The sequence below is a fragment of the Phymastichus coffea genome, unplaced genomic scaffold, assembly GCF_024137745.1.
Source record: "Phymastichus coffea isolate CEN01 unplaced genomic scaffold, Cenicafe_Pcof_1.1 PCOF00037, whole genome shotgun sequence".
In the NCBI taxonomy this organism is placed as follows: Eukaryota; Metazoa; Arthropoda; class Insecta; order Hymenoptera; family Eulophidae; genus Phymastichus; species Phymastichus coffea.
Genome location: NW_026706848.1, coordinates 69,099 through 213,277, shown reverse-complemented (window position 1 = coordinate 213,277; position 144,179 = coordinate 69,099). Strand labels below are relative to the sequence as shown.

The 144,179-nt window shown below is 36.0% G+C and overlaps 2 protein-coding genes across 2 annotated transcripts; one reads left to right on the top strand and one right to left on the bottom strand.

Annotated features, from left to right (window-relative positions):
* Positions 1-39,380: 39,380 nt before the first annotated feature.
* LOC131663664 (dolichyl-diphosphooligosaccharide--protein glycosyltransferase subunit DAD1) lies at positions 39,381-95,378 on the top strand. Its single transcript, XM_058934195.1, has 2 exons — positions 39,381-39,721; positions 95,225-95,378. Exons 1-2 carry the CDS (start codon positions 39,517-39,519, stop codon positions 95,353-95,355), a joined length of 336 nt encoding a protein of 111 aa, XP_058790178.1. The 5' UTR covers positions 39,381-39,516; the 3' UTR covers positions 95,356-95,378.
* A 41,748-nt stretch (positions 95,379-137,126) lies between these two features.
* Positions 137,127-138,893, bottom strand: LOC131663666 (tigger transposable element-derived protein 1-like). The gene is made up of 2 exons (XM_058934197.1): positions 138,425-138,893; positions 137,127-138,346 (listed from the first exon to the last, which is right to left on the bottom strand). The coding sequence occupies exons 1-2, from the start codon at positions 138,891-138,893 to the stop codon at positions 137,127-137,129; spliced, it is 1,689 nt and encodes a 562-aa protein (XP_058790180.1).
* Between the last annotated feature and the right edge of the window lie 5,286 nt (positions 138,894-144,179).

Sequence of the window (144,179 nt, the reverse complement as noted above, 5' to 3'; positions counted from 1 at the left end):
TCGTTCCCGTGTTTGCAATTAAAGGGTTTGTTATCGGCTAATAAAGTTTTTATCCGCAAATCTAGATCTCTTCGTTCCCTATTTATTTGAAATTGTTTTTTCCTTTCGGCCTCATAAATATGTTTAGGTAGAGCGTCGGGATGTTTTTGGATCTCCCTCGCTAACCTCCTACGTTGACACTTAGTCAACTTCTTCCTAATGGGCCGATTTTCTGCGTTCACTAAAATTGAACAGGCAAAAAGGAAAAAAAAAATTGTTAATTATCACGCTTAATCAAAATACAAATGAAAAACTAACACTATCCTAAGTTTTTTTTTTCAGCTTTAACTAATAAAATTACTATGCTAAAATATTTTAAATCAATTAATTAGTAATATTATTTTATAATTTTAAATTCTCTAATTTCAAGGTTAATTTCGCGATTTTTGTAGTTAAAACTTTGTTCGAAACTGCGTTTATGGAGATTAATTTTTCTTTAATTCCCGATCGCTTCTTAAGTTTTTTTATTTCTTTTTTTAAGGCTGTATTAGTTTCAATGAGGTTAACGCAGAGATGTCCTAAACTAGCTATCTGGTAAATTCTGTTCTTATTTTCTAACTCTAATTCCGTAACACGTGCACTTAGACTACGACCGTTCTGATTTATTTTCGCAATATCGTTACTATGATTATTTACCCGACTTATTACCGAGTCCTGACTTTCTCTAATTATTGTAATATCTTCTACAACTTGGTCTATCGTCTCTATTAAATCGTACGAAACACTGCTAAATTCTACAAAGGGAGGCATAACAAGAGGCAGAAAAAAAAAGGTTAGATTTCACTAAATTTTTTTCTTTTATTTGATATGTGATAATTTTCTCTAGTTTTTCACTTTTGATTTATTTTATTAAGTCTTTGCAACTTTTCAATTTTGCTACACCGTTTTTCTTTTTCAGATTCGTTATATTTTTCAATTTTATTATTTTATTTTGAATACGTTATTTTTATTTCAAACTTGTTAATTTTTTTTCAATTTCGTTAATTTTCAATTTTGTTAAATTTTCAATTTTATTATTTTATTTCGAATACGTTATTTTTATTTCAAACTTAATTAATTTTATTTTCAATTTCGTGAATTTTCAATTTTGTTAATTTTTCAATTTTATTATTTTATTTCGAATACGTTATTTTTATTTCAAACTTGTTAATTTTTTCAATTTCGTTAATTTTTTTCAATATTCGTAATTGTTCTCCAAAATTCGTAGTTTTATATTAAATTCGTTATTTTTTTCTAAAATTCGTTATTTTTTCTCTAAAATTCGTAATTTTATATTAAATTCGTTAATTTTTTCAAAATTCTTTATTTTTTCTCTAAAATTCGTAATTTTATATTAATTCGTTATTTTTTTCCAATTTCTTTATTTTATATTAAATCCATTACTTTTATTTCAAATCCGTAATTTTTCTATATAAGAAAAAGAAGACAGGAAAGTATAAGGTTGTTAGTACCCTATAAAGCTCTTTTCTCCAACTTATCCCTCCGGGGCCTCCAAAAAATTTTATGTGACGTCCGGGTCACTATCTCAGGTACGTCTGAGGCGGACGTAATCTCAGGTGCTCTATTTGGTTTGCGTGCGTACGCTTAAACCGGGACGAGCAATTGGAGAATCAGAGCTTTTCTATTTCGCGTTTCGCGTTAAAAGAGTGAAAAATAAAATTTGACTGCAAGTCTTCCATCAAACACCAGGGTCCAATGGAATCGGGACTTGGATGTGAAAATCCCAAACCTTGCTAGAATTATCACATAAAAAGTATTTAAATTTTGTTTAACGGCGCGACTGTCTTATAGAAAAGTATCCCAATCCTTGTTGAAATACTTTTCGAAGACTTGCTTTTTTTTTCGAATTCCGGTCTAACTATTCTTAATAGAAAGGAAGAGGAGAGATAGCAATAAAAAATTTGTTTAAACTTACTTTTTCTTTATTCAATGTAGTTGACTGGCACTTGGAGAGTCCTGACACTTGATCGAACGAGGTAAACTTATGAAGCTTGCGAGGAGCGAGAGAGTGGGCGATTTTCGCTTGCGCACGCCCTTTTAAACTTTGGGGGTGGTTGGGAGGAAAATCCCTCTTTCAGTCCCTCAAAATTTGGGAGAGTGGAAATGCTAGTAAATTCTAATTGGCTGACCGAGATTTTCCCTCCTTTTCTCTTTCGGATTTCGGGCCCTAATTGGTTCAGGGGCGTGGTGAAAATTGGGGGCGCGCGTTCAGGAGTTTGGGCCCTATCTCGCTAGATGACTCTCCAAGTACCATTTTCATTACAGATTTTCTTATAATTATTAATTTATTCATTACGTAAAATTGTTACAATTAATTCTTAATAATAACGCAAGTTTCTTAATATTTAACATATTTTATGCGAAAATCTTTGATCCTACATGTTTACAATTAGTAACTTAAATAATTAACTCAATTCGTTGTTTAAATAATATGGAATGAAAAAGGGGCATTATTTAATTGTGAACTTGTAACGGTCCTATTTATGAGCTGTTTATTAAATGACTGCAACTAGTCTAACGTATTTATCTGTTAGTCAAAACAATACATTAAGCGGCGCTACCTCAATGTTTACGCGACTGTACACAAATAAGAGTCGAGTCAAAACAAATAGCGTGACGTCACAAATAATAGACATAGATATAATGAACCATAATATTTAGAAAAATATGTTAATTATAGATAATTTGAATATAACAAAGTATCAATTATATAGATTTTAACATACAGATTCACAATATCTTATTCAATTATAAACTAATAATGAATATCGATATGTAAAGTTAATTTATTTATTAACATAGGAAATATTAGAAAAATATAAATAATTTATATGTAAAATGAATAAGCATAGAACATGAGTAAGAATTGGTTTCATTAATAACAGCTAAATAACAACTGTTATTAATAAATAAACAATTAATAATTTATTTAAACAATAAGCTATATATAGAACGAAAATACTAAGTTAATACTTGATAATGACAATTTTATGATTTAGAAATCTTAGATAATTAATCAAATAATCGCATGTTAAGATTAGAATAAAACCGTTACAAATATGAAAAAATAGTCATAATTCAAATGTTATTAATTAATTTAAATAATTAATTTTGGAAAATACTTCCAAAATTAATCAACTTTAAGGTTATATGAAATTTTAACAATTTTCTATTGTAAATAATGTAATATCACGTTAATTAACTTTATTAGTTAATAACTTTTGACGACACTATTGGCGATAATTGTATATTGTATAAAATCAACAAATAACTAGTTCTGTAAAATTTACATGTATTAAAAACTTAATATTAATGGTTATTTACTTGTAAATGAAGAAAAATAATTTCTCAAAATTCGCGAATGTCTCTCGAATTTTCGATGAAATCTCTCCTGCAATAATAAGCGGGAAAATCTGTGTATAAATAGGCCCACCTTTGCACAGGCTAGATTCATTCACTTCTAGCCTTGCAAAGTGAGCGCATGAGTTTGAATAAACTTGGATCAACACCTAAGTTCTTTCTCTCATTGTGATTTACTAAGCAAGACTAACCTTTCCTTATAATTTGAGCTCGACTTATAGAACATCTCGTGCTATAAGAAACTTGGGCCGAATTATATCCTATCCAAGAAAGACTTTAGCTCTGCTTATGGGACAACTCGCACCATAAGAAACTAGGGCATTGTCTGACTTTCCTCGATATTTTGCTATTACTTATATATATTTGATTTACTTGATTATCATATTTATTTCATTTATCTACTTTCTTGAAATTAGAGTAAAATTATCGGAAACAAATTCTTACTCATTAGCTAAATTACGAGAGTTCGAATTATTTTTATTTATAAGTGATACGAACATCACATTTGGCGACCGTGACAGGACTATATAACTGATTATTATACTATATTACTAAACTATATATAACTGATTATTATACTATATTACTAAACTATATAACTGATTCATTCAAGTAACTGTTTTTCGACTATTTGTCTCATTTTCTAATTTATAATTTAAAACTTTGAGATATTTTCGATGATTGCGCGGTAACTATGTTTCTAATCAAAAAGTGTGTGGGAGGTTTCAAGAAGCTGCGAAATTTTTCTATCATGCTGTTATTTTCCCGATTCATTTGCGTAAAATTAATTATTAAGATTTTTTTTATATAGCAAAAGTTTTAGCTTCTAAAAGTGGAAAACTTTTGGGTGAAATCGAATAACAGGATGCAGGCGGAATTCCACGGCTCCTTTACTCTATATCTAAACCTACTCAAAAAAAAACTTTACGATCTTTCGAGATGAAATTCGGAAAGCGCGCGACAAAGGGACGGCTATGTACACGTGTCCTCCAGCCGCTTCAGCTGAATGCTCTCACTTTACGGAGTTAAAATTTAAGCTACGCAAAAGTACATGAGGAAAAATAATTAATTGATAATAAACGGCCCGACGTTACATAGTAAAGGTAATGGTCTACATCTCAAACCACATGTGAGCGGACAAAGTTTAAGAAAAAAAAAACTTTGAAATAGTTTTGCCTAAACGCACTCTGACTGATTTAGATATAAAAAATATGCTAAAATACTAAAAAATGTAAATTTTTGAGATGTTTTCATGCGTAACGATTTACCATCCGACGAACCTCACTATCAAGAATCAGCTGTTATCAATTTAGATGACAAAAATGGACCAAGTACACACTGGATAGCATATAAAAAGAAAGGTGATGAAGTTATATACTTTGATAGTTTTGGTGATCTTCAACCTCCTATAGACTTATTACTCTATCTCAAAGTCAAAAGAGTCAAATATAACTATATGAGATATCAAGATTTCAATACCTATAACTGCGGACATCTTTGCCTAGAATTTCATTTGAATAAACTATAAATAGATGTAATTAATGAGAAAAGAGTGATTTAATAAAAAAACTCTGATGGAGAACACACTAACGTTGAGTCTGTCAGGAAATTTATCAGCCTTGAAGCAAATAATTTTCCACCAATAGAGCTGTCGCCTAATAAAAAATATGTACTAAGCTTAGTGGAGCTATTAACATGCAATTCAATACCAAAATGTATCAGTTAAAACTAACAATAAGTTAGTTAATAATACTATATGTTAATAATACTATTTGTTTGAGAAGATATGATATGACAAAAATGCTATTGAAATAGATAAAGTAAAAAATGTTAGCTTGACAAGTCTTATGAAGAACTGGCTATCACTTAATCCGAGTCAAAGTTTAATAGCTAAAAATGCTCGTTGGACTAGTGACAAAGAAGTATCACTTACAAATGACGAAGGTTATTTCGATGTTACTATACCCCTCAGTATGCTGCTTGGATTTGCTGAAGATTATCGAAAAATTGTAGTAAATTTTAAACATGAGCTTATTATTAGAATGTCGAGAAATAATTTGAATGCTGTCATAACTGTACCTACAAATTTACAAGGAGTAATTACTTATGAAAAAATTAAAATTATTTCGAATAAAATTGAATAATTAATTTCATGTGTAGTAGCAGCTAATAGAGAATAAAATCCAATTACTTAATCAAATTAGTCGTGATAGAGCAATCATAATGAATTATCGCACTTGGAAGATATACGAGTATCTGAAATTACCTCGAACATGGAAGCACTTTTTGAGTTTGAAGACATCAAATCAAATGGAAAAACTCGTTTCATTATTATAGCCTTTCAAACTCAACGAAAAAATGAAGTAGGCGCTCCTGCTAGTCACTTTGACTATTGTAACATTTGCGATGTTAAATTATTTCTAAACTCTTAATGTTATCCATATAGGAATCTTAATTTAAACATTAATCAAAACCAGTATGCAGTACTTTATGATACGTACGCTAACTTTCAAAGCGCATGTTATGGAAAAGAAAATGAACTACTGCTTAATAAAATAAATTTCATTGAAAAATTACCGTTAATCGTGATAGATTGTTCCAAACAAAATGAATCTATCGAAAGTGCTCCTGTAGACGTCCGCCTAGAATTTGACATGAGAGAGGATTTTCCTGATAATACTGCAGCCTATTGTTTAATTCTACACGATCGAATTGTACAGTATAATCCTATCAGCGATTATGTAAAGAAATTAGTTTAATATAGTTTACTCTCTAAATAAAACGTAATTAATACAATTAAATATAAGCTAAATAAATTAAATGTGTAACATACTGTACATCACGTTAAATTTTATAAATAAAAGTATTTTAATTTCAAATATATAAGTTTTTTACTCGATACCTAAACATTTAACATAACTATATGTAAGTGTATAGACAAGAGACTCATGTCTCTATTTCTCTCTATCACTAATTCTTCTCTCTCTCTCTCTCTCTCTCTCTCTTTCTCTCTCTGTCTCTTTTTGACATCTCTCGTATAGTAGCATATTACTGTTCTTCATTTCCTCTCAAAGCTAACTAAAGCTACACGCAAGCTCTATAGAAATCTGTACTGTGTGCTCCGTACTATATATATGTTTTATACATCTCTCGCACTGTCTTACGTGTTCTCATAAAAGTAAATTAACTCATTATTTATTTTTTTAGTTTATTTTATTAGTTTTGTAACGGTAGTTGATTTCTTCGTAGATGAATCGCCGTCCGTTAACAAAATTTCTGTCACCGCTATTTCCCTCTTTTGGCTAGCTCTGTGCTGGACGCTCAGCCTGAAAACGAGCGCGAAAGCACGAAACAACAAAGAAGAGCGATGGTTGTAGGTTCTCAGAAAACGTTGCGAAAGAGAAGGGAACGTAGAGAAAATCTGGTATTGTCGAATAAATTCGCCGTCTTACTCAGTACAATCAGAGCGGATTTTATTCGTTATTTGTTTACATACTAGCGCGCATTCCGCATTGACCGAGAGATTCGCGGCGCATGGTCTCCTTAAACGTACGCGCGAGAGAGAGACAGGTGATACGATTTCAGGTGGCGCGTAGCCTGCGCAGTCTTCCGCACGCAAATATTACTATATCTAGGTGGACTTACGCGAGCGAACGCTGCTGCAGACAGCTTCGCCTTATAATCCAAACTTAATTTCGCGAAGGTCGTCGTCCAGGATTGTCGAAGTCGGGCGGACTATGATTTGTTCCTTATTTATTGTGGGCGACGAGCCGCGACGAGCCGGATCCCCTTGCTCGGATGGTGTCTCCCAATCCGATCACTCTGACACGATAGCCGCCGCTGGACACCAACCTCAATCACCGCACTCCCTCTTCGCGATAATTGTTCCACCTCACTCGACTTCTTTACACACCAGAAAACGACAGAAAAGATAAAAGACAAAAGGATCCTCGAACGCGTGCTATACGCTTGCCGGTCTCACGTGTACTCTCTTGAATCCGCGTGTCGTAGCTATCTCTCTCTCTCTCTTTCTCGCTGCGCGGGGCTTTTGCGCATGGCGCGCTATTTCAAATTCCGCTCATCTATCCCTTAACGAGCCTACTCGTTACAGTTTATTTTATTTTATTTTAAAAATTTTACAAATGTTTTTCTTTTTTAATATTATTATTATTTTAATTTTCTCGATTCGACGACCTTTGAGGGGCTAGTAGGTTTCCTGACCGTTGGTTGGGCCGGAATTAAAATTACTTTTCGTCGAACACACTCGACACTCTTCACCGTTACAATATTTCTTTGTAAGAGAAAAAAAGTTGAATTATAATTTTAATTTATATTTATTGATCATTTACTTGTTTCTGTGATTTAAATACTTACAGTAGCAGTCAAATCGAGTGGCACATCGACTTGTGCTTCTACACTTTAACAGCACGTGGATGTTGCTCTTGATGATGACCACGATGACGTTGCTGATGTTGATGACGTTGACGTTGCTGATGATGACAACGATGATGATAATGTTAAGAACGCTGATGATGATGTTGACGTCATTGAAGATGGTTCATCATGATCCATCATGATGGTGGACGATGTTGGTCCAGCTGATTTAGTTAAAATTTTATTTGTGCTGGATAGCCTCCGTTTGACTTTCTCAGCAAATTCATCTTGCTCTGCCTTGGCCAAGACCGCTTTTCGTTTCCGCCCTAATCGAGCGGATTCTTGTTGCTTCCTCATCGCGTCCGCACGTTTATGTTGATATATCTATGCTTTCACACGATCGTTAACGACCCTGTCGATTTGGTACGCGACTTGCTGCACTAACAGTCTTTCCGCTATCGATTACTTGATCCACTGAAAAGAAAAAAAGAGAAAAGACAACTAAATACTAATAAAAATGTAAATCGATATAATTTTATATAAATCGATAATGAAAATGCTTACTTGTTGAACTATTATTTTCATTTGTTGTATTTGGAGGGATTACGGACTGTTATCGTCTACGAATCTTTGTAACTGAAAATTATATGTAAATAAATAAATAAACATAAATTGCAACGGTAGTCGATTTCATTAATCGATCCGTTCGCGATTCTGTTTCTCGCGCGTTAGTTCGAACAATTAAGAGAGATAGATAGATAGATAGATAAAAATTTATTCACCGTGATGGCAAAACATAAAATACAATAATATATAAATATATACAGTAATTGTCACAGCTTTAGTTTACATTATGCCGTACCGGCATCACATTTCATCACAGTTCGATTACAATTTTAGTTCCTCAGTCAATAAATAAAATTATGATTGTAGTTATTACATTAAAATAAATAGACTAGGATTTGACTAGTTCACAGTTCGATATTCCAGAGGAAACAATAATTCTTATCACTACAGTCTAGCTTGCTTATAACTAGTAATGCAGTCAAAAGTTTAGGCTAGTTTTCGTCATACAGACACAAAACAGCACAAAAAATAAATAAATAAATATAATTCACTACAACACGAAAATAAATAACTGTACAAACATTTATACAGTAATCTAATACAAATAAAAATACTCCAGAGGTACTCCCTACGCCCTCAATGACGCAAAGTATCCGCGCGCCCCCCTCTTAAAGCTGCTAAGCGACGGCGCGTGCCGCAGGTCAGATGGAAGAGTGTTCCAGAGATGGGCACCCATCACCTGGAAAGACCTGCGAGCCGTCTCCGTTCTAACCTTAGCAACTCTAAGCTCAGCCTGCCCCGCCCTACCCGGATACCTTGACTTGTGCCCTATGAAGAGCTCAGCCAGGTAGCCAGGCTCGCGCATGGTCAAGCACCTGTACATTAGCAGGGACATGAAATATTCCCTGCGTACGTCCACGCGAAGCCAACCTAACCGCGACCTATATGAAGAGACCGAGACATCACGCGGGATACCATAGATGTATCTTACGCACGCGTTGCTCAGTCTCTGCAGCCGCTCCCTCTGCTCCGCCGAGGCCCCCAGACACACCACGGTGCAGTAGTCCAGGTGAGGCTGGACCATAGACTCCACCAGTCTGCGCCGGAGCAGCTCGGTAGTACACGGCCTAACAAAACGCAGGCCGTACAGAGCTCTCCAAACCTTCGCCGCGACCCGGTCAATGTGCGATCTCCACGACAGCTTGCTATCGAGAACGACCCCGAGACTGGTCACTTCATTACTAAAGGGAATAAATACTCCCTCTTGCACCTCAACACCAGGCAAGACCTCAGCGCAAATGTCATTGACATGTTTGTTAGTACCAAACATGATAGCTTTGGTCTTGCCCGCGTTCAGGCGCAGATCCGAATCCCGGGCCCAGTTCGCCACCAATCTCGCAGCCTCCGTTAACATTCGGATGCCCTTTGTCAATTCATTTTTATGTATATGCAGATAAATCTGCAAGTCATCCGCATAGAAAAGGTATGAAACCTCATGTCCACGGAGCACATCTTTCAGATCGCCGACATATAGGCAAAACAAGAGCGGTCCCAGCACCGAGCCCTGTGGAACCCCCAGATTCGTCTCCCGCCACTCCGAGCCCCCACCCCCAGCGGTAACCCTTTGCGAACGACCACCGAGGTAGGACCTCAGCCACTGGAGAGCAGAACCAGAGAAACCAAGAGCACGGAGCCTGCGCAAAAGTCTCGAGGGTGATATGGTGTCGAACGCCTTGCTGAAATCGAATAACAGCAAGAGCGTCATCATCCTTTTGTCAACGCCCATTCGTATGTCATCCGTCAACTTTAATAACGCTGTCTGAGTACTGTGGCCCCGCCTAAAGCCGGCCTGGAGGGGATCAAAAAGATTTTCTCTATTCAGATACTCCGTGATCTGGTCATGGGCAAGCTTCTCGAGAACCTTTGAAAGAAAGCAAAGCAAAGCTATCGGACGAAAGTCCGAGGCCGAGGAAGGGGTGTTGTTCTTCCTCAAGGCAATCAGCTGCGCCCGCTTCCAGGCTCCCGGGAACTCCCCCTTAGCAAATGAGGAATTAAATATTAACCTCAGGTGCTCACCTATGACTGGAAGAGCCTTCACCACCACCCCATGGGGAATCCCGTCCACGCCGCTCGCCTGCGATGTAAAATGGGAGACAGCTAAGATGACGTCATCGATGCCAACAGGTTTGAAGGTAAAACCTCGCTTATCCGCGACATCAACCCCAATCATCCCACTATCTATATCCTCAAGCGGCGAGGCCGAAACCCCAGCGAAGTGGTCATTCAGCTCGTCCAAGGTAAACCCATGAAGGCCATCCCCACCCGCCCCTGGCCAGAGGCCGAGGTTCCGCATTTCCTTCCAAATATTTTTACCTTCATCAAGAGCGCTAGACAGATGATTTTGAAGGAAATTAAGGCGCTCCTGTTCCAAACGAACCTCGACCTCCCTGCTAAGCCTAAGAGACTCCTCCAAGACATCCGCCCGCCCAGTACGCTTATAGCGTCTCCGCGAGGCATCACGTCTGTCGACAAGCCTCCTCAGCTCTGGACCAAACCAAGGAGCATACTTTTTCCTAAGGCATATTGTCTTCTTAGGTGCAAATTTATTTATGGCCTCAGTTAAATTATGGTTGAGGCATTCCAGCGCTCCCTCCAAATCCGACTCAGCAGCACCAACAGATGCCCAATCGCAGCGTGTCAAGAAGTCTAAAAGCATATCCGGGCGAATGTCACGAAAGCTGCGATAGGTAAAGCTACCCGCCGAAGGAGAAGGCACACGGATGTCAATCATGACCTCAATAATCGCGTGCTTACCGAATTCGGGGAGCAATTCGTTCTTCTGGTCCGTGATCGTGTCGCATGCGTCGGTCAGCATGACATCAATCCATGTGTGGGAATTACCCACGTGATGAGTCGGGCCATGCCGAACCAAACTCAGCGACAACTCCCCACCCAAACGCGCGATAGAGAGAGCATCATCCGAGCCCGAACTCATATCGGCATTGAGATCACCCATGATGATTTTATGACTGAAATCACCACAGAGATCCCTCAACACCTCAAAAAGATCCGAGCCCTGCTGCAAGGGCACCTTAGGCGGACGATAGATGACGCCTATAAGCACCGGAGGAGAATTGCCCGTCTCAATACTGCAAAACAGGTACTCTGGTATTCCCGGTTTGCCAGGCCCTTGGGTGGCGGATGAAGCCAGCCTTGTAATTTTAAATTCTTCACGTATGAAGAGGGCAACACCGCCCCCATTAATGTTGCGATCGCTTCTTATCACCGAGTACCCCGGAACCCGTATGATGTGATCATCAACCACAGGTCCCAGCCAGGTCTCAGCAACCCCAAAAACATGATAGATGGCATCCCCAGCCAGGAACAGACGAAGCCTCTCAACACGCGCTCTAAGCGAGTTAATGTTGAGAAACCCAGCCCTGAGGAAACCACCGCGACATGCAACATCTCTGGTGCTCACCGTCCCGAGTCATGCCATTGGCGAGTTGACATCAGTGCCCTCTCTGATCCGCTGCATGCTCTCTCCTCCCGATAGCGTAGCGCCCCTCGAGTCGGTGCTCAACTCCGCTGACGACTGTGACCCGCCAGTCGACTCCCACGCCGACCTAATCGCCTGCAGATCCGCTGCCGTCTCGAACGCGTACGCCCTCTCTCCTGTCCTTCGTCGGACCAGAAATCTCCCACCACTGTGCCACACATACTTGAAGCCAAGCCCCTTTGCTACCGGCTTCAGGGTCAGGAATGTTTTAAATTGAGCTTGGGGCAGGAGTTCATTAATAAATAATTTCCTCCGTGGCACCTTGGCAGACAACTCCGGCCCGAGAAGGTCCTTGTCTAGGTCCTCAGTCGTAATGCAAGCACGGGGCATGCCACGCTTCGCCTTCATTATATCGCGCAAGAGTCCCTCGTCTCTAACCCCTACAATGCAGGAGGGCTGGGATAACCCTGCTCTCCGTTGTCCCTCCTGACTCACCGCCCCCGCACCCACAGCGCCCTCAGCTGGCCGGCGACGAGGCCGCGAGACCCTAACCCTCGTCACGCCCTCTGGCGTCACCGAAGGCAGAACGACCTTCAGGGCCGCAAGAGCCAGCCCACGCAAGTCATCAGGGGAAACGTTGGACGCTTCGTCCAGAAGGCCATGTATTATGACCTCATGGCCTTCAGCGCCTCCACTTTGTGGTAACGAAACCCCCTCCAGCACACCAGACCGCACTGCGTCCCCTTCCAGGTTCAAAGCGGCACCTCTGGAGCTTTAAGCGGGTGTTACATTGATAACCCCTTTGTCAATGCTGGCTTTGGCCTTGTCATGATTAACGTTCTTTGGGCTGCATTTTATGTTGGTGACCCGGCAAGCACACCGGACATCACCAGACCTGGTACAAGCTTGTATTAATCTTTCTTCTAGAGAGCGGTTGCTCTCCAGAAGAGTACCGCATAATTTTTGCAGGTCTTTGACCATCGAGGACTGATCTCGGATCATGCCCTCTAGTGTTGCAATGCGCCCTTCACCGGTAATTTCTCCTTCAGTCACAGGTAATGTGGTGACCATAGGAGGATTTTCCAGTTCCGGATGCCGCTTCACAAGGGCCTTTACTTCATCGACTTGTCGCTCGATGGTATCGAAACGCTGGAATAATAATTCCAGGGTGCTTACCGGAATCAGTATATTATTAATACTTGGCAGCTCCGGCGTCCCTAGGAAGTGCTCATCTACACTTTTGTGCGCATCGTTCTTGTTTGTCACTTCCGCGTTAACACTCTGGTCAAATTCAGGCGCCTGAATAGCGGCAACAGGTTCAGACACACCTTGAATTTCGGTAGGCGCCCTCTCACCTGCAACCAGCCGAACTGTCGTCTGCTTATCGCCAGCCGGCCGACTCGGCGGGCGAGGTGTTCGTTTCGGCGATAGGCCACGCCCCATCGTAGGTGAGGGCATAGATAGAGTGCACGAGCGACGATGGATTGGTACGCTCAGGTTGGTGTTTGCACGCAACTTGCTCACCTGATTTTTCGCTGACGATGGGATTGGCGCGGCACTCATGTTTCCATCCGCTGATTTTCGAGTAGCCGATTTGCGCGCTGCGATGCTCGACGTTGCTGTTGTTGTTGCTGGCTTCGACGGGTCAGTTCGGCAGTTGTCACAGGGGCCATCCTTTTTGTTGCCAGAACACTTGCTGTGCCGTGGCTTCTGGCACACCGTGCAATTTTTCAGCCTCCGGTTTGACGTTTCCCCGCAGACAACACACTTGAATTCGCTCATGTTGCTTGAGCGATTCAAATTTTGGCGGGTATCAGCGAGGTGGAGCTGTTATGGTCGATCGGCGCAGGCGCGAAGATGCGAAATTTTTGCGCCAAAAATTCGCCAAGAATCGCACGGCCTTCCTTAACCTCTCTCTCCGGTAGCACTTTAAATAACGGGCTCCCTGGTTCCTCCAATGGAACCTAGCAGATAACGCTTCCGGCACGTGGAGCCTGCGGGAGACCGAAATGTCCGCAAAACACCCACAGGAGTGAGACGAGTAGCCGATTCCAGCTGCCAGTTGACGGAGCAAAGCCGCACACCTCCGCACACCAAGAGAGAGAGAGAGAGAGAGAGAGGGGGCGCGTGATCTTTTAAATAAGCAGTCACGACTCAGCTGCTCACGCGAGTTTACCGCCGATTTGTGTTTCGCACTTAGTTTCGCCAAAATAAAGTTTCCTTGGGATAATTACATGCGTGTGTGCAACGACAGTATTGCAACAGCAAGCAGCGGTACGGAAGCAGCAGATTGCGGTGGATAAAGGCAAATCGAGGTAGCGCAGCTGATTAATCGAGGGTCAGTGGCAGTTGATATTTTGCATCAACAATTACGGCTGATCACCGTAATTGCACCGAATGGTAGGTGCACCTTCCGTCATTATATGCGATACAAAATACATTCGGTATTTTGTCTAATCGTGTTAGCGTTATTTTTTGTATTCGCGAAAAGCGTTAGTTCGCGATAGAATTGGAATCTTCTCTCACTCTCTTTTTCACCGAACATAGTTAATTGTAAAATTCTATTCGCGTGCGTTAGTCTTTCGGCCCTACAAAGACTGTAGTGATTTTTATTAATTAAAGTCTGTTAAATTTGTCGTTTTCGTCATTTAATTTTCCTAGTGGCTTAAGTAATTGAAAAAGGCTTAGGTTTTAATCTGATTACCTCTAGGGGATTAAGAAGATTACGAGTAAAGTCGCTCACACCTAAAACTCATCGAGTGCCACAAGACACGTGACTTAAGGTGACTTCAACTCCGTTTGATAGAAGACAACTAGAATAAATCATCTGACGTTAAGGCGAATACACGTACTATCATACGTGTTTAACGGAGCGGCGGTTTGCTCTGCATCGTGGGAGTTTGTTCTTAAATAAATTTTCCATTTTTCAGAGAACTTCCCCCGTTACAATATATATAGTGAGAAAAATAATTAAATACTTTCAGTTATTAATATCACAATTAATAGCCGATATAACGGCTCTCGTGCTGCGGCTTGGACGGAGGGATTGGTAAGCTGAAATTTATTAAATAACACTATTATTAAATAATTTTTTAATTTATTTCAATTAGTTTTAAATTATTTAAAAATATTATAAAAATTACACTTACATTTTCCAAAAATTGATAAGCTCTATAATGATATTTTCCATTTTGTCACGAAATAAATTTATAAAAATATATAAAAAACTTTATATATAAAAATTTTAAATAATAAGAAGAACACTTCATTATTAATAGCTTGAAGTTTTCCTTGAGACTGACTATCGAAAATCATACCGAACGCTCGCATTATTATCAGGTACGATTTTTTCTACAATATGAGACTAACAAGGGAAGGCAGGGAGGTGTCCGTCACCGATTTTCATCAAACTTTGCTACGATTAGAGTATCGAAAAATATTGGACACGTATTTTTTTGTAGCAGCCCATACGGTAATTTAAGTGGTAAAAACAGGGTTGCCAATTATAATTATCTACATACGCTTGAAGTGCATAAGTTGGCGAGACGCTAAATTCAAATTATCATATCTCGGTGAAAAAAAAAGATATCTGAACGATTCAAAATTCATTTTGAAGGGAAAAACTCATACTTTAAGATATATTAATTAGTTTGACCGAAAAAAATTATCTTATGATCTTACATAACCTCAAATATGTGTAAAAGTCGTGTTTTTTGCACTTGAAAAGATTTACAGTGATTCTTTTGTAATGTTTTTCGTTCTTTCAAATGGGAAACTCAGTTTTTTGCGTCTAGTTCCAAAAACTGGCCCAAATCTGGCTCAACTTGAAAATTTCAAATGGAAACTACTGTTGCTTATGGCAGATTCAAATTATAGGGGAAATTACACGTTCAAACGTGATATCAAATTTTACCGAAAAAATTTGTATTTTGAGTCCCAAAGTGGCACCAAAAATAAAAACCTGTGGTTTTTGGGACTTTTTGAATTTCACAAACTTCGCTTGTTTTTGTTTCTTAATTTTTTTCTATTGTTTATTATAAATATTATGCAAATTTTTTTGAAAAATGATTTTTACGCAGTTTTTCTGGCTCAAAAAATAATTTTATTTTAGTTAAAAATTTTTCTGAAAAAACTATTATCAACCAGTTAACAGTTTATTATGATTTCTGTTATTATTATTATTATTATATTGTTATTATTAGGAGATGTATTATTATGAATTGTTATTGATTTTCTTATGTTCCTCATCGTATTGTATACCTATAATCCATGTATTACATTGATGTGCATATGAATATAAAATCTTATCACTAAATAAATAATTTTGTATTTTGACAGCATTAATTATATATATAACAATAATAGTAATAAAAATATTGCAGACACTTTGTTGTTATTCTTTTATTGACCACTGCAAATGCGGAAACCGCGATTGATTAATCATATTGATACTAATATGCGGAAGCAGTGCCGCAATAGTTAACCACTGGATATTTTTGACAATTTATAATATTATTTTATTTTGCTCATAAGGAAAAATATAAAAACACGTTTTATGAAAGGTCGAGTTTAGTTTAAAATTGTACTTGTATCACATAACACCTGTATATATTCAGTAAGTGCCAATGCATTTAGATATACAATTCATATAAAAGATTGTTCAGAAAATTGATAAGACTACTTGAAAATAATTAGTTTTACTATTATCGAAAATTCTATGCTCAGAATTTGATTGCGTGACTTTTCAAATCAAACTTTTCACTATTCGTACATATTGGATACTATATATATTTAAAAAATGCCTGTTGATGCAAAGTTGTAACAACCTTACTTTCAATGACATTTGATCGGAGCAATAATGGCGAATCAAAGTTTTTAATCAGTGACGAAGAAATGCAATTGCACAACATACTGGAGAAAATAATAAGACAGCATGCAGAAAATTCTGATGTTGATGTTCAAGAAGAAACGACATTGTATTTTTGCGATGAAAATGAAATTTATCCAGAAGCTATTGAGTACATGGAAAACGAAGAATCTGAGGATTTTCTAGAAGAATTAAATAATCCATGTGAGCAAGACAAAATTGACTTTAAATATAAAGAAGAAGCAGTAAAGTTTTGGTTGAGTGGAAAAGGTAAGCCTTATTCATTTAATACTGTAAAGCACAAATACAAACAAGTAACTAGCGAGCGACAATTACGACGATGGAAACAGCAAGTTGAAGCAGGAGGCAGTAGATGTGATAAATTATTCAAGATATCAGAATATGTTTTTAATAATTTTAATGAAGCTATGATATCGAAGATGACTGTACATGATATTGATTTGAAAAGATGGGCTTTACAGAAAAAAGCTGAAATAGCTATGCCTTTGTTCAAAGCATCGAACTGGTGGATCTGGCCATTAAAAAAAAAACATAATATAGTATCTCGAAAAATCACTAAATTTGTTACAACAGATTCATTGAAAAATATTTATGAAATTGAAAATCAATGTGAAACTTTTAGAGTTGAAATTAAACAATTGCTTACAATATACGGTGCAAGCAATGTATATAATTCTGATCAGAGCGGATTTAATTTGGAGATTCACAGTGGTAGAACATTAAATTATAGAGGACTGAAAGAAATACAAAGCATAGCACAATCACTGTCTTCCTTAACACACAGCTACACTATTCAACCTGTTATATCAGCAGAGGGTAATTTGCTTTCACCTTTATTTTTAGTATTGAAAAAAGCAAGTGGAGACTTTGGGCCTCGAGTTAGACAGATATTATTTACACCAGAAAATGTATTAATACGAGCTTCTACATCTGGAAAGCTTTCTAAGCAACTGCTTCAGACGTGGATGCAAGAAGTATTTTTAAAAAATACTGGGAATTTATCGGTCTTACTTTTAGACTCTTGAAGTGGGCAATGTAATAATACCGTACAAGAAGTTGTACCGGAACAAGTAAGTTTAATGGTAATGACAATACCGCCTGGTACTACAGGTAAAATTCAGCCTTTGGATGTTTATGGTTTTCGATTCTGAAAGAATTTTGTAAGAAAGCTATCTGATTTTATTATTTTAATGCAATACAATATCAATTTACACGAAAGAAATTTTATCATAAAAATGCAATCCCTCGTACATAATCAGTTATCTTCTCCGAGGTATCATAATACTTTTAAGTATGCATGGTTCAAAAGTGGTTATATTGATAGACCTCCAAAATTTGATAATCCTGTTGAATTTTGCTTTGCTATAAAAGAAGAACCTGTATGTACCTACGAAGATAACATTGCAATTATAATTTGTAGTTGGTGTAAAAAAAGTTATGCTTCAATCAGTTTTTTACAGAGTATCATTATTGTAAGAATTATATACTATAATTATATAAAATAATTCTCAAAAATATCAAACATATGTACGGGATAAATAGAAAGTTGTATTTTATATATGTTAATATGTATATGAATGTAATTATTAAAAAAAATAAATAAATAATATTTATAATAAAGAAAATATATAATAAAATGTTTTTTTATTGCCACTTTGGGACTCAAAATACAAATTTTTTCGGGAAAATTTGATATCACGTTTGAACGTGTAATTTCCCCCATAATTCGAATCTGCCATAAGCAACAGTAGTTTCCATTTGAAATTTTCAAGTTGAGCCAGATTTGGGCCAATTTTTGGCATTGGACACAAAAAACTGAGTTTCCCATTTGAAAGAACGAAAAACATTACAAAAGAAACACTGTAAATCTTTTCAAGTGCAAAAAACACGACTTTTACACATATTTGAGGTTATGTAAGATCATAAGATAATTTTTTTCGGTCAAACTAATTAATATATCTTAAAGTATGAGTTTTTCCCTTCAAAATGAATTTTGAATCGTTCAGATATCTTTTTTTTTCACCGAGATATGATAATTTGAATTTAGCGTCTCGCCAACTTATGCACTTCAAGCGTATGTAGATAATTATAATTGGCAACCCTGTTTTTACCACTTAAATTACCGTATGGGCTGCTACAAAAAAATACGTGTCCAATATTTTTCGATACTCTAATCGTATGCAAAGTTTGATGAAAATCGGTGACGGACACCTCCCTGCCTTCCCTTGTTAGTGGGGGGGGGGGGGGGGGTGAGAGAGGATAAATAGCGACAAAAGTAGGAGATAAAATGAGGGCGCTGTATCTCTCTAATTTACATACTGACCAATGATGAAAAATTCGGAGGGCGCTACCGATATTCGAATGAGCATATCGGCCAATAATAGGTTTTCTTCTCGAAAAGAGGAGAGAAAGGGTGATCTTTTACCGCGAAAAACCGATTCTCGTCCATTTTACCGCTGATCTTCAAGTTAGAAGGAAGCAATTGTGCCAGTTTTCGCTGCCGTAATTTCGCTCGTCGAGTCCTCAGGAAATCTGTAAGTAGGCAAAGTGCCATTCACTAAAAGTAATCGTGAAATACGGTGCGTGAGTTTTCTCGGGCCAATAATACCGTCGCGACGCATGGATCCGTCGACGCCGAGAATTTAGTGTTCCGGTTAAGTCGCGCTGACCATTCGTCATTTCTTCGAATTGGACGTGAGTGTCAGGATCAAGCGAAAAGGATTTTAGTGTTCCGGTTAAGTCATGCTGACCATACGCCATTTCTGCGAATTGGACGTGAGTGTTAGGATGAAACGAAAAGAATTTGAGTGGTCCGGTGAAGTCGCGCCGACCATTCGCCATTTCTTCAAATTGGATATAAGTGTTAAGATCAAACGGAAAGGATTTTAGTGCTTCGGTTAAGTCGCGCTGACCATTCGACATTTCTTCGGATTTGTCGTGAGTGCTAGGAGTAAAACTCACAGGATTTAGATAGTGAACTATGATATCACGGTGTCAAATTCAGGGATCGAAAGTGTAGACCATCGTAGATTTAATCCGCCGGGATATGTGTATCCGTACCACCGCGTATTGAGTTGTGTCGAGTTGCGCTGATCATCTGCTATTTAGACCGTTATTGTACGCCTATTTTGGAATAAATGAAAATTAAGAGTGACCATTTGTCTTAATTTTACGCCACGTTACCCTCCCTTCCCTGCATGCTGATATTATTTTCAGCCGCGGACGGTTAATAACAGGAAGTACTTGTTCGCCATTTTCGGTTCCGACATTAGGTAAAATACGCGCGAAATCGAACGAATCTTCGACCTGAGATAAAGAGTTACAACTCGAGCTGCCGGAATTTGAAGGAAAAATTTGACAAAAATTTCTCATTGACACGAGAAGACGGAAAGAATCGATCTGTTGGACACTAACGGCCTGGTACTAAGAAAATCGCGGGTCAACGTATACCTGCCCATTCTGCGCAGTCACACCGTGGGCGAACAGAAATATACCGCAATATTCCGGCCTTACTCCCGACGATCGCCCTAATTAGATAAGGCGGTCTGGCGCCCTTATAATTAATCGAGGAAAAGGGCCAATCAGGCCTTGTGGCGGAAGCACTTCAAGTGTGCGGCTGAGACCCCCAAAATTCCCCGCCATAAATTTCGAGAGTTTATAATGGCCCCATTCAAGTGTGTCCGAATTATTATAAAAAATACAGCGTTTGTCATCATGAGGGCTTAGTACTGTCTTTTCCTCTCCCTCTGTTATTACTTGATGTAATTTAGATCGAATATTACATTGGGTACGTTTAATAATTTCCATTTCGGTAAAACACTTTCAATAATCTGAGTGAGTGATTTTATTTTTTACTGTACTATATTTTCACTCCTTTTGCCTTTTTCAGGGGCTCCTTATTTATTATTTTAATACTGTGTAGTTTACTTGGTAACCCAATGTACTCTCTCATAATAGCAGAATTGCACTCACCCTTCATGACACCGAGAACTTTTTTGTTAGCGAGAGCCATACCAAATTGATTGTCAGCTACTAAAGTTTTAACACATGTAAACTTTACAAAATTAGTTATTGGTGTTTTTAGTGTAATTTACAATAATCACAAATAGTATCGTCAAAAGTATTGATTTGTTCCAAAGTATAATTATCTTTCAGAAATGCTCGCTGTACAATATCTAGCCGAGATAAGTAAAATGTTAATTTATCTAGAGATATGGGTATGAATCGAAAGAAATCGATGAAACGAAAGATAATTCGACTATTTGCAACTTTTTTTGTGAAAGATAAGTATCCCTCATTGTTTTCAGCGAGAAAAAAGATTTTTGCTTTAAATTCTGCGTTAGTAGCAATTTCTGTTATAATAAAATGAGAGTCATTGCCTGTAAAGTTATGAAATACGACTGGTATAAAAGCGGCATTTTTATAATTCAAATTGCAATGATTGTGAACTGCACCTCTAAATTTTTCTGTTAAATGATAATGATCTCGAACTCGTTTTTCTTTCTCTTGGAAATATTGATTATAGATATGACATCTTCTTGCCGTTATTAATAAATAACCTATTGATTAATAAATGATAAATCCATTCCTATTGCATTGTTATATATCTGTTCTAATTTAATCACTAGAGACTTCAATTGCCTTATGAACCATGATGCTGGTAATTCTTCTTCATTTAACTTTTTTCTATATGTCTTATACATTGACTTACTACCATCATAACGGCATTTTACATATAATCCGATACTAAAAGCTTCATGTTCTTAGAAACTATATGTCTTAACATTGAGATTTCTATTCGGATCTTCTATAGGTTTTAACAGACATTCAATGTCTGCGTCTCAAATCGGCGTATATAACAAATGGAACTTCCTTTTTATGCTGATAATTTTTCAATTCTAAAGTGGCATCGTCAGGTAAATTAATCCGACACTTATTTATTTTAGAACAGTCAACTTTATGAGATTTCAAATTTTCCTCGTTAGTAAAATAATGAAGACAACGTTCACAAAAATAAATTTTTTCAGTATGTCGAATAATTTGACTACGAAGAAGAGCAGATAAATGTTTAATCCATACGTAATGAGTTTTTAATTTGAATTTTTCATCGTCTATTGTTATTCGAGGTACAGTGCCGGTCGCCACTTTTACCCCCACACGGGCAAAATCAGTCTAACTTCAAAGTTTTATATCTCTGGTAGAAATTAACGTACAGAGACGCGCGTGGGTGCGTTTGAAAGGTCTTTCGGAGAGCTTTCAAATGATATGACTCACGGTTGCCATCGATTGTTTTTTTAAATTTTGCAACAATTATGCAAAATTGAAAATTCTGAAATTTTTTTATTATTTTTGACAATTAGCCAATTTTGGAAAAAAAATCGTACGAAAATTTGAAGTACACCATTTTTTAGCTATTACCAAGCCCTATCTGAATCACTCATCAAAAATTTATTTTCGTCAAATATGACGCGCGCACGGGCATTTTTTCCTGGAAGTGACAGTTTTTTTCAACATTTTTTATCTCCGTCAAATTGTAACAATCGAAAAAAATTTTATAGAAGAAAAAATGTTTGTTTTTTCACGTAGAATACTGCAATGATTTTTTTTTCGGTTTTTCGAAAAAATTTTTTTTTCGGTTTTTTTCAATTTTTTTTTCTCACAGTCGGTACGCTAAAAAGATGAGAAACCACAAAAAAAAATTTTTTTCCACCCATTCAATAATACTACATAACAAGTATCGTAAATTACATCAAAGAAAAAATCTTTTTTTTTTTCGACCTTGAAAAATAATTTAAACCGAAAAAAGAATTTTCGAAAAACCGAAAAAAAAATTATTGCAGTATTCTACGTGAAAAAACAAACATTTTTTCTCCTATAAATTTTTTTCGATTGTTACAATTTGACGGAGATAAAAAATGTTGAAAAAAACTGTCATTTCCAGGAAAAAATGCCCGTGCGCGCGTTATATTTGACGAAAATAAATTTTTGATGAGTGATTCAGATGGGGCTTGGTAATAGCTAAAAAATGGTGTACTTCAAATTTTCGTACGATTTTTTTTACAAAATTGGCTAATTGTCAAAAATAATAAAAAAATTTCAGAATTTTCAATTTTGCATAATTGTTGCAAAATTTAAAAAAACAATCGATGGCAACCGTGAGTCATATCATTCGAAAGCTCTCCGAAAGACCATTCAAACGCACCCACGCGCGTCTCTGTACGTTAATTTCTACCAGAGATATAAAACTTTGAAGTTAGACTGATTTTGCCCGTGGGGGGGTAAAAGTGGCTGACCGGCACTGTATATGAGTATCATTTTCATCAATATATTTGTTTTGTATTAAAAGTAAGTTCACATGTTTAGTTTGTTTTAATTTCGGTATGTAGCATGGTGAGACTTCATATTTCGATCCATATTTTTTAAGTAAATATAAATTTACATTTATATTATTTCACTTTTCAAATTTAGGTATAATTTTTGTTTTTACAGAGAAGCTTATACCGTCAAAATTCAGATCATTCTCATAGGGCTTGTACTTATTTACTGTGTTTGAATTATTTTTAACTGGATGAAGGCATGAAAGTATAGCCCACTTAAAACATTCATTGTCGTCATTTTTAACATTAACGCAGGCTCTTTTATTAGTTAAGCTTGACGGTAATGGTATATATGAGCATGCTTTAAATGGATTCTACTTATTTATATTAATAGTGAGTCCAACAATAGTCTTTAATGACCAGCCTGAGTCTCTTTCTTAAAATTCTTCTATTTGTTTAAGTATAATATCTTTAACGTTATTTTGAAACCATCTATCAAGATCAGTAGTTTTATAAATGCAAACATTTTCTGTATTGAAATACTTGATTTGAGCATCTTCTTCGTGATTTTTCTTTATGATAAATTGTGATGCTGTTCCTGTATTTATTTTCAAGTTATTGTGGATAGCAATATTTTAATTTGGAAAAGTTGATTTGCACCAACTAGAAATGTTTTTATATCTAAATGATGATTAACTATACAGGCTGTTCTAATTCGATTTTCAAAGGCTGAATGAATTGGCCTCCAAACAACTCCCTCTCCTGAAATTTCATCCTGAATAGCTGTTAATGGATGTTTACTTCCACCAACTTTTATAGTTTTACTTAAATTGACTTCAATAGAATTCAAATGACAAGCACAAGTTTGACATCTTTGTCGAATTGCTCTACTTAAATCAGGTCGTTTCATAAATTCATTAATTGAAATTATATCATTAGTTACTAGATTACTCTATCTAATGTCCGAATGATGATAAGCTTTAAATTTTTAATTGTTTATTCAAAATAGGCGATAGAAGTCATGTTGTTAGTTATCTGGTTTTTATTGTCTTGTAGAGTCACTTAGCTGTAGTTGTATAAAGGATTATTATGATGAGAGGATGGAAAAGGTAGCGAACAGCTCTGAAATGAACTCGTTCTCAGTTAGTAATTAATATTGGTTTGTTTATCAAATCAATAAGGATTCAAGTAACTAATGAGGAACTATTTGCAAATGGAGTAAGGTAGGCAAGCTTAGCTCGCAGGCTGTCTCGAGAGACTGTACTCTTATGCTAGGCTGAAGCGGCTTATAAAGATTAAGTGAGGGCGCTGCTAGCAAACTGAGGGCGCTGCAAGCAATACTATTATCTCTGTACGTAGCATGTGGAAGGGATAGCTAAAACAAAAGAGTGGGGGTGAAGCGACTGTAGCATCCTCTAACTTATTAATTTAGTAATAAAGGGTTTATATAGATCTTCAGAATAAAAATATAGTATTGCTTTGAGATACGTTTCACTTCAAATATTACAGAGAATAATTGAATTTATATTTATAACGGGGTTTTGACCCAGCGCGGGCCACTCGTTATATAAATTACGAGGGAATTGGAAACAGCTCGGTGTGGGCCTCGTAATAGGCTGCGCAAAGCCTAACCCAGCAGCAACAGGAACGTCGTGGTGCAGCGTCCGTTACCTTGGCCCGCGGAGAGCGTCGTGTAGTCCTATGGGCGCTTTGGAGCGATCACGAAATTCAGGTGCGAAAGCCGGACGGAACGGGATGGTTTACGATAGATAAAAAAGGAAGCGTAAAGGAAGAAAACAGATATACGAGCAGCATTGAGTTTACTACAGAGAATAGTACAAAGTTAGTACACAGCGTAAGCGGGAGAGAGAGCGGCGAAAAGCTAGTGAGAGAGACACGTATTCGAGGTGGTACTTACAATAACGTCTCGGAGTCAGCCCTGGGGACGGTGTTCTCGGCCTCGCACGTGGTCTGCGAGGACGCGCAGTACGCAACTCGAATGCGGTCAAAAGGCGGGCGGCTTTGAAAGCTCGCACGCGTAGTCGCTAGATTAGCTCGCCAAAACACTGAGCAATCTCGGCACCAAACCTCACACCGAGTAGGCACTCGCGTACTCGTCAAAAACACCACGGAAAAAGTCGCTGATCACAAAAGGTCGCAAGCGCGTATATCTGCTCGTCACACGTCCACGTGCTTCGAAGTCGCCGGTACAAGAGAGAGTTCTTATCGCGGGGCTTTTTCCTGCCCCACTCTCCTACTCGCGCGCGTCGCGCCGGCCTCCCGAATTCTCTCTCTCTAGCTCGCCCTCTATTAGCGCTCTCTCTGACTTACCTTTGGCTGCCATACATGTGAAATAATTATATGACAAATATATATATAAAAATAATTATAATTATGTGTGGGGAGAGAGAGACATAACGAGGGTCTGGCCGCTCGTTATATACTCTAAAATGGACTATATTTTAGATATTCAAGGCTTTCAGAGTCCTAATAATATTTTTATTTGTAAGGAGTTTGCCTATTTACCACTAAATTCTCAAACTTCACCTATAGTACTACTTTTTAAACCTTCGCATTATTGGTTCAAACTTTCTATCGAATATCAAAGTGTTAATAAGTGGTTGGAATTACGTTATCATAGTATTTATTTTTTATTATTGTTAATTAACATTGATTTTATTTGAAATATGTAATATATTTAATTTTATAGGTATATGGAGAAATGGTAAAATACCATATAATTTTTTAAATTACACTACACGTAGTTATTTACATGATTGTAGATATTTATGTAAAAGAAGTACAAAAGAAGCAATGGCTCAAAAAAATTATTTCTGAAAAGTAGGTTTAAATAATATACAATAGTACAAAATTATAAATTTGAATTTAATTTTTTTTTTCCATTACAGAAACACTTTAGATATCGAAACTAAAATGAGATGCCCGCGATTGAAAGATTTAAGTCTTAAATTATCATATTATCATAAATATGATAATATCATATCATAAATTATCTTAATAATCCATCATGCATATATCATAGTCAAAATCGAGAGAATATAGTATGTGCTGCGGTAAATACACAAAAGATATACGATTGGATCATGGAAAGACAAAAACAAGCAAAATCAAAAGGAGTTGATACAGTCGAAAGATTTACAAATGACTATAATTCATATTAAAATTCGACTGAATATTTTAAAATAGCTATGTCGGACACTGAACATAAAGATTATAGACAAAGTATACTCTACTTAGTGTATAATAAAAAAATAATAAATATTATGTAAACAATATAAATATGAACTTATTTAACGCAGAGTCGGTATACGCGACCGGTAATATAGCGGAAGCGACATTATCGTGCTCTACGATATCGGTAGCAAATTCGATGGAGGATACAGAATTGATGATAGGTAATGACAAGTATACTATCGACTAAGTAACTTTACAACAGTAGATACAAAAAGCTTTACATATATGTCTATATATGTACAAATACGTTTACATATTGTAACGGTCCTATATATAAGCTATTTATTAAATTATAAAATGACTGCAACTAGTCTAACGTATTTATCTGTTTAGTCAAAACAATACATTAAGCGGCGCTACCTCACTGTTTACGCGACTGTATACAAATAAGAGTCGAGTCAAAACAAACAGCGTGACGTCACAAAATAATAGACATAGATATAATGATCCATAATATTGAGAAAAATATGTTAATTATAGATAATTTAAATATAACAAAGTATCGATTATATAGATTTTAACATGCAGATCCACAATATCTCATTCAATTATAAATTAATAATGAATATCAATATGTAAAGTTAATTTATTTATAACATATGAAATATTAGAAAAATATAAATAATTTATATGTAAAATGAATAAGCATAGAACATGAGTAAGAATTGGTTTCATTAATAACAGCTAAATAACAACTGTTATTAATAAATAAACAATTAATAATTTATTTAAACAATAAGCTATATATAAAACGAAAATATTAAGTTAATACTTGATAATGATAATTTTATGATTTAGAAATCTTAGATAACTAATCTGATAATCGCATATTAAGATTAGAAGAAAACCGTTACAAATATGAAAAATTAGTCATAATTCAAATGTTATTAATTAATTTAAATAATTAATTTTGGGAAATACTTCCAAAATTAATCAACTATAAAGTTATATGTAATTTTAATAAATTTCTATTGTAAATAATGTAATATCACGTTAATTAACTTTATTAGTTAATAACTTTTGACGACACTATTGGCGATAATTGTACATTGTATAAAATCAACAAATAACTAATTCTGTAAAATTTACATGTGTTAAAAACTTAATATTAATGGTTATTTACTTGTAAATTAAGAAAAATCATTTCTCAAAATTCGCGAATGTCTTTCGAATTTTCGATGAAATCTCTCCTGCAATAATAAGCGGGAAAATCTATGTATAAATAGGCCCACCTTTGCACAGGCTAGATGGATTCACTTCTAGCCTTGCAAGGTGAGCGCATGAGTCTGAATAAACTTGGATTAACGCCTAAGTTCTTTCTCTCATTGTGATTAACTAAGCAAGACTATCCTTTCCTTATAATTTGAGCTCGACTTATAGAACATCTCGCGCTATAAGAAACTTGGGCCGAATTATATCCTATCAAAGAAAGACTTTAGCTCTGCTTATGGGACAATTCGCACCATAAGAAACTAGGGCATTGTCTGACTTTCCTCGATATATTGCAATTACTTATGTATACTTATTTATTATATTTGATTCATTATCTATTCTCTTGACAATTAGAGTAAAATCATCGGAAACAAATTCTTACTCATTAGCTAGTTTACGAGAGTTCGAATTATTTTATTTATACGTGATACGAACATCACAATATATAGACATACATCTGCCCGTCGTCACATATCGGTGTGATATATTATTCAAATTCTACTGGAATATAAATTAATTTAGTGTATTTTTTAGATATTACAAATTAAAAAGAAGCCAATCATTATTAATATTTTTCTTTCGAGATCGCATATTTTTTTGCTGGAAGATAAATTTTCCACCGCACATGCGCAATAATACGTTATAGTCTTTTTTTTCTTTATTTTTAGAGTGGTAAAAATTTTAAAGAAGCAGTTTTCGATTAGTATGAATTAAGCTGAAACTAGTGTTATTGTTTTAAGAATATCAATAATTTTTCACTCCCCTTGCCCCAGGCTCCAAAGTGTAATGGACAGTGAAAATAAAAAATACCAGTCGAAATATCTAATTGAACCCTCCAAAAATGCTCATTATTTTAATTGAACCCCTTCAGCTGTCCTAAAAAAAATCAAGAGCCAGGATATATTTTTCCTTTTTTGCAACTACGATATCTTTAGTAATATTTAATATTTTTGCAAAGAAAAAAGGCAAAAAAATTGAACCCTTGCTCGTTTTAATTGCACCCCTCTTACTTTTTCAAAATTATTAATATATTGTAACGGGGGGGGGGGTCTTGCAAAAATGAGAAATTTATTTAAGAGCAAACTCCCACGATGCAGAGCAAACCGCCGCTCCGTTAACACGTATGTTAGTACGTGTATTCGCCTTAACGTCAGCTGACTTAACTTGGTTGTCTTCGATCAAGCAGAGTTGAACTCACCTTAAGTCACGTGCCCTGTGACACACGATAAGTTTCAAGTGTAATCGACTTTGCTCCTAATACACTTAATCCCCTAGCTATGATCGGATTAAAACTTAAGCCTATTTCAATTGTTTAAACTATTAGGAGAAATCATATGACGAAATCAGCGAATAATTTTAGTAGATTTTATTAATAAAAAATTACTACAGTCTTTGTCGGGCCGAAAGACTGACGCACGCGAACAGGATTTACAATTTAATAACTTTCGGTGAGAAAGAAAGAGAGAGAGAGAAGATACGAAAATTGGCGCGATCTAACGCTCGGCGCGAATACAAAATTATCAACGCTAACGCGGCTGAGCAAAATAATAAATATATTTTGACACGCGATAATAAAGGGAGGTGCACCTACCCTGCGGTGCAATTACGGTGATCAGCCGTAATTGTTGATGTCAGCAAAATATCAACTGCCTCCGGTCCTAGGTTATCAGCTGTGCTGCCTCGTACCACCTATCAGCTGCAAATCTGCTGCTACCAAAACGCTGCAATCTGTAGGTCTCGTTGTTGCACTCACGCGCGTAATTATTATGGACCAGTAATTATTAGTCGGCGAGAAAAAAACAGTGCAAATAACTTCGGCGATATCTACTTGTCACAACAGCTGAGACGTAACTGCTAATTTGGAAGATCGCGCGCCCCCTCTCTCTCTGAATTCTTAGAACTAACGCGCGAAAATCAGAATCGCGAACGGTTCGATTAATTGAATCGACTACCGTTGCAATATATGTCAAAAACAACAATCTAATTTTATTGTATGTTCTTTCCAAATAGATTATTGGGTTATTGGGTTATTTGGAAAGAACATACAATAAAATTAGATTATTGTTTTTGACATATATATAATTTTGAAAAAGTAAGTCGAGGGGTACAATTAAAACGAGCAAGGATTCAATTTTTTTGCCTTGTTTTTTTGCAAAAATATTAAGTATTACTAAAGATATCGCAGTTGCTAAAAACGAAAAATTATTCTAGTTTTTAATTTTTTTTAAAACAGCTGAAAGGGTTAAATTAAAATAATGAGCTTTTCTGGAGGGTTCAATTCAAGATATTTCGAATGGTATTTGTTTTTCACTGTCCATTACACTTTGCTGGCTGGTGTAATGGGGGTTAGACTTGTGAATCTGACGCCCAACAAATTTTTTTAAACATATTTTTGTGTTTTCATGACTTAAAAAGTTTTCTCCCTTTATACGGATTAAGTCTTCACTTGAAATTTTATTTCCGGATTTTCCGTTTTTAAGAAAATTGCGAAAAAAAATCGGGAGTTCGGACAGCGCGCAATATGCATTAAACATTTTTCTCCTGTTTAAAAAGAAATAATATCAATATCGGACGATAGCTCCTTATCCCGGATTACGAAACAATTTACCTTTTGTCGATTTTCGATCCAAAATTGAGGAAAATGTAAAGATTAGTAATATGCGGCAATTAGTCGATAAAACAGTTTAAACATTTGCTAATCACCAGATATGTCTATATGAGTTCTACAGTGCATAGTCACTGTATTATACAAAAAAAGAAGACCTATGAATGAACATTTACTATTATTTACAATAAAATTGTGGTAGTTATATTTTTACACCATTTTTCTGAATTAGCCATTTGTGACGTAACAATAAATCATTGTACTTTATTTTGTAACGGAGTGAGCACTCCGTCTTTTTATTTCGAATATTTATTCGCGCAATTATATCGAAGAGCGCGCGGCGTTGTCGAAACGTTGACATTCATTAATCGGAGAACAGTTGGGGACGAGGGTCAGTCAACCAACTTGCTACTAGTGAGAAATAATAACAGCGAAATTATAATTAGTATCACATGCGAGTTAATTTATGTTGGAGGAGTTAGCTTTATTTAAATATGCACTTATATGTATCATTAGTAACCACTAGTTTATTAACTCTTAAATACAAAATATAGAATATAGATTAAAGAAATACTGCGCACACTGCTAAGTTACAACCAAACAAAAAAACTCTTAAATAGTTGTCTCAAGAAAACAAAAACGTTGCTGTCGCTATCAGCGTTGAGCAGAGAGAGAAAGAGAGCATTTTATTCTCTCCCTCCGAGCCGCGCCAAAACCGAGCCGCTGGAAGGTGGCGCCTCCAGTGGTGGTCACGACGTACATTCTCACTCCCTCCCGTCGTGAGCCTTACTCTGGATTTTTCTTGTTAGGGGATCCTGTAAAATAGATACATATAAAATTTTATTAACTTATTTGAGTAGATTCTGAATTAATTATTTTGTCTCTTAAGTATATGTGTTGTGGTGCTGGTAGAGGTTTCGTCATAATGTCAGCTATGTTCTCTTTACTTTCTACCCATTTGACCACTATTCTGTTTTCTAAAGCACACTTCTTAACATAATCTCCGTGAGTTATTGCCTCCGGTCTGTTCTCTTAATTTCAATTTTCTCTGAATTTCTGGAACTTCATCATCAAAGTTTTTCAACTTGTGAGATCCATCCTTCTGAGTGCATTTTCCGGCTGAGTCGTTGTCACACCAGTTGGTGGCTGGAAAGTATGTTTTTCCAGTCATGTCTCTTATGGCTTTGTCAAGTGATATTATTTCTTGACATGCTTCACTCATCGTTAGATATTCTGCTTGGCAGGTGGAAAGTGATACATAATTTTGTTTGTAGCTTCTCCACGCTACTGTATTTCCATATAATTTGATTATGTATCCACCTGTGGAGATAGAGTCTGTTTGATCTCTGAAGCTTGAATCTGTAAATGCCTCTAATTTGTCTCCTTCTCTTCTGTATATTAGCCCTACTTCTTTAGTTTTCTGCAGGTATCTAAAGATCCTTTTGACTTCTTTCCAGTCATTCTCTGTGGGTGCAGCTTGCTTTCTGGCCATAAAGTTTACAGCATAAGTAATATCTGGCCTTGTCATTGCTGACAAGTATTGCAAACTGCCTATTGCTTCTCTGTATGGTGCTCTGCATGGTATCTCTCCGTCTTCGTGTCTTTCTGAATTAGATTCAATCTCTTTTCTTATGGCTTGTCTGGTTATCATTGGAGAATTCTGTGCCTTGCAGTCCTTCATGTTAAATCTTTCTAATATCTTTTCTGTATAATCTGTCTGAGTTAGGATCATGGCTTTATTTAATCTATCTCTCTGAATTTTCATTCCTAAGTACATGTTTGGTTCTCCCATGTCTGTCATCTGAAATGCTTCACACAGTCTGAATTTTATTTCCTGCAGCTTTTCTTGATTATTACCTGCTAGGATTATGTCATCGATATAGAGTACAAGTATAATCATTTTTCCTTCCTTTCTCCACGTAAATAGGCATGCTTCATTGATGTCTCTCTCTAGACCTAATTTCTTAACTTCTTCAGTAAATTTATCATTCCATTTCTTTGGACTGATTTTTAGTCCATACAGTGTTTTCTTAAGCTTGCAGATTTTTCTTTTCTTTAGTTCTTCTGGAATGTTCAAGCCTTCTGGAATTTTCATGTAGATTTCTTCATCTAGTGTACTATTTAAGAAAGCCACTTTCACATCAAGTTGCACTGCATCTAAGTCTTCTTGATTTATTATGGCAAGTGCAGATCTGATGATAGCTATGCGAGATACTGGTGCATAGGTTTCTCTTAATTCGTATTCATTCTTATCCTTAAAGCCTCTTATAACCAGTCTCGCTTTATGCTTAATTTTTTCATCTGAAATTTTCTTTTTGTATATCCATTTTGAATCTATTAAGTTGAGTTTGGATACTTCTGAAGTTGAAGCAGGGTAATCAGTTATTTCCCATACTTCCTTTTCTATCATAGAGTTTAATTCTTCATTCATGGCTTGTATCCAATCTTCTTTTTCTGGTGAACTCAATGCTTCTTTAAAGCTTGACGGATCTTTGTATGTTTGCGCTATACACACATATGCTTGTTCATCTTCCCTTTGAACTTTGGGAGTTTCTGTATTAATTTGTACTTTATATACAAAGTCTGGATTTCTTGTTGGATTTTCTTTCGCTTTTCTTTTTGGTCCTTTCCTTATTTCTGGTGGACATTTATCTGTATCACTGTAATTCGAAGCGTTTTTCCTTTTTCTCCCTCTTTTGATCTTTTCTTCCGATTCTTTCTCATTGTTCTTTTCGTTCAACTCTAAATTAGCTGACTCTTTGACATCACTTACTTCTGTATTTTCTTCTCTGACCTCTTCAAATCTTAGATCTGTAGGTTTAGTTTCTTTTTTGCCCATTACTTCTTTATAAGTTAATTTTTCATTAAACTTCACATGTCTGGAGTTGATGAATCTCTGTGTTTGCGGATGCCATAGAAGGTATCCTGTAGGTGTGTGTCCTACCAGAATCGTCTTAATTGCTCTCTCTGAAAACTTTGTTTCTGGATTTGGAATTTTTACGTATGCGATACAACCAAATCTTTTTAGTGCATCTATATGATTCTTCCTGTTTAAATTGAGTATCGATAACGGAGTTCTGAAGTTGTTGGCTTTGTGTGGTGTTCTGTTATACGTGTGAACTACTGATTCTACAGCAAGAACCTACATGGTTGAAGGTATTCCTGAGTCAATCAGTATTACTCTTATCAGTCTCTGAATTGTCTTATTGAATCTTTCTGCAGTTCCGTTCAGCTCTGGAGTGTATGGAAGTGCGAATTCTCCTGTGATATTTTCATTCTTCATTATTTCTGCGAACTCGCCACCTGTAAACTCTGTTCCGTTATCTGTTTTTATGAAGCAAATTTTTTCATTCCGTCCAAGTTCATTTCTGATATGTTCAAGGTAGCTTTTTAGGCATTTACCTGATTCATGTTTAGTCTTTGTACTGTATGCCTTTGCATATCTGATGTAATCATCTACAAATACGATAATGTAGAGATTCTGCCCTGGAAATGAGGGCGGTGAAATCTTTCCCATCGTATCTACGTGTATAGTGTGTAGAGGCCTGTCAGCACGTGATCGATCATTTTTGAAGGGAAGTTTCTCCATTTTTGCCAGAATACACGATTCACAGTCCTTTACTTCTTTATTGAACTTTACATTTTTTAGTGCTTCTTCATTTTTCTTCAGATGATGCATATACTCTAATGAGATGTGGCCTAATCGTCTGTGCCAGAGCATGCCATCACTTGATTTCTGGGCTGGAATCCCTGTATTCATGTTTGATGAACTGAGTAGTTTTTCTAATTCAGTTTCTGAAACTTCTTGATTCAGGTCCAATATTTTCCTCTTTAGTTCGTTATTTTCTTCCATTTCTTCTTCTGAATTTACTTGGTTTCTCTGCGGATTTTTCTCTATCTTCTCCCTCCCAATCTCTAACTGATCCTCGTTCTCGCTTGCCTCTGCGTGGCAGTCAGTTTGAGATTGCGACAGAAAATCCGCCAAAGTCACCAAGGAAGCCTTAATTGTGTAAGTTTTGCAATTATACTCTGAATTCTCCGATTCTTTCACGTCTAAACTAACTATCCAATTGGGGGATTCGTAAAACCCTGTTAAATGGACTTCATTTGTCTCTTTATTATATATTGTTAATTCTGAATCGTTTAGGTTGATATCATAACCTGCTTCAGCGAACTTTCTTAATGACAACAAGTTGTCTGAAGCATTTGTTGCTAACAGTACATTTGACAAATAAATGTCATTGCCTTGTGGTATTGATTTTAGATACAGATTCCCTTTGCCATCTATCTTAATGTTTGCTTCTTTATTTTTATTGGCGCTCTGAATTTCTCCTAGATTACTCTTTCTAAAGTCTTTCAATAATAATCCCGAATTTATTATATGATGTGTAGCCCCGGAATCTACTATAAATTTAATATTGTTATCTAAATCAATTTTATTTGTTACTTTACCTCGTGCGAGTCTTGCTTGTGGATTGTCCCCTGTTTTGTTTTTATTCGTGAACACTCTCGTGTAGGGGGTCGTATTTTTGCGGTTGTTACCGCCTCGTCTAGGTGCTTTCCCTCCCCTTCCTCTACTTCTACCTCTATTGTATGTGTTTTTGTCGTGTGTAGTGTTATTTTTATTGTCATCGTTATTAACATACCTCTGAATTGCATTCGGGCAATTTTTGCCTTCGTGTTCCCTGAGCGCATTGAAGGTGTAGCAGAACCACAATCCGGGGAACCGCATTGGGCACTCCTTGCGCATGTGACCTGGTGCATTGCAGCGGTAGCATTTGTTGGTTGCAGCAACTGCATCAACTTGGTCTCTGCTGCCTTGCCTCTGAAGTTGAGCTTGACTTACCCTTGGTTGACGGTTGTCATTTTGTTGCAGTTCGATCTGCAACAGACATTTTTTCATGTCATCAATCGTCATAAGGGAGTCAGTTTGGCATCTTACCAGGTATGCCGATGCAAGTTCTTTGCATGTGTTGGCAACAGCCTGGTAAAATACCGCTCTCTTTTCTGCTTCTGAAATAGAAGATAGTGGATTGCATGTTTCGTGTTTTGAGATTAATGAATCAAACCTGTCTATAAAGTCTGTGTATTTTTCTTTATTTGTCGGTCTTAAATTGTAGATTTGTTGTCGAATCAACATTTCTGAAGTATTTGTTTCAATCCTCTTAATATCTTTTATTTTATTTAAAATATCAACTGGCTCTGAAATGTTTAAGATTTTCTTATGGTAGTTAGCGTCCAGATGACTTATGATTATATCTCTTATTATGCTTTTTTTATTTACAACAGCCTCTGAATTGTCATTTCTGTATTGTTCTGAATTTGTTATATAATCTATTAAGCCATTTGTCGCTAACTCTAATTTAAGCCTGTCATACCAAAGGTCTAGACTGCCTTTGCTGGTTAATAAATATTCTCTCTTTACATGAATCTTTGAAACGTTTAAAGTATTCTGTAGAGAGTTATTGAGGTTACTCTGAATTGTCAATTGTTTGTTGATATTTTCAACTGTTCTGTTAAGTTGTATTAGTGTTTGAGTGTTGTCTGAAGTTTGACCTTCTGAATTAATTTGTATACCGTCGTTTGTGTCGTTCTGTATGTTTTGTGAGTGTGTGACTGAGGTAAAGTTATGTAGTGGAATTGGTGCAGAATCTGGTACCTCCGAAACTCGTGCAGATAGTGTGCGAATCTCTGCAAGGCACGTTTTCACTAGGCTTATGGTCTCTTTTTGTGTCGCTACTGCCTCTTGCCGCTATTGGTTCATGCGGTTGATGGAGGTGTTTAGGCGTTCTAGTACATCTAGAAGCCTGTCTGGATTGCTCGAACGTGGTGCTTCTGAAATGTTAATTTTACTATAAAAATTCTCTTCAATCGTACAAGTCTGTTCTGCGTTTTGAGGACAGACTCATACACGTGGATCCAGCTTCTGTTACATCTCTTTTTAGTATTATCTTATTATTCTGAATTGTCTTACCATCATTCATCTGAATACCCTCTGAATTTGGTGTTGGTGTTGACACCTGTTGCGATTCGTTGCTGCCACTTTCACTCGCAGATGTTCCTGCCTGCTGCTCTATGGGTGTTAGAGGTGGAGGTGGTGGCAGTTGTTTCGGTTCGCCCGAGGCATTGATGTTGTCGCCCTCAGGAAACACTTCACGTGTCTCTAACATTCTTTAATAAGATAAGTATTTTATTTGTTTTGAATGTTAAAAAGTACTACGATTTTAACGATCAAATTTACACTGTGACCTAATCACACGTACTCCCTCCCAAACCAACTAGCCATATATAGGTTTCGTTGTTACATTTAGGGAGAAGAAGGCGGCCGCATACGTGAGAATAGTACGTTCGTGCAAATTTTGTTTTGATTTTAGTGACCATAAGAATAACGCGTCTGGAAAAAAAAGAAAAAAATAGCTCGTCTGTAAAATAACTCGTCTGAAAAAAAATTGCACTTCTGAATAACAATACGTCTGAAAAAAAATGACTAAACTGTTTCTTTATAAACAGTAATTCTTTTTGTTATTTGAATGTCACTTTGATCAAAACTTTCCACACGCAAAGTGAAACAATTAGCTTTTCTAGATTTACTTCTTAAGCAGACTTATTCTAGAGAAAGAGAAAAAAAATTCACTCGGTATTAATTGTTATATGTAGCGGCATTTGTACATTTTCATTAACCAGATTGTGTACAACACAAATCGGCTCTCAAGTGAACAGCGTTCCGTAAACTGAGAGAGAATCATGTACATACCTGCTTAGTTACACATGAACACACTGCACAGCAACTGTAAACATTGCTGCGCGCGTTTTGCTTCGAATTCCACGAAGCGGCTTTTGTCTCGACCTACCTGAAGGTGCCGGTTTTAACACCTTTTTCTGAATTTATTACTCTGAATTAATTGAATTCTCTTTTTGTTACGACTTCTTTATGTTAACTTCTTTCTTTTATATTATTAATGAGTTTTAAAAAATTTAGAAATATCTGTTAATCGTTTCGATCAACTTTTTCTTTATGTTCACGAAAGCCTGTTTCACTTTTTCATGGGATTCTTATTTTACTTTTTTTATATGTATACCACGTTCACTTTACTTCACTTCTTAATTACTACTCTTTACTTACGTGTAATCTGAAATCTTCTACACTCGTCTCTTAAAAAAACGGAAAGAGTTTAGCGTGGCTGGATGCCCACAACCTGTTGGAGGAGTTAGTTTTATTTATATATGCACTTATATGTATAATTAGTAAACACTAGTTTATTAACTCTTAAATTATCCGAACTCTTTATTAACTCTTAAATACAAAATATAGAATATAGATTAAAGAAATACTGCGCACACTGCTAAGTTACAACCAAACAAAAAAACTCTTAAATAGTTGTCTCAAGAAAACAAAAACGTTACTGTCGCTATCAGCGTTGAGCAGAGAGTGAAAGAGAGCATTTTATTCTCTCCCTCCGAGCCGCGCCAAAACCGAGCCGCTGGAAGGTGGCGCTTCCAGTGGTGGTCACGACGTACATTCTCAGTTTATTTACCTCTTCTCTATAGTATGCTTGGCCCGCGTGTTTATGTTTACTAAGCGCGCGCGCGTCAATAACATGCAGCGTCGGAGCGATCGTAGCTCTTTGTTCGCCGGGTTAGCACATGCATGTTACCGATCCTTACCAAGTGCGAGTGGTTAGCAATTAGTTCCGCGCAGTCGTGAGAAAAATAAAACACAGTCGCGATATATAGCTGGCCAGCTTACCTTCGTATCGGTCGCACTACTCGCAAGGGGAAAAGAGACGAACTCGCTATTAGTCCTTCACAGGAACCGTCCGTTCTCGGTTTCGCCCTCGATGGCGAAACCCTGCACTCACGCTCACTCACTCACACACAAAAACGCGGTTTACGCTGATGTCCTTCTTATTCAGCTGGCTCGCTGCTGCACTCGGAAACTCTGATTTTTCTCAACAACGGCTGGATGCTCGGATGATTTATCTTCGACTAGTTCATTTATGTTCGCGCGCGTTCCGTCCCGGCTCGCAACCGAATTCTCTTATTCTATTTTCCCCAACCAGTAGGTGCTGCCCTCGTAGGCAGACACATGGCTGGGGCGATAGCGCTAACTAGACGTTTACCGTCACAATTTATACAGTCGTGTTTCATGACAAATATTTCAAGTCATTGATTAACCACTGGCATATATCTAGCTAAAACGAAAATTATTGCAACAAGCTCAAATACTTAATTTCTTATTATTTGAAGCATAGATTGTCATACATAAAATTTTTTTATTTTTTGTTAATCTGTTTTTCATTAGTGTGTCATATAATACATATTAATTTAATTTGTATATAAGAGGTCTGAAAATAATTTTCATCGTCTATGCCATTTTTAAATAGATTTTATTACTTTTAAAACAAATAATTTTGTGCAAATAATGAGATTGATAGAGAACGAATTTCAAAACGGAAAATTTATTAAATTTTGCATTAGATTTATCTAGCATAATATAAAACAGTTAAAAAGAATTGAAACTGTTAGCGAAGCCTTCATGCAATTTTTTACTTTGTCTAAAGTATTTTTCATGAGGACTGGTGATGCAGGCTAATTAAAAAAAATACGTATTTGCAATTTACATGTATGTCCACGTCGATTATTGGTTCATTATATATCTGACAAATGGGAGTAACATATGACTGTACGGACTGTAGAACTCATATAGGGATATCTGGTGATTAGCAAATGTTTAACCTGTTTTATCGACTAACTGCCGCATATTACTAATCTCTACATTTTCCTTAATTTTGGATAGAAAATCGACAAATGGAAAATTGTTTCGTAATCCGGGAATAAGGAGCTATCATCTGCTATCGATATTATTTCTTTTTAAACAGGAGAAAAATGTTTAATGTATATTGCGCGCTGTCCGAACGCCCGATTTTTTTTTGCAATTTTCTTAAAAACGGAAAATCCGGAAATAAAATTTCAAGCGGAGTTTTAATTCGGAAAAAGGGAGAAAACGTTTTAACTCATGAAAACTCAAAAATATATTTAAAAATATTTTTTGTGCGTCAAATTCACAAGTCTAGTGGGCTTCATTATTTTGTTAGGCGTACGAGCTTTTCGAAATAATGTTCTTTTGGTTTTTTTCCAAATTTGGTTGACTGCGGGGGGGGGGGGGGTACAAATTGCATACAAGCAGTTTTGGTTGGCACAAATCAACGCAAAGTTACTTTTATTTTTTTTTTGAGGATATTAATTATTTTTCAGCCAGGTCATGAGTGTCGTTACGGCTATGAGTTGTGTCTTTTTTCTCTTACTCCGTAATTAAAAGTATTAACGACTGAAATAAAATTCAACATTTTCAGATAATTTAATTATTTTTTGCTTGTATTTCATATATTTATTACTGACAATGAGTGTTTTGTTAATGATTAATAAATTTTGGTTAGAATATGCTAAAACTACTCCAAAAAAAGTTAAAATTGTGGATTCATACTTGTTCTACGTTTTTCTGACTGGTGTTAATCAATTCATCTATTGTTGTCTTGTTGGCACTTTTCCTTTCAACAGCTTTTTAAGTGGATTCATATCTAGTATATCATGTTTTATACTAGCAGGTAATGCATGAGTGTTAAAAATATTTATAATCTTTGAATAATATAGACTAAACTTTTATTTAAGTCAAGGATGCAAAATCAACTTGGCCAAAATTAGTAATTGTAGTTTCATTTTTAATTCTACATAGCTAGTAATTTGTACTAACAATATGGAAGTCAATCTTTGAGATAACTTTTAGAAATACATTTTTTCAATCTGTTAATATTTCTGTCTTCCTAAATCTGTTTTATATAATCTGAATTACTTTGGGAATATGAATATCTTAATTTATCAAAATTGTATCCATTTTTTTGATAATTAAAGAGGGAAAATATAGAAAGAAATATACAAAATGTTCCTTTCAAAATGGGTGGTCAATCTGATTTTTTTGACTAATTAGAACTGAAATTTTATTCATAATATTTAAAAACTAAGATTCTTAATGTAAACTTGTTAATCGTTTGTTATCTAACGATAAATGATTAATAACGATAAATACTTTACTTTATATTGTTATTTTTAATTTAAGGTGATTTTGTTTGCTATTTTTAGTATGACAATATTGTTTTACATTGGTGTAATTAGTAAAGAAACAGACAGCTTCTATAACATTCCATTCAGACATCCATCAATCTTTTCAGAAATGTTACTGTAAAAAGGTATGATGAAATGAAACCAAGATGGACCACATAGTTAATTAATTATTCAGCTTGATAATGTTTAAAAACTTATTGAATTGATTGCAGTGAATACTGTTAGTCAGAACATATATATTTCATTAAATAAGTTGAATATAAGATCATCCTATTCTATATTTAATCTTGCTTGATAGTAAGTTTATGATTAGATTATATAAATGAGCGACAAAAATTCTTTATTATGAGTTATACTTAAATGTTATGATTTTCTTAAAATATTATATGTTTGACCCTTATATGTTTATAATAGTAGATTACCTAACTCGTGTGGGAAAGTAGATTATTGTCTTGTGTGAGAGTAGCGCCTAAACTGGGCAAGGGAGGAAAGGCATACGAGATAAGAATCTATCATATTTCTTGCTGAGTTTGCGGGAAAATCCTGCTTTTCACATGGAATATAGAAAAATGAATTAATAAAAAATCAATATTCTTTGAGTTAATCATTTTGTATTTGTAGACAACTTATTTAATTGTTTGATGAACTCTCCATTTTTCATATATTTCAAGATGGACAGCATTTTAATGTAATAAACACAAACAATTCAGTATTATTTATTCGAATTCATTCTTTGACATACATATTTAGTTTGTTGTAGACGAATGGAGAGTTCAAACAATTAATAAAAATATTATCATACTTGGATTAGTGATTATTTATAATATTATTTTAATGAAAAAAAACTGAAATATTTGAAGATATAACAAGCTTTTGCTGAAGAAGTGCAAAGTTACAATTTTTATGACTTTTCAATTATCCAAAAGTTTAGTTTTCTTGTTATTTTGCTCACATGTGATGTTAAAAATAACATTTATTTGTTAACACAGGCCACTAATATAAACGGTTAAAATTTATCACAAAAATATTTATCATAAAAACTTAATACTATATGAAACTTATATTCTACAGTACTAGTTATTCAGGTAAATTTAGGTACAGAAATTTTGTTGTTGAGATTTTCCTTATAAACTCTTCTTTCATTGTAACTTCTTTGACAATTTGTGGCTCTTGTTTATTCTTTTCTTAAAAATCTTCTTCGCTTCCTTAAAGGATATTATTAATTTCTGAATTTTATTTTGAAACTATTTGTAAAATAGAAACTTATTCTAAACATTCAAAGGTATACTGTAGTTGCAATTCAACAATAATAAAGTCATTAGTTTCTGAAATATATTGGTATAATATATTAATTTAAGTCAGTTTCCTACTGATGGGGTTCTCAACTGTGGCTCTCGCACATTGAAAAAGTGATTATTGTGTTTAGCTCACTCGTATTAAGAAAATTGTTGATATTTTGAAGCAAAGAAATTTGAAGGCATAGAAAGGCTACTTTCTTGAAGTCTTTACCCAAATTCGATATGTACTTTTGTTAGTCCAGAAAAAATAATAACCTCAAAATTTGAAAAGTGCGTAACTTGAATGGACAGAACTCTGTTACGAAAAACCAAAAATATAATATCACTTTATTTATAAACATCTCAAAAATAAGAATATTAATTGTAAAGTTTCAATATTGATTAGAAAAAATTAGAGATGCGAAAATCTAACAGAATCAAATAAATATACTAAGGAAGGACATATAAATAAATTAGAAAATATGATGGAGCATTTGATGAATAAGATCGACACCATGCTAAATTTATTAACAATTGTAATAAATAAAATGGCGCAATGAACTCATTAAAATTGCTATTTCAAACGCCAATGGACTGATGCAGAAACGACAGGAATTAAGAGCATTCGTATTAATTGAAAATTTTGACATTATGTTAAAAAACTCACTTTCCAACTATAAATACACATACCAAACTACACCATATATAAAATAAATCAACCGCTCAATAAAGTACACAGTAGAAAAGTGGCGTTTTATTTTTCAATATAGTCTCCTTTTAGTTCAATACACCTGGCCCAACTTCTTTATCCCATCTGAAAAATACGTTTCCTCGGAGTCTGCAAAGTAGGCCTCCGTGTCGGCGATTACCTCCTCATTCGACTCAAATTTAGACAGTTCGTAGCCTAATTTGACCAGTTTAACCATGGCGACGGCGGAGGTGTGAGCCGGTGCATTGTTATGGTGAAAGAGCATTTTTTTCTTCACCAAATGGAGCTGGTTTTTCTGCAATTTGACGTCGAATCGGTCCAGTAATTCGGCATAGTACGGCCCTGTGACCTTCTTGCCCGTTTCCAGGTAGTCAATGTAGATCGCACCTTGTAAATTCCAGAAAACGGTGGCCATCACCTTTCCGGTCGATGGGTCAGTTTTCACCTTCTCCGGAACACTTTCGCCGGGTAAAGTTCACTGTTTCGACTGTTCCTTGGTCTCTGGTGTATACCAGTGGATCCATGTTTCGTCGGCGGTCACGAAACGACGCAGAAACTCCTTCGGATTGCGCTTAAACAGCGTCAGACATTGCTTTGAAGTTGTCTCACGGTTGCGCTTGTTGTCCGGAGTGAGCAAACGCGACACCCATCGCGCCGACAGCTTTCTCATGCCCAAAATTTCATGCAGGACATGACCCACGCGGTCTTTTGAAACGCCTACGATCTCAGCTATCTCGCGCACCTTCAATCGTCGATCTGCCAATACGAGATCGTGAATTTTTGGTAGCCGTTTTCGGAGCACCTGGGCGTGGATCATTAAAAACCGACGTGCGACCACGTTTAAATTCGTTAAACCAATTTTTGACGATCGCCATCTAAGGAGAAGAGTCACCGTACACAGCATCCAAGCGCTTTTTGATTTCGCGGCACAATTTTCCTTCCAAAAACAAGAATCAAATCACTGACCGATACTGCTCTTTTTCCATTTTTGTAACGCGCCCGCTTCCACATGCGGTCAACAGAACAGATACTACACAGAACTATAAGTCCGATTCAACTGAAATTTTGACCGTAACCATCGACAAGGTTGTACTACATGGTAGTATATTTCTTTTGCACGAATGGCGCCATCGGGCGATAGGCTAAGTATCTATCGGATAACCCTTGTAACCCAACCCGACGTGAAACTTGCTCATTAGATGAGACTAGCTATTTTTTGTAGATTTTGAGTCACTGAATTGTTATTGTTATTGTTATTGTTATTACTTCAAGAACTACGTCCACGTGGAACGCTGCAGAGGTAAACTAAGTACCTATACGCATTAGTCTTGGTTCCCTATAGTCATGAATATGCAGACTTACCTTCTCTATCATTTTTTTAAATGATGTAGGAGGATAAAGTTGAACACAATCATGACTGGACCTACAGTTTAAGCTGGAATCCGAACCACCGGAATCACAGTAACACACATATGAAAATTTCATTTCTGAAAATCTTCACATATCCGGGGCTCGAACCCGCGACCTCTTACACAGAAGCCTGGGCTCTTACCCACTGAGCCACCGAGACCCCTAACTTTAGAATTACTAATCTAACTTTAGAATTACTCTATCACATTAAGTTTTTTGAATATCCTAACCTAAAAGTAAAAAAAGACCTCTTTTTCGCTGTTTCTAAAGTACAATAACTTCTTGAATAAATGTTTTTTTGGAAAACTGAGTACGCTGTCTTAAACAAGCACTCTTATCCCCTGAAACCCTTTTTGGAAAATCTTTTTTTCTGTCCAAGCTGTCGGCATTTGAAGTTTATTGTTAGAGCAATTTCGTTAAAGCCTGAAAATAGAGTGAATCATTTAAAAAATCGATGTAACGTATTTTATTGTAAGTTAGATCACCGAATCGATACTCATTACCAAAACTGCATCATAACATCAGAATACCCTGATAACCTAGCCTAAAAATTAGATAAAAACCTATTACGGACCCCCATAAGACGTTTTTTCTACAGATATAAAGCTAATGTGGACGATTGAAATAGTATTTTTTATAGGACAAAGCATTAACGGACACCTTTAAATTTCTAATCTATACCCACTGATAGCGCAGGCATTTGTTTTGCCGAGCAAAACAAATTTTGCGGTATTTGAAACCGAGCATACATCAGTTGAACGATGAACATTTTAACCTAAAGCGGTGCAAGAGACTCTTACAACCCAACTTCCGTGACCCACGAGCCCGGTAACTTCGAGGCAGACGCTATTCTAACGAATTCACCTTTCATCCACTAGGTGACTACCATCTTCGTCTACTGGAATAGCAGAGCTTGCTCTACTTCGCAGGAGAGCTCAAATGATGCAGTCGAACGATATAGTTCTGATACTAGCAGTGCAAATATTACTATCCATGTTAGAGATCGTGTTTGAACGGTGGACCAACGAATAAGTATTCAAAATATCAAGAACTTCTTGCAAAGAAACGTTTGCATAGACGTTTGAGTAACCAACAGTAGTCAGCTATCATGACAGAATCCCATTGTCCTGGATATCTAGACACAATAGTTAGTAGACCCTGGTGAAATCTCTCTCCCTGCTCATCACTTACATCACCTAAATTTCCATCCGGAAAGAAATCGAGATGGTCATGTAAAAAATGTAGTTTTTGACTCATACGGCATCCTAGATCTTTAAATTTTTCTAACTAATTTTTCTTTTATAAGTTTTTTGTAATTGTTTTCTTTCTTATTTCCTATGAAACCATTTATGACTTTTTCAAATGCAACCCAGGCATTTTTTTCTTTGGTAGACGTAGTTTTCTTGAAATCGTCATCTTTACACAACAATTTAATGTGAGGTTTAATAATATTTCCTGATTTTATTTTTGCGTCATTGAGTTTTGGACATTTTTTTATGTAAATTCTAAAAATATGCACTCGATTGATCGAGCTCTTCTACGAACTACTTGATCAACTAACGTTTCGTGAAGGATGTTTATGGATCCGGGTATCAAACTTTTCCTACTAGGTCAGTTTTTTTTTACATAGTGCTCCTTATCAGCTCTACTATTCCACTAGCAGATGAAACATGGGTATTTGGTGTATCCACTTTGTTGGCCTAGAAGAATAAATATTACTTTAAAATCACCGCATATCTTTCATATATATCTTATGTAATCTATTTTTTTAAGAAGCAGTTTCATGTTTTCATACTTCTCACCTAAAACTATTGAATATCCAATAGGAACGGATGCTTACAGATTTCCATTATGAAGGAGAGCTGCCTTCAAACTGCAGGTAGAAGATTCTATAAAAAGTCTCTACTCGCCTTGATTATAAGTTTTAAGGCATAAAGCAGGCATTAAACCTGAAACATCGTTGCAAAAAGTTAATGATTCCACCTCCTTCAAATATTTTAGATACTCTTCCTCGTGATTTTTGCGCACCTTTTTCTTGCAATCTTGAAGCTAATAGTATCGACTCTTCTTTTGAATTCTCTAAATCTTGATTTAAGTTATTCTAGTCAGCCTTATTAAACGTATAAGGTTTACCAAACGTTGAGCGCAGTTCGTTACTAGTATAAACAACTTCAAATTCATTTTCATCTTTCTTTGTATCTTTGTTCTTTTTCTTCTTCTTCTTTTTCTTCTGCTTTCACTTTGATTTTTGGAACAGGAATGGGATTTTGAGGCGTATGAGGAGTAGGTCTTCTAACAGATTGTACGTTTGCATATTTAATAGTGTGTTTATTTTTGTTATTAAAGGTACTGGTTTGTTTACACCGTGGCATAAAAAAAAAAAAATCATCAACGTGATTGTTTGATTCTCCCCATACTATGAGAGTGCCAAATGGCATACACTATCTTTTTTCATTTTTCCAGTGTGTTAAACCTACCTGCACGTATCGTAAATCTTGTTCGGTACTTAAGTTTTCTTTAAATTAGTTACTTCATTATTGAAATATTCTTTATACAATAATTTGATAGACGTTGTTAAAGATTTATGTTGATTAGTTAGGATGAAATCATCACAAACATAACAAAAGTTCACACACTGTCGCGAAAACACTTTATGAAAATTTAAGTTTTTGACTTAAAATAATATCTTGTAACGGGATAGCTATCCGTTTATTTAATTTATGCGCGCGATCGTATCGAAGAGCGCGCGGGGTTACCTGAATGTTCAAACACGAAGACCGGAGAGCAGGAGGGAACGGGTGTCAGTCAACCAACTATCTACTAACGTGAAATAAATACGTCGAAAATACTGTTAATATCACTTACGGGATTGTTTATTTCCTCTAAACTATACAATATATTAGGCCCGCGTGTTTATGTTTACAAGACGCGCGCACGACAACAACATGCAGTGTCGGATCGCTCGCCGCTCATTGTTCGCAGAGCTATTACATGCGTATTTCTTGTCGAATACGAGAGATTAATTATTAGCAATTCTATCGCGATCGTGAAATCAAGCTGGCCAGCTTACCTTATTAACGATCGTACGGCAACAAGAGAGAACGCAGCACACTATCGAGTTCTGGTAAAGTCTATAGTTTTTTTTGTTTGCTGTTCGAAAACTCGCGTGCACGGTTTCGCCCTCGATGGCGAAATCCCTCACTCACACACTTATACCCAACGAGAGATAACTCAGTTCTTGCGGACTCAGGTCAGCTCGTCTCGACACTTAGGACAGCTCGGGAACAACAACAACTTCTTGCACTCCTCTGCGATCGGATAGCAATCCTCAAAATTGCGGCTAGACGTATCGGTAGGTAATCCTCCACTGGTTCGTTATCATACGCGCGCGTTCCGTCTCGTCTCGTGTCGCATTCCCTCAATACATTTCGCCCCAACCGGCAGGTGCTGCCCTCGCCGGCAGCCGCATGGTTGGGCTGTTAGCGCTAATAAGACGTTTACCGTCACAGCTCCCTTCCAGTCTGGACCTAAGGGGTCCTCGACGATAAAATTATTAGCGCTATTCTTTTGGAGGTTAAGAGGGTGAAGGGCAATAAAGAGTCATATTCCCTGTGATATCTTAAGCAACTTTATTGCGTGTTGGTGTGGGTGTGGCCCTGCCCACGGGGGCAGGGATCTTCATCCTGGCTGCTCACTGGTCATCTGTATCTATGACCCTTTCCTCGGGTATCGAAGGTGGGCGCCTGTTCGGCTGCCCGGGGCCTTCGTCGCCGGGATTAAAGGTGGGGTCCTTTGCGTCGGTCTCCCAGGTCCTTTATTCGCAGGGCCTCATGCATCCACGGTCGGTGTTCTCGGCGGTCTACCTCTCTTCCTTTTCCCGACGATGGGAGGGGGAACTCGCGGATTCTGTCGGTATGGTGTAGTCCGGGTGGTTAGCGCGTTCTTGCGAGGTCTCCCTCGCGGGCGCTTTGCTGTGTTAGTTGGAGGGGCGGTTATTGGGGTCTTATCGGAAGCATTAGAAGGGGCGTGACGAGGTTGGCTCGAAGTTGTCGCGTTATCATTCCGGATTGTTGTGATCCGTTCCCACCCTGAATCGGTACGCCTCTATGTATGGGCGGAATTTCTGTATAGCCCATACGACCGTCAAGCACTCGCGCTCCGTGGCAGAGTAATTTTGCTCCGCCGAGTTAAGGACTCTGCTAGCGTACTCGATGATCCGGTCTCCGTCTCCTACTCTTTGAATCAGGACGGCGCCGATTCCCGTAGCGCTAGCATCCGTTTCCAGTACGTACTGCCCGTCGGGTTCCGGTAACCCGAGGCACGGTGCGGATATCATGAGCGCCTTAAGCTTAGCGAAGGCTTGTTCTTGGTCCTCTCCCCGTACATATTCGCTCTTTTTCCCCGTCAATCTCGTTAACGGTTGAGCGTGTGTAGCGAAGTCACTCAAGAATCGGCGGTACCATGAAGCAACCCCCAGGAAAGTGCGCAGCCGTCGCACGTTTCCTGGTCGTGGGTACTCCACGATAGAGCGTACCTTTTCAGGGTCGGGCCTGATATCCTCGCGGTTAATCAACAAACCCAGGTATTTTGCTTCAGGCTTGCAGAAGACGCTCTTCTCTCGATTAATCGAGAGGCCAGCTCTACACAACCTATCCAACACGGTTTTAAGATGTTGTAGATGATCTTCGAATTTGGACGATACTACGATGATATCGTCCAAATAGGCGAAGGCGAAATCGCCAAGTTCGGGTCCGATCACGCTATCTATCAACCGTTGGAAGGTGGAGCCGGCGTACGAGAGACCGAATGGCATTCGCACGAACTAGAAATGTCCCAGTCCGGGCACGGTAAAGACAGTGATAGGTCGATTTTTGGTCTTGAGTGGTATTTGGTGATACGCGCTACTGAGGTCGAGTGTGGAGATATAGCGCGCGTTTCGTAAGCGCCTCAATATACGAGGTGTGTTAAAAAAGTAAGGTGACTTTTCAAATTTCACGGGCAACGTACTTTCAATTATCGATTTTTTTGTTTTGTTATGTTGGTACACTCTTCCCGAACATCTGTACCAAGTTTCAAGTGTATAGCATTTTTTGTTTGGTTGTGAGAGGCGTAAAGGTTATAAGTGTTTTGCGTGCTCGGCGATTTCTTGCTATCGAAAAATATGGATCAAAGGATTTGCATCAAATTTTGTGTAAAAAATAAAATAAAGTGCTCCGAAACACTTGAAATATTGACGGTGGCATACGGTGAAACTGTTCTGAGTAAAAAAAATGTTTACAAGTGGTACAAACTCTTCCAAGATGGCCGGGAAGATGCCAATGACGAGCCTCGCTCTGGACGCCCAAGCACGTCAACAACTGATGAAAACGTTCAAGCAGTGAAGAAAATTGTTCTGGAAAATCGTCGAATCACTATCAGAGAAGTTGCTGAGGATGTTGGTATACCGCTTGGCTCGGGCCATGAAATTTTTTCTAACGTTTTGGACATGAGACGTGTGTCAGCGAAGTTTGTTCCGAAATTGCTAAATTTTGACCAAAAGAACCGTCACATGAGCATCGCTCAAGAACTGTTGAATGACGTCAACGACGACCCAGATTTACTCAAAAGGGTCATAACTGGTGACGAATCGTGGGTATATGGTTATGATATCGAAATCAAAGTTCAACCGTCCCAATGGAAGAGCCCAGATGAGCTAAGACCGAAAAAGCACGCTAAGTTCGATCAAATGTCAAAGTTTTGCTCACTATTTTCTTCGATTACCATGGCGTGGTGCATCAGGAGTTCTTACCATATGGACGTACGGTCAATAAACAGTATTATCTTGAAGTTATGCACCGTTTGCGAGATGCAATACGAAGAAAACGCCCAGAATTGTGAAAAAACAATTCATGGCTTTTGCATCACGATAATGCCCCTGCTCACTTATCTTTGCTTGTGAGAGATTTTTTGGCCAAAAACAACACCACAATCATGCCTTAGCCACCATATTCACCGGATTTAGCCCCATGTGACTTTTTCTTGTTCTCAAAACTAAAGAGACCTATGAAAGGACGGAGATTTGCAACGATTGAAGAGATAAAGACTGCATCGCTGGAAGAGCTCAAGGCTATACCGAAAAGTGCTTATAAGAAGTGCTTTGAGGATTGGAAAAGCCATTGGCATAAGTGTATTGTATCTGAGGGGGATTACTTTGAAAGGGACAACATAAATATTGATAAATAAATAAATATTTTTTCTTAAAAATAAAAGTCGCCTTACTTTTTGAACACACCTCGTATCTTGCATAAACGGTAGAGGGTACGCATTTGGCTCGGTGACCTTGTTGACCTTCCTGAAGTCTATACAAAATCGATACGAGCCATCTTTCTTGCGTATCATAACCACTGGGCTCGACCAGTCACTGTCCGCTGGCTCGATCACCCCTTGGTCTAACATCTCCCTTACCAGTCTATGCATTTCTTGCTCGACCTTGTGTGATATCGGATAGTAGCGCTGTTTGATCGGTTTCGTATTACCGACCCGAATATCGTGTTCAATGCCTGTCGCACATCCCAAGCCTAGGGGGGCCTGCGATAAGGCGTCGCCGATGGTCCTCTGCAATATCGCCTGTGGAGAGGCCGTAACCTCGGCTAGTCCGATCGTAGCTAATCTCGGACCAGCCTTCAAGCTAGCTACATCTAGCTTCATCTTGGCTTGTGATTCCTTGAACAGCAACGTATTATCGTCGGGGTCAAGTACCGCTCTAAACAATCTGACAAAATTCACTCCTAGGACACATTCCTCGATGAGGGTTGGGAGGATAGCTACCCTCGTCGGCATCGTCATCTCCCCTACGGTGAACGGCAACCTGGCATAGCCAACGATTGTCAACTTACGACCATCGGGTAGTTCTGCCGTACCCGCGAGGGTGGTATCTAACCTGATGCCTAGTACAGACGCTATCTTTAGAGCATTATTACCCATTGCTGTGGTGGAAGCTCCCGGATCATAGAGAGCCCGTATCTAGAAGTCTCCTATTTTCACCGGTAGCCACCAGCGCGTCTCCTGTTCCGGGGAATATTGGGAAACAGATTCCGCGGCTCCACAGCCCTGCTCTTTGCACACCATAGCACTAGCCACTGTGCTCTCGCGTGGTAGAGTGACGTTACTTGTCGCTCGAACCACCTCGGTTCGGATGACCAGAGTTTCCATAGGGTTACCCTTTGACGGTTTATCTGCGTTACCCGCGCCCCCGAGGGCTTGTGCGATCCATTCGCCACCACCTCGGCCGGTTTAGGGTCTTGGGCTTTACTAACGTCAATACCCCCTTTCTCCGTGTTCTCTCTACCGCCGCGTTCATCGTTGGCTCCACCAGGTGAGTTCTCACTTTCGTCGCTCAACACGCTCGCTACTACCGATGCTGACTGTGTTGGCGAAGGCCGCGAGATCTCGTTTACGGGGTTTATTTTAGAGGATGAAGGAGTGGGGTCAAGCCCACCTAACCACTCCTCTTTCCTCGTTTTCCTTATTGCATTGGGGACAGTACTTTTTGCTGTACCCCAGGCACCCACACTCCATGCATTTAAGTGGCTTGGAGAAGTCTCTCCCATCTTCGAGGAGCTTCCGGCTTCTTAGTTCGGTCCTCTGAGGTCTGGTTTTTCCCGGCGAAGTTATTCTTCATCCCTTCCGATATTTCCTTGAGAGATAGTAGCACTTGTCTTAGTATATCGGTGGGTGGAGCCTTCTTCTCGCCATCAACTGTCTCTAGGCTCGGACTAGGTGTCGCCCCCGAGGGCGTCGGCGTGTAGATACCTGGTTCGTCACCTTCTCGAGCACTTTCTCCATACGGTCCAACCTGTCGCTGACCTCCGGTTTATCACTGGACATCGCTGCCACTTTGCCCTTACGGCCCTTGTTTCCATCGGTGCGAGGGTAGTACGATAACTCTGGGTACAGAGTTAACTGATGGTCCGGTACCACCCGTTCTACCATTCGCTGGTGTAAGCTGTTCTGTGCCGCCGTGGCCAGCGCGTTCAGGGTCCGTATGGAGTTCACTTCGGAACTCCGCACTTGACCTTGAATGACCGGGAGAAGGTTGACGTGCAGCAGGTCCAATTGACAATCAGGCGTCATCCGGGGGTTTAGCCGCTTCATCAGGCCCATCATGTTGGCGACATAAGCATTCACGGGTTCGTCGGGGCCTTGATATCGGCTCTGAACTTCCCTCATCAGACGCTGTTGCTGCTGCACGCTGGTCCCAAACCACTCTCTTGCGTCCATCTCGAACTACGCTCCTACGCGTGTTCTCTTGTTGTCGCATTTCGCATTGTCTTATTCGCATTGTCTTGCTGTACATTTCTGTTTTCGGCATTTTCCAATGCGCTCATTCTGGCAGATAAGTCGTCCAGTTGGCTTTTCACATTGCTGCAATTGTTGTATATTTGGTCTAATACTTTCGTTAAACTCGACACATTCACTCTTAATGAGTCTAGCAGCTCGAGCTTCTTATTCTCTCTGGACCGGAAAATGAGATCTTGAATCATCACAGCGAATGCCGGCTGGAGTTGGAATTGGCTACCATCATTAGCCGTTATCGTGATGTTTTTGTTACTGCTCGTACTCTCGTCGTCGTCCAGTACGTTTGTGATGTTTATCGCTGTTTCTTGAATCCACGATATCACTTCTGCACTCTGCATTAGCTGGGCTAGCGGGTGTTCTCCTTCTTGCTCGGATGCTGTGTGTTCCGCGCATAAGGATACTATTAGCTCCGAGCGTAGGGCTGCCCTTCTTGCCGGATTGCTGTACTGGTTGTCGACTTCCGCGAAATCCGCCGCAGAGTAGTCGCCTAACAATCAGTTTTGCAGTCGTCCAGTACTCGAGAGCTTATTCCCGCTTGTCTTGAGCTTCAGATGTTCGAGGTACTCGTTAATTTCCTCGTCTTGGAGCGTCAACACCCAATCTTCTACCTCTTTTTCATTGTCATCTGTTAGTTTTGTTGCGGCTAATTTTAACGTAAATTTACACGCTTGTTCCACGCGTGATGCGAGTGTGAGTGCTATATTAAAAATCGGTAAACAAGTAAAAATTTAGACTTTATTACCCGACAATAGGCTCAACCAAGGGTATTCACTATTGTATTTACCGAAAGGCTCTTTGCTCGTTATTGCGCAATATAATGATCCTGCCTATCAGGCGCACTAACTGTTTGTTAGCGCGGCTGTGTAGGTTAGTATCTAAAATATTATAACGAGCGTCTATGTGCGTAATCACCAATAACCGCACCTAACAATATTTAATAATTACATTTACGTTAAAACAACACGATATGAAATAAAATTACCAATTTAAATTTCTTTTGTTTGAATGTTGCCGGTGTTAGTTTTCCCCGGGCCAACGGGTACAATATTTATTTGCGGCAATTTTCAAAACTTATTGGTATTTACGCTTGGCTAAGAGTCGTTCGGTTGCATTCGCACGCGCTTACAGCGACTGTTTACAATTTATCGTCGCGGCGGGCCTTCGCAAGCTAACTAACAGAGAAGCGATGATTACTCTGTGGCCTTTAACTAAAAGTGCGCACAACAACACTTTGATTGCCACCTAAGTCGCTGGATGACTGAGCGCAAGGTCAATGTTTAGAACCGGCGTTTTGAACAATCATAAACGCCTTAGGTTCTTTTACATTGGACGCCATGTAACGGGGTTAATACCGTCTTTTTATTTTAAGCGCGCGATCGCATAGAAAAGCGCGCGTGATTACCTGAATGTTCAAACACGAAGACCGGAGAGCAGAAGAGAACGGGTGTCAGTCAACCAACCATTTACTAACGTGAAATAAATATGTCGAAAATACTGTTAATATCATGTACGGGATTGTTTATTTCCTCTAAACTATACAATATATTAGGCCCGCGTGTTTATGTTTACAAGACGCGCGCACGACAACAACATGCAGTGTCGGATCGCTCGTCGCTCATTGTTCGCAGAGCTATTACATGCGCATTTCTTGTCGAATACGAGAGATTAATTATTAGCAATTCTATCGCGATTGCGAAATCAAGCTGGTCAGCTTACCTTATTAACGGTCGTACGGCAACAAGAGAGAACGCAGCACACTATCGAGTTCTGGCAAAGTCTATAGTTTTTTTTGTTTGTTGTTCGAAAACTCGCGTGCACGGTTCTGCCCTCGATGGCGAAATCCCACACTCAAGTACACTTGCACGCACTTATACCCAACGAAAGATAGCTCAGCTCTTGTGGGCTCAGGTCAGCTCGTCTCGACACTCAGGACAGCTCGGGAACAACAATAACTTCTTGCACTCCTCTGCGATCGGATACCAATCCTCAAAATTACGGTTAGACGTATCGGTTGTTAATCCTCCACTAGTTCGTTTTCATACGCGCGCGTTCCGTCTCGTCTCGTGCCGAATTCCCTCAATACATTTCGCCCCAACCGGCAGTTAGCGCTAATAAGACGTTTACCGTCACAATCTATAAAGCTGTTTAGTACGAAGTGCTCAGAAAATGTCTTGATTACGTTAATGTTATTTGAAGATTTTTATTTAATTGTATTGATAGGAACAGAGCTAATATTTTCAGTTTTCAAACTAACTTAATACAAATGATGAAGGTCTGCCGTTCACAAAGATACAAGTATTTGATATAACGAAAAATACAAGGATAAATATTTGCAATTTTATTGAAAAGCAAATCCTAATTAAACAATAGCAACTTCACTACTTTATAAAATGAACATAAATAAGAAATAAAAATAAGTAAATAAAAATAAATAAGAAAGAAAATGAAAAATAAATAAATATAATTAAGTAAGAAACAGAAATACAAAATAAATAAATAAACGCTTGAAATGTACCATAAAACAAAAATAATTAACTTTATCTTTGCAAGGAGTTCTTGATATTTTGAATACTTATTCGTTGGTCCACCGCTGAAACACGATCTCTAACATGGATAGTAATATTTGCACTGCTAGTATCAAGTCAGAACTATATCGTTTGACTGCATCACTTGAGCTCTCCTGCGAAGTAGAGCAAGCTCTGCTATTCCAGTAGACGAAGATAGTAGCCACCTAGTGGATGAAATGTGAACTTGTTAGAATAGCGTCTGCCTCGAAATTACCGAGCTCGTGGGTCAAGGAAGTTGGGTTGTAAGAGTCTCTTGCACCGCTTTATGTTAAAATGTTCATCGTTGAACCGATGTCTGCCCAAATGCCTGCGCTATCAGTGGGTATAGATTAGAAATTTAAAGGTGTCCGTTAGTGCTTTGTCCTATAAAAAATACTATTTCAATCATCCACATTAGTTTTATATCTGTAGAAAAAATGTCTCATGGGAGTCCGTATTAGGATTTTTTCTAATTTTTAGGCTAGGTTGTCAGGGTATTCTGATGTTATGATGCAGTTTTGATAATGAGTATCAATTCAGTGATCTAAATTACAATAAAATACGTTTAATCGATTTTTTAAATGACTCACTCTATTTTCAGGCTTCAACGAAATTGCTCTAACAGCAAACTTCAAATGACGATAGCTTGGACAGAAAAAAAGATTTTCCAAAAAGGGTTTCAGGGGATAAGAGTGCTTGTTTAAGATAGCGTACTCAGTTATCCAAAAAAAACATTTATTCAATATGTTAATGTACCTCAAAAAAAAAAAAAAAAAACGAAAGACAGCAGTTTTTGCACTTTTAGGTTAGAATATTCAAAAAACTTGATGTGATAGAGTAATTCTAAGGTCAGATTTGAATTTAGCGACCCAAAATCTATCTGAAATAACCAGTCTCATCTAATGAGCAAGTTTCACGTCGGGCTGTGTAAAACAGAAAACAATCATTACATTTACTCAGACACTAGCGAAATTTATCTACAAGAAACTAGTGTAATGATATATAACAACCACGGTCCATGAACAGTATCAGCTGTTTGTTGTCTCGCACATAAAACCAGAAAAAAAGGACTATACTGACTTTTCGAAAACACTATAGGAAATCGTTTTATAGCAGGAGAATATTATAATACGAAACATCCATTGCAGGGATGAAGATCGTCAACTTCAACTTATAGAGGCAAAGTACTCTATGAAACTCTTCGGAAAATCAACCATATACCGATATCAAATTGTAAACTGACTTACTCGTCAACAGGGATCAACAAGTTTCCTGATTTGAATGGCTTTGCAATAGTAAAAGGAATAAATAAAAATGTACTCGAAGCATTTTCATGCTTAGATCTTACATGAGATCATTTCCTGATATTAGTCACTTTTCACTCAAAAGTATACAAAATTGTAAATAACTTCAAAATAACCGACTGAAAAAAATATACACGCTTAAATTAATTAATAATATAAATTGTAAAAAAGCCCCAGGTTATGATAATATTATATGACAAGATATTAAAAAGCTTCTGATAAAAACAATTTGATATATAACAACAATATTTAATGCATGCTTCTGTCTTTGTTATTAACGTTCTTAATAGAAAATAGCAGAGATTACTTTAGTACCTGAGAAAGAAGCGGAACTTGTAACTTCGTATACGAGGTCTGTTCAAAAAGTATCGCTAATTTTGAATTTCCGCGGGTTACGTAAATTGGATTTTTTATTTTTTTGCAGTGTTATGTTGGTACTCATGTTCGTTACTGATGCTGACAAGGTCGGCCATTTTGAATGTTTAGTTAATTTTTGACAGCTGTTTTGCTTGGATGTGTTTTGGCTCGTCTTCGATTTTTGCCTATTATAAAAAATGGATCAAAGAATCTGTATCAAATTTTGTGTGAAAAACAAAATAAAGTGCGCGGACACATTCCGAATGTTTACTGTGGCATATGGTGAAGCTACCTTGGACCAAAGCAACGTTTATCGATGGTACAAAATGTTCTCAAAGGACCGAGAAGATGTGAACGACGAACAACGTGCCGGACGCTCGAGAACGTCAACAATAGACGAAAATATTGATAAAGTGAAGAAAATAGTATTGACCAATCATCGAATCACCATTAGAGAAGTTTCTGAAGATCTAGAAATATCCATTGGCTCATGCCATTCGATTTTAACCATTGATTTGGATATGACTCGGTTCGCCGCGAAACCTGTGCCAAAACTGCTTATATTCGACCAAAAACAGCATCGCGTTAACATTGCTGAGAAGATGTTGGAGTCGATCCGTGACGACCCAAATGTGCTCCAGAGGATCATAACTGGTAATGAATCATGGGTTTATGGTTATGATGTGGAAACCAAAGCTCAATCATTCCAATGGAAGCTGTCGCATGAGCCAAGACCGAAAAAAGCGCGCCAAGTTTGGCCAAACGTGAAGGTTTTGCTCACAGTTTTCTTCGACTACAGCGGCGTGATATATCATGAGTTCTTGCCACAGGATAGTACAGTCAATAAGGAATATTACCTGCAAGTTATGCGCAATTTGCGCGAAGCAATCCGCCAGAAATGTCCGGATTTGTGGAAGAACAAAAACTGACCTTTGCACGATGAGAACGCCCCTGCTCGCACATTGTTGCTTATGCGTGAATATTTGGCCAAAACCAACACAGTAATGGTGCCGCAGTCACCCTATTCTCCAGACCTGGCCACCTGTGACTTTTTCCTGTACCCAAAACTGAAGAGGCCCATGAAAGGACGAATGGCATCGAAGGAGGAGCCGAACAAGATCACAAAAAATGATTTTTTTATGTGCTTCGAGGATTGGAAAAAACATTGGCACAAATATATTATATCCGAGGAGTATTACTTTGAATGAGATAAAATAGATATTCATGAATGAATAAATACTTTTTGAACAGACCTTGTATTACCGTCGACTTTAGCGTTATCCAATAAGTACCACGAAGAGGTAGCTGATCGGGTTTAACTCCAGCTAAATGTAAAAAACAAATTTTTTAAATTTGTATACGTTATGATTTCATATCTTATCTTACATCGAATATCTCTTTAAAAATATGTAGTGTACAAATTTATCAACTTTATCATCCGTTTTATATTGTTTCCTGAAATTAGTAATGTAAAAACAAATTTTCACTTCCATCTCTGACCGTCTTCAAATTTCAACGAATACGGTTTTTTTTACAAATCTACCATTTTTTAACCTTTTACCGTTTGGCGAAATCGTAAAATTTTTTACGGCAGTATTTTAAAACTGTTCAAATCGATTTCTTGGCAAAATAGAAATGCCTCTGTTGAATGAAATTCAATCCGCGCAAATTGTTGCATTTTCAAAAGCTGAACTTAGTCGACGTGAAGTAGGAAGACGAATGGGTGTTCATTTTTCGACTGTCACTAGAGTTTTGTCTTGATTCAATTAAAAAGGTGCTTATTGTAGAAGGTCTGGGCGAGATAGAAGACGTGTAACAAATGCTCGCGAGGATCGTCGTATAATATGAGCAACCTTATGTGAGTCAATAAGAATTGCGCAACAAATTCATAACGAAGCCCTGCCACACAAGCAAATCAGTTTGCAAACAGTAAGAATCCATCTACACGAAGTAGGCTTAAAATTGCGAATTCGTGCTAGAGACCCTTTCTCATAGCAAGACATCGTAGATCTTGTCTGCACTATGCTAGAACTTATAGACAATGGACACAAGATTTTTTCCGCTGGATCAGTTATAGTATGAAAAAGAATCTCTTTAAATGATTATACTGATCTTATTGCGATTCTACTTCCCTGGTTAACAGCTAAACGCTATATTGATGAAATTTTTGAGCCTCACGTGATTTCAATGATTCGCCGCATAGGTCTATATTTCATTTTCATGCAAGATAATGTACCACCCCATTACGTAAGAATGACTCAGGCTTATATTCGGAAACATCACTTATGATAGATACTGCCGCATTCATCGAATATTCCGGATCTTAATACAATTGAAGATGTATGGGACATAATGGGTAGATGATTGCGCAATAGGCAGAGACAGCTAAAGAATCATGAGGAAATGGGACTAGTTCTAAATGAGATAAGGCATGAGATACCTCAAGACATGATAAGAGCTTCCATTAATATACCTAGAAGATTGCTGTGGTTATTCGAGGCCGAGGTGGCAACAAAAATATTAAGGGCTTTTTGTTCAATTATTAATAATCCGTCCTTTTAAGGGTCGCACATGCATACGCGCACACACACGCGCATACACATATATGATAAGATAAACCGGATCGTCTACCTCCTTGTGGTGTTTATTGAATAACGCTAAAGTCAACGGTAATATTGGTTTCGCTCGAATACGAGTTTTTCCATTCGAGTTGATCAGAATCAACCCAACCTAGAAATAATATTCGAACCCGTAAATATGATATTTTGAATCTAAGATAACGATCTACGATGTTGAGACATTCTACACCGTTGATTCAATCGTAGGGTGAATCGAAATTATCAAATTTTTCACGAAAAAAACGAGTTTTTTTAACACAATTTTTAAAACGCTGTAAAATCGTCGAAAAAAATCGTAAAGAGTCAATTATATATTTAAATTAAAGAAAAAGAGCTGTACTTTAAGATGCAATAATCAGAATTATTGGAAAAAAATCACTCACACGCGGGTGCACTGCGAAAATATACTTCAAAAAATTAGCTTTAAAAAATGACCTTGAAGTCGAGGTCATGTAAGTAGAGGTTGGGTCAAATCGAAAATGACTTTACATCATCTTAAAGTAGAGACTTTGACCTTTAATTTAAAAAGAAAAATTCCCCCTATTACGATATTTTTTATCTGAGATATCGATTTCCGAAGTTGCGCACTTTTTTAATCGGAATTAGGTGTTACGTTAATTTTGTTGCAAAGTATACATGTCTTTCAAATACTTTGAAGCTATTTATGTTGGCTATTCTATAAGCTTTAACTATTTCTACTGTCATTAACGAAGCACTGAGAGCATTTGTACTGAGGGTTTAACATTTTTTAATTGTTATAGCGGTCCAGTTGTGCACGCGTTAATTGATTTGTAAATAATATCTAATTATTATGAAACCAAATTTTATTATTTCATTCAAAGAATACGCGCAATACTAAAAACTGTATTGGAATTGCTTAATTTAATTTGAAAGAATTATTACCACTTACCTTTCATAATAAATGCATAGTAGCGCAATCACTAATAGTTACGACTATTTAAGTATACGAGGTCTGTACGGAAAGTATCGGGCCTATCTTTATATTTTCATGCTAGCGTTATTCTTTATCATCTGGTGGGTGGATAACACGGTTTCATCGATGTTTCCACTTTTCAATACAGTCCTGGAACTCACTTGTAGGGATAGCCTTAAGTACACTCGTCGCATTGTTTTCAACCGTTTTTTTGTCATCGAATCGGTGTCCTTTGAGTAGTTTTTTTAGTTTTGGAAACAGCCAAAAGTCACAAGGGGCTATGTCGGGACTGTATGGAGGTTGTCGAAGCAATGCGATATTGTGTTTGCTCAAAAACTGCTGCACAAGATTGGATGAATGCGCTGGCGCATTATCGTGATGGAGAAGCCAGTCACCACTTTCCCAAAAGTGCGGCCGTTTTCTTCTTACTGCATCACGCAAACGTTTCAAAATTTGAACGTAGTATTATTTATTGATTGTCTGACCTGTTGGTACATATTCGTGATGTACAACACCTTTACAATCGAAAAAAAACAATCAACATTGACTTAACATTGCTCCGACTTTGACGTGCTTTTTTTGGTCTTGGCGAATCAGAATGCTTCCACTGTGAAGATTGTTGTTTTGTTTCAGGATCATAACCATAAACCCGTGATTCATCACCTGTAATAACTTTTCTAAGCACATTATCATCATTATTGACCATTTCCAGATTGTCCAGAGCGATTTCTAAGCGAATGTTCTTCTGCTCTGCTGTGAGTAATTTTGGGATGAATTTCGCACACCCGCGTTTCATTCCTAAATTTTCGGTTAAAATTTCTGAAATGATAGTTTTTGGTATTCCAAGGTCTTCTTCTAGTTCTCGCACAGTCTTACGACGAACTTGTTAGATTGCAAGTCGCACCCGCTCAATATTATCTGCGGTTTTTGTCATCGAAGGTCGTCCGGAACGAGAATCACTATCGACAGAAGTGCGACCATCCTTGAACCGTTTATACCACTCTTTTATTCGTGTTTTGCTCATACACTCGTTTCCGAAGGCCTTTTGTATCATTTCAATAGTTTCCGAACTTGTTTTTCCGAGTTGAAAGCAAAATTTGATGCAAATTCATTCATCTTGTTTTTCAGTCATTTTTGACAATATCAAAATCCGACGAACGCGAAAAAGGCACTGTAAACAAAGACACGCTGCGCATGAGCTATACGTCCGGCAGGTGTCAGTATATAACCAACAGATTCGTGAGGCTTTATCAATCGAAGGTAATTTAGGTTACTTTTCAATAGTTTTATGTTATTATTAGTCACAGACAATTACATGTTAACCACTGAAGTGTATTAAATATTGGAAAATAGGAAATTTCAATATTGAGGTGGATTTAGTTAAACTTCTGTCATTGGTGAAGGTGGATCCTTGAAGTTTCGTTTAAATATTTGAATACTGTAACGATGAACGTTATATTCGCGCTCTCGTCTCGTCGGTGGGACTGCCTGCGGGGTAACATCTACCGGCTATGAAGTTAGGGTACGCGTTGTGTACACCTTGATGTGCAGAAGAGAGGCCGGTCTTGTTCACGAACTATTCTAGTTCCGAACTCTAGCTTCGACGTCGAACGAAATCGGACGATACCGTATGTTCTCTCTCCAACAAGAAAGGCATCCTGTGCGAACTTCAGTGGACGCGAGAAACTGAGAGCAGCCACTTTCAGGTATCCCAGCCATCATAGGAAGCGCAAGAGTACCCTTCTTCCTTGATTGAAATAATCTGAGCGACAATGAAAACGCAGATATCGCAAGATAAGTTGGTCAGCTCCACGCAATACACAAGCGCGACCCGTAATCGTCCAACGCGCGTCATGTAATGCATAATCCAAGGTGAATCACTGGCCGATCTCACACGAGCTCGGAAACCGTGACGGTATAATTGTGCGCACGGCGCAGTGATGCTCTCGCAGCTCGCGTCTATTCGTGCGCACACGAAGAGGCTTGCCCGCGAACCTATGCACCGTGTAGTCCATCAAACATTCCAATACCTTTATTTATCACCGTACATCTACTAGATCCATAGACTCTATCACAAGAAACAATTAAAATCGTTATTAACAGAACCATGCACGGAATTTTAAAACTGATGATGGGGCTTATTTCATTTTTTACAACGGCTTTGTAATACTTATTGGAAGAATAACAAAAATACTGATTCAATTAATAGAAAAAATATCGGTGATCATAGCGTTATATCTGAAATGTAATGAAAAAATACGGAAAAGGCTATTTTCCTACTTCAAATGGGTTTTTACAGCTAATAAAAGAGTTACATTGAATTTTTGACGACAGATTTATATTTAATTTGAATTTATAGCTTAAAAATCCATAAAAATATGTATTTAATTTATTAGAAAAAGCTAAATGACTTTGATTACAGCACAAAACAACGTAAATCTCTCTATATACTTGACTTTAAAAGTGTTTTTCTTAATGACCTTATGTATGATGATATTTAATCAATATTCAGATGACAGATTCGGATTTGTAGTTTAAAATACTATAAAAATACTTATCCGATAGTTATTCGATTGTTTAAAAATTAAATATTTGAAGTGAATAAATTGAAAAGATTAATTTTTCGAAAAAAGTGTAAACTTGGCGTTGAACCTTAGGGTGACAGGGTCAAATTATAAATTCCTGGATAGTTTTTCTCTATTTTATATTAGTTAAGCTATAAAAATCCGGTAGTTATGTCTCGCTATCTATATTCCTTCAAGAGATATTCTTTTTTGAACAAAATTTGTTCAAAAAGTTTTCCTGTACACCGTTGCCTAATTTTCTAAATGTCACTAGGCACGATTCTTCGTTGAATTTGCTAAAAAGAGATGTTTACTTTTCTTGAATAACTGCACCTGAAAATAATAAAATAAATAATAAAAAACTCACTTACGATCTCATGAAACACGTTCACGCGAAGATGTTTTGTAAAAGTATAAATATTTCTAACTTGTTATTTCTAAACTTCTATGCTAAGTTGTTAGCTATCGTGTTTAATATCTTCGGTCTTAAATAAGAGTTTCTGTCTTGCTCTTTTTTTTTTTTCTAAGTGATCTCTTTCTGTTGCACTAATAAAATAATTTTTCCGTCAAATCCATTAATATTCGACAACAGCTTTAACGTTAGAGCAACGAGTGTAGGTAACTATATCTGAAGTGGATACACGATTATGACAACAACAATGTCCTGTAAGACGTCTAAAAATATATCGTAAAAATACAGCTATGGCACTAAACAACCCTATCTTATAACTGATATAAATTGCTATAAGTGCGAGCGCAATGTATCCAGCGTAGTGCAGGTAATCTACGGCGGTAGCGATATAAGAGTGATGACGTTGTTCCCTTGATAATAATTCAAGCTCCTCCTCTATTTGTTTTAAATTTGACGCTTTTGTGTGTAAATTCTCTAAGTGATGCGTTTGTAAGGTTAATGTAGGAATCACGGATGAGGCATTTTGTGGAAGTGATGGAATGTCTATTTTTGGGTAGCTTTCAGTATGAGTACGTACGTCATGTGTGATTTCGAGTCTGTAATCAACATTAGTAAGAAAACATCCGTCAGATAGTTGTAAAACAGTTGGTTGCTCTATTTGCAAATCCTTTATATAAGAACGACAGAAGAGACTAAACTGCATCACAGCGGTAGGTAGTATGTAGAAGCTGGTGTTCTTTAATCTTTGTATGAAGGGTTGCGATAATGTAAAGTACTTTGGCGGACATTTCGTTACATCGTCAAAGAGAAGTCTTTCACAATTATCTAGTGACTGCAGGCGTTTTGGAAAGAACTGAATTGGGCATAGTCTGCCTTGATCATTGCGTGAGCATGTGTTAACGTCATCTATAGTCGTGTATTTAGTGTTATCCTTTGATACGAGTATGTATTGCTGTGTTATATCGAACAATCCAAGTACGTTTAAGCGACTTTCAAAAGGTAGTGCTCGTAACTTTAAAATTTCATAAGGATCTGCATGTGCAATGGGGTATTTGGTAACTATAGTAAGTCCTGCTTTGGATATGTATGATGAAAATGTCATGGACTGTATAATAGAGAAATAATTATTTATGTGAGGTGGTAAAAGTATGTCGATATATACATTTTGTTCATATGCTTCACGTAGACCTTGTGTGAGTGTTTCTGGCTTCATAAGTGCTGGTGATAATAAGCCGTTTCGAGCAATGTTTATAGCCGTAAATAACTCTGTAATATAAGTATCGTATTCTTCAATCGCTACGTCGATTTCTTCAAGTGATAGATGTATCATTGTGTTTGCCTGATAGTCTGTAAATACAGATTTCATTTTCCTACTCCAATTTAACAATTCCTGCTCGTTATTTTTGAATGTATGAAATTCTTTTGAAAATTCGTTAAAAGTATCCTGCATAAATATTGTTTGATTTCTTACTGCTATCAGGGCTTTCCCTGTATGGTTATATAGTTTGTCGATTTCTTGATTATAGTACTCTGCGTCATTTGCGTCCATTGTACCAAAAAGAAATTTGTTGAATGATCCGACAAAGTTAAATAAGCCTCTTTTTTTTCTGTTTTTGGCTTCTACAGAGTATGGCTGTAAAAGCGATAATTTCTGCGTTAGACTGCGTAATCGGCGTTTCTGGTGTGCAATGAAATCTTTAGCTTGACACTTGTAGCCACTACACGTGGTAGTTATGAGATCTAAATGCTGTTCAATTTCTCTTCCGTTAAGTAGGAGTACAGTCAAGTTAATATGATTGACTGTGACGGTCCAGTCTGATTTGTCTCCTATTTTCATCTGCAAAACGGCAACCCGTCACACACGAGACTATTAAAGAAAAGCGGTAATTGAGCGTAGGCGCTTTTCACACGTATATGCAAATGTGTTAGGGTAACTCTGCGAAAACATTATCAATAAGGAGCGTGACGTCACGACCGTGGGAAAATTTATTGTTTACAACAGAAAATCGTCAATTATAAAGTTTTTTAAACGAATAAAAGTATTTCTTAGTTAAATTTGATGCGCTGATCCTGAATTTCATGTTGTTATAACTCTCAAATCGATATTTGTTAGTCAAATCTAATCTACAAGTTAACATTGTTAGTTATTTTGCAATAAACAACAATATTGTTATTTCGAGCATACGATTACAATCTCGACGTATTGACACAGAAAAGCAAGAATTTGACACTTTGATAACTAATTATTCACTAAGTTATCAATAAATAAACAATTTATAATTTTTTTAAACAATTAAAATAACACTGTTAGATAGCAAATCGATCATACGTATCTGTAAAATTGATGATTATGATTGTCACTAATTTGCTGATTTTTAAACCGTTAAAAAAGAATTTTGCAAATCTGTTTTTTAATTATTATTCAAAATTAGAGAGCAACATTAATCGTCTTTTATTTGAATAACACTCTTCTAACCACAAGCGATTTTTTCATGTAAAAATTTTCCATAATTTTATTGTAAAAATGGCGTAATTTGATTATTAAATTGTATAACTTATAACTTTGAGAGGCGATTTTTCCTCGAGATGTAATTTATGTTAAAAAATTCATCATTTCAAGTTTAATTTTTTAAATCGCATGATTACAATTTCGATCGAGACATTTTGCGATAAAACATGTACAAAATTTGCGTCAATGACAAAAATAGCGTTGTAGGGGCTACCAAGCGTAGAAAGGAGCCCATTTCGCATGTATAAATTCGCTCGTCGCTGCGGCAAGAGGACTCATTTTCCTACCTTGCTTAGCAGCGCGAGCACTGTTGTAGAAATAAAGCCTCAGCTATTTCCTGAGACGAATTTCTTTTTCAGTGGTTAGCCTGTTAAATTCATTTCCTACAGATCTCTGAGCGCTCAACTCATGAGACTATCTCTCTCATGAGAAAAAAGCAGCCTTAGATATCTTCCCTCCTGAAATATATTTACTATTGAGAAATTAAATTGAGCAGTGATCGCGGCGCTGTCGGGCCTCTCCCCGATAGATGCGATTGCTCTCAGTTGCATTTCGAAGCAGCTCATCGAGTTGGTAAGCCTCGTGGTTTGCTACTCGAAAGATTTTCTTTTATTATTTAGATTGCGCGCGTGTCAACTTCTTGCTTTTCTCGGAGACGTAATTGCGAATTCAATGTAAAGAGTCCGAACTATTATTTTTATAACGCGAGATAGATTCAAACGTTACATTTGGCGCCCGAACAGGGACTCTTTAGAAGTTTGTAAACAGTTTCGAGCGAAAGATCCTTGATTTGTCGCGTGCGTATTCGAATCTTTATAATGACGAATAGCCGAAAATTAAAGCTAACGAAACGCAAAAATGCTGCATTGAGGAAAGAAGTGCAGAAATTGAGAGAAAGAATTAGTTTATTGGAATCGCGATTCGAAACGGTATGTCATGTAACGGCGACAAACATTCGCACCTTACACGAGGACCTGTTGTTTGTACACAATATGTGTACGTTCATAGTAGATTCGTTGCCCGTTCCAGCAGTCTAATGACTAGCGTTTGATATAAACAAGCTTTACTTCTTACTCTATTATTCAAATATGCTCATGAAGTTATAAAATATAGCATAGTCTTTCATCGGTTTATTGTTAATTAAATTTGAGTAATTAAGACACGATCTCTTATGTTTTGACTCTCACAATATTTCTTTGATCAAGGCGACGTTTTAAGCTAATTTCCAAAATGTCGGGAAATAAACGACGCTCTATTTTCACATCAACTGAAATCATTTCAGAAGCGATCCTGAACGAGTTAAATAATGATGTTCTGGATGATGATTTGAACGATCATGATAAGAAAACTCGAGAATGGAAAAAAGCGGTAGTAGGGGAGTTAAAACAATTAGATTGTGAACAAACGAAACTATTTCATGATTTCGCTACCATGTCTGAAACAATCAACAAACTTTGCAATAAAGTCGAAAGACTAACATGCAAAATAAATAATCAGGAGACATTGATCTCCAAATTAAAATCAAATTTGAATGACTCAAATGTAGTTATCGAACAATTGAAAGAACGTTGCGATGAAAACTTAAATGATATTATCCGCGCTAAGGATAATATTATTGACGAAATGAAAGAGAATATTTCAGAGCTTAGAGTAGAAGTAGAGAAATCAATAGTAAATGAAAACAGTAAACATACGGTTAACGAGACGATAGTAGAGACTTTCAAACAGCCCACGTTGACATGTCCAAAGTTTGACGACAGCTACAAATATCGTCTCATTAAATATCTGAATGATTTTAAAAGATATTTACAAGCAAGCAATTGTAATACGGCTCAGTTGCTCTGTCTAATTTCCCAATCAATAGCCGGTGTGAATTCTGCTTGGTATGATCTAGTACAACGGGAAATCAATAACTTTAATGATTTTGAACGCTTGTTTAGAGAAAAATTTTGGAATGCAGGAATCCGTAGAAACATTATGCGGGAAATTGAATTTGGAAAGTATTACCCTAGTGGTAAAATATCTAGGTATAACTATGCAATTCGCAAAATGAATTTAGCTTATGATATTAACGAGAACTTAGAGGAGGAAGAACTCATTGATAAACTCTCACGTCATTTTGATAAGGATGTACGCTTACTAGTGCAAGCTAAAAGTGTACGCAAAGTATCTGAGTTTATTAGAATACTCTCTTCATTTGATAATGACGATTATGTGAGTAATCGTAACTCATCCAAAGAGAATGCAAGTGAACACCAAGTCAATAGCATTTCAATCAATTCCTCGGTTCAAAAATCTCAAAATAAACGGCGAGAGCGCAAGTCCAAAGCTTCCCTTGAGGAGATCAGCGAAGACTCAGTAAAACTACTTGAAAACACTGCATCCTCGGGAAACGAGTAAGCGTTGCTTCTTGTAACTCGGATAAGAAAAAAAAATCTCAGCGAGTAGCAACGGTAAAAAATTACGATTCGAGCAAAGATTCGAAGGAAGGATTACTATGCACTATATTTGATGATCCCCGGGATGAGATTAAGAATGAGCTCGAAAACAACGTAGATAACACTCATATCAGGAAATGCCCCGAAATTAAAATAATTATAGAAAGTATTTCGGTTAACGCGTTGATTGATTCGGGTAGCGAGATTTCAGCAATCTCCGACGATTTTTACAATCAAAATGCATCTATTTTTAAACTAAAACCGACTTTGCCTATTAGTGGACATGTAATTAAAGTGGCCACTGGACAAAAAACGGTTAAGTTGAAAAAGCAAAGTTACTTAAATGTTAGATTAGGTGACCTTTACGTAGATCTAACCTTTCTCATTATTCCACATTTAGTAAAAGATTGCATCATTGGTTATGATACTATGAGAAGTATAAGGATGAAAATGGATACTGAGCAGGAGAGTGTAACTTTTGTGATAAAAAATGTAGTGGGTTGTTTGAAATATAATGAAACGTCTTTAGATGAAAAGACATATCAGAGCCTGTCGATTTGGCATGAGTATGACCAGAATTTTAGCGAAGAAGCATCCTTGTTCGGAAATCTGACCCAAAACCACATAGACGTAGGAGCCGCAAAAGACGACGATACAACGTGGACGGAGATTAACGAAAAAATTAGCGTATGCTCAAGCTTAACTGAGAGTCAGAAAAACGAATTAGCAGCATTGGTATATGAATTCAAAGACGTGTTCCGCAAAAAACCCGGACTATTGAAAATTTACACCCATAAGTTAGTACTCCAGGATGAAAAACCTTACTTTTCGAAACAGTATCCGGTGCCTTTGAAACATCGCGAGAACGTGAGAAATGCAATCAAAGAAATGTTGAGAGATGGTATCATACGTAGGTCAAAAAGCTACTTTATAAATCCAGTTGTCATCAGCGTGAAGAAAGATGGATCCGTTCGATTCTGTCTCGACGCTAAACAACTGAACAAAAAACTGATAAAAGATTATGAAACTCCATTACGTATGGAAGACATTTTTCAGCAATGTTTTGGAATTAAGTATATGTCGAGCTTTGATTTAACGAGTAGCTTTTGGCAAGTCCCACTGGACGAAAAGAGTAAGAAATATACAGCCTTTATAATTGAAGGAAATACATACGAATTTAACGTCGTACCTTTTGGAACGTGTACTAGTACAGCTGCTCTGGTAAGGGCTTTGAATCTATCCATTGGCGATTTAAAACAATTTGTAATCCCGTTTGTAGACGACATTCTTTGTATCTCGAAAACATTCGCAGAACATATGTATCATCTCCGTGCGTTATTCACTTGTTGCCGTAGGGACAATTATACTTTAAAATTTTCAAAATCGAAGCTAGTGCAAAACGAGATGGAATTTTTAGGTCATGTCATTACGCCCTCGGGCATCAAGCCCCAAAGGGAAAAATTACAGCTTCTAAAAGAATTCAAAGCTACTAAAAATCTGAAAAGCTTGCGAAGCTTTCTCGGTTTTGTCAATTTTTATACAAAATTCGCTAAGAATTATGCGGCCGTCTGTAGACCTCTAATGGATTTGTTGCGGAAAAGCAGTGGTTACCAATGGTTACCTGAGCACCAAGTGGCTTTTGAGGAAATAAAAAAGTTATTTATTGAAAATATCACTCTGATATATCCAGATCCTGAAAAACCATATATCCTAACCACTGATGCCAGTTACCATACTGTAGCTGCAGCTCTCTCGCAACTGAATCAGGAAGGTGAAGAAGAAGTCATAACTTTCATTTCGCGAACATTAAAAGGAGCTGAGCTGAATTATTTTGCTACCGAGAAGGAGCTTTTAGCTATCGCATGGTCTTGTTCAAAATTAGATACATATTTAAGAGGCGCGAAGAAAATTGTCGTTCGTACTGATCACGAAGCCCTTAAATTTTTGTCTACTTGTAAGTTCACTAACTCGCGATTGATGCGTTGGTGCCTATTCCTACAAGACTACAACTTGACGTGCGAGTATTTACCGGGAAGTCAGAATAAAGCAGCAGACTTTTTATCTAGATATATATTAAACGATAGCGACGATGAAGAAGGCGTGATTAGTATAGCTAGTTTGATGAAAAAACCATCACAAGCTCTTATAAAAAACTTTATCAATCTTCAATATCTTCAAGAACAGGACGCTTTCATTAATAGGATCAAGAAACGAGGAAGTTTTAACAACCGATTCGTGGTCCAGGAGAATTTGGTGTTCAAAAGGGAAAAAAGTAAAACCAAACTTGTGTTCCCAGAACACATGATTAAAGATTTAATAACTGAACTTCACGAAATGTACGGGCATGTAGGATGTCGGAAAATCTTCAAAATGATAGAAGAAGACTTCTACATCCCAAAATACGGAAAAAAGTTAGCAGCATAATTAAACGCTGTGACTTGTGCCAACGTACCAAGTACTACAATCAGAAAATAGATACAGTAATGCAACCAATTCTAGTGAACGAACCTAGAGAACTATTGTCGATTGATTTTTATGGTCCTCTGCCAACTTCAACTGGAGAAGTCAAGTACATTTTGACTACCATCGATGTTTTTAGTAAATACGTCGTAATGTATCCTATGAGACGTGCTACAACCCATACAACCATCAAAAAGATTTTTGAAGATTATGTGCCAAAATATGGGAAACCAAAGTCAATCATTAGCGACCATGGTACTCAATTCACATCAAAGAGTTGGAAAGAAAAACTGGTATCTACGAACATAAATCTGATATTCTCTAGTATACGCCATCCGCAAAGTAACTCAGTAGAGCGTATGCATAGAGAGTTGGGACGCTTTTTAAGAGCGTATGCCCATGAAAATCCAAAAGGCTGGGTCTCGTTAATCCCAAAGATACAAGATATAATGAATTCTGTTTACCATGATACAACCGAATATACACCTATGGAAATCCACCTAGGAAGGAAGCCAGATAGCTTTTGGCATCGCTGGTTTTCCTCAAATAATTCAACAGTATCTAACAGAATCACTGATATTCGCGAAAAGGTTCATGAAAAGCTAAGCAAAAGAGCTCTAGAGCACAACATGAATTCCGAACATAAACCGTACAAAATAAACGACATTGTGTTACTAAAAAGTCACAATGCGACAGATAAATCCGAAGCACGCTTCAAAAAATTTATGAGACTGTACGAAGGACCATACTTAGTACAACCAATCATAGGTATGGATACATACTTGCTCCGTCACAAGAATGGAAAAATTCGGGGAAAATTTCACACCTCGTTATTAACCCGTTAAGGCCGAGAACGCCCCTCCTGGTACACCGCTCTTTCGACTATCATAACTCGTGCAATTCCACGTATAAAAAATTGAAAGATAGACTATTTCAAAGCTTATGATCTCCCCTTTCCAACGGTGTGCCGAAAAATGCGATAAAAAAAATGTTAACTATGTGAAAATATTGTTTAAATAAAAAAAAACACGATTTTTTTATAATTTTTTTTTATAAAATCAAGTTTTCAGAATGGATCTCGGTTTGCAATCCACTTGGAACCTCAATAACTAGTGGAATAATTGTCTAAGCTTTCATAATATATATTTCCGCGATCGTTTTTTTATCTCAGTATCATCAAAATGGCGCTTCAATGACGGAATTTTCGTTCAGACATTCATGAATTTTTTTCTTGAAAAGTATGGACTTTTCGAAAAAGTCAAAGAGAAAAAAAAGTTCTTAAAATCACTCGTATAATATATTAGAATTTTTTCGAAAAGTTTGGAGCAATGTTTTGAATTTTGCAAATTGTCAAATTTTGAACATTTTCAAAATTGACCGTAATTTTTTGAAAAAATTCGAGTGCATTCTTTGCTCAGTTTTGAAAACTTTTTATTCCTGGTAAATTTTCATATGAGTTCATTGCTTTTAAGAAAAAAATTCACAAGTGTCAAAATAATTGCACAGTGTGTATAGTCCGAGGTATACATGCTGCAATTAGTGTGTTAACTTGTACTGGTGAAAAAAGATATGAAAAGGAATACGTTTTTAGAAAAACCTAATTTGGTGATGAAAATAACAAAATAAACTATCTACTTATAACTGCAATCTATATCGGAGCGAAATCCTGAATAGCCGATCGTGTCGCAGAAGCCCATCATTCGTTCATAGATGGCCTGAACATCCAATTTTAGCGAAATTCATCGCATTGGAATGATTCATGAAATACATTGAATTTTGAATCTTGCAAGTCATTGAGTATTATTGTCTATCATCAATTGAAGCAAAAATCCGTAAATCGGCCTGAATAATACAGCTGGTTGCTACAGGCTTCCTACCAACAGGACGTTCCACTGAAGTTATTTCAGTAGGTTGAGAAAAATGTCGAAAAGGAGAGCCGCGAAAAGGAGTTACTGTGAATTGACTGATGAAGAGTCAGATTCGAATGAAAATAAACAGCATATTTTTATACCTAATCCAGATGACTCTGGCACTGATGGAGATAGTTCGTCAGATACTGACAATTCTGAATCAGAACTATCTGATGAAGACAATTCTGAATCGGAAATTCATGTACCAAATGTCTCATATCGATCTGTTTTTGAAAGTTATACAGAAAAATAAAAACTGTTAGAGCCAAATCATACTTTTTCGTGGTGTGAAGGAGAAAAAGTTTACTCTGTAGATTTGAAAGATCAATTGTTATTGCCTGATTCCGTAAAGCAGAAAATATCTTCAATGTCACACGTGGAACTGTTCGAAATCTTTTTCTCTGAAGAAATAAAAAATTATATTATTCAAGCCAGTGAAGAAAATGATTTGAAATTATCTACAAAAGAACTCAACACATTCATAGGAATATTATTATTATCATCTTACAATATTCGAAAGAATCAAAGAGAGTATTGGGAAACCGACCCTCTCGAAAACTACTCTGCTGTTTCATCAGCGATGACGCGCGATCGGTTTAGTGAAATAAAATCTAAAATAAAATATTCAAAACCTATTGACAAAAATGATAATGATAAAGCTTGGAAAGTCCGTCATATTTTGGAATTGTTTAGGACCAATATTAAACAATTTGGATATTTTTCAACTGCTCTTTCCATTGACGAAATGATGGTTAGATTTTTTGGTCGCACGTGTCTGAGGCAATATTTGCCTTCTAAACCTGACCGATACGGGATCAAACTCTGGGCCTTGTGCGGAGCAAATGGATATATATTCAACGTTGATATTTATTGTGGTAAGAACGATACAAGCATTGGGATAAATTTATCCGCATGTCCACTTGGCTCCAGAGTTGTATTACAAATGGTTAATCCACTTCTACATAGCCTTTCAAAAAGAAAATTGTCTGACTATCATGTCTATTTTGATAGCTATTTCACTAGTCCTGATTTAGTCGTTCACTTGAACAAATGTGGCTTACGATCTACAGGAACTGTTCGTAAAGATAGAGTGAAACAAAAACATGATTTTGAAAAAAAAGCACCACGAGGAACGAACAAAGCGAGTTATGATCGTAACAGTGGAATGAATCTCATCAGTGTAATTGACTCAAAAGAAGTTTCTATTCTTTCTACGGCAGCTGGCGTCACTCCCTTGGAGCCAATGGAAAGATATTCAAGAACTGCTAAGAAAAGATCAAAATTGGAATTCCCTTGTGCTTTTTCTTCGTATAACAAGTACATGGGAGGAGTGGATTTGCACGATTTTCGATGCAAGAAAGCTTCTCCAAGTGTCAGTTCAAAGAAGTGGCCATTCAAAATTTTCTCACGAATTAATGAAATGTCAATAACGAAAGCTGTAACAATAAGCAATCTTTGCAGAAAGGATAGAAAAATAATGAAAACGCAAGAAATGTGTAAAGAAGTGAGTAGAAAGTATTTGGCGCAATCGAAAATATGTGATCTCAAATCTCACAGGCACGATACTAGAACAAGAAACAAATGTAATAGCGAAGGATGTTGTGTAAGGACTACCAGATACTGCATTGATTGCAAAGAATATTACTGTATCGAATGTTTTTCAAAATTACACGCAGGAAAGGTAGCGAAATGAATTATCGATTCCAGAAAAATTCATCAATAAAAAAAAATTAAAAATAAAAAAAAAAAAATAACTAAAATATGAAAAAAAAAAAAAAAAAAAAAAAAAACTATCTATATTCGTTGACCTCCTCGTTGGTGATAGTTAGGCAACGCAAACTCTGTTTCCGGCGGACAGGCGATCAAAGAGTGGATGTTAATGACTTACGCATTGGGCAATCACTTTGACACTTGTGAATTTTTTTCTTAAAAGCAATGAACTCATATGAAAATTTACCAGGAATAAAAAGTTTTCAAAACTGAGCAAAGAATGCACTCGAATTTTTTCAAAAAATTACGGTCAATTTTGAAAATGTTCAAAATTTGACAATTTGCAAAATTCAAAAAATTGCTCCAAACTTTTCGAAAAAATTCTAATATATTATACGAGTGATTTTAAGAACTTTTTTTTCTTTTTGACTTTTTCGAAAAGTCCATACTTTTCAAGAAAAAAATTCATGAATGTCTGAACGAAAATTCCGTCATTGAAGCGCCATTTTGATGATACTGAGATAAAAAAACGATCGCGGAAATATATATTATGAAAGCTTAGACAATTATTCCACTAGTTATTGAGGTTCCAAGTGGATTGCAAACCGAGATCCATTCTGAAAACTTGATTTTATAAAAAAAAATTATAAAAAAATCGTGTTTTTTTTTATTTAAACAATATTTTCACATAGTTAACATTTTTTTTATCGCATTTTTCGGCACACCGTTGGAAAGGGGAGATCTTAAGCTTTGAAATAGTCTATCTTTCAATTTTTTATACGTGGAATTGCACGAGTTATGATAGTCGAAAGAGCGGTGTACCAGGAGGGGCGTTCTCGGCCTTAACGGGTTAAAGCCTTATCACTGTTAGTCGCCAGAGGTCGATTCAATATATGCAAATAGATTCTCCGAACTCATGCCTATATACTAGCCTTCGCCGAGAAGAATTCCAAATAATTTTTGACTATGGCCTTTTTAATAAAAGATCAGAGCACCCAGACCGATCTCTCGGATTTGAGGGACTTTATTCCTCATCCGCAGGGTCGGCCCTTTATGCCCTCTTCCAACCTGGTACCTTGGCTGGAGTGCAAGAAAACGCAAACTCCAGCCAGGTTCCCCCAGGTGGATTCCCTTATGGCTAAGCCACCAAAACCAAGGGTGAGGGAAACCCCTATCCCTTTCCTGCCCTCCAGCGTTCCCCGACCTGCCAACCCTGAGTCTGCTGCGGAAGAAAAAAAGGCTTCCAAACAACAGCTCCGCAGGGTAAGGAAACGCATCGCCAAACTAGGGGCAAGGATAGCAGAAAAAGAAGAGGAGATTAAGCGGCTAAGGGAGGAAGAAATGAAAAAAAAAAATAAATAAAATAATAATAACAACAAATCAGACACCATCAGTCGCATTAGAATGGCTCGTTCGTTTCGCCATTCTAATGGGGGGCTATGTGACGGTACAGTTTGATTTGTCTCCTATTTTCATCTGCAAAACGGCAACCCGTCACACACGAGACTATTAAAGAAAAGCGGTAATTGAGCGTAGGCGCTTTTCACACGTATATGCAAATGTGTTAGGGTAACTCTGCGAAAACATTATCAATAAGGAGCGTGACGTCACGACCGTGGGAAAATTTATTGTTTACAACAGAAAATCGTCAATTATAAAGTTTTTTAAACGAATAAAAGTATTTCTTAGTTAAATTTGATGCGCTGATCCTGAATTTCATGTTGTTATAACTCTCAAATCGATATTTGTTAGTCAAATCTAATCTACAAGTTAACATTGTTAGTTATTTTGCAATAAACAACAATATTGTTATTTCGAGCATACGATTACAATCTCGACGTATTGACACAGAAAAGCAAGAATTTGACACTTTGATAACTAATTATTCACTAAGTTATCAATAAATAAACAATTTATAATTTTTTTAAACAATTAAAATAACACTGTTAGATAGCAAATCGATCATACGTATCTGTAAAATTGATGATTATGATTGTCACTAATTTGCTGATTTTTAAACCGTTAAAAAAGAATTTTGCAAATCTGTTTTTTAATTATTATTCAAAATTAGAGAGCAACATTAATCGTCTTTTATTTGAATAACACTCTTCTAACCACAAGCGATTTTTTCATGTAAAAATTTTCCATAATTTTATTGTAAAAATGGCGTAATTTGATTATTAAATTGTATAACTTATAACTTTGAGAGGCGATTTTTCCTCGAGATGTAATTTATGTTAAAAAATTCATCATTTCAAGTTTAATTTTTTAAATCGCATGATTACAATTTCGATCGAGACATTTTGCGATAAAACATGTACAAAATTTGCGTCAATGACAAAAATAGCGTTGTAGGGGCTACCAAGCGTAGAAAGGAGCCCATTTCGCATGTATAAATTCGCTCGTCGCTGCGGCAAGAGGACTCATTTTCCTACCTTGCTTAGCAGCGCGAGCACTGTTGTAGAAATAAAGCCTCAGCTATTTCCTGAGACGAATTTCTTTTTCAGTGGTTAGCCTGTTAAATTCATTTCCTACAGATCTCTGAGCGCTCAACTCATGAGACTATCTCTCTCATGAGAAAAAAGCAGCCTTAGATATCTTCCCTCCTGAAATATATTTACTATTGAGAAATTAAATTGAGCAGTGATCGCGGCGCTGTCGGGCCTCTCCCCGATAGATGTGATTGCTCTCAGTTGCATTTCGAAGCAGCTCATCGAGTTGGTAAGCCTCGTGGTTTGCTACTCGAAAGATTTTCTTTTATTATTTAGATTGCGCGCGTGTCAACTTCTTGCTTTTCTCGGAGACGTAATTGCGAATTCAATGTAAAGAGTCCGAACTATTATTTTCATAACGCGAGATAGATTCAAACGTTACATGACTATGATCCAAGTATCTTCGTAAAGAAAAGCAGTGCCGAAATTCTGTCTCAGCAATGGTACAGATTGATGTGTTATACTGATTTTTCCTTGTACATTAATGAATATGTTGAGTAGCATTAAGAGTTCCTCATCTGAAATAAAAACGTCAGGCCATGGCTTTATTTGATTAAAATGTCGTCTAAATAAAGCATTATTATATAATATCTGTGTGGTATTAGCATTTCGATTTATTGTAAGTATTGTTCCCGGCCCTTGATATTCGTTCCCTAACTTGAACATCACTTGTTGCTGTAATTCTGGTTTGAATTTTAATGCTTGTCGTGAGTCCACTAATTTTTTATTTTTCTGTTTATTTTTGTCGATCTTTACTTTTGCGGTGATTTTATCTCGATTGGCTTTGTTGAATCTTCCTTCGATAATATCTCGTAGCAGAGGACCGGTTATCATTTCACGTGGTGCACGGGCATAAAAGAGTTCGTAAGGTGAAAATCCTGTGCTTGTGTGTATTGTATTGTTGTAGCTCATTACTGTAGGTACAGTGCCGGTCAGCCACTTTTACCCCCCCACGGGCAAAATCAGTCTAACTTCAAAGTTTTATATCTCTGGTAGAAATTAACGTACAGAGACGCGCGTGGGTGCGTTTGAAAGATCTTTCGGAGAGCTTTCAAATGATATGACTCACAGTTGCCATCGATTGCTTTTTAAATTTTGCAACAATTATGCAAAATTGAAAATTCTGAAATTTTTTTATTATTTTTGACAAATAGCCAATTTTGGAAAAAAAATCGTACGAAAATTTGAAGTACACCATTTTTTAGCTATTACCAAGCCCTATCTGAATCACTCATCAAAAATTTATTTTCGTCAAATATGACGCGCGCACGGGCATTTTTTCCTGGAAGTGACAGTTTTTTTCAACATTTTTTATCTCCGTCAAATTGTAACAATCGAAAATAATTTTATAGGAGAAAAAATGTTTGTTTTTTCACGTAGAATACTGCAATAATTTTTTTTTCGGTTTTTCGAAAAATTTTTTTTTTCGGTTTTTTTCAATTTTTTTTTCTCACAGTCGGTACGCTAAAAAGATGAGAAACCAAAAAAAAAATTTTTTTCCACCCATTCAATAATACTACATAACAAGTATCGTAAATTACATAAAAAAAAAATCTTTTTTTTTTCGACCTTGAAAAATAATTTAAACCGAAAAAAAAAATTTTTCGAAAAACCGAAAAAAAAATTATTGCAGTATTCTACGTGAAAAAGCAAACAATTTTTCTCCTATAAATTTTTTTCGATTGTTACAATTTGATGGAGATAAAAAATGTTGAAAAATATTGTCACTTCCAGGAAAAAATGCCCGTGCGCGCGTCATATTTGACGAAAATAAATTTTTGATGAGTGATTCAGATAGGGCTTGGTAATAGCTAAAAAATGGTGTTCTTCAAATTTTCGTACGATTTTTTTTCCAAAATTGGCTAATTGTCAAAAATAATAAAAAAATTTCAGAATTTTCAATTTTGCATAATTGTTGCAAAATTTAAAAAAACAATCGATGGCAACCGTGAGTCATATCATTTGAAAGCTCTCCGAAAGACCTTTCAAACGCACCTACGCGCGTCTTTGTACATTAATTTCTACCAGAGATATAAAACTTTGAAGTTAGACTGATTTTGCCCGTGGGGGGTAAAAGTGGCTGACCGGCACTGTATGTGTGATCAGTTGTTTTCTAGTGCTCGGGTAACTTTATTTTTGAGTGTGCCAATAACTCTCTCGCAAATTCCATTCGATTGAGGGTGTAGAGGCGTAACTGGATAGTGGCTTACTCCATATTGTTCTAATAGCTTTTGAAATGACTTTGAATGAAATGTTGAGTCGTTATCGGATATTATCTTTTTAGGCGTCCCCCATTGGCAGAATAGGTTTTTAAGGGCATCTGTAGTTTCATCGAAACTATTTAGAATTATGACCTTTACATATCTTGATAGTGCTTCGATTACAAATAAATATAAATATTTCTTTGGTTGGGCATGGTCTATGTAGATTTCGTGGATATCTGAGGGTGCTTCAATGAGTGTGCCTGGCGCTCGGAATCGTTTCTTTATCTCTTCGTTATAACAGTGTTCACACGAATCGATCCAATTTCTTATATCCTCTGTTTTTGTTTCCCAACAGTATTTTCTAAGTTCAATTGTCATTTTATCTTGCTTCCAGTGTGTTTCACCGTGTGCCCTACCTAGTAGTGTTTTTTGTGTAGCTTCATTATTTACGTGTTGCTGCTCTGTGCTTTTAATGTAGAGAGTTGGCCGCCTCATTTTCCTGGCCATTTCAGCAAATTTCTGAATTAATTTTTGAGATGTACTGTGATCGATTTTTCTGAATTCTAGAGTTTCATCAGCTTTAAGTTTATTAAGAATGTCTATTACTACGGGCAGTGGATTAGTTATAAGCTATTCAGAAGGTTCCAAAATTACGTCTCCTTTACATTTATTATTCATAATAACTTGCGACTTTATTTTTGGCCTTCCTCGCTGGCGAGGTAGTCGTTGTTTTAAAGGCAGATCTGAATCTTCAACATCGTTTGTTATTGGCGATAATGGTCTTGCCGTAGTTTTAGGTTGATCACTAGCTATATCCTGGTCAGCTAGGGGAGCAGACTTGATAGTTTTGTTTGCATCAACTGGTTTTTCATAACGATGTTTTCTTTTTATGTAGAGCCGATTAATGCCGTTTGATGTTGCTACCATTCTTAGGAGGCTGATCGAATTCTTAACTTCCTGTAGTGTAAAATCTTCACTAAATTCTAACGCTTTACTCCCCTTTTCGGTCGACTCCTTCAATAATTTTGTTGCTGGCGTCGATTGCCATTTGTCCTTTGTGATAGTGAGAGCAGGGTAACTGTCTCGCGTCCATACAATGCTGCAAAGAGTTTCAGTGCAAAATGCTCGGCTAAGTGCGTCGGCGTTCGTATTGAATCTACCCTTTTTATATTCAACCATTGGCTGAAAGTCAGCTATTTTAAGAAGTAGTTTAAATATTCTCGATCCGATTTCGGGTGACTTTGTCTTGATTAGTTCGGCCAAAGGTGCATGGTCGGTTATGAGAATAAATGGCTTTCCATATAAAAAATGTCTAAAATGCCTTATAGCCCAGACGGCTCCGAGCAATTCTTTCTCAGTGGTCGAGTAGTTTTTCTCTGCGCTATTGAGTGCTCGTGATGCGTATGCACAAGGTAAATCTTTTCCCTTTTTGTAATCTCCTTGACTTAATATTGCTCCGAGTTCTTCGTTACTTGCATTGGTTGTGAGTATAAATAATTCTTCGAGGTTTGGGTAACGTAATATAGGCGCTGAGGTTAATTTTTCTTTCAATGTTTTGAAGGCTTCTTGGCATTCATGAGTAAATTCAAACTTTTGGTCCTTACACATGAGCTTATTTAAAGGTACGATTATTTTACCGTAGTTTTTGATGAATTTTCTATAATATCCGCATAGACCTAATAGCTGGCGTACTTCCTTTTGATTAACGGGTTGTTTGTAGTTCCTTATACAGTCTATCTTACTTGGGTTCGGTAAAACTCCTTCTTTTGTAATTAAGTGTCCAAGGTATTCTAATTCTGCCTTTACATATTCGCATTTATCTGGTTGTAGTTTTAATTTTGTCTTCCTCAGTCGTTGAAATAAAGTTTGTAAATTTTGCAGGTGCTCTTTAAATGTTTTTGAATATACTATGATATCGTCTAGATATACAAAGCATATTGTGCCAATCAATCCTTGCAATTTTAAATTCATTATGCGCTGAAAGGTCGCGGCCGCATTTTTGAGTCCCATTGGCATCTGTTTAAATTCCCAATGTCCTTTGTGGGTGCTGAATGCTGTTCGTTCGCGGTGCTCTGGTAATACAGGGACCTGATAAAAACCGCTAAAAAGGTCAAACGCGCTAAAGTACCTTGTTTCTCCTAATTGATCTAAAATTTCGTCTATTGAGGGTAGCGGATAGTTGTCGTGGAGCGTATATTCTTTTAATTTCCGAAAGTCAATTACTACTCTATACTTCTGTACCCCTGAGGCATCCATTTTCTTAGGTACACACCATACGGGCGAAAGGAAGGGCGAATTTGACTTCACTATTACTCCTCTTTCTTCAAGGTCCGTTATTTGTTTATCAATTTCTTTATGCAATGCCATCGGGTGTCGATATAGTTTTGAACTGATAAGCTGAGCTGTAGTTAAATCTATTCGGTGATATACGTCATCGAGTGAAGGGGCGGCATCTCCTTCAAGTTGAAATATATCCGAAAAAGCTCTAACAAGTGTTAACCCATTAAGGCCGAAATGTCCTAAATTTTCAACGAATCTTCATGCAGTTATTTTTCATATTATCTGCACCAAAAAAAATGTCCAACACATCATATCCGACGTAAAATTTGATGTTCTTTCAGAATATGGCTTCAGAATTTGTCTAAAGTCACTGCTAAAAAGTTATAATTAAATATTTGTAAAAGAAAGCGATTTTTTTAACTTAAAAAGATTTTTTATTCGAAAATTTTTTTAAGAAATTGATAAAGATGCACATCTTTTTACAGCTAGAAACGTGTCCTCGGGTCCTAAATTTTAAGACGTATGGGGTACAAAATCGAAAATCCAACATGGCGGTTCTGAAAATGGCGTCCGAAGTGATAATTTTTTTGAAAAATTTCAGGATGCTATAACTTGAAAGCTATGAGCTTTTCTGAAAAAATGCTTAGAATGAAAAGTTTTTAGAATTCATCAAGAAATACACTGGAATTTTTTCAGATTTTTTTTCATGAAATTTTGAAAATTTTTTTTTTTCGATTTTTGACAATTTTTAAAAATTTATAAAAAATTCTGGAAAAATTCCAGTGTATTTTTTGATGAATTCTAAGTATTTTTTGTTCTTTCTAATTTTTTCCAAAAGTTGATAGTTTTTGAGAAAAAAATTTCAAACGTTTTGCATGCTGTATTCCGTAAATCCATATACAGAAATCTGAAAGCATATATCATTGATTAGGAAAAATGATGCGTTTTGTAAATTCCGTTAGCCGTTGATAAATTTCAACGTTGCCCAATCCTAACCGCGTGGAGGTGGAATCACAAGGATCTTTTGTTTTGTTTTTTTTTTTTCATTTTTTTGTTTTTTTGTTTTTTTTCTTGTGTTTTATTTCTTTTGTGTTTTTTTTAGTCCTTTCAGGTTTTTTCGATATTATTTTGTTTTCTCCCGTCATTACTTTCTCATTTGCTTTTTCTTTTCATATGATAATGCTAACATAAGTTTTGCCTTTCCGTGAATTCTTTACCATAGTTTTCGAATGACTAATCACTTCTTATGTTTTGCTGTAAAACAAGATAAGCATTGGTAAGTATTACATTCAGTACATTTTTTTGTGGTCCTTTTACCACAACTTTTACTATTGGTACAGTATTTTTTTCCCGGGGCTGTTTCATATCTATGTCTTTCCAAATTGTAACTTGATTTTGCTAAGTAGCTTTCAGCAACAGCCAGTGCTGTGTCTTTCGTTCCTATTTTTTTGTCATGAGTTACCAAATTCTTCAGAACAGTAGCATTCGTTATCGAAGATTGAATGAGTCTCATAAAAATAACCCACGTCCATTTTTTAGATCTTATAGGACTTCTCAAATTACTACAATGCGAGTCGTGAAGATCAACACCGCTCATATATTGATTGTAGAATGTGAAAGCTCTTGGAAATTCTAAGGTTTCTTTCTTTTTTGTTCTTTAGAATATCTTCTCACCGTTCCGAAAGGCCTTACACTAGCACAAGTTGAAAGAACCGAAACGGGCTTCGAGTCCATAACGGTTATATAATTCAAACCACTGTTTTTATCATATTTTGAAACGAACGTTCCTCTCTCGGATTTTTTATCAATTTCATTCGTAGTTTTTATTCGGTTTGATCTCACAGTTCCTGTAGCTCGTAATCCTATATTTTTTAAATGTACCAATAAATCTGGACCAGTAAAGAAATTATCAAATGTAAGATGATATTGATACAATTTTCTTGGAGTGACTGTCAGAAGCAAGTTTTGAACCATTTGAAGAACTACTCGGCTACCTAAAGCGCATTTACTAAGTTTTGGGTTCGTTTCTGAAGCATAAATATTCGTCCCTTTTCCGCAATAAATATTGCAGTCTAAGAGAAACCCATTGACCGTACATAAAGCCCTCATTTTTATCCCAAAACGACCAGGTTTATTTTGTATGTACTGCTTCAAGACCGTTCGACCATAGAACTTAATCATCATCTCATCAACGGATAGAGCTGTTGAAAAGTAACCAAAGCATTTTATATTCTTTCTAAAAATCTCTAATGGCTTTCGGACACGCCAAGCTCTGTCATTTGAGTTACCATCGCTATCTTTAGACATTTTAATTTTTTCTTTGATAGTGGAATATTTATTTCTTGACATAGCAGCAGCTATAGGTTCACAACGTAAAAGTGGCAGTCTGGACCAATAAACCTTTTGGGATTTTCTGTCATTGAACATAGATGTAATTAATATCCCAACAAAAACATCTAGCTCTTCAATCGTAAGATCATATCCATTTTCACGAGTAGCATCAACAATAACTTCCTTCAACTCTAAAGAAAAAAATAGTTGAAATAGATCTACCAAAGAAGAATCGCGAATTTTATTTTGAACATTTGTTGGGAGCAATAAAGCATTATCAGGAGTATCATTGATAACACATTCACCATCCACCCATTCATACTCATGGTCTGGTTCTAATTTTTCTTGGTTCTCACCATAAGCGTCCAAAACTTTACGATAAGATATAACAGGAACATCACCCGATAATTCTGAGTACTCGTGTAATACATTTTCATCCTGAAAATCTGTAATAGCAGCATGATCTGCGACACCTACTTCTTCAGATTCAATATCCGAATCTGACTCGCCGGAATAATCGGCAGAAGGAAGAATGATTATTCAAGAATTTTCATCTTCCTCAACACATACATTTGATTTTATTCGAGACGATTTCCTTTTTTTTGCCGTACTCGACATATTTTGTACACGGCAATGTTCAAAAAATTACGATAAAAAGGAAAATCTCTTTCAACTCCTATGAGCAGCACTGTTCAAGAAGATAAAAAATGGAATCGACTTATGCGTACTCTTATTATTTTCGGAAATAATGAAATGAAAATTTTTCAAAGAACATAGAAAAAACGATAATGATTTCGCAATTCTATTCTCTCAAAGAAAAATGTAGTAAAAATCACTATTTAACGATTAACGGTCAAGTGACTTTAAAAGAATGGGTCTACTGTATTACACACTGTACCCTTTAGTCAAACTCATAATCTTATTGGGTAACTCGCTTTTACTTACAGAGTAAGCTTCTCTGTTCTGCTCATGGACGGCGACCCAGCGGAAGCCGATTAACATATGCATGTATATACATATATATAACATGTTTATGATTTTTTTCTCGAAAACTATCAACTTTTGGAAAAAATTAGAAAGAACAAAAAATACTTAGAATTCATCAAAAAATACACTGGAATTTTTCCAGAATTTTTTATAAATTTTTAAAAATTGTCAAAAATCGAAAAAAAAAAATTTTCAAAATTTCATGAAAAAAAATCTGAAAAAATTCCAGTGTATTTCTTGATGAATTCTAAGAACTTTTCATTCTAAGCATTTTTCAGAAAAGCTCATAGTTTTCAAGTTATAGCATCCTGAAATTTTTCAAAAAAATTATCACTTCGGACGCCATTTTGAGAACCGCCATGTTGGATTTTCGATTTTGTACCCCATACGTCTTAAAATTTAGGACTCGAGGACACGTTTCTAGCTGTAAAAAGATGTGCATCTTTATCAATTTCTTAAAAAAATTTTGAATAAAAAATTTTTTAAGTTAAAAAAATCGCTTTCTTTTGCAAATATTTAATTATAACTTTTTAGCAGTGACTTTAGACAAATTCTGAAGCCATATTCTGAAAGAACATCAAATTTTACATCGGATATGATGTGTTGGAAATTTTTTTTGGTGCAGATAATATGAAAAATAATTGCATGAAGATTCGTTGAAAATTTAGGACATTTGGGCCTTAATGGGTTAAGATAGCATTGGCTTGTTCTTGCGGTAGGTGTGAAACCCGTGTATTCTCAGTAATAAGTTTGTCCCTATCCTGCGTTGCATAGATATTACTTTCTTGAGAATAGAATTGTTGTAGAAGCGCTTTCCTCTGGTCGTTAGGAATGTTATTGTTTAATATTGAAGTGTTTTCTTTGAATTGTTCTATGTGTAAGTCAGTGTATATATTGACTTGTTTCTTTGAATGATTTATGCAACTTAATTTCGCTTTTCCATCCCTTACGTTATAAATTGCAGGCGTCACTATGTTTTTCTGATCTGTAATGATATAATCTCCGTCCGGCTCATTAATTTTGACAGTAAGAATATTTATTCCAGGCTGAAGCGGTGTGAGTTCTTTATTAAACTTGAAACTTAATATGTTTTTGTGTTCGTCTTTGATTTCTATTATTTCATCTGTAGTATTTATTATAGCCTGATAGTTTTTGAGCCAATCTCTGCCTAAAAGTCCGTCGGAGTCAAGCGGAAATGAGTCTACAGCTACATTGTAAATAAAGTCCTTTCCGAAAGTTTTGAGTTTGCATTGGCCGTACATTGTATGTGGTCCATTCACTATTTGAATTATTTTTCTCTCATGCATCGGCTGTTTAATGGGATTACATGTTTTTTGTCCAGTACTGAGTCTTTGATTATTGAGAGGTCTGCTCCGGTGTCTACTAAAAATTTTAATATTCGTTTTCTTGTGCCTGTTGGCTTAAGCCATAGGTGCCAGTGTCGTCCATTTGAGGGATATATTGCGTCTGCATGTCGTTCCAAAAGCATTGTGGCGGGTCGTCCTCGGTCCATGAGGCGTTCTCTTCTTTCATCAAATGTTGACTTGAGGCTGGTCTCGGAAAATATTTGCCTTGTACATTTTTTAATCTTGTAACGAGTCGATTTGAACCTCGCGCCTTTTCGTATTTGCGTGAGTGTGTATGTGGATTCGTTGCTGATTACTGCGCATGGGCGCAGGTTAAATAAAACTAACGAACATCATGGCTTGCCCGCTTGTTCGGTCTGTCGTCCCGCCAACATAACGACATCACGTTGCGCTCGCTCTTGCCACCGAAAGGGGATACGTGGCAAGGTCAACTCCGGAAACACCATTCTCAACGTTCGCTGCGTCGTCAAATTGGTTGGTGGTACAAGAAGTAACAACAGTATTATGGATAGCCAGCAGACTTTGTTAATATGAGAGTAAGCATTCATTGAATTGAGTTCAATACTTCATATCAATTATTTCAACAAACTAAAGGAAAGTAAATATATCATTAACCCGCAATCAGTATTCCACGTCAAAAGAAAAAGAATTGAATCTATTCGCAATTGAAAAGGGAATGTGTGAAATATGTCTGAATGTTGTGTGAATATTGTGTGAATGTAGTTGTGATCACGAATGTATATATTTAGTATATGAAGCTTCAACAATTTATAATAATGTATAATGGCCAAAAGAAAAACTATGTTTTTTATTTCAGTGATCCTTCCTTCTCGTCGCGTGATTCGGGCGCTTAAATAATTTATGCTCTACCGACTGTGAAAAAGCCATTTTAATTACATATTGTATTTCGATCACATATAATTTTTATAATCTATAGCAATTAGATTTATCATGGCCATATACTCTACAATGCGAGCACGTGGCCTTCGGAGGCCTATCTTGTTTCTCGAACATAACGTTTGGAGGCGTTCTATCGCGAGATTGGTAGCGGTCTGTTGACTATTCTCGTGAGCTACTATGATGATTATCTTCTCTTTTGTCACTATAATATCTTTCCCTTGGTGCTGAGTCGTATTTATCCTTGGAGTAGTATTTATTTGGGCGCGCATACCTGTCTTTAGGTCGACTTTCTCTTTTCTCTCGCTCTTTTCTTTGATCGGCGTATTCGTACGTAGCATCGATACGATTTTTAGCGCGTAGCCTATCATCTTCATTTCTCCGTTGTTCTTCATACATGGCTTATTGATATGCTATAGGAAGAGTGTGCGGATTTTGTTGTTGGACGGCGAGTCGTAATCCCTCTGGGTATAATCCGCGTACAAATTTTTCTATCGCTTTGTTGGACTCATAAACGCGATGCATTTCTTTATAATCGCCACCTTCTCCGTCTATCGCAACTTGTATTCGCATGTTTATATTATTATAGCGATATACATAATTTTTTACAGGCTCGCCGGATTTTTGCCTCATGGCATTTCTGATTTCAGACAGTTGATCGTATTCAAGCTCTAACTTGCCAAAGTGTGTTTCTAAGCATTCTTTCAGTTACACGGCAGTGGTTACCTGGTGTCTTTCTACTACCTGCTGGGCTCTTCCTTTTAATTTTGATGCACAAACTTTCCTAATTAGTGCAGAAATTGCTGGATCAGATTCTAATTGCCTACTTGTTCTTATAATTTGATCTATAAATGCAGATACGTCAGTCGATCCGTCGTACTCCCTTATTTCAGTCAACAATTCACGAATAAATTGATGATCTTCCCGTCGAAGCATTCCTGTGTAAACATGTAGTCGCGTAGACGTATCTTGTCCCGTAGAAATATTATTTGGAGGCAAAGGCGGCTCAGCTCCTAAATTTCCCTGCTGTCTTCGCGCTGCCGGTGTTATTACCTCATCTTTCCGTATACTTCGCATAAGCTCGTTGAGTTGTTTCGATAGATTGTCAATTTGTACCTGCTGTTGTTCATTTATTTCACGTTGTAACAAAAGCTCCTTCCTCAGCTGTGATTCTTTATCTGATTCGGTGATATCTTCGCTTGAGCGTATTTTCTTCGTGAATTTATTAAAAGCATCCATTTTTGAAGGTCGTAAGTAAATGTTTGAATGTCGCTGATTATCGTGTGAGTGGTCAGTTACGTCTGTTAAGGATTGTGTTCCGGAAGTTTTGTGAGAGTCTATACTCTCGTTATCGACACTTCGATAGTTACAAAAAGTATCGTGACCTAGCATATAAGTCTAACGTATTTTTCAAGCGCGAGTGTAGTGATGTGAATATAGTATACACGTGTGAAAGCTTATTAATTACGACTGTTTTTATGATTGAAAGGTAAATAACCTCACTGATAGGATAGACAAAGTGGGGCCAACTTTCTCTGTAATATCTCAATCATAGACTTCAGTTTACAAAATATAACGCGCCGCAATAAGTTCTTTACTTTTTTAACTTATTAAAATTTATTTTTGCGTACCTTGAGTCCTTTGGACCTCCCTGTTGGGCCGTAAAAACGGTAGCACTGAATATATCCGTGAGCACAACGTACGCTGAAGTTGAGGTGCTTCCCTGGCAACTGCGAGACTCCTGAATCAGCAACGATTTGTGCGTGTAGGCTGATGAACGATGTCGGCTGCTTCTCTGAGAACTGCTGCACCAATCAATATCAGCCGAGAATGTGCGTTCGGACTGTCCTCTTCTCTGGGAACTGAGTGATAATCCGGAGTCGAGCGATCTCTATGCTGCCTCTTGACTAAACGGTCCGATTATACTACTGGTAGTTTTTTTCTAACCGTTTTTTCTTTATTCCACCCTTGCTGCCACCAAATGTCATCCAATTTTGATGATTGTCACGGCAAGTTTTACACGCTGCGGTAGCGATGGTCGAGTTATAAGGCGCGTGTGGGTACTTGCAGGAATCTAGGCGTCGACGTCGGCAGTTATATAATAATACTTTTTATTATAAAGTGACAGAACTCCAGAGAGATGTCTTTACAAGGCGAGATCGCGTACAGGACTGACTGCGCTTGTCCCTCTCGGGGGCTCATAAACTTAAGATAAGTCCCTACCACTTCGTTCAGGAACATGTATATCCTGGGAACCGAGAGATTCATATAGCTTAATTGTTTATTTAGGTTTGCAGCTGTCTATGTTCTATTTCATTATTTATTCTATCATGTATTTACCGCGTACAGTTTATTTGTTTCGGCCTATCTTATGTCTTCTACTTCAGTCGGCCCGCGTGTGCAACGAATACACGTGTATGACATATGTTCTTATAGCTACAGGAGATAACTATATTATTTTATTATTAGTTCGCATGACACCTTCGTCGAAGCAAAAGAAAAGTGCGATATAGCCATGAGGCTCTAAAATCGTGACTTGAACAGTTGCTTGAAGAATTGAGCACTGGCTCTTCACAGCATCTATATTGCAACCGTGAACTGAAAATTCTGATCCGACAGTTGCTTGAGTATGAAGATTTTTAATTTGTCTTGCGGGGAGTAAATTTACCGTGCCCGGCGAATTTTCCTTGAGGATTGTAGTGGACTGGTTGTTGCGCTTAAAATGAAATAAGGAATGAAGTTTTTCGTGGCACACATTGTCACGATAGATTGACAGTTTATGCTCTTGTACCACCCAAGATAATTAAAACAGAGCTTCAGATGACGCGCGACGTTTTGCTGGTCATAGATCTTTTTAGCAAGAAAAGGTGCAGCGTGTGATAAAATGATCTCCTGAACACAAGGTACATTTTGACATCTTAGCAGATTGCAACAACTGCCAGTGGTGGATTCTGCGTGAACTTGAATTTGCATGATTAGGCTGAGTTACCCTTTTATCGTCCCTGTCCGCATGAATTACAGACAGAGATTAAGCACATCTTTCCAAAGACTCGGTCAAGTCGACGAATTTTGGAAAACGTGTGCAGTAGTATCACTCTCAGCTGCGAACAGATTTACAGTTAATGACGACCCTTCGCGAGTAACCAGATTCCTAGAATTTTCTTGATTTTGGATCTAAACGGACTATCATGTGCACGAGCCACATATCGCAGTGCGTCACTGGCGCTCGCAGGTTTATAAGAGCGCGGCCAATCCGTTGAGTTTCATCGACGAACGTGCGCAGATCGATTACATATTCTTTCTTTAAGTGTGGAAAGTTGGAGAGTGGATCAAGAAGTTTACTGACGGTAAAGCGTGGGTTATAAAACCGGTCCTTTAGCGCTTACCAAATGGACGCGTAATTGACGCCAAAAATCTCAACATTTTTGACCAGTTCGTCAGCTGTACCTGTTAAGCACGACTTCAAGCACTGAAGTTTGGTTGTATTCTTGGTACGTGGCGTCTCGTGTGTGAGGGTAGTGAAAATATCCGCGAAGCAATCTCAATCCTCGTTTTTACCAGAAATCGTGGGCAAGTCAAATCTTAGTAATTTTACAGGTCGTTCATCCTGATCGTCACTCTCAAGCTCACGCCGTTTAAAATTTTGCTCCTCATTCGAAAAGTTCATGAATACCGTCAATAGTCAGTCGATTGTATTTTCATAAACAGTTTCTATATTACGATATCTATTTGCCGTCATATACACGTGCTTTGCTAAATTGGCGTGCAACGCGATCTTTTCATGAGTTTTACGAATCTCAGCCCAGCGTTCGTTAACCATTTTGATTCGTGTATGCACAATCGTTTTATTTAAAGTATCTGTCGTTTGCTCTCTCATGCGTGCACCAATCGCATCAGTTTCATCACAGCGATATTGCTGCAGAGTAACAAGTCTATTCAACTGGATTCGTGCCATTGCAACGCTGCTGGATTTTAATTGACTCAATCACGTTTTTATCAAAGTGCGTGATTTACTAATAAACGTGGTGGACCTCGCACGTAGTTACACAACTCGCACAATGATAAAAGAGTGACAATTATACTAATAATACACAAATAAATGCATAGCGATTATCACTGGCGCAAAGCAAGTACTATGTTACGTCCTATTGCTCGATAGAAGTGAGTGAATTTGAAATAAATATTATAAATTGACATAAAATGTCTTTACCCGGGGCACCATGTTTACTATGAACAATATGTAATAAAATAAATATAAATAATGATAAAAATAAGTCTCACCTTAATTTGGTTCGTCATCTAATAACTAATAAATTATAGGAAGGAAAATATATGTCAGGTAGGAGTGTAACTTATGTAAATAATTAATTAAGATTGATATTTAACTGACAGTTTAATTAACGAAAGAACAAAAACAAAACTAGTATTTAGCAAGCATAAAAAACCTCAGTCTCATGTGGGGAAAAAACCATTTAGATACCAACAAATTAATACAAACTAAATTACACATTCATTAATTATCGCTAATAAAACACAACAAAAAGTTATTGGAACACTAATAATAGTTTAGGCTTGATGAGCCTTCACACAGATATACACAGACGTTAAATGGTCATTCAGTAGGATTCGCTTATCAGCTCGATGCGCTATGTGCGCAAGGTATGAGAGGGAGAGTGCCCCCAGTCAGCAAAGGTACGACACAGCTCCGACGTTTCAGACACGGGTACATCCCTTACTACGTCGCCGCCTGAGATGGATAAACGGGCAGAACTGCCGCAACGTTAGAGACACTTCAGAGAATATAACGTATCCTCAGCTAAGAACACAGGCTAGCCTGCCCTTAGCCCCTAACGCCACTAGTCACAGTCCGCTTTGCGAAATCTTACACACTCGCAAACGCACAACTAAAACTTAGGCGTTCTGCACGGGTGAATATGACGAACGCAGTCGCACACACAAGGTACAGTACGAGAGAGTAGTTAATGAAAGTACCGAACTTGTCGATTTTCCGCAAGAAACTGTTTCCGCGTCCTCCACTTTTCCAGTAGGAAGACGAGAGCCATCATTCTACTTTCCAAGGCCCATTCGCGGGGTCCAATCGGCAGTTCGGGAGGGCGGTGCAACGCCAGTTTACGCGTTGAGCGTTGAGCGTACCTTCAGCTTTTCCCGTATGTACCGAACTAACAAATAAGCGGTTTAACTAACACATGGTTTTTATGGTCTCTCGAGGGTTGCTTAGGTTTTCGGTCATCAGGTTTCTCTTTCCTCTTTTTTTTCGAGTGTTGTTTTGCACAACAGTTGAGCACGGTTTCGACACAAGGCGCGCAAAGAACAAAACATGTTCTTCCACAGATGTGCAGATTAGGAACTACATATTTTCAATATAAGAAGCGCGAATGGTGCGAACAGTTACCCTGTATTTCGGTCGAACTAGAATCATGTTTATCGTACTAGTTTGGTATTCGCTGATGAGAAAATATTATTTTTATGATGTATTAGTTTAGCCCATGTACCAAAGAGCTTAATTGAGGCGTGCGTATTGTAGTGTCCCGCTAATCAGGTTGAGCCCGTATCGCGTTTTTTTCATCGTCATTCGAAATCGAGAAATGTTATGGTGGTATGTTGCGTATACGCAGTAAGGCAACTAAGCAAGAGAAACAGTCATTTTAGTTTTTAAAAATTTTTTTAATCGTTCAGCACTAATGGGATTTTATAAATATCTCGGTAACTAAGGGACGAGGTATTTTTTTACAATAGATCCGTAACGAGCAAATGACATTTCCGTAACCCAATCACATTTGTAATTCATCATTCTAAAATATCACATTCCTTTATTGCCAAGAATTTGTTAAAAAACCTGCTTGTGTTTAATCATTTTTACGAAATTCTTATTTTGGTAACGACTACTCATTTCGCTTATCTGAGGATGTCAATCGATTACGTCAATTCCAATTATACAGGCAAAAAATTGTATAATACATAAAAATTTAGCAATAATAAATTAATAATTGTTTTACACTATAGGGTATGTAATATAACCTGATAAGCTTACACGGTTTTCTGCTAATGCGGCATATGTAAAGGATCAACGTGCAGTAATTTGTGCATTTATCAATTTTAAATATTAAAATAAAATTTTTCCACATTTCACTAAAAATTTGAGGGATTTAGAAGTCACTGGTGAGCAAGTTTAAGTCTCACGTTCGTTGTACTCGTATAATTAATAAATCTTGTTGATAACATTAATTAGGTCAGTCTAATCATTGTTATTACCAAAATTTATTAATTAAGTGTTATTAATAAAACTGCTTAAGCTGAACGATTTTTACAATATTTTTTTGGTAACTTTTACTGTTTTCGCCAATCAAAAGAATAATTATTTTACGCTATGAGTATCGATTGTACGATTTACTATGCATTCAACACACAGGATCAACGCTCACCCTGTCGTGAATTTGTAAATGTTCGATATTGAAACGGAGTGATCAGGATTTTGAATACATGGTCGTAAATACAGTACCGCTCAATGACATTTGCCACCCTGTTGACTAAAAACCCGACACTTTAAAGTTTTATATCTCGACTTAAGGTAATTGTAAAAAATCCTATGGTTACTCATTTTGTAAGGTTTTTTAGTATCTATCAAGTGGAATAAACTACATGTCTGTTTTTTAATTTTATTTCCAAAACTATGACGTCAGAGGTAAGACATGAAATTGATTTTTTTGCCAACTTTCATGCGATATAATTTAAAGGAAAGTGATGGGAGATAAAATCTGTCTTTACCATTTGAGAGCTTGTCCTAGATGCTACAAAATCTATATCCGAGAAATTTATTTTCATACGATTGTTTTGAGCTATATCGTATTTTATTAAAAAATACTCGGAAAATATGTTATGACGGTAAACGTCCGGTTTGTGCTACTGTCTCGATCGCGCGGCTGCCTGTGAGGGCAACACCTATCGGCCGAGGGAAGTTGAAAACGGGAACTCGGTCCGAAATGGAAAGGAACGCGCGCGAAGAGAAAATGACCAATGGGAGAGCGCCTTTGACACCGGTAACAACGTGCAGGAGTCGAGGAGTAACGCGAGGTTGAGTAGTAGCGAGAGTTCGAGAAGTACCTCTAGCACCGATAGCCGAGCGTGTGTATGCGGCAGTTATATCAAGGTGCGTGAATACTAGACTGCCAATAGTTTTTGTTGTTGCTGCGGTCTGGAGTGGTTAGCTGAAACGCCATCGTAGGCCAGCCATGAAGTTGCTGAATCTGTTTGACGGGAGCAGCAGGACGACAGAGAAAGCCTCGTTTTCGATTTGGAAAAGCGGCAACCTGAGCCACGTGTTTAAGAGGTGACGCTGAATTGCTCCCCCTGACAGCGCGACTAATCGTATAAGGTAAGCTGGCCAGCTTTGCGTTATGATTTTTGCTAAACGACCGCGCGTATTGTCGTACCTCTCCCCTCACGTATGCGAACGTAAGGAAATCGGTAGCGAGCGAGCATGCAAGCGAGTAATATGAACGAGCGACTGTAAACGAAATGACGGTGCGTAAGATTGTCGCGCACATTGTATAGACGTAAATGCGCGGGCCAAATGCGTGTAGATTATATAGTGAATAAACTAGTCTGTGTATGATTGAAACATTAATTTACTGTTGTCTTTGTTATTAGTAAGTTGGTTGACTGATATCTGTTCTTCCCCACTCCTCGGTTGGTTAACAAAAATTGATTATTTCGATCTCGCGCGCATTCCGGTACGACTGCGCATTAGGCGAGAAAAAGAAATTAATACGGAACTCATATCCCGTTACAATGTTCTTTACAAAAAACCTCTAAAGAAAAAAATTGTTACATTTTATTAAAAAAAAAACCATTTACAAACTTATAAAACGACAAAAATTTTTTTTCATTAAACTTCAGTAATGGTTCTTAATTTTACATTACAGTGACTATTTAAAATGTAAAAATTATCTATAATTCTATAACTTTGTTAATTAAAAATTTATTTTATAAACAATTGTTAGTTGAAAATTTGTATCAAAGAATTATACAAATAAATAGAAATATCTGCAGTTAAAAATTCATTTTTATACATCTCATTTTTTATTTACCTTAATAATTAAGTTTTCAATGTTTTTTTTGAATGTAAAAAAATCCAAACTAAAAAAAAGAAAAAAAATTTTTTGTCGTTTTATAAGTTTATAAATGGTCTTTTTTTTTATTAAAATGCAACAATTTTTTTGTTTAGAGTTTTTTTTGTAAATAGCATATTTTCCGAGTATTTTTGATATAGATTTAGCTCAAAACAATCGTATGAAAAAAAATTTCTCGGATATAGATTTTGTAGCATCTAGGACAAGCTCTCAAATGGTAAAGACAGATTTTATCTCCCATCACTTTCCTTTAAATTATATCGCATGAAAGTTGGCAAAAAAATCGATTTCATTTCTTACCTCTGACGTCATAGTTTTGGAAATAAAATTAAAAAACAGACATGTAGTTTAGTCCACTTGATAGATACTAGAAAACTTTACAAAATGAGTACCCATAGGGTTTTTTACAATTACCCTAAGTCTAGATATAAAACTTTAAAGTGTCGGATGTTTAGTCAAGAGGGTGGCAAATGTCATTGAGCGGTACTATACAGGTCTGAAAACTTCCGTGATGGTAGATGTTCCTTACGTTACGTTTACATGGTAGGTCCGAAGCATGATAGCCAATTTAAGTAATAAAATAATAGTAAAATTAACTGAAATTATTTGAAATAATTTAATATGGTTGTTTTATACTGCGCTTCTATTTATATTATTTTTTACAGTATTAAGGAAATAAGCGTAAATTTATTATGAAATTTGTATTTTATTTTCTTTATAATCATACAAAGATTTATTTGTTAAGATCTTAATGTTTATATAATTAACTACTTGTATATTTTTCAGTTTGCCTGCGTTTACAAGTGAATCCAATTAATTCAGTATACTTTGATGAAATCGGTCCAGAAAGAGGATTTGCAGAGTTTTTATTTGCACATGTTATATTACATCTTGTAATAATGAATTTTATTGGTTGATTATATAATAAAGTTGTGTTTGAGAAAAATATTCCTCTTACTTTATTTTATTTTATTGATTCGATAATACATTATTTAATATGAAGTATGAGATCATTCTATGTTATTATCAATATTTCATATAAAAATTAATGTTACTGTGAATTACAAATTATCGTAATTATAAGTCTTAGGTAGTGAGCTTTAGTCTCAAGCACAACTGCGTTATTTGAAATTTTTAACAGTTGGCTAAACAGGTGAATATCCAACTGTCTGTAACGATTTCAATACCGATCAACGTGCAGGTTGGATGAATGTGGATTAAAGAATGACACGGCCTATACCAGTTTCGTAAGAGTAAGTAAAGTTCTAGACAATAACGGGAATCGCTGCACATACGATTATTTATTTTATTTTGAGATTAACCAACTGCGTACATTACCTAACATCTAACTCCTGTATATTTCCAAGCACTCTCTTAACTCTTCGTCGTTAACGATTCATCAAGTTTCGTAGCAAATGAATGGCGGTTATGTTTGAAGTGCGTGTAAGAAACCTATTGTACAAAGAAAGGTTCGTTCATCTGAAGCCCTTACTCTTATTCCTATAGTTATTTACGAGGGGGGGGGGCTCAATAAGTCTTTATAAAATCCAAGAGATGGCACTCGTCACGATTAAATTATGATATTTTTGGCAAGCAATACTACTAACTAAATATTCTACAAAGTTTCAGCTTGATTCATTAAGTCGTTTTTTTGTGACCGTTGGTTGAACAACAAGTTATTGGTTTATTTGAAAAATGGAAAAAACAGAGTTTCGAGCGGTATTATGCTCCTGTGTTTAAGACTGTTTATAACTGGGTAAATGAATTTAAACGCGACCGTACAACAACAAAAGATGAACCTCGTTCAGGACGCCCCGTAGAAGTGAGTACGCTCGAAATGGTCAACAACATCCACGATATGTTGTTGAGTGATAGAAGATTAAAATTGCGAGAATTACTTGAGGCCACAGGGGTATCAAAGGGTACAATCATTTCAATTTTGCATGAAAAATTGGGAATGAAAAAAATATCAGCACGATGGGTGCCGCGTTTGTTCACTGTTGAAAACAAACGAACTCGCGTGGTCACCTCTGAGGCTCTTTTGGCACGCATACGTCGTAATCCGGAAGACTTTTGGCGTCGACTCGTAACTGTAGACGAAACATGAGTACACCACTACACTCCTGAAAGCAAAGAACAGTCCAAACAATGGATTACCGCATGAGAACCAGCCCCAAAGAAGGCAAAGACAGTAAAGTCATCTGGCAAGATTATAACCACGGTTTTCTGGGATGCGTATGGAATCATCTACATCGATTACTTGAAAAAGGGCCAGACGATCACTGGATAATATTATGCGTCATTATTAGGTTAGCTGAAAGAAAATATCAGAGAAAAACGTCCTCACTTGAACACAAAAAAATGCCTCTTGCTTCAAGGCAATGCTCGAGTTCACACGTGTGCAGTTTCGATGGCAAAAATTAACAATTCAAAGTTTGAATTAATTGACCATCCACCATATTCGCCTGATTTGGCTCCCAGTGACTTTTTGTTATTTCCTAATTTCAAAAAATGGCTTGCCGGACCACGATTCACGTCGAATGAAGAAGCCATCGCCGAAACAAATGCCTATTTTGAGGGTTTTCAGAAATCATATTTTGCTGATGGCTTAAAAAAACTGGAAGACCGTTTAACCTTTTAAGGACGGGACTGGTCGATATATCGACCACCAATTTTGTCAGGCACTCCACGTGACATATTCTTTCATTTTATGCACAAATATTGTGCAAAAAAAAAGTCAAATTTTAACGTAAAAATCCTCGTCCTTAAAAGGTTAATAAAATGTATCAACCTTCAAGGAGATTATGTTGAAAAATAAAAAAAAATTACACACGCAAAACTTTTTTTTCCTTTTTTTTGTAGACTTATTGACCCTTCCTCGTACATACGTAGCCTTATCATCAATAATGTGTTCATTGTTTATACTTTATGTCAAAAAATATTTTATATAAAAAAATATTGAAGTGAGAGGTGGTTATCGATTAAGTGTAGTGTTGAAATTTTTGCTTATAATGATTTTGCTCATCGAAAAATCTTACTGTCATCCCCATAGTCAACTTTTTACGTTACTTGAGCGCAATTATATCCAAAAATATAAAAATAAGCGGTTAATATTTTTAATTTGAATTAAAGGGCATATGATTTGAAACAAATTTGACTCATCGGATGTCTTTGCACGCATCCTTATAGCCGTTTATATAGGTAATCGTAGCGTCGATACCATGTTTATGATTTATACTTTTATTGTATATGAAAATATCAAAATGAGCGACAGTCATTTTTCAAATGACTTAAAATTCTGTCGTTTAAAAAAAGTTTCATTCGTCTGATTCGTGCATCCATCCTTATATCCGTTTTTACATACGTTGCCTTAGCGCTAATAAGGTGTTTATTCTTTATACTGATTTTATATCAGAAAATATCAAAATGAGTAGTGGTTATCTCTCAAGTATGGTGTCAGAGCAATTGCTTAAAAAAGGTTTTAGTTGTCGAAAACCCTTGCACCTATTCCTATAGACGTTTATATAAGTTTCCTCAGCGCCAGTAATGTATTTATTGTTTACAAATATTCTGCCGCACTCTACGGCAGCGTGCCTTCGTTCATTTGGATAAACGCACGGGGGTACGTTACAAGGCAAGTCTGAGAGAAATCTATTAGAAGGATTAAACGCCGTGTTCTCGGGTAATCGCAAACACTCCGCCGTCGCATCGCGCATTTGCGGATGAAAGGAAAGGGAGAGGGAAACCTGACCAGAAGGAGACTACCGGCTATAGCCAATGTTGATGCGGCTCGATGTTAAGGTCTTACTCCGCTCTCAACGTGGCAACATATTGATGGTCCCTTTTGGTTTCCGCTTGCTCAACTGCGCTCTCTGCCGTCACAGTCGACACTGCCGATCGAATCGCGCGTTTTTTCTCTCCCCTACCGCGTGCGTGGCGGCTCATACAACGCCGCTGGCTTCGCTCTAGCGAGCGGATCGTCGCAGGTCGCCCGCGCTCGCTCCCTCACTTCAGGTGACGCATCGGCTCTGTGTCTCGCTTCCCGCCGCTGCCACTCTCGTTTCCGATTTGCTCCTGTTGAAGATGCCGGCCACAGGTAGTGGTCCTGAAACAAAGCTTTGCGAGTATCAGTAATGGTTCTTAATTTTCATTACGCTCGCCATGACCACAGCGAAGGATCAAGTCGACAGAGAAAGAGAGGGAGAGAGAGAGAGAGAGAGAGAAGAGAGCCAGACAGGGCCAGCCAACTCGGCCGTGGTTCCGTCACAACATAATTGCTGTATTATATTGATATTTTATTTTTAAAGTTTTTGAAATTACCTGTAACTAGTCAATACAATGAATCTCTAACATAAGCATCGTTTAAAACGTTAATAAATAAAATGTACGAAAATAGGCTTCAGGTTACAGGCTAATTGGAAAGATATTTTCAGTATGCTAGCAGAAAATGACCATTTTGAATACGAGGGGCCCAGTGAAAACTAACTTGGAAAGCTTACGAGATCTGTCCGGAAAGTATCGGACCTACGTTTATATCTTCGCGCCATAGTGTTCGAGCGACCTCTACCGGATAGAAACGTCAACAGAAAAGCCTCACGAATCTATTGGTTACTTACTGACACCTGTCGGACGTATAGTTCATGCGCAGCGTGTCTTTGTTTACATGCCTTTTTCGCGTTCGTCGGATTTTGATATTGTGAAAAATGACTGAAAAACAAGATCAACGAATTTGCATCAAATTTTGCTTTCAACTCGAAAAAACGAGTTCGGAAACTATTGAAATAATGCAAAAGGCCTTCGGAAACGAGTGTATGAGCAAAACACGAATAAAAGAGTGGTATAAACGGTTCAAGGATGGTCGTACTTCTGTCGATCGTGATTCTCGTTCCGGCTGACCTTCGATGACAAAAACTGCAGATAATATTGAGTGGGTGCGACTTGCAATCGAACAAGATCGTCGTAAGACTGTGCGAGAACTAGAAGAAGACCTTGGGATACCAAAAACTCATTTCAGAAATTTTAACCGAAAATTTAGGAATGAAACGCGGGTGTGCGAAATTCATCCCAAAATTGCTCACAGCAGAGCAGAAGAACATTCGCTTAGAAATCGCTCTGGACAATCTGGAAATGGTCAATAATGATGATAATGTGCTTAGAAAAGTTATTACAGGTGATGAATCATGGGTTTATGGTTATGATCCTGAAACAAAACAACAATCTTCACAGTGGAAGCATCTGAATCGCCAAGACCAAAAAAAGCACGTCAAAGTCGGAGCAATGTTAAGTCAATGTTGATTCTTTTGTTGTAAATCGTGATCCTGCTAGAGACAAACAATGACTGACTAATGATACAATTCTATGATCTCTATTCTCATCAATCTAGAAAAGAACACCCGAAATACCTCTCTCGGAAGCATCGCTTTGAACAATGAATTCTCTATTTGGCAAGACATAATTCAAACATACTGTTTTCATAAAGTTTTGCTTCAGTTGTTCAAAAGCTCCCGAGTGAGTTTCCCTCCAGACCTATGGAGAATCCTTTTTTAACAAATCGCGAAATGGATCTATAAAACTGCTGTAAAATAAACAAAATCTACGATAAAAACTACCAACACCTAAAAATGATTGCAAATGCCTATGAGAGCGGGGTTGCTCGAAGTTTTGAATCGTTGAAAGCTTTTTCGGATCAGGAGCTATCCCTCTCACTGAAATCTAACATCCCAAGGATATTATTGATTTTCGAAAGAATTTACATTTTTTCAAGTTTATCGTAAAATTATATTCGATAAGCTTATTCAAAAGCTCTTCTAAGACTTGCAGGTGCTCGTCAAAATTAGGACTCCCAATTAATAAATCATGTATGTACTTTCGCAAAGATTTCTGTTATCTCCCCGAACAATACTGTATTGCCAATTGTAAGGCTTTAATCAACGCGCTACCCACAGTCTTTAAACCATACGGTACGCGAATCCATTGGTAAACTATCGAGTCAAATATAAAAGCAGTAAAAGGATGAGACTCAAGATTCAACAATATCTGCCAAAAGGACTGAGTTAAATCCAGTTTTGAATAAATTGAAACATTTTCAAAATCCTGCAACAGTTCGTTAATAACCGGCGGTGCACCACAATCATCTTCTATGTTTACATTCAACTTTCGTGCATCAAGGCATAGTCTTATTTCTTTGTTTCCTTTGATCACTACTCTCAGAGAATTACAGTACGGACTTATAGCACGTTTAATTACTCCGGCTGTCAACATTTCATCAATAGTTTTACGCACTCGATCACGAAGTTTCAAGGGGACAGAATAGTTCATTTTGATATTTGGATTATTTTTCATTAATTTTAATTCATGTTGATAACCTTTAGCACAACCTAATTTTTCAGAAAATAATTGTCTTGTATCAAATAGAAGTTTCATGAATCCATTTCTTTGTGTATTGTCTAATGCTATTAGATTACTCGCAATTAAGTGTAATTTCTATAACAAACTACTTTCACATTCATTCGAACCTACATTTTTTTCATTAATATTCGACATATCGTACTTATTATTCTGTTTATTTTCAATACATATTCTTTTATTTTCATTTTGTTTAAAATTTATTTCATTATTTTTTCTTTCATCTTCTCTCAAATTTTCTATTTCTATAATTTTTCGACTATTAACTAATATATCCTTTTTTAATCTATCAATTTTATCAATTCTTATTATGTAGATTATCATTTCATCATTATCTTTTGTCGAAAGTAATCTATTAGACGAACATTGCTCAAACAGAACTAAATTGTTTTGAAATAGTATATTTTTTATCTTTATTTCCCACGCGTAATAATCAATATTAATACCGTTTTCTCCATTCCAATCATTTCCAACAATTATGTCATTTGTCACAAAAGGAAAACGAAATGAAAGTGAAAAGGAACAACCAAAAACACATGTGAATTTTTATATTCCCCGATCGAAAATTGCAACAATATTTGCCTTTTTATTGTCGAGGTACGCTTACCTATGGCTGTAGTGACTGTTATACCTGATACCGGCAACTCGGCGATGCTATTCTCCTTTTTTAATTTTTCATAAAAGGTTTCCGAAATCGCAGTTACTTGTCAATTAATGCCCAAAAATCTCTCTGAAAAATACGCAATTTAATATGCGGAGCCTGTGGAAAGTATCTATCTTGAATATTCGTCAATTGATCCATTTTATTTATTATGTCCCTTTCCATATCATCGATGTAATCTGTACACAACTGACATACTGACGGATCATTATCCAGCATGCCCTCTATCTGTTTAAATGAAGTCTATTGTTCTGATTCGAATTGTTTACATTAAGATTAGGAGGTAGCCTTGACAAGTCAGGTATAGGATTATTCAAATTTACGTGTTGATCCGGGTCGCCTGGGGAATTCATTCTATACTGTTCATCAGATTATCGTATTTTATTGTATTGAATCCCAGAAAACGGTGGCCATCACCTTTCCGGCCGATGGGACAGTCTTCGCCTTCTTCGGAGCACTTTCGCCGGGTAAAGTCCACTGTTTCGACTGTTCCTTGGTCTCTGGTGTATACCAGTGGATCCACGTTTCATCGACTGTCACGAAACGACGCAGAAACTCCTTCGGATTGCGCTTAAACAGCGTCAGACATTGCTCTGAAGTTGTCTCACGGTTACGCTTGTTGTCTGGAGTGAGCAAACGCGGCACTCATCGCGCCGACAGCTTTCTCATGCCCAAAATTTCATGCAGGACATGACCCACGCGGTCTTTTGAGATGCCTACGATCTTAGCTATCTCGCGTACCTTCAATCGTCGATCTGCCAATATGAGATCGTGAATTTTTGTCACGTTATCCTCCGTGGTAGCCATTTTCGGAGCACCTGGACGTGGCTCTTCAAAAATCGAAGTGCGAGCACGTTGAAACTCGTTAAACCAATTTTTGACGGTCGCCATCGAAGAAGAAGAGTCACCGTACACAGCATCCAAGCGATTTTTGATTTCGCTGCGCGATTTCCCTTCCAAAAACAAGAATCGAATCACCGACCGATACTGCTCTTTTTCCATTTTTTAAAAATCAACGGACACACTTGCTTTCACACGCTCTCAAAAATAAACTACAACTCCGATCCGGCTGAAATCTTGACAGTAACCATCGAGAAGGTTGTACTACGGGATAGAATATTTCTTTTGCGAGAGTGGCGTCGTCGGGTAGTGAGGCTAAGTACTTATCGGACCACCATCGTATGTAGCAGTTTTTAATTTTTTATAGAAGTAATTCTGCAAATTACCATCCGATGAGCTAAATCTCTCAGTTACCCATTCATTCTTTTTCTGCACTTGTATTGGTATAGAGTAAAATTCAGTAGTAAAGGCAGTTTTAAAAATTTGATAATTGGGTATCAAAGGTTCAATCCTAACCACAGTTTTGCTCGACCCTCCAACTCGATTTGAACAAGTGACATTTTTTTATCTTCACCTATGTTCCTTAACCGAAAGAACTGATCGAGATCCTCCAGAAACTCGAGAGGATCAATTTCGTTTTCATCCGAAAATTTTGGCAATTTGCACTCAAAATTCGCGTTTTGAAAACCTCCCATAACTCTGCTGCGTTACTGCTTGCGCTGTATTTGTCGCTTGCTGTTGGACAGCCTGAATCTGCGCGCTGAGAGCCGCGTTCTGTTGTTGTTGCTGCTTGAGCTGAGCACAGAGTTGATCAAGCTCGATGCTGTTTTCTTGTCTTGGCTGTTGTATTTCTGCCAGTGCGTTGCGTTGTTGCTGAATCTCGGCTTGCTGCCGTCTGATCTACTCTTGGGCTGCCGCTTGAACTTTGGTTGTCCTCGAATACGGTTTTATTTTAGAAAATGAGCACGTTGTTTTCCTACCTATTCACGTCACATATCTGACACGCTTTTCTATACCATTAATTCAATTTTATCAATTATGTTAAAATCTGGGATGAGCCACTCTTTTACGCTAGTTCCAATATCGCGAAATCCGGAAACCCATTGGCGCCATTGTAACATATACAAAGGGTGTATATATTCGCACAAAATAACTTAAATGGTTAATTACATATAACTTGCAATATTTACAATATATTACAAATCATAAAAGGAATGAACACGTTAAATATTTAGAAGGCAGATCTCGCGAGATCGTTCATTTACAACTTTAGCAAAAGTATAATCAAAATTCGGACGGATATATACACTCCGGATTACGAGATGACGTGTTATGTAATTAACTTGCCTACTTAACTTATCGGGACAGTCAACAACCTCACGCGTGCGCTCCAATACTTAGCTCGCCGAGTATCGCCCGCGACCGTTTCGTCGCTCCAAGATTCGCCATCCTCGATCTCCCCTTAGAGTGCTGCTTTGGTCAATCCTGCAGGAACGCTTACAATATGTCCGACAGCCTCAATTTATTGTCGTATGGCGCAGTCCGAGATCCGGTAATAACGATAGCAGCGAGTTGTCGCGATGACCAGCGATAGCGGCAGGAACCGAAGAGAAATCCGTCGGATGAGTTGTCCTCCGATCAACGGTCGCCAGATGAGTGCCTCAACAGCACCTTCGTCTTCTAGATTCAGGCGCGAGGCGTTTACAATTCGGCTAGTCATTTGACTGTCAATAGATTACCGAAGGTGGAGACGCAAACGATTAAATTTAAATTTGACCGTTACAACTGAAGTCACAGGGCTTGCAGTTCATACCGCTACAGTAGTAGCGACACCGGTCTCTGGTGTCTGATTCGTTACATGAGAGTATGGTGTTGCCGTTTCATATATATACTATATACGAGGGGTGTTCAAAAAGTAAGGGCACTTTATGATTTTCTTAAAAAATATATATTTATTGGTTAATATTTATGTTATCCCCTTTAAAGTAATCCCCGTTAGATATAATACACTTGTGCCGGCGCTTTTTCCAATCATCAAAGCACTTTTGATAATCATTTTGAGGTATAGCCTTGAATTCTTTTAGCGATACAGTTTTTATCTCCTCATTCGTTGAAAATCGATGTCCTTTTCATGGGTTTCTCAAGTTTTAGGAAAAGAAAGAAGTCACTATAAGCCAAACAGGTGCATTATCGTGATGCAAAATCCAGGAATTGTTTTTCCAAAGTTCCGAACATTTTATGCTTATTGCCTCTCGCAAACGACGTATAAATTCAAGGTAATACTGCTTATTGAGCGTACGATCTTGTGGAAAGAATGTTCGATGAACTACGCCACGGTAATCAAAGAAGACAGTGAGCAAAACCTTGACATTTGATCGAACTTGGCATACTTTTTTGGGTGTTGGTTCTTCTGGGGTCTTCCATTGGGGTGATTGGACTTTAGTTTCGACATCATAACCATATACCTACGATTCATTACCAGTTATAACCCTTTTGAGAAAATCAGGATATTTATTGACTTCAAGCAACATCTCCTGAGCGATGGTCATGCAACAGTTTGTTTGATTAAAATTAAGCAATTTTGGAACCGCTGTTGTCGCTGACACATGTCTCATGCCCAAAATATCTGAAAGAATATCATGGCATGAGCCAATCAATATGACAACATCTTCTGTAACTTCTCTGATGGTAATTCGTCGATTTTTTAACACATTGTCTTTCACTGTTTCAACGTTTTCATCTGTTATTGTTGTGCTGGAACGTCCAGGGCCAAGTTCGTCTTCGACATTCTCTCGGCCTTCTTGGAACAGCTTATACCACTTATACACATTTTTCTTACTCAGAGTAGAATCACCGTATGTAATTGTCAACATTTAAAGAGCTTTCGAGCACTGGATTTCATTTTTTACACAAAATTTAATGCAAGCCCTTTGCTCCATTCTTTCCGATAGAAGAAAATCGACGAGCACACCAAACACTTCTAACCTCTAACGCCTCTGCCATAAAAACAACACGTGCTATATTGTCAAAACTATGAATATATGATCGTGGCGAATGTACCAACGCGACAACAAATATTCAAAATTTGAATGTACGTAGACCGCGAAAATTGAAGTTATCTTACTTTTTGAACACCCCTCGTATAATATACAGGGTGTTTCATTTTAATTCGACAACGCGCATAATCTAGTAAAAATAAACGTTATCAAAAAATGACCTCTACAAAAGTTGTAGGGGACTGAGTGGGCTACCAAATGCTATCATCAACTTTGACCCTTAATTCGATTTTCAAGGTCATCTTAAGGTCAAAGTACTTTTTTTAACCGAAACCCCTATTTTTACCCCGTAATCGTGTATAGCGGTAAAAATTACATCCAAAATTATATTTCAAGCATGTATTTATGACCTGAGAAAGTCAATTGAAGGTCAAATGCTCAAAAAACTTCCTAATAACTGGTTTTTTAAATTTTATGGTAGAATAACTATTGTAAAGATACCTTTAGAAAGTAATTATATAAAATTCCATGCTGTCTTTGAAGCCATTTTGCAAGACCATTTGAAAGTCACAGTATTTGTTGTAACATAAAATTTTTTTATTAAGGATCCGAAAATGGAAAAATATACAATTTGAATATGACAATGTCCTGGACCCTATTATCGACATTCTAGGTCATTTGAAGGTCAAATTTTCACACTACCATTAGCATCACCCAGGAATCACGACGTGGACGTAATAGGATTGTGTTCCCTTTGGAGTGCTTAATTAGAGTAAGTCCGCTTGCCTCTCACTTTTCTTCAGAATTCAACGTAGGTTTTCAAAGATACCACCATTTTTATGAATACATAATTGTATTCGCTGCTAAAATTGTTCTACTGTTGTGAGTAATACAGCCCTTGGGATGTTTTCACAAGCCTTTCAAATTCTTTGCATCGTGTCTTCTCATGTTGTTGGTTCGTGTTTATAAAAAATATCTTTTATATATCCCCACAAATAAAAATCAGGTGATGTTAAATCTTGAGATCTTGGTGGCCATCGAACACCAAAATCTTCACGCTCGGTGAGTCCAATCCACCTGTCACGATAATATTGATTGAGATATTGTCTAATTATTCAAGCGTAGTCTGAAGGAGCTTCATCTAAGTGAATCCACATTCTTAATCTTGTGTAAAAATTTACTTCTTCAAGATGTACTGGAAGATGGTCTCTCAAAAACTGTATAAAATTATGCATATTTATATTTCCATCGAAAAAGTACGGGCATATAAGGTATCCATTAACATTTCCACACCATACGTTAAAGCTCCATCGATTTTTATTCTCTATCATTATGAATGTAATTTTTCCCACTCTACATAATTCCGGGGTTAAAAATAGAGGTTCCCATTAAAAAAGCACTTTGACCTTCAGGTGACCTCGGAAAACGTATAAAGGGTCAAAGTTGATGGTAGCATTTGGTGGCCCTCTGTTTCCTGCAACTTTTGTAGAAGTAATTTTTTTATAACGTTCGTTTTTACTAGGTTATGCGCGTGGTCGGATTAAAATGAAACATCCTGTATATATTATAACGAATTTAAGTTTCATTCGTTATGTCTCTCTCTCCCCCCTTATGTATTAATATAAATATTATATACTATATTATACTTAATATATATAGCAGCAGCCGACGCAGCCTAAAGGTGAGAGAAAGCAACAGAGAGTCGCGTTAGAGAAAAAGAGAGAAAGAGAGAGAGAGCGAGAGAGAGCGATATGCTCTAACATATACGTCGCGTTTCAACAGGTCAGGACGCGCGCGACAATTAGCTGGTAGACTTGAGGCCGACAACATGTGTTTCATCTCACGTGGATAACTTTAGCCTTTTCCTTTATTGCACGGCAGTGCCTTGTACGGACTTAGCTAAGAAACCCGTCAAAAAAGCCAGCGAGGAGACTTAGTGTAAATACTAGAGCATCGATATTTACAAAGGGCATGGCCGACGAGCATGTAAGTACTATCTCGTAATTAGTCTCTCTCTCTCCACTCATCCACTTTCTCTCTCATTGCTGCGCTGCTTACACATGATGCCTTGTATCCTCTAAATATTCTTTTTTGTATAAAGACAATGTTATTTGCATTTGTTGCATCTTTCTCAGTTGCCTGAATCTTTTTCCATTTCCCAGCGGTTCCACTGCGCTCGTTTATACATATTTCGCGATTTCAGCTACGCCAATCCACGGCGCTCTACGCGGGCCACATATATTGTAAGTGCGAGTTACGAGGCTTGGCCATACACATGACATTGTACTTGCCTTGGGGCGTTCTACTGATAATTTTTGCCGAGCAGTCAACCAAATAATCCTCTCGATTATAACGGCGAAGGAATTATAAAACCCGTTATTATATATATATATATATATATATGTGTGTGTGTGTGTGTGTGTGTGTGTGTGACCCTTTATAATTATACGTGTGAGAAAGAATAAACTTACTTTGCATTGGTCAGCAAATACCTTAACCAATTTGCTTTTTCGTAGCCTTTAACAAAAATAGTAGCTCCAAAGAGAGTTTTTCTCATTATTTTCGAAAGCTCGTCGTAAGGTAAATCGCCACATTCCCAGGGAATGCCATGAAAGTTCTTCAGCAGCCAACGATTTTCGGATTGATTTTTTTTCAATAACCAGCTCCACGAATAAGGTGGTTTGAATAGGAATATTGAAGGAGTTGCATCTTCTATAGAAACGATGGCCACCTCCTTGAACACAAATTTATTCAGGGAAGTCTTGAAGCCTTGTACGTCTACGACAAACTCCATCTTGACTGATTAAACATAAAACACTTGAATCAGCACCTTTTATATACAGCATACAATCACTCATTCCCCCCCCCATTTTTTTTGACGAATAAAATTTCTTTTTCCGTTAAAATAATATTTCTTGATCACCCCCCCCCAAACCCACCCCCCCACCCATAATTTTTAACCAATCTAATTCGTTGACTCCCACCATAGTGTTTTTTTCATGTAACCAATCAGATTACACTAGTCTTGAATAAAATGTCATTCAATTTACTAGATTTGATCAATAGTTGCTTGCTTGTATCAGCGTGAACTGTAGTGAAATATTATTCACACGTCGTTACAATTCCACATCATGGCTTAGTATTTTAAGGACACTGCTTCAATACTTTTGCGCGCATATCGCTTTACGAAAGCTGGTGATGCTACCGTTGAAGATATCGAAAGGTGGCTGACATTGGGTTCGTTGGCTTTGCAGAAAGCTGAGAAACTTGCTCAAACGTCAAACTTAACAGTAGCTGACAAACAGAAATTGCAGGCAGCTATGTGTATTATTAAAAGTGTTTTACATCTACTCAATGTTTATAAGATTAAATTTGTAGCACAGCCCATTACTACGTAACTTAATATTGTAATATCGTGTGAAGAAGCTGGGGCCTTGCAGTCATCATTATCAGCATCATCAGCATCAGCATCATCATCAGCGGTACACGAACCTTCGAGTGTGGTTGATACTGGTGTGGAAGCATCCAATGCTCCACATACAACAATAAATGTAGCCAAAGATGCAACAGTTTGTTCGAGTGACATTAACAGTGCTTTCAAAGATGGAATCAAGACTGGTGTAATTATCAATCTGAAGCATTTAGATTTGGCTACATTTTTGAGACATGCCAAACGACTGTTTCAAGCTCAAATCAATGAAGCTTTTAAGCGACATAATTCTATAAAAGTGAATGTTGCATTAGATGCTGAGTATGTAGTTACGAAGAATGATGAGGAAACACTCGATATCAAGCATTTCAATACTAAGATGATACCGATATACATAACTACGAATATAAAAGAATGGTATATTGAGAATGTACTCGAGCCTATCAGCACTAATATGGAAGAATTCCAAGAGCATGATTCAGGGTGGTCTCTTCGCGTTATACTAAATTTAATTGTCAATATCAGTAAATACAATCCTATAAGGCTGATTCTTCCATTAAATTGCCAGAACCTATCAGAAAAAGGAGGGCCTGTCTAAATGTGTAAAACTACGATGATGATGAGTGTTTCAAATGGGCTATCCTCTCAGCATTACATCCGGTTGCAATGAATCCAAATCTTGTCAGCGCATATACTATGCATCAGCATAAGTATAATTGTAGTAATCTTACATTTCCCGTGGATCCGAGGCAAGTCGCTAAATTTGAAAAGGAAAATGATGTTTCAGTAAATGTGTATTTTCTAAATTTGAAAAATGGCATCTACGAAGTTTTACCTCGGCATTTGACCGCTGAGAAGAAGGAAAAGCACGTGAACCTTCTTCTAGTGGAGAATTATTATGTTGATATAAATGCTGAAGAGAATGAAAATCAAATACAACGTCCTTATATGCCTTATAAAGTACACTATGTATGGACAAAGACTTGTCTCGACTGATTTATCGATAATTATCATCTAGGAGATGTAAGTCATATATTTGTCATCGTTGTCTGCACTATTTTCGAACTAAAGAAAAATTGAAAATATGAATTTATGTAAAACTGTGCTTCCTGATGAGAAAGACAAATTTCTACAATTTAACAATTTCAAAAATGTGTTCTGTGCCATACGTTGTGTATGCTGATTTCGAGAGACTCTTGAAGCCGATGTCTAATGATGAACGAGCCTATCAGTATCACAAACCGTATAGTATTGGTTTTTTCGTGATGTGTAGCTATGATAACTCTAATTCACATTATTGAAGCTACAGACAGAAAACTATCGATGACATTAGTCTAGCCAAGTGGTTCGTACATCATCTCTATGACTTAGCTATGCACCTACAGAATTTATACAAAAATCCAAAGCCTATGAGAAATTTAACTTTTCACGAGACATTCAACTTTCTTAATGCTACAGAATGCCACATATGTAACAAGCCCTTCGACACCGACAAGAATGATACAAAAGTTCGCGATCATTGTCACTTTACGGGAAAATATCGAAGACCTGCTCATAGTATATGTAACATTGCTTATCAAGAATCAAGAACTATACCCATATTTTTTCATAATCTCAGCGGATATGATGCACACCTATTCATTAAAGAAATTACGAATGAGTTCCCAGGTCGAGTGAGTCTTCTTCCTCAAACGAAGGAAACGTATATGTCTTTTACCAAATATGTGGCAGGTAGTGACGTTAATCTACGATTCGTTGATTCATTCCGATTTATGGCTTCGTCTCTCGACAAACTGTCATCGTACTTGGAAAAACATGATATTCTAGAGCGCCACTTTCAACAAGAAGATAGATACACCATGCAGCAGATCGCTTTATTTAAGAGAAAAGGTGTTTTTCCCTATGACTATGTATCGTCATTCATGAAACTCGAGGAGATAGCTCTTCTACAAAAACAAGACTTTTACAGCAGTCTTTATGATTCGCATATCAGCGATGAGGAGTACGCTCACGCGGAAGAGGTTTGGAGAACGTTCAATATCACCGATCTCGACAGCTATTCGGATCTATATATCAAACTGATGTTCTCTTATTAGCTGAAGTATTAGAAAACTTTAGGAACAACTGTCGAATTACGTATCGTTAGAATCCTACTCACTATTATACAACACTCGAATTAAGTTGGGACGCTATATTAAAATATATAGGTGTAAAATTGGAGCTTCTGACGGATATCGATATGCTCATGTTTATCGAACGCGGTATTTGTGGGGGGATCAGCCAGTGCTACAACAGGTATGCCGTCGCCAACAAATCGTACATGGGGACTGATTATACAACCCCTACGTTGTATAGAGGAAAAACTATATTTTTAAGTGTATTTTTACCTTACAAAATCAAAAAATTATGTTAAAAAAAGGTAAAAAATGATATTCTAGTAGAAAATGATAAAACAAAATTGACATGTTTCGGGGTTTTTCTATTATCTATTATTTCGAGGGTGAACTACCCCTTAATATTATTAATACAATATAAGCAGTTGTTAATCGCAGATTATGCTGGTTATTTCATGTTCTATGACGCTCAAAAAAGCCAAACACATGTATACTTTTGTTCTGTCGAATAAAGTGCCGAATAAAGCAGTTTTTATTTTTGCACGGACTATTCAAACGACCCTCGTATACGTCTTTCGCGAGGCGGTTTTAGCCGATATAAAAATACTGACATGAGATAATGTTACTCTTATTTACCAACTTAAACACACTCGAGTATGTGCGTGGCAAAACAAAATCAAACTGGCATGACGTGGAAACCACAATCAACGAATGCGGTTCATGTGGTTCAAATAGTAAGATTGGAACTGCAACTGTTTTTTTCCTTGATAGAAATCGCAATCGTTGACGTATGTGATAAGCCAAGATCTAACAGTGGAGGAACCTCGGGCACCTTAATTTGATATCGGTTTGTGTCGTACCAACTTCAAAACATGTTTTGTTCACTTACAGTATATATAAGCATATTCGATCAGCATACTTCAGTAAATTAGTAATAGAACTTTGCTTTACATCTACGTTTTTGAATACCAAAATTATGTTAGAATGGCAATTCAAATTCACAACGTCATTCAAAAATTACTGAAAACATTCCACATAAGTGCGGTTGTAGAAAGCATACCTATATTAAACGATGCAGAGAAGCAGCTACACGATTATGTTGAAGATATATTGAGAAAAAGCATTCAAACGAATTTAGGTATTGAATGTAAGACAAGTGAGAACTTATGTTTCCTGGATGATGATTTTGATATTAATCCAGAAGTAATTGACGATCAATTTAAAGAAATACATGGTGTAGACTATGCTGAGTTACCTACTTGTACGGTAACAAATACGGTACTCGACGATGGATATAAAAGAAAAGCTGTTGAATACTGGGAAAGTGGTAAGAAAAAGAAACTGTCTTTAAGTTCCGTCCAGAGTAAATATAAACAAGTTTCGTCAGAACGTCAGTTGAGAAAATGGAAACAGCAAATTTTGAGAGGCGGGACCAAAAGAGAGAATCTGTTTAAAGTTTCAGAATATACTTTACAACAACTCAAAGATGCTTTAGATCAGAAGTTAACAGTGCATGATTTAGATCTTAAAAGATGGGCTTTACAAAAAAAGTATGAGTTAGATATGCCTTGGTTTAAAGCTTCACCCAATTGGATATTACTATTCAAAAAAAAGCATAAAATTGTATCGCGTAAAATAACTAAATATGTGACTAAAGTATCTGTTGAAAATAAGGCTAGATTAAAGTTAGATTGTCAACATTTTATCAACCTCATACAAACAGAATTATCAACCAAAAGTGCAAGTAACATATATAATTCCGATCAAAGTGGATTCAATTTAGAAATGCATACTGGCAAAACATTGAGTGAAAAAGGTAAGAAGACAGTCGAATCAGTAGTACAATCAGTATCATCGACTACGCATAGTTATATGATTCAACCGACAATATCTGCAGAAGGTACATTGCTATCACCCCTTTTTATGATATTAAAAGAAACAAACTGAGAGTTTAGACCCATTGATTCAAAAAACCTATTCAATGCACCTAATATATTTTTGCGAGGAAGTGCATCAGGAAAACTGTCGAGTGAATTACTTCAAACATGGTTGCAACATGTATTTTTTCCTAACGGTTGAAAAACAGCAGTTTTATTACTAGACTCATGGAGAGGACAGTGTAAACGATCTGCAAGAGAAGTGACACCAGCAGATACAAATTTTCGATGGATGAAAATTCCTAAGGGTACGACAGGCAAAATTCAACCACTGGATGTATTCGGTTTTCGATTTTGGAAAAACTTTGTAAGAAAAATATCCGAGGCCATTATTTTATTCGGATCAGACATCAGTTTACATGAGAGGAATAATATTATAAAATTACAGTCTATCACACATAATCAATTATCTTCACCTAGATTCAAAAGCGTATTTAAATATGCTTGGCACAAAAGTGGGTACTTGGATATAAAACCTGATTCGTTCGACAATCCTGTTGAATATTGCTTCGAAATTTCAGAACAGCCTATCTGCGAGATTTGTGAGAAAATAGCAATTATAAAATGTGCATGGTGCAAGAAACTAATATGTCTACAGCATTTATTTATAGAGTATCATTATTGTTCACAATATGTACAGTGATAATGAGCGCGGATCGTCTTTTTATATTCAAAAAATGTAATCTCAATATCAGATGAAATGACGAATTCATATAACGTAAATATAATATAAAAATAAAATAAATTTAACGTTATCTTCTACAATTATTTCGCCTATGTCCTTTTCTTCAGAGATATTTGGAATATGTCGAAATTGGGATTATGAATAATAGAGAACGGGGTTTCGGACTAGAAAATTGGAAAGGGCAGGGTAACCAGCTCGAGGGTTGATGAAATTAGGGTGTAGGAGTTACGGGTTATAGCGTGGCAGGGTAACTAGCTCGAGGTTTAAGAAAATTGAGTTCGGGGTGGTAGGAGATCAGGGTAACAAATGAATGCTCTGTTCACTCTCCAATGAAGGGGTAGCAGCCCCTGGTGACGGATACTGTATACTTTTGTGTTAGATTTTAAACGGAATTTCATAAACTTCATTTCTTCTGAAAAAATTTGGCAAAAAAATATTTGAAAACATAGCTTTTCTTTCAGGCGATTTAGAGGGTTGCAACCCCTGTAGACGAAATCCATATATTTAACTAAAATTTTTTAAAGGAATTTTTTAGAGTTTGTTTCGTCGAAAATTGTGCATAAAATACGAAAATTCCGCTATAAAATTGTGTTGAGGGGTAACTTTCGAGGGTAGCTTTCACCCTCTAAATAATTTATTCCGTAGAACAAAAGTATACATGTGTTTGGCTTTTTTGAGCGTCATAGAACATGAAATAACCAGCATAATCTGCGATTAACAACTGCTTATATTGTATTAATAACATTAAGGTGTAGTTCACCCTCGAAATAATAGATAATAGGAAAACCCCGAAACACGTCAATTTTGTTTTATCATTTTCTACTAGAATATCATTTTTTAAATTTTTTTAACATAACTTTTTGTTTTCGTAAGGTAAAAATACACTTAAAAATACATTTTTCCTCTATACAACGTAAGTGTTGCAACCCCTCGGGGACCAAATTGATGTGTGTCTATTACTTTTTTTATAAGTATCTTGTGTTTTTTTGTTTCATAAAAAAATATTCATTACAACTAAAGATATTGCTGTAGAACTGCTTTTGGGGCTGTTTTTTGGGGGTGGGTTTCATCTCTTAGATAGCTTTTTCCGCCGTTAAAAAAAATACGGGTCTTTTATTTTTTTAAGAACTATAACATATCTCAATTGCAGAAAAATCGGAGGCGGAGAGTTGGGGTGGTTCCCTTGTTAGAGTATCCGGCGGAAATGAACGACGCACATAAAGATCTTCCATTCTGTCCGGAGCACAAGTCTGCTTCTGAATCCGAACAGAAAAAACTCATGACGACTCTGAATGATAAAGAACGTTACGTGATCCACTATAGAGCATTGAAGCAAGTAATAAAGCATGGTTTATGTCTCAAGAAAATCCATCGGGCTTTGAAATTTGATCAGAGTGCGTGGTTGAAGAAATATATTGATTTGAACAGTAACATGCGTAAATAGGCGAAAATAGAGTTTGAAAAAATGCTATTTAAACTGTTCAACAATGTCGTGTACGGAAAGACAATGAAAAATGAAAAGAAACGCATCGATGTGAATTTGGTGAGCAAATGGGAGGGGCGATATGCTGCTGAAGCTCTCATAGCTTGGCTAAATTTCCATAGTAGAGCTATTTTTGACGATGAGCTAGTGGCGATTCAACTCTTGTGAACGGAAATAACAGTGAAAAAACCCATATACATCGGTATTGCTGTCCTTGACTTGTCGAAAACTCTCGTGTATCGCTTCCACTATGAGTATATGGCAAGTGCTGTTGGTGAGCATTGCAAATTTTTATACACTGACACGGATAGTCTGGTGTATGAGATAACTAATATTAACATATATGACGTCATGCGTCGAGATATTCATGAATTCGATACCTCAGACTTTGACGAACAAAATTAGTTTAATATTCCAAGAGCCAATAAGAAAGTGGTTGGACTCATGAAAGATGAGAACAACGGTGTAATCATGTTGGAGTTTGTCGGACTTAGGAGTAAAATATATAGTGTTAGAGTGCAGAATAGAAATCCAATAAAAAAGGCGAAAAGAGTAAAGAGTTCCGTATGAAAGCTTCAATCGTATTTGACGACTATGTCAAGTGTTTTCATGAGAATGCGATTTTTAGCCGAGGGCAGAAGACCATCAGACGAGGGGTTATTCAGCCGGTGAAATCATGGGACACCTCCAAATGAAATCTTACGAAATCATGAAGAATTGTTTTGAAATCGTGCAATCAATTGAAATCAATTTCAAATTGAAATCAATAATGAAATCAAATGAATTGATTTAACCTTATTTGAAATCATGTGAAATCATGAAATCATTGCAATCATTTCATTTTTTTTTTCAATTTTCAAACGATTACTCATCAAGCCTCTTTTTGTTTGTGAACAACAAAACGCCGCGCCGGTGGTGTCGTTTTCGCCTCCTCGCCACGCGGATGTTTTGGCTGGATAAGAACTTCTTGGCGCCTGGACACAGATGACGTGTTTCGACTTGACGAGATCGCGATCGATCGAGGTTCTTATTCTTGCACCGTACTTGACTAGACGCAGCTCGCCGAAGCAGTACTCATTATTTCGTTGCAGTCTTTAGTCATAGAACTTGGGCTTAATACCCAGTTAGTTTCGTGGAACTTGTGGCAAGTGCACTATTTTCTGCATGTGTTTTGTGCGTGTTATTGTTTATAATGTCTAAAGTTTAAGCGTATTATTCAAGTTATTAGTAACAACTGTAGAACCGAAAAAATTACAGTATTCTTTCGAATACTCTCAAAACGAATATTTTATTCTTTCATAAGTGGCTATACATCAAACAAGTAAGTACTTTTTTCAACTTTGATTAAAAATAATCAATCTGTTTTTCATAAATTACTGTACCTATTTTTCCGAGTGCTTTTTATTCATTCTATCTATATATACGATCGTATACGATCTCTTCGTGATCTCTTAACCTCTGAAATTTTTAGATTTAATTGTGAAAATTAGATAAGCTCAATTGTTCTATGCCGTTACTACGAAAATGATACACGAAAATTCAACAAAATTATAGTGCTATTCAATTAAGAAAGAACCTCGGGAAAAAGTGTCGATTTATTTGTACTTAAAAGAGAATCGAAATTACATTCGGAATGCGAGCCGTCAAGCGCGCGCTCATATTGAATTTACTATTGACAGTAACGTGCGCGAACTGAGGCGTAAATAATAAGTTATTGGATATAAATAACAATTCGGTTACGTACATATTACAATGAATTTATTTATCAATTCTTTTCGTTGCTATGATTATAACCTTATTTTCAAATATCTGAATTATGAACTGTGTAAAAAATTAATATCAAAAGTGTCTTCTCAAAAATGAAAGTCAATATTTTTTAATATAATATTTTTATATCTTTGCAATGAAATGAAATAATTTAAAGAGTATTGATCATATATGTGGTATTTCTTTTTTCTGTTTTGTGTTAAGAAAAAATACGAAAGTATCACGTCATAAGAGTATAAGAATTGTTACTTTTGAAATGTAGATTTGGAATAACAAGAAAAAAATTACCAGAAATAATTTTCGATAACAAAAATAATTTTCTTATTTTATAGGAAACGTTTATGCAGACAAGAAATTAATTATGGAGAAAATCGACGAAACAAATTCAACTCAACCAGGTGAAAAGGCCAAGACACAATCAGAATCTAATAGTGCATCCGAGAGTGCATCAATATTTTGGACAATACTAGAAAAAGAAAAAGGTTTAGAAATTCGCAAATACATAAAAAATTTGTTGGATCTGTGTAACTTGGGTAACTATGTAGCTTTCAAAAATATAACTAGTGAAGTTTTAGTAGAAGTTGAAAAATTTGCTCAAGAAGTTGCTAAGAGTCAAATACCACCAAATCAAAATTTTGAATCCTATTTTGGTCCTCATCATGAAAAACCAGAAAATTTTAGATTTGCAATCGGTGATAGATTTTTGATTTTAGATTTAGTTAAATTTGTTAATGATAAACCAGATAGTTATTTCAAAAGTTTGCAAGGTGTTGAGATTACAAGTCTTGTTTCTCAAATGTCACAATCAAAGAAAATACAGCAGTCACCGAATCTATCAAACTTGGATGTAAACGAAGAACAAAAACAATTATCAAAGCAAGTTGCAAAGTGTATTTCCAAAATAGTTTTTGATGAAAAAAATCTAATGGCAAGTAGTAAAGATAAAAAGTCACTTTTAGAAAAAGCTGAAGTTACAGTGTCAATTTCTGAAATTTACGATTCCAGTAATTTACCAAAGTCATACACCTATAAATCGAAAATTAAATGTCCTTTATGCCCGCGCGTAACTAATTTAACAAAATGTAGTTCTGTAGGAAAAAGTTCGCGATGGGTTATTTCAAATTATGAAAGACATTTAAAAGAACAGCACAGAGACTTTGTCTTGAAAAGACCGTGCCAAAAAATTTCTCTTAAAACAAAACAAAATTTAGATAAGTTTGCTAATAAAAATAAAGAAAGTAGTTCTGACTCAACTTCAATAGATAGCGATGTAGTTGGTGAAAATTCACAAGGTTGTACAGGAAATGCAGTAACAGAACCAGAAAAATGTTCATCTAAAACAGATCAGAGTAGTCCTTCAAAGCAGGGGGAAAATTAAGTCAAAATGATGAACGAACGAATCATTTTAACTTTTCTTTGAAAAAAGTTCGAAATATTTCAGAAGATTTTGTGCGGTCCAAACGAAGAAAAAAGCAAATGTATGATTCCACATCTAAAAATCAACCACGTATTACTGCTTTCTTTCCTATTTTGATTGAAGTAGAAAAGTTGATCAAGGAAAATAATGAGTTACGTGAAAAAATACAATATTTTATAGATGCAACTACTGAACCTACTTCACAAATCAATAAATCGTTAGATCAAATAGACACTGGCAACAATCTTATCACGCCTTTTTTGAAAAAATTATACAACAATGCTGTTTTTAATTGCAACAAAAAACAACAAGGATACCGACATGATGAGTCTTTAAAACTTTTCGCAACTTATTTATATACAATAGGAGGGAGACTGTTGTACGAAACTCTATACGCAAATTTATTTCTCCCGTCACCGAGTACGGTTAGTCGAACTTTAAGTAAATATAGTTGTTATATTGTCGAAGGCCAATGCAGAGCGAAAGAACTCAAAGAATTTCTGATTTCAAGAAAATTACCCTTAAAAGTATGGCTAAGCGAAGATGCAACGCGCATCACAGGTCGTATACAATATGACAAACAAACGAACCAATTGATTGGGTTCGTACTGCCATTCGACGCTAATGGAATGCCCATTACAGATTCCTTCAATGCTACATCAGTCCATGATATTCAAGAATATTTTCAGACAGGTACTGTCGCCACTTTGCTATACGTTATTATTGCACAGTCGCTAGTTGATAAAGGACCATCTTTTTGTTTGTGTGTGTTTGGTACTGACAATAAATTTGATCATACAATAGTGAAAAAACGATGGAAGTATACTATTGACTGTTTAAAGAAAGAAAATATCACAGTAATGGGCATTTCATCAGATGGAGATCCACGTTTACATAAAACTATGCGCGAACATTGTAAATTAGAACCTCAAAATTTCACTTCAGAAGAAAATCGTTGTCCTATCGTAGGATTTTGTGCAGAATTAGATACAAATTTACTTGTAATGCAAGATACCATTCATATTGGCGCGAGGTTGCGAACGCGTTTGCTAAAACCGTCAACTATTTTGCCAATGGGTAACTACTTGATTTCGTCGAACCACTTGTCAATATTAATAGATACAGTTTCAAAAGATGAGCATTGTCTAAATTTAACAGATTTATCTTTAAAAGATAAAATGAATTATGCATCAGTTGAAAAAATCAGCGACTGCAAAGTGCTTGATTTACTTTCAAAACACATCTTTGGTAGTAATGCCACGATGCTTTATTTAAAAATTATCAATTTATTCACTAATGCTTTTATGAACCATCAGTTAGATCCTTCAACGCGAATTCACAATGCATGGTTTTGTATTTTTGTTTTACGATTTTGGAGAGCATGGTTACAAGGTCAAAAATACTCAATCATAGATAATTTTATTACTTTGAATACATATATTTGTATAGAAATAAATGCTCACGAGCTTGTAAATGCTGCTATAAAATTTAAAGCGGATGATTCATCAGAATTATTTTTACCATGGCTTTTCTGCAGTCAGCCTTGTGAAAGTTTTTTTCGTCGATTAAGATCAATGTCTTCCACATTGTCAACGATAGTCAATTCAAATGTTTTAGAAGCTATGCATAGAATGCAACGGATACAATTGCAAAATGATATATCTAGTAGCTCTTGTGAGAACTCTACAAAAGATTTTAATTTTCCACGATTTCAAAATCCTGTTAAACCTACTAAGACTTTTACGTTGCCTACTTTGGAAGAAATAGTTGCAATTATCGACAAAGCAAAAATAGCAGCTCACTCTGAAATTAGTTTGTTAGGAATGGAAATGGATATTACCAAATGTGAAAATATTTTAATTAAAAATTGTGATAACTATTACTGTGAGGATGATGAAGAATTTTTAACTGCTAGCGAAAATCTTGAAAATGATTCGATTGAGAATGTACCTAAAGATGCAAAAGTAAAAGCTATCGATGAAAGTAGCGAAGATGATGGTGAATTAGTTCACGATTTGAATGTACTTTCTTGTATAACTGGGGAAATAGAGCTTAAAAAGTATGACAAATATATTAATAAAATAAACCCAAAGAGTGAATTTGTGTTGATCAAAAATAAAATGGGTCATGAACATATTGTTAGAAAACAATCAATTTGCTGGCTTTTAAGTAAAAATAAAACTGATCTTAGCAGTGATAGGTTATAACGGGTAAGAGATTCTGAATTAAATAAATATAGTAAAATGTGTAAAAGAAAAAATAATGAAGAAGTAATGTACAGCAAAAAGTGTTCTGAAATTCACATAGGTGAATGGTGTATTTTTAAAAGGTTAGATAATGAAAATTGCTATCTTGGCCATATTGTCAATTTTGGATACATGGCTGGACCAACAAATAAAAGTTTAGAATATTCAAGTTCTTATGCATGCATCGAAAATAACACAAAAGATATTGGAGTTTTATGTTACTGGTACGAACCTGTTGATAATAAAAGTAAGAATATTTTCGTATCAGTACCAATGGAGAAACATGGATATATTAACATAAAAAATTATATATGCACTATATCAAATCCTACAATTGTCAAAGAAGGAATTATGTTAAATACAACCTTATTTCAAAAAATAAAAAAATTTTTTTAAGTAAACTGTCTTATTCTTATTTTCTACAGCTTTAAACGACTTTAATTAACCTATTTATAGAGTATAATTACATAATTAACTTGTTAATATATTATTTTTATTGATGACAAATGATTTCAAATGATTGCGAAATCATGCACAACATACTTTGAAATCAGATAATGATTGCTTGAAATCATATGAAATCATTGAAGACCTTAACCTATTTCAAATTTATCTTTAATCTCAACTTTTACGAAATCATTGTTAAAGTTCAATGAAATCAATGAAATCATTGAAATCATGTGACACCTACTTCAACAGTGAATAACCCCTCGCCATCAGATCTTGCCATCATGAGTTATACAGCAAGAGGCAGACAAAGGTCGCGCTACGTGCGCATGATGACAAATGGTACTTGCTTCCTGGTACCACCGATACGCTTCCTTGGGGTCACTACGGTATTCTATTGGTGGAAAGAGAGGGGATAGAGGCATTGGGAATGGTCTCGATCAAGCCCCCACCTGCCGTTCCAGTCGCCGCCGTCGAGCCACCAATCGCCGCCGCCGCCGTTATTCCAGCATTGGTCATCGCTAACGAGCCGCCGACAAATTTGGAGAAGGGAGCAGAGAATGGGATGGGAGAAACGTTATATCAATCGCAACCACGGACTGCGAAGCTCATTCTCGTCGACAAAAATTCGTCGACAATAGCAGCAGCAGCAGCAGCAGCAAACAGTGAAGACCAACAGTCTTCTTCTGATTATATTCTAAGTCAAATTACATGAAGGAAAAGTTACTAGAAGCTAGATTTGTCGCTAAAATTTCAAAATTTAGTGATTGAGAGAAAAAAGAAAAAAATTATTTCACCTTTGAGGTAAATACAAAATATTCTACAAGTCATTTTTTTTTCCTTTCTACAAGTTGAGTTGTTATTACTAATTTGTTTCTTTTACAGATGGATCTAACTCAACTAAATATTATTGCACGTGGTGAATTTAAGCTCACCAAAAAAGTTAGTGAATTAACAAAAGGATGCAAATATATGATCACCAAACTAAAACCAGTTGTAACACGATTTGGTGACAAAATAATTGTTGAGATTGATGATAAATTTCAACTGTTTCTGTCATCCAAACTGTCGAATGCAATTATTCAAAATCAAAAATTGATGGACAATTTGAAGGACAATGCCAATAAACTTAATTTATTTATAAATTATCAAGGAGGAAACTGTATAGAATTTAGTAGCGCATAAATACATTATTATTATTAATAAATAAATACTCCAACCATATTTCTACATCAAATATTTATTTATTTATCCTCAATCTACAATACATAAGTTTAGACTAACTCTCTTTTTTTTCTACAGTTCACTTTTATCTATCCAACTATTATGCGAATTATCGAATCCTAACCATTTCACAAACACTCGATTATCACGCCTTTTAATAATTTTTTCAACCAGATATATATCGGGATATTTTGTTTTTTGTAGTTCCTGCTCGTAAAAACCACCAACAATGGGCTGGTCTTGATAATCTTTCAAGTGATAAATAGTTGGATTTGATGAAACTACACGTACAATAGTAAATATTTCCGTAGACCAATTTGGTGTATATCCTTTTTCAAACATTTGCTTCGCATTACTCACTCTCACTTTATCGCCAACTTTGAACTTTGGCCTCCTTCTTGTACATTCTTGAGCAAAATTACGTAATACTTGAGCTTGATTCACCGTTGTCACTTGAATAGGTTTCATACCAATCGTTCTGTGTTTACGATTGCTGGAAGCAGCAGTGAGCTATGGTAGTATATCTACCCATTTGTGATTGCCGCGTAGACTAAATTTTATCCACATAGCATTTTTCAACGTACGATTGAATCGTTCACATATTGAAGCTTTGAGTAAACTATAAGTCGAGTAGAGATTAATGTTGTATTTTTTCATGAGAGCTTCAAAAGTTGCATTGTAAAATTCTTTGCCTTTGTCCGTGTGAAGATTATTTAGTACTCGACCTTTCACCAAAACAGATTTCAGTGCTGCTGCCACATCATTACCGGTTTTCTTTTTCACTGACACGGTCCACGCATGCTTTGAAAAATTATCAATTGTCGTAAGAAGCCATTTGTAGCCTCGATTTTCTCTAGAATAAGCCTGCATATCGACGAGATCGGCCTGCCAGGTCTCGTCTATTCCTTAAATATCGTACTTGCTCGTGGAGAATTACGTCTGGCTGGTTTATGAAGCTCTTCCACCACTTTTTGATGCTCCATGGGCGGACGACACGTCTACTTCTGTATTTTAAGTATCAATTTTTATCTCTGATTTATTTATTTTAACTAAATTACTAAGATTACTTTTTAAGTATGCTGTGATGGTATCTGTAACAGTTTTGACTTCCGACTGAACGATATGTTGAACAGTTTGCAAATTAACGACATCGTTGAAATTTAGTGGTGGAGCAACATTCTCTAATCTTTTATTTTGCAGATCGAAATGACCTTCTGACGTGAGCTTGAATCCAAGACTTGGTGGACCGCAACGGGCGTTAACTCGATGTCTAAGTTTACGTCCGAATACGTCAACGCTCATTTTGATAATGAACTGATGGTAGTAATGCTCTCAATATATATATATATATATCCACCCTTGCCTTGTTCCTGAATTATCGAATGAATTTCGTTGATATGACTATTGTTACCTGCTGTTATGATTGTTCAGCTACAAGTAATTGAAGACGATCAATGAGCTCATTTGGATCATCCCAATACACATAATCTATATTAATGTTGTTGTTGTTGTTGTTGTTGTTTCGTGCAACCTTATAACTAGGTAAAAATGTACCAATTTTTAATTCCTTCTCTTCTATCTTAGATTTTTTAGTCTTATTAAATAACGGACCAATGATATTATTAAATTTGTGACTATTATGTGCTCGTATAGGCTCATTTGGATTCATGCTTTTTCTATAAACGCTAGACTTTTCCAAAATTTCTCGATAACTCTTGAGATCATCTTGCGTTATTATACTTCTATCAGGCTGCTTTGTCAGAAGTAACTCCATTAAACCATTTGTTTTCGAATACTTGAAATCATCAACGCTTAAGGTATTCTCATTAAAACTCACTGTGGAGTTACCAAGCACATAAGTTTCACTTTTTTCTTTGCGCACACCATAAATCAAATCCAAAAAACTAGAGTCACCTTTATCCAAAGCATTTATGTACTTATCGACAGGTAAGCTTTCATCCTCGGTTAGTTGAGATAAACTGTGATAAATTTGTGTATTGTGCGTAACTGTATCATCAGTATTTTCACTGTTAGACTGTAGCTTTTCATAATCATCACTAACAGCACCAAAATAATTATTTTCATGTTGTGGTGTTTTCATGAAAAACTGTCTTTTTTACTGAAAAAACTTCAGGAGGAGAAGGAGGAGGAGGATTTTTACTCGCAAAATTCTTGATTGGTTCTAAATTTTTAATTGGTTCCACTTCACTCATTATAGTATTTAGCGGATCAATTATTGGCTTGAATGTCTTATTCAAGACTTTATCAGCGCAATTTTGACCATACTTCAGTAGATTATACTTCTTTCTGATTGCATCTTGCGCTTTTACAAGTTGAGAAAGTACATGTTTTTCTTTTTGATGATCCTCCATGTTAACGCTTCAACGCGTACTATTAGACTGTGTATTATATTACTGGTGTGATATATTTATAACAAAGCAGTCAAAACCCTTTCGATATCGTCCATTATTTATTGCTCTGTCCTTGTCAATTACTAAAAATCCATATTTATCATCTAGCCAACATTTCGCGCATAGTTCTTTAAATTGATTGTAAGTCATGTCCGAATTCACGTGATCGTCAAATATATGTTTCATATTTACTTTGTCTTATCGAAAAACCGCCAACAAATTAACGTTATCTCTTACGAGATGTTTAGGAATACAAGCATACGTTTGTGAGAGATAGAAGCATTTGACATTTTTATGTCTATCCATACAAAAGAAAGTACGCACGTTGTCTTGCTTCTCGCACGCGATGTCATCGAATATCATTATCGAATTAGGTAATGCATGCTTGGGATCAATCACTAACTCATGCTCTTTGAAGGGAAAATACTTCACTCCATCTATAGGCTTCAGCATCTCTTCCAGTAATTTATATTTTGGTTGATTGAGAGATTTCGAGTAAACGCCAAAAGACTATTGGTTTTACCACAATTAGATGGACCACAAAAAACTGCTGTGATACTATGTGGAAGTAAATCCCCATGACGCTTTGGTAGTTTATCTTCCCGTACGATGACGTCGAAATTTTCGACAGGAAGTTTTATAGTTTGCTCTTTAAAATCCATGCTCACGAGACAATATTCAAACAGTAACTGAGCCAATGGCTATATATATATTCACTTTTATAGTTTTTAAAGTTAGTCGTGTGTTGGACTTCATAGAGTGATGATCACATACAAATATCAGAGAGTGAAGAAAGGACGTGGATTAGTTAACAAAGTCATAAATAAGCTTCCCTTTGAACTTCATATTTCAGGTTACCAGTATTGTGGTCCAGGAACTAAATTGCAGGAACAAATTGCTCGAGGTGATCCAGGCATCAATCCTCTTGACGCAGCTTGTAGAGAACATGATATAGCTTATTCAAAAAATCGAGAAAGTGTAGAGTATAGAAATATTGCAGACAGAATTTTAGCTGAGAAGGCTTGGAAGCGAGTGTTCGATAAAAATTCTAGCATCAGTGAAAAAGTAGCTGCTTACGCTGTAGCTAACGCCATGAAATTAAAATCTAAATTTGGTATGGGAATCAAGAATAAAAAAAAAACAAAAAAAACTCAAGTCCAAAGGTCGCAAAAAAAAATATCAAAAGTTAATAGACTTGAAATATAAATATATCTTTTGTTTTCACTCCTGATATTTGATAATTTTATTTCAATTTCTTGATCATAGGAGTTATCCCTATAAATAACTACACTCTTGTTTTTTTTTTATAGACGTTTGGCAATTTTATTCATTTATTGCCACCTCAGTATACATCTGTTAAATATAAAGTGAATTATTTCAATATTACATATATTAATTAAATTAAATATAAACCTACGTTTTTTTATATGCTTTATATTGCAATGTAGATTAAATTAAAAAATTTTTTCTCCTCCAATATATAACGTCAATAATTAAAATTATAACATCAAATAAGTAATACAATAATTTACTGTCAATATGGTATAAACACATCATGTCTAGCAAAGTAAAACTGAGTGAATACGTTTGTATATCAAATCACTCGTGCTGTATGAAAATAGAAGAGAAAGATAGAGAGATCCAACAAGAGAGATATGAAGAGTGGGAGAATACAAAAGAGGAAAGGGAGATAAGACTATGTTTATTTTATAATATTACCACTAAATAGACTTTATGATGTTGAATATTCTCGAATATTGGTTGCTTAGATATTTTGTATCTTCTTGTGAATTGATGGTATTATCCGCAATTTTAATATGTACCGATTCTGCGATGCATCTTTTTTTGTAATTATCTTCTACATGTATAATTTAAAAACATTTTGAGAATATATGGTACCTCACAGCATAGCTGTTTGAGAAGATGGACAACATTTAGACATGACTTGGCTCGCTGTAAAGCGAGATTACGTTTTCTTACGTACTGTAGGAAAAATGATGTTACTCCTACTCACATTACAAACATTTTCAATCGAGTATTTTATTTCCATAGTAATTCAACCAATGGAAAATACATAAAATTAAAATCTGATTTTCATAAAAAACTACTTAATACTGAAATCTCTGATTTACATATACATATAAAATATTGTCAGAAGCGCTTAAATGTCCTTGCAAATCTTATTTATGGTATGAATATAAACCTAAAAACCATAGAAAAATTTAGAATATTTACGGAACGAAAAGCAAACAAAATTTATCAGAAATTAGATAAAAAATTGAGTAATAGATTTGATAGAATAGTTAATAAAGAAAAAAGAATTTCAAATAAATCTTATAAGAATAATCACAACAAGGAAAATTGGGTTAAAAATACTACTGACATACACATTCCTAATGAGGTCATTGAAGTAGTATCTTTGGGCCCTAATTACAACATACAAAATGATTTAAATAAAAACGATATAATAGACAGTATTACGAATTTAGAATTTTTACTTAGTAGAGAAAAAGATAATAATAATACGGACACCGAAAACTCTTTAAATGATATTAGAAACATTTTGATTAAAAACATTGAGTCCAGTTTTAACAAAAAAAGACATGTTAAAAAATCTGATAACAATTTCGAAAAAAAGCTCAAAGCAACTAACATTTTTTTAAAAGAAAACAAAAACCTTTTTTTCACTAGAGCTGACAAAGGCAACATAACCGTATGCTTATACAGAAATGAATACATTGAAAAAATGAATTCGCTGTTGTCAGACAACAGTACCTACACAATCTGTGAGAAAAATAACCCCTTAACCAAAATGCAAAAAGATGTTCAGTACTTCCTTACAAATTTCAATGACAAAGGATAGATAAAAAAATATTTCCCGAATATGCTTATTAACCAATTTTTCTTATCACAATCCCATACAACGCTAGCTAGAGCATATGGACTTCCAAAAATCCACAAAAATCATATTCCACTCAGGCCGGTAGTATCCACAGTTAATACTCCTACACATTTCCTATCAAAACTGATCAACAAGGCTCTTAAAGAATCCATAGACGTACCTAGATCACACATTAAAAATAGTTTTGAATTAAAAAAACGTATCGAGAACATATACATTCCAGCAGACCATATATTGGTATCTCTCGACGTAGTCTCACTATTTGCGAGTATATCTAGATATCTAATACTTAACAGCATATATAAGAGGTTCCAAAAATTACACAAAAAATCGATGATTATGTTCGACGAAATCATAACAACAATTAATTTCTTATTTAACAATGCATATTTTCGTTTCAATAATATTAATTATAAACAGATATTCGGTATTTCGATGGGAGACCCTTTATCAGCATTATTTGCAGACTTAGTCATGGAAGATTTGGAGACACAATGTTTACTTTTTCTGAAGGAAGAATTTAATATCAACCCAATTTTTTATTACCGATATGTGGATGACACATTAATATGCATTAGGAGCATGGATTTTGATCGTATTTTTGAAACTTTTAATGATTATAATTCACATTTAAAATTTACCTATGAGACAGAGGTTAATGGTTCTATTGATTTTCTAGACTTATCACTTACTAGAAGAAATAATGGAATTATTACAAACTGGTACCAAAAACCAACTATGTCGGGACGTGTTTTAAATTATAACTCAAACCACACATTAATCCAAAAAAAGAACATTGTTAATAACTTGGTAGATAGATCGATATTGTTATCTGATAAAAGTCACCATGACAGTAATATATCTATTGTAAAAAACATATTATATAATAATGACTATCCTGAAGAATTTGTAAATTCGTGCATTAAAGATCGCATTAGAAGATATACATACAGTCAGAACATTACACAGAATAAAAACAATAGCGAAAAACAGACAATATACTTTCCAATTCCATTTAAAAAAGAATTTTTCTATAAATGCAAATCAACACTAAAAAAGAGAAACTTTGTTTGCATACCAAAAATGACTAACAAATTATCCAATATTATTGTTCTAGGTAAAGATAAATTAAAAAAATATGAAAAAACAGGTATAGTTTATAATGTTCAATGTAAACAATGTACATCTAACTACATAGGCGAAAGCAAAAGAGCTCTAAAAACTAGAATTAATGAACATAAATATTCGGTAAAAAAAACGATTGAAGATCCAGATAACTCTAGATTTAGAACTTTACCTATACCAGCTCATATCGTGAATAATCCGAAACATGAATTTGATTGGGATAACACTAAAATTATACATGTAGAAGATAATTACAAAAAAAGATGCATCGCAGAATCGGTACATATTAAAATTACGGATAATACCATCAATTCACAAGAAGATACAAAATATCTAAGCAACCAATATTCGAGAATATTCAACATCATAAAGTCTATTTAGTGGTAATATTATAAAATAAACATGGTCTTATCTCCCTTTCCTCTTTTGTATTCTCCCACTCTTCATATCTCTCTTGTTGGATCTCTCTATCTTTCTCTTCTATTTTCATACAGCACGAGTGATTTGATATATACAAACGTATTCACTCAGTTTTACTTTGCTAGACATGATGTGTTTATACCATATTGACAGTAAATTATTGTATTACTTATTTGATGTTATAATTTTAATTATTGACGTTATATATTGGAGGAGAAAAAATTTTTTAATTTAATCTACATTGCAATATAAAGCATATAAAAAAACGTAGGTTTATATTTAATTTAATTAATATACAGGGTGAGTCATTTTAATTTCCCCAGTCTAATAACTTTTGAAACAAGCAAATTACGCAAAAATGTTTCAGACCAAAGTTGTAGGGGTTCAAGGGGGACATCTAGGGGTGACTTTGAAATTGACCTTGAGCTTGACCTTGACGGCTTTCTCAAGGTCAAGTCTATTTTTTTATTGGGAACCCCTATTTCTGACCTCGGAATCGGAAAGAGCGGGAAATTTTACATCCAGATAACATCTTTTAACATGGGTCAAAATAAACCCTTAAGGTCATGCTAAGGTCAAAACTATCCTGGAACAAGAATCGAACAATGTAAGCAAAATACGAAAAAATGACTCAGAAAAAAGTTGTAGGAGTTCAAGGGGGACGTCTAGGGGTGACTTTAAAATTGACCTTGAGCTTGACCTTGACGGCTTTCTCAAGGTCAAGTCTATTTTTTTATTGGGAACCCTTATTTCTGACCTCGGAATCGGAAAGAGCAGGAAATTTTACAGGATTTAAATTTTTTAAATTTTAAAATTTTTTAAATTTAATTTTTTTTAATTTTACGGGACTATTCTTGTTTCCGTTCCCTATCCTTTTTTATTTTTCACTGGACTGTATGATTATTATTAATAAATTTCAAATATTGGAAGTTGTTGCTAATAATTTGCTATTACAAGTCTATTAAATTAATGAAACTATTTCAGTATCAATCTGATGTTCTGCAAAGAAATAAGAGTAAAAGTTAAATACATAAGGATAAATTTCATGTTCAATGAAGAATCTATTACATTTGGAAGTCGTTTAGAAAGTAATCGCAATACGTTCAGTTGTGATTTCAATTTTGAAAAAGCTTTAAATATTACTTTTGTTTTAACCATGCTTGTGTTCATTGTATCACTATCATTATTTCTTCATATTTGAATAAGAGACCTTTCTTATTGCCATCGATCATATGAAATCTAATTTGGACAATATTGCCTCTGTTTTCAGTAATATTTAATTTGTATCATCTTTCTATGATCTTTGCCTTTGTTGATTTGTATTGAGGTTTTTTGAAAAAATCTTTTAAATATGGCTGATTTTACCCCAACAGAGATAGTTGATATGATTTGGATTTTAGGAGAATGTAGAGGTAATTACCGTGAAGCGTCAAGGTTGTATCGAATTCGATACCCACAAAGGCGCCATCCTGATTACCGTACCATTCATCGTCTTGAAGAAAGACCTCGACAAGGGCATCTACGAAGAAGTCGACCAAGACATGAGTATGATGATAGAGATGCTAGGGTTTTGGTTGTCTTAGGATTGGTTCACCTAAATCCTCATATCAGCAGCCGACAAATAGAGAGAGAAACAGGAATACCTCAGAGAACCGTTATTAGAATTTTAAGAAGTAATAGATATCATCCGTATCATATTACCTTAACGCAAGCATTAAACGCTAATGATATGAGAAACAGAGTAAATTTCTGTCGGTGGGCTCTACAGATGATTTTGCAGGATCCGAATTTTTTTAATTATGTCCTTTTTTCTGATGAAGCTACGTTTCATAGTACTGGCCAATTGAATCGTCACAACAGTCATTATTGGTCTGATCAGAATCCTCACTGGTACAGACCAGTCGATAATCAACATCGTTGGAGTGTAAATGTATGGTGTGGAATAGTTAATGGTCATCTCATCGGGCCATTCTTTTTTGAAGAAAACGTCAACGGCAATGCTATTTTAGAACTTTTAAGGGATCATCTCCCACTTTTACTTGAAGACGTAGATCTTGAGACTAGACGTCGAATGTGGATACAACTGGATGGTGCAGGACCGCATTTCGCTTTAATTGTACGAGAGTTTTTAAATAGAAATTTCCAACAAAGGTGGATTGGAAGAGGTGGTCCAGTTGCTTGGCCTGCACGATCACCGGACTTAACTTCCCCAGATTTCTTCCTTTGGGGATACTTAAAAAATACTGTGTTCGCCGAAGCGCCCACAACAAGGGAGAATATGATAGAAAGGATTAGAGTTGTATGTAGACAAATCTCTAGAGATATCTTACTGCGCACTATTGAAAGCTTCGAACAGAGGCTCAGGCAATGCATCGACGTAAATGGTAATAATTTCGAGCAAAACCGATAGGAAATAAGTTTATTCTAGTTTCATCACGAATTGTGAGAGGCAAGGGGACTCACATTAATAAAGCACCCCAAATCGTGAGAGGCAAGGGGATTCACGTAAATAAAGCACCCCGAATCGTGAGAGGCAAGGGGACTCACGTTAATAAAGCACCCCAGAGGGAACATAATCCTATTACGTCCACGTCGTTGTTCCTGGGTAGTGCTAAAGATAGGAAGTTTATGATCTTAAACATCAGCATCGTTAGTACATGGCCAGTCCCTTATTCTTTGGAAGTTTATTTAACAACGGTCATATGCGATAAAAGCTTCGCCTCGAAATGTAACAAAAATAAGAGAATTTTCAAGAATTTGACCTTTGCTTCACATTGAGAATAGAAGTACGACAAAGGTCTTCGATGCTCGTTAAACCTTTTGATGTTTGAAAGCGGCTTCAATTTCTTAAATAAAAACTGAAATATTGTTTATGTTCTTATGAAAAAAAACTAAATAGATACTTGAACGTAAAATTTCCCGCTCTTTCTGATCCTGAGATCAGAAATAGGGGTTTCCATTAAAAAAATAGAAATTACCTTGAGAAAACCGTCAAGGTCTAGCTCAAGGTCAATTTCAAAGTCACCCCTAGATGTCCCCCTTGAACCCCTACAACTTTGGTCTGAAACATTTTTGCGTAATTTACTTGTTTCAAAAGTTATTAGACTGGGGAAATTAAAATGACTCACCCTGTATGTAATATTGAAATAATTCACTTTATATTTAACAGATGTATACTGAGGTGGCAATAAATGAATAAAATTGCCAAACGTCTATAAAAAAAAAAACAAGAGTGTAGTTATTTATAGGGATAACTCCTATGATCAAGAAATTGAAATAAAATAGACTTGAAAAATATACACTGCCGGTCAGTCACTTTTACCCCCCCCCCCCCCCCCCCGAGCAAACTTGCTTGAATTTGGAAGTTTCATATTTTTGGTCAGAATCAACGTACAGAGACGAACGGGAGCGCATTTGAAAGTTCTTTCCAAGAGCATTCGAATAGTATGCATCGCAAGATTTATGAAATCGGGTTTCTAATTTTTTGAATGGAATATTTATCAATGAAAATTCGGAAATTTTCAGTCTATCTTTGATAACTTGCCAATTCTAGGGAAAAAATCCCACGAAAATTTTGAGCACATCATTTTCTTCCCTTTTCCAAACCCTATCCAAATCTTTCGTCAAAAAATGTTGTCCATCAAATATGACCCTTGTATGAGAAATTTTCTTGAAAATTGAGACGTTTTTTCAACTTTTTATAACTTTGTAAATAAATATCCTAGAAAAAAGTGTACATGAAAGAAAATGTTTCTTTTTTCATGTAGAATACTGTAGAATTTTTTCAGATTAAAAAAAATATTTGTTTTTATCCATCTTTCTATGATCGGTCAAAAAAAAAAAGTAAAATATTCATCTGCAACGTGAAATTGTCTTCTTGTAAAATAAAAATTGTAGATTTCAAAAACTTGTTGTTCCCATTTTTTTCCTCACAAGAACGTTGTTTTTCAATTATTTTTCATCGCTGTTTTTATAGCCGGTGCAAAAAAAAATATATTGTACAGGGAACGATAGTGAGTATACGTATGTGTGTTCACACCCAGTAATCACAGGCTTATTTAGTAGGTACCCAACACGCTGTATACTCAGGTGTTTACAAATAAAGTTATATACGAACGCTCACCATATGAAATGTGGTACCTTCTTAAATATTTCTGTGTCTACGATTATGAGCAAACTAGTAGATCGCGAGCGTTTCAAGTGTGAACAACTGTTTGTGTAATGTGTAATGAACATGGCAAAATCGAAAAATTTGTCTGTGCGTGAACGTAATAAGATCATTGCCCTTCATGAACTGCAAATGAGTAGTCACGCTATTTCAAAGCAGTTGAAAATAGACAGGCGCACAGTAGCTTATAATATTAAAAAGTTTTGTACATCTGGAAGTGTCGAAAATAGGCAACGCAAACCAAGAAGAAAAACTACTGCCAAAGAAGATGACTACATTTGTCGAACAATTTTGCGTAATCGAAAAGCCACTGCCTCTGAACTTACCGCAGATATCAACAAAGCTTTAGAAAATCCTGTGAGTGTGAGTACGGTAAAGAGACGTTTGCGAAAGAAAGGAATTTTCGGTCCAGTTGCCGTTAAGAAGCCACTTCTACGATGTGTAAATAAAAAGAAACGCTTACATAGAGCAAAATGTCATAAAAATTGGACTATTTATAATTGGAAAAATGTTCTGTGATCTGACGAGTCAAAATTTGAAATTTTTGGAAGTAGAACGAGAGTGTATGTAAAAAGACGGGTTGGTGAGAAATATAATAGTGATTGTTTAGTTCCAAGTGTGAAGCATGGTGGTGGTTTAGTTATGGTATGGGGTTGTTTTGCTAGATCAAAAGTAGGTGATATTGTGAAAATTGATGGAATCTTAAAGAAAGAAAGTTACAAAAACATTCTACAAAGGCACGCTGTATCATCAGGAATTCGACTAGTAGGAGCACAATTTATGTTTCAGCAAGATAACGATCACAAACATATATCCAAATTATGTAAAAATTATCTCTCAAATTTAGAAAAGAAACAAAACTTGAAAGTTATGCAATGGCCAGCCCAGTCGCCTGATTTGAATCCCATCGAACTGCTATGGGAACAGTGAAAAAATCTTGCCCAAGCTCTGTAACTAATTTATGGGAAATTTCACAAAGAGAATGGAGCAATCTCCAAGAAACCACATTGGACAAACTAGTCGCAAGGATGCCAAGAATATGCAAAGCTGTTATCAAGCATAAAGGAGGACACTTTGATGAAAAAAAAGTTTAATTTGTGTGATACAAGTTCTAATTATCGCAAGTTTATGTTTGTTAATTACAAAGTCACTATTGTTACGTGTTATTGTTATAAGATGGTGCATTTATTTATTCAAATTTTATTTATTTCGAATGATATTTAGCAAAAAATTTGGTTCATCGTCCTATCGCATTTGGTTACTTTTGTCTATTTTTTGTTATCTATTTTTTGTTGTCTATTTCTATGTTATGACATTCTACTGAAAACACGCTAGAAACAAATCCAGAGTGAATTAGCAGATAATCTTCAAGTTTTAGGCTCAATGAAACTTATGTAAAGTTATTATTTCAAACTACCATAACTTTCCAGATTAAGCATGTATTTTCATTTAAATTATGACATATCATTATTGTTATTGAAAAACAGTGTTCTTGTGAGGAAAAAAAATGGGAATAACAAGTTTTTGAAATCTACAATTTTTATTTGACAAGAAGACAATTTCACGTTGCAGATGAATATTTTACTTTTTTTTTGAACGACCATAGAAAGATGGATAAAAAACAATTTTTTTTTTTAATCTGAAAATTTTTTACAGTATTCTACGTGGAAAAAGAAACATTTTCTTTCATGTACATTTTTTTCTAGGATTTTTATTTACAAAGTTATAAAAAGTTGAAAAAACGTGTATGTATAAAATTTCTCATACAATATTTAATGGAAAATTTTTCTTGATGAGTGATTTGGATAGGGTTTGGAAAAAGGAAGAAAATGCTGTGCTCAAAATTTTCGTGGGATTTTTTCCCTAGAATTGGCAAGTTATAAAAGATAGACTGAAAATTTCCGAATTTTCATTGATAAATATTCCATTGAAAAAATTAGAAACCCGATTTCATAAATTTTGCGATGCATACTATTCGGGAAAGAGCTTTCAAATGCGCTCCCGTTCGTCTCTGTACGTTGATTCTGACCAAAAATATAAAACTTCCAAGTTCAAGCAATTTTGCTCGAGGGGGGGTAAAAGTGACTGACCGGCAGTGTATTACTTATATTACTTTACTTATATTACTTTATATTACGTTATATTAATTAAATAAATCATTAAATTTAATTTTAACTTAATTACTTATTTAATTAACTAATTTATATATTATTTAAATAGACTGGTAGAATATGAAATTATTTATTCGTTAAAGGCATTTGCCGCAAGCAACGTTGGAACCGCACGAGTAGCGGACGTTCAAGCGGCCGAGCGGCTAGTGCGCGGTTCGTTTTATTTTAGTGCTGTCTTAATTCTAATAGCGGGCACTTGATTTTCTCAACGATTTCTTATGTAAAAAATGACAAGGAACACGATGGTGCAAAAATTAAAAAAAAATATCGTCTTTTGAGATATCGTCGATTTCTTGAAAAAATTGTTTATAACAATGGCATAAATAAATGATTTGGATTTTACTATTTATATTTTAAAAGTGAAACTCTTTCCGCGTTCTTTAAAAAAAGAATCATGTCCATATCTTTATTAGTCTCCGAGAAATCGAATTAATAAAAAAAGTCCAATATTTTTTCAACAGTTGATAAATCGGCCCCTTATCAATATTTTGATCTAAAACTCTGCACAGATGTTGACCTCTGTATAAATAACAAGTCTACCAACTTTGAACAAAATTGATGATTTGATGTTTTAAACTGTTTGAAATAGCCAAGAATTGCCCAAATATGAATGGGAGTAAGGTTCACGATATTTATGAATTTTTTCCTGCAGTACCACCTGGATATAAAATTATCGAAGTTCCTTCAAATGTGATTTATCTCACAGTTACCGTAAAGTGTATAGATAATTTACAATTACGCATCGTTGACTAAGACGGAAATTTAATAAACTTTCGAGGTGAAGTGATAACAATTAGATTACACCTGAAAAGTACATGATGGGAATGTTTTACAATTGAAACAGTAGTGGTGGCTATATAAGCAGTAAAATATACAAACTAACCATCAGTCGTCGATTGAAAGTAAAACGGACAACACGGTGAATTCCGAGTGTCAATCGTCATCGAAAAGCAAAAGGATTGACACATCAAAGCATAAAGTTCTTAAAAAGTCTCGGTTTAAAAGTAATTTCTGATGAAAAGTAAATTGCATTATTTTTTTCTGCTTTCAACGAAATAATGGAGAACGTTCTAGAAATACAGTCACCCGTCACCTTTCACGAATCCTTGGCTCATTATGAGATTCATACTCATCAACCGTACACTAATACATCTTTCAAATATAGGGATGAAATTCGCATATCAATCCAATATCAAGACCTGTGTCGTTTACCATCTCGTAGCTCATTGCGTATTTGTGGTAGATTGTGCGATGATAAGAATGCAGTCTTAACAAATACTCTATTTGTGAACGTCATCTTTCACTTGTTTGAGGAAATTAGGTATGAGCTAAATGCGATAGAAATCGATAAATGTAACAACGTTGGTCTAACAACTATTATGAAAAATTGGCTATGACTTAATCCAAGTCAAAATTGGATTGCTGAAAATGCCGGATGGATAACAGAAAATGATCAGAAAATAATCAACGACGAAAGATATTTCGATGTCACTATTCCTTTAAACTTCATTCTCGGATTTGCTGAAGATTAACGCAAAGTATTGGTAAACATGAAACATGAACTAATTCTCACACGATCAAGCAGTGACTTAAATGCAGTTATCCAAACAACAAAATTAGTGGAACTAGAAACAATCATCGAAAAGTTCAAGATCGATATAACACACATCGAATGGCTTATGCCATAAGATTCTGCATCGAATACAGGCATCCCTCGTTATACGCGGTAGTTACGTTCCGAAAAAGTACCGCGTATAACGAAACCGCGTATAACGAGACCTTACACTTATGGGAAATTAGGGGTTACGTTCCAAAGAAATCAAAATATATGATTCAGTACTATTTATTTTGAAAATAATCAGTCAATTTTGCTTGCTTAGCTCTTCTCAAAATGTCTCTATATAATTCATCGTAAATCAATATAGCTAAATCGCATTGTCGTTTGAAATTTAAATTTCTAACCATTATCGGATCTTTTTGCATAGATTTTTCGGATGCCATGTTAATAAGATTGATAATTTCCACAACAGCTTTAGCATCGAAAATGGTTTCGGACGTCGTTCGTGTAAGGCCTTCTTCAGTTTCTTCTTCAGGCGGATTGTTCGAAAGTACTTCGATTTCTTCAGGTGTCAAGTCAGTTCTTTCTTCCACAAGATCTAGAACCTCCGATTCCTCAAGGTCTTGGAACCCCTCACCTTCGACTTCTCGAGCCAAGGCTATAACCTCTCGCACTGTGTCTTGATAATTTGATTGCTGCTCGGCGTCACTTGCTGCAACTACTTCCGGTAACAGCTTTTTCCAGCTTTGGTTTACAGTGGTCAATTTAACTTCAGTCAAAGCCTCTTCAACGAAGTTGATTGCATCCATGATTGAAAACATTTTCCAATATTGTCTGACAACATTGTCGGGAACAAAATTGTCGCAAGTCCGGTGAAGATTTACTTTTTGGACTAATGATTTTATAACACGTCTTAAATAATAAGACTTGAAAGTTGCTATGACAGTCTGATCTAGCGGTTGAATCAATGACGTTGTGTTGGGAGGAAGGAACATCACTTCGACATCAGGATGAGCTGTTTGCAAACATCCATCATGGCTCTTGCAATTATCAAGCAGTAACAAAACTTTGAAAGCGAGATTTTTTTTGGCTAAGAATTCTTTCACTTCTGGAATAAATGAATGCAAAAACCAAATCTCAAAATTATTTCTTGTTACCCATGCAGTTTTGTTCGAAGTCCAATGGACGGGTAGCTGTTCTTTATTTTTTCCTTTTAATGCTCTAGGATTTTCTGAACGATACACGAGCATAGGTTTGCATTTTAAATTTCCAGTGGCGTTAACACAGAATAAGAGAGTAAACCTATCTTTCGCTACTTTGAAACCTGGCGCTCTTAATTCTTCTTTCGTTAACCATGTTCGAGATGGCATTCTTTTCCAAAAAAGTCCAGTCTCGTCACAATTAAAAATTTGATCGGGAACAAAATGTTTTTCAGCAATAACTTCTCGAACTTGTGCTGGGAATACACGAGCAGCTTCATGATCCGCACTAGAACTTTCACCTAAATATTTTGATTTTCATTCTTATTTTCAAGTTAAGTTTTTATTTTTTATTTATATTTTATTTTTACATTCTATACCTGAGAATTTGACATTATGCAGCATGAATCTGGCTTTAAACCTTTCAAACCATCCTTTACTCGCGTTGAACTTCTCAGTTTTATTGTATTTTTCACACAGGTGAGTGTGAAAAACGATAGCTTGATCTCTAACTGCCGCTGTACTAAGAGGAATTTTTTTGTGTATAAGATCTTGAATCCAAATCATAAGCATTTCTTCTGCTTTTTCAATGAAATTATGACGAACAACTTTTGCTGCCTGAGCATGCTGGCCCAAAATTTGTGCACTTTCACGAATTTTCGCTTCGCTATCCCGAATCGTGCGAATGGTTGATTCATTTACTTCGAAACGTCTAGCAATTGCAGCAACTTTATCTCCGTCTCGAAGTGAATTTAAAATTTTTAATTTATCTGCCAAACTCATTACTTTTCGATTTTTCTTTAAAGGCGTTTTTCTTGGAGTTTTCATTGGAGTGCGTGGTGGTGCCATGATTTAAATTTGGAAATACTATTGACGTTATAAGAAAGTAGTGTGAACCAAATAGAAATGTACAATGTTAAAGATTATAAAAATTTATAAACAAAAACAAAAAAATTGAACTGAACATTGCGTTGAGTAAACCGCGTATAAGGCTGACTGTTACCGCGTAAAACGCGGGACGGTCACAAATCGCAATCCGCGTAGAAGGGTAATCCGCGTATAACGAAACCGCGTATAACGAGGGATGCCTGTACTCAAAAAATTCGTCTACTTGATATTCTGAAAAGAGAAAGAAGCATTTGAATGAGTTTTCGTAGTTGGGAATTATATGAGTATCCAATGCTACCTATGAACACAGGTCACGTATGGACAGTCAAAACTGCAAATCAACTGGAAAAACCACATTATGTCATCTTAGCTTTTCAAACTAAGCGAAAAAATATTCAACAGTTAATGCAAGCGTATTTGATCATTGCAACATTAGTAACGTAAAACTTTTCCTCAACTCTCAGTGTTATCCGTATAGTAATCTTAATATTGACATAAATAAGCATCAGTTTGCAATGTTATACGACATGTATACCAATTTCCAGAAGGCATATTATGGTAAAGACTCTGAATCGATGCTAAAAAAATCTACCTTCATAAAACAAGTACCACTCATTGTAATTGATTGCTCTAAACCAAATGAGACATTGAAGAGCTCTGCAGTGGATGTATTCTTGGAGTTTGAAACAAGGGAAAATATTCCTGAAGGAACTTCAGCGTATTGTCTCATTTTACATGATCGCATCGTTCAATACAATCCAATAAGTGGCGATGTAAAGAAACTTATTTAGGGAGTGGAGATCGATGTATTAAAGAGATGGCTCTTCCCTCAAGCAGCTCAGTAGCAGCCAGAATGGAGTACGTAGTGGATATGCAAGGTTTCATGATGCCTGGCAATACGTATGCCTTAAAGGAGCTAGCGATTCCACTTGACTGCAACGAAGAACCATTCGTACGGTTATTCAAACTTCCGTTTCCATGGCGAAGGCTAACTGAAAAATGTAAGCGTTATAATCTTTGGATGAAAATCTACTACCATGGATTAGAATGGGACTCTGATGATTTCAAGTACGAAGAGTACTTGAAATCACGAAGAGTTGCTGTTTCGTAAGCTGTTTGATTTTCAATGAGTTCAAGTACTGGAATTTCAGTTTTATCTAATTTTAATTTTTCGAAATTTATATCCGTAATAGCATTAAGGAGGAATGCTGGACTTAAATTTTCACTAGTCATTTCAATGAGGATGTCGAATATTAGATCATCTTTGCATAGAAAGTCCAATGGATTTGTATCATTGTAGTCTTGTAAATTAAATTTTAATTTTTGTAATTCCTCAACTCGGGTAATTTGCTTTGTTTCGACGGGTGGATATCTTTGATGTAGATATGCGAGACATTCTGCATACGTAGATTCCCTGCTTGTCGCAAAGTTTGGTTCTATTTCGCTAATTTTTTTAATTAATATTTTGAGTGTAATTAGTTTTCATTCGTAAGGTGTTTCGACCATTGTAATTTTTTTTGCGATAAGATCCTAATTATCAAGAATGAGGGGCCCCTAATTGTTATGCCCAGACGAGGAGGTGTTATGGCTAGACGTAATAATGTTTAAAATACTGTCGCGTTGGTAAAAGTTGGATCTTAGTCAGGAGTTAAGCGAAGGTTGGTTAAAAGAATAGCGCCTTTATTATATGTAGTTTGTTTAGGTAGATAACTTAGTCTCTCACCTTGTTAGGACTGGGTTTCAGAAGAGATTTTATGAAACAGTCTCAAGTGTTTGCACTTAATTAAGATTTATTGTTGAAAGACAAGTTTATAATTAGCAGAGTATAATTCCGGTTCTGAGTAGCCGGGTAGCGAATCTTTAGAAATAATACAATAACTAAAACAATATGAGTACGAGTATGATTATTAGCTTGAGTATAAGCTTGAGTATGAGCTATCGTGGATCCTGATCCAGCCTTCTTATACCATAGGCTGATGTGCCCCTTCCCTTGTTTTTGCTAAATTAATATACGGTGAGTAATATTCGCGGAAATATTTTGGAGAACATGCTTAGCTTAATCTATCTCGTTAGATAGATTTACAAATGTTCCCGGGAGGGTTTATACGATAGCAAGTTAAATTACTGATACCCGATTAGTTACCATAACCTGACATGTGTGTTCTCGTGACACTTAATTACTTATCATGGTTCGTCACGTACGTGTTCTTAGTATGGACGTGACACATATAATTACAGAAGAAAAAAGGATAAAAAAAAGAAAAGAAGGAAGAAGAAACTTAAGAACTAAGGAAGATAATATTTATAAAAAACAACAATTATACAGCTTGCCTAAACTTGGCAGTAAATACTACCATGTTAAGCAGCAAAAATGTAATTTAAATATTGTACTACCAGAATCTAATTAGTATTTGTCTTGCTGTGCTGTAGTATTCCATGCTTGCTTACTTCTCTTTTGCATATATTATCTTTTCCATCTTGTTTAGACGGGCTGTACAAGTAAGTCCATCTGTACATGTTTCCTTATAGTGTGGGACATGATGTTGTATAATATTGGTACAATTGCAAGTGGATGTGAACACCACACCATCTACAACTATTAGGTCTTTATGCTTTGGTTAAAATTTTAGCGAGTAAACTGAATTAGTGAAAGTTTGCGTTCCTTCAGTTCCTCTATTAAAATAGAGAAGAGCTTTGTTGTTTCCTAGATAGTTGATATCCCGATAGGTTACCCTGATCAGTTCACAGAGTGTAATGGTTTCCTAGAGACTGGCAGTGCCTTTTGCATTAAAATCTCGTTAGTGTTTTCAACAGTTATGTAATCAATAGTTATATTATCAAAAACAATGTTGATAGGTTCGTATTTTGACTTATGATTGGATTCTTCAGATTCTGATTTTAAAGTTGTGGCTTCCATAAATTGCATATATTTAATACCCTTAGTATGCAGTTTTATGTCTGATTTTAGATCGATTTTCACAGTGTCTCTTAAATCAGTCTGTGATTTCAAAAATGTATTAGCTAAGTCTGTTATAACTTTTATGATTTTATCACTCTTTTGTTGCATTTTATTACAGTTGTACGAAGTTAATTTATTATGGGCTCTACTATATAAGTTGCAAAAACCATGGGCATATTAATATGTTCTAATATCCAGTAAAATTTTGTTAAGGAGATTTTTATCCTCATGGACATCAGAAATAGGATACAAAAAATCTTTGAACATAGTGATTAGTGTGTAACGGAGAATCTCGGCTAGGCCGATTTCATCCGTCTGGCTCTCACAAATGTCCATGCGTCGCGCCAAGCCAAGAGTGTGTGCGTGTGGTACGCACATTCATGCTTGGTTTTTGTTTACGAGGTACTGTACACGGACTGAGCTGACGGCTGGAGTTTTCTTTTCCATGGTAATCTTCGAGATTAGTATTTTAAGATTGTTATGTTGTGCGATTTCTGTATTTTTTTATATCATTTCTGATAAATATTACTAGTCCATCGGATTTATTTATTCTACTGTCATTGTAGTACATATTGTAGCCTGCAATGTTGAATATCTGAAGATAATCAACATTCCAAGTTTCTGTGCATATAATAATATCAGGTTTATTAATAATCAGGTCTTAATTGTCGGTCTGTTATCCGCTGTACGCTTGTTACCTGTTGATGACTGATAGTGTGCTCTGTTTTACCAAAATAGCGCTGGTAATTAGGTTGTGGTATAAGCAATTTGGACTTTTAATGGTATTACTATTGCATTCTACAACTGTATGATTGCTGGCGCATTTGATGCATGTGGCTTCATTTTTGCATTTATTGCCACTGTGGTGGAACCTCGAGTATTTGTGACATGGATACGTGTTAATGATGTCAAACACACTACAGTTTCGGTATCCAATGAATATTCTATTTTTGTTATTTTTAATATGTTTGTATAAATTATATGTTACCTTAATCAATACACTACTTGTCTTTAGTCTATCACTTGAGAAGACATATGAGACTTTACATTTATCCTCAAAGTTGCTAAAATTTCTTTGATTAATGTCTGTTTCAATATTTTTTTCATTTGTTGTGAAAGCTTTATAAATTCCCGTGATCTTAACTATTGGTTTTCTAATTTCTTCTATTTCAATTTTATTATTATTTGATAGTATTTTAGTGTTTTTTCAATTGTATTTACGTTGTCTTCATTCATGCAATTTCTTATAACTGTATCTTTATTTTTATTTATATGTGACTTTTTAGTTTGCAGAGTTTATCCTTGGTAAAATAATAGGCTACAACGTTTTTAAGATTAGTATGGTCGTTGTTTTTCATTCTTTTAACTATTGATCTTGGAATTCTTTTTGCAATAGGTTTGGACATTATAGTAACCTCATCATACGAATTTTTGAATGGTGTTGTAATTTTATTTTATCTTTCTTTCAACAGTAATTCATTTAGCAATTGATTTTCTTCATTTATTTCATTATTTAGTTCTTTCAAATAGTTTCATTTAAATTTGTGTTCAATTTTAAGAACTTGCAGTTCTTCGAAATTTTCATATGTTGTCGTTTCCATGATTTGGCCATTTTCTGTTGGTTTTTCGTGTAGGGTCTAGGGCCTGTGAGCGTCCAATATTATCGCTCACTGTGTCGAATCTAATGATTACTAGATGAACTTTAAAACGGATTCTTAAAGAAAAAATGTCAAGGAATTCAATAAAAAAGAATTTTTAAAATAAAAATAACGCTTTTTGAGATATGGCCAATTCATAAATAAAAAATGTTAATAACATTTGAAAAAATTGATATTAAAGTATTGTTCGCCTAATATCTTCAAAATACACTCTTTTATGCGTAATTGAAAAAAAAATTCATTTCGATAACTTAAATAGTTGCAGAGATATAAATTTTCGAATTTTTTCGTCAAAAATGTTCAATTGTTTATAACTTTTGATATAATTATTATAATGATCTAATAATCCATACTTAAATACACTACCATATAGGCAACATGTAAACGAAGTTTCAAGATAATCCAAAATCTACCCCTAAAAAGTTAATCGTCATAATCTGGAATGTGCCTAGGTTAGGATGGTCTTGGCAGGTCATGAATGAATTGTTTGTGAATTTTATGGGGCTTCCTGCGTTGTATTTGGACACTAATTCACTAGTCTGTTCGAAATTTTCACACACTAAGCAAACCCCTGTACCAACTTTTGTGGACGGATGACATTTATAATATTTTTGTAGGGACAAATTAGGG

What these genes read in the sequence shown, in the direction of transcription:
- LOC131663664 (XM_058934195.1), top strand. Translation starts at nt 39,517, where the DNA reads ATGAGTGTTTTGTTAATGATTAATAAATTTTGGTTAGAATATGCTAAA. An exon ending in ATCATGTTTTATACTAGCAG is followed by an intron (nt 39,722 to 95,224) that starts GTAATGCATGAG and finishes TATATTTTTCAG; the next exon opens with TTTGCCTGCGTTTACAAGTG.
- LOC131663666 (XM_058934197.1), bottom strand. Translation starts at nt 138,893, where the DNA reads ATGGCACCACCACGCACTCCAATGAAAACTCCAAGAAAAACGCCTTTA. An exon ending in GCATAATGTCAAATTCTCAG is followed by an intron (nt 138,347 to 138,424) that starts GTATAGAATGTA and finishes CAAAATATTTAG; the next exon opens with GTGAAAGTTCTAGTGCGGAT.